This window comes from Hyperolius riggenbachi, chromosome 4, assembly GCF_040937935.1.
Source record: "Hyperolius riggenbachi isolate aHypRig1 chromosome 4, aHypRig1.pri, whole genome shotgun sequence".
Lineage (NCBI taxonomy): Eukaryota > Metazoa > Chordata > Amphibia > Anura > Hyperoliidae > Hyperolius > Hyperolius riggenbachi.
Window position 1 is genome coordinate 111,657,219 of NC_090649.1, and position 144,179 is coordinate 111,801,397.

General features: G+C 44.6%; 1 protein-coding gene across 1 annotated transcript; it reads right to left on the reverse strand.

Moving 5' to 3' along the window:
• Positions 1-26,716: 26,716 nt before the first annotated feature.
• DZIP1L (DAZ interacting zinc finger protein 1 like) lies at positions 26,717-109,047 on the reverse strand. The gene is made up of 16 exons (XM_068280408.1): positions 108,943-109,047; positions 72,626-73,195; positions 68,162-68,246; positions 61,583-61,707; positions 60,786-60,938; positions 57,790-57,912; positions 55,479-55,541; positions 53,339-53,479; positions 48,810-48,846; positions 48,154-48,207; positions 44,538-44,671; positions 39,400-39,592; positions 36,501-36,681; positions 34,805-35,016; positions 31,409-31,545; positions 26,717-29,814 (listed from the first exon to the last, which is right to left on the reverse strand). The coding sequence occupies exons 2-16, from the start codon at positions 73,130-73,132 to the stop codon at positions 29,653-29,655; spliced, it is 2,307 nt and encodes a 768-aa protein (XP_068136509.1). The 5' UTR covers positions 73,133-73,195; positions 108,943-109,047; the 3' UTR covers positions 26,717-29,652.
• Between the last annotated feature and the right edge of the window lie 35,132 nt (positions 109,048-144,179).

Consider the following 144,179-nt stretch of genomic DNA (forward strand, 5'->3'; position numbering starts at 1 on the left):
CAGCGTGGTCGGATTGATGTGTGACATATTCCTGCCACTTCTGGTTGGGCGGCAATCGGTTAACATCACTTCCAGGTATCGACGCTGTACGTTCCAGCGTGGCTCCGTTTGTAGCCGACTGGTTGGGCGTGCGCCGATGCCCTTCCTTGGATGTTCCCTTCCTCTTGTGTTGTTTTGGACACGTGCGTGCTGACGTGCTAGCGCACACATGCGCACTATCAATGTCGGGACGCCAGATACAGCATTTAAAAGAGCTGAGGTGCCATTAGACATTACACTTCCGGTATAGCTGCATGGTTTACCTTACCTGCCAATAGGGAGTAGCTTAGAAGAATACAAAAACAAGGACCGAGAGCCCAATATAGTGTAGTATGTCACGTTAAAGGAAATATGACAAAACGAATACGAGTATTATACTCACAAGTCTGGGTTACCACAAAGGCAACCACTGGATGTGCAGGTGGGGAGAATTGTGACCTGACCCCACTCAGGTGTTAAGAAGTCGCTCTCTGTAGACAGGAGAAATGGGGATGCACCTCTCCACCAGGGGTGGACTAGATCAAATAGATAACTGGTAGTAACAGAGGCGCCAAATTAGAATAAAATTATTTAAAATCCGTTTAAAAGAAGCGGGGTTGGTGGTTACCACACTCAGGTATATAATGACCAGCCAATGAGTCGTTATATATAAACAATACAATTTATTATAAACTCTCCAGGCATGCAACGCGTTTCACGGGTCAAGAGCCCGCTTCATCAGGCAATCAGTGTTGGAGATTCACACGACTGTGTCACTCTAAGGGCCCAGTGCACATACGGGTATGATTCACTAATGCACCAAAATGAAACATAATTATAAAGTAAGAAATCCACCTGCAGAACGAGGTGGTTTAAATCCAGTGAGCTTCTCCATTTACGGATGGTGGAGTCATGAGTGAAAGCACTGTTTATTCACATCTGCACGGGTTTTGAATTGTTGAACCAGTTGAATACAGTATCACGCGATGTGTAGCTTGTTGTTTTAATTTTAGATCGTGGAATGAGAGCGCAGTGTAATTGCTTTGCTTATCTATAAGATATTTTCCTTTTCTGGATGTGGACTGATATGTACTGGTCTTGGATACATCCAGTCTCCTATTTCAACTCTATGTATGGAGTTTCTGGACCTGGATTTCTTTTTGGTCCTCTGTGTTCACTCCATCTATATCTACATTCATGACATATGTGCTTACTCCATCCATATTTATATTTATGATATATGTGTACATATCTTTTGTTGCATTATCTCAGTGTTTTGCTATATTTTTAAGGCTGTATTTTTCTGTGTAAGGCTGAACTTTACACGGGATGGTGGTGTATTGTTCTCCATCTTTTGCGCTATTTGCCTTTTGCTTTATGATCCTGGAATATGAGGGTTTGAGATTTGAAACTCTCTGTGTATATTCCAATGTGATCTCTTTCTCTTTCCCTATGGCACTTTATGGTGGACATGTGAGTCCTACAAAATTCTTATTGTGGACTATGTGACTACATATTCTACTTTCTTTCGTCCTTTTTTTCATTCTTTGGATTATCTTTCTGTGTTTTTTCTACCGTTTATCTTTTTCTGGTGGTTTCTCCATTTTATTGGACGTCTTTTGAGAATATATATGTAGAAACTTGGATTTTAAGATGTGTTTTTTTGTCTGTTTTATTTTTTTAGAATTATCTTTGTATATATATATATATATATATATATATATATATATATATATATATATATATATATATGGTGGCCTGATGAAAGGTTTCAAAGAAAGCCCAAAATGAACGTGTGTCATTGCCTATACCTAAACTGAATGTAATGCCCATTGTTTTAATCATGCTGTGTTCACTGTATCAAGCCAGACTATGTCATCTTTGGTTTCATGGAAGTTTCTTTTTGACGCTCATGAGGACCACCTACATGAATTAAAAAAAGCTTTTAAAATATTTTTGTACTGTGCCAATAAAGCTTTTGATTACCATTTTGTACTGCAAGATTGGGTTGAAGCATTTTCTTTAAAGGACATTAGTTCTCTCTAATTTAATAGTGGCTGTAAAATGTACCAAACAAGCACAGGGCAGCATGGAAGTGATTGAAGGCAGCGTGAGGAGCCTGTCAGAATTAGCAGGATTTAAAAATAGTGAAAAACCTGTTCAGCGTGCATATTGTGCAAATTTCCACACGCTGGTAGATCTCACACACACACACACACACACACACATATACACAACACACACATATACACACACAAGTATATACACACACGTATATACACACATACATACATACATACATACATACACACACACACACACACATACACACACACACACACATACACATACACATACACACACACACACACACACACACACACACACACACACACACACACACACACACACACACACACACACACACACACACACACATACATACACACACACACATACATACATACACACACACACACACACACACATACATTTGTGCGTTTAAAATGTCCCTTTTTTATTATTTAGCTCTTTGAGAGGCGCGGTGTGGTTTGAGATATGTGCTTTATCAGGAGCACAGTACAGTATGTGCCGGTAAGAAAGCCGTGGATAGATCTCAAGTGCAAAACCTCTTTACAGCAAAAGATAAGTGCCTGTTAAAAAGGAAAAAGGCTTCGAAGGACCAGCGAACCACAGTTCATTTTATAGATACAGGTATATAATCGGATGTGATTGCCTTGAGAGGTCAGGAGTGTACCTTCCTCCTCTTATGTCTCATTATACTTCAGTCCTCTCTGTACCACATGCGTCATGACACTCCCCCCCCCCCCCCATCCCTGCAGCACCTCATACCTCACTGTGCTTACAACTGAGTCACCTGTGTAATCATACATCATTATTCCTTAGTCCTTTCTGTACCTCAAACTTCATTCATCCTTATTTCAGTCTCTCGTATACTTCTTTATACTGCAGTCCCCTCCATACCTCATATGTCATTGTAACGTTGTTCCTCAGTGCTCTCTGTACTTCATTATGCCTCATCCCTCTCAGCTCCTCATTATTTACTGCTTGTGATAGCACTGGCCCCTTAACACAGAAAATCGCTATCAGCACTACAAACGCACAGCAATGCAATCACAAATTTCTCTTTTTACACCAAGCACATTTGCTACCACACATTTCAATAAGAGTTAAAAAACAAAGGAAGTCTAAAGAGCAAATAAAGTTGGCATGGCTTTACGCAAATTATATAATGCTTTATGTCATTTGCAAATACTGTATTATAAATGTAATGCCTATGTTGCTTGCGTAAAAGGCAACACAGTTGTTGTGTGTATAATGAGAGTTACACAATCATGTAAACCCTAGCTTTTGTCTGTGGGTGGGGGAAGAAGCAGGAAGTAGTAGTAGCAACTAGCAAGCCCACTGAAAAATATTTTCAGGTCACAGCAGGCAGGCCTAGCCCCAGGTAGCACTTGCAGGCACCACTTGTCTATTATTGGTATTGCTTATAGGTGTATATTGCCCCAGCAGATTCTATGTTCAGAATCAGAATCATATTTATTTCACCTGGTGCGGTGGTTGCCACACCCGGAATTGTTTGTGGTACACATCGGCATTGACCATAGTGCAAGTGCATAGGAGAAAATAAAAAAAGGCATTGATCATAGTAGTGCAAAAGCACATGCAGTAAACAGACATAGAATACATCTATACAGGCTATACAAGCTTTTGAGGCCTAGGTGACAGTCATTCTGGGGGGTTTAGCTGTGTGTGCTGTGCTCGAGTTCAGCTGGAGTTCAGAAGGAGCACTGCTTGGGGGAAAAGGAGTTCCTGTGGCCTGTAGGTTTTGGTGGGAATAGTTCTGTAGCGACGGCCTGAGCGCATGCGGTTGAAGAAGCGACTGGCGGGGTGGTGGGGATCATGCGTGATCCTATTTGCCCTGGTTCCCAGCCTGGATGCATGGAGGATGTCCAGTGGTGCTAGGGGTGTACCAATAATCTTTTCCGCAGCATTTATGACCCTTTGTAGTCTGTACTTGTCGCTTGAGGTAGCTCCTCTATACCAAACAATGATAGAACACATACAGATGGAGAGCTAGGGAGAAGCCCTCTGAATGTAAGTAATGCCTGCACCCCCCACCCCAACAGCTCAGACCAATTACATACCTCCATCAGGGGGGTGTTTATTTTATACATTTTTCAAAAACAGTGCTCAAGTCCCTTTAAAGGACAATTAAAATGAGGAGAATATGGAGGCTGCCATATTTATTTCATTTTAAACAATACCAGTTTCCTGGCAGTCCAGCTGGTCTATTTGGCTGCAGTAGTGTCTGAATCACACCAGAAACAAGCATGCAGCTAATCTTGTCAGTTTTGACAATAATGTCAGAAACACCTGATAAGCTGCATACTTGTTCAAGGTCTATGGCTAAAAGTATTAAGAGGCAGAGGATCAGCAGGACAGCCAGGCCACTGCTTTTGTTTAAAAGAAAATAAATATGTCAGCCTCCGTATCCCTCTCACTTCAGTTGTCCTTTAAAGCGGACCTGAACTCATAACTTCCTCTTTGTTATAAAATGTTGCAACAGCATAACCTAAAAACATTTGTTTGTTAAAGCCGATACAAGTCCTGCAATAGATCTGCATTGTGTCTACTTCATACTTTCAATGAAGCAGACATATTGTTAACATCCTGTGTTTACAAATTAGCTGCTCTGCCATGGCAATCAGCTGACACAGCTGAGTGATCAAATTACACTAGTGATTATTAACAGATAAGGGGGATTTAGACAGGATAAACTCGAAACACATACAGGGTGCATTTCTCTAGTTTTTCCTTCTGTCCTGTGCAAGAGTTCAGATCCACTTTAAATCACTGGTTCAGATGAAGCATGTAGTTCAGGTGGAGTGATTCAAGTCTGATTACATTGGCTGCATGCCTGTTTCAGAGGTGTGATTCAACATGATTAACCTTCTTAGCGGTAACCCCGTGTGTGACACGGGGTAAGCCGCCGGAGGGTGCCGCTCAGGCCCCGCTGGGCCGATATACATAATTTTTTTTTTTGCTGGACGCAGCTAGCACTTTGCTAGCTGCGCCAGCACCCCGATCGCCGCCGCCGCGCGCCCGATCGGGAACGGGATTTCCTGATCGGAGATCGCCGAAGGCGATCGAAGCCGGCGGGGGGATGCCGCTGAGCAGCGGCTATCATGTAGCGAGCCCTCGGCTCGCTACATGATTAAAATTTTTTTTAAAAAAAAAAACTGCTGCGCTTCCCCCTGGCGGTATTTTTCATACCGCCAAGGGGGTTAAAGTAAAAGAGCAACAGGGCAACCAGGTAATCAGGGCCGGTTCTCTCATGAAGCAAGGTGAAACATTTGCATCAGGTGCAGAGATTTCAGGGGCAGCATTTGTGTACTGTGTGTAGCTTCCTGAGGAGGAATGGAGTGGCTGAGGGTGAGCAGTTTGTTTGTCACAGACTCACAGCCAGCCAGTGTAGTATTGTGTTGAGCTGCAGCATGTCATGTGAGAACAATAAATGAAGCAGAGTAAATAATTTGTCGGGTGCTGTGCAATCATTCCAAATCAGGGGGTGGGGGGCGCAACCTCACAAGTTTGCCTCGGGCAGCAAAAAGTCTAGAACCGCCCCTGCAGGTAATTAGCATTGTTTAACCTTCCTGGCGGTAACCCCGAACTTAGTTCGGGGTAAGCCGCGCAGGAGGTTTTCTCCGGCCCTGCTGGGCCGATTTTCTTAATTTTTTTTTTGCTGGACGCAGCTAGCACTTTGCTAGCTGCGCCAGCACACTGATCGCCGCCGGCCTGCGCCCGATCGCCGCTATCCGTTGCGGCTCGCGGGCCCCCCCCCCAGACCCGTGCGCTGCCTGGCCAATCAGTGGCAGGCAGCGCCGAGGGGTGGATCGGGACTCCCAATGACGTCACGACGTCGCTGACGTCATCCCGCCCCGTCGCCATGGCGACGGGGGAAGCCCTCCAGGAAATCCCGTTCTTTGAATGGGATTTCCTGATCGGAGATCGCCGAAGGCGATTGAAGAGGGCGGGGGGATGCCGCTGAGCAGCGGCTATCATGTAGCGAGCCCTGGGCTCGCTACATGATTTAAATAAAAAAAAAAAACTGCCGCGCTGCCTCCTGGCGGAATTTTTCATACCGCCAGGAGGGTTAAATGTATATAAATATGGCAGCCTCCATATACCTTTCACTGAAGGGTAGAACTTGTTGTGGGAATGGCTATTTTGTTCATTATTTATTGTAATTTATACAGTAATGTATGTACACACACACATATATATATATATATATATATATATATATATATATATATACCAGAAGGAAGTAATACAAAATCTTTCTCATCACAAATGTGACAGCCTGAGATGCCTGCAGTAAAACTTTTCACAGAATCAGGGCTCAGCATTTGGGTCAGAAAGCCAGAGGTGACTGTGTATCGGAGACAAACGGGAAACCTTCCTTGCTGCTTTGCCATAATAGTAATAGAATGGAACTTTGTCCAGCAGTCTTCTCTTATCCAAATAGAATCACAAAAATCTCTGACAACCTTAGCTAAATTCAGCTCAGGTCTTAATTTCTCTTATTATAATAAGATATATTCTTCAGCTGTTGGAATACGCTTGAAGTTTTTCATTGACATTTAAAGATGATGGAGAGAGCTGGATATGGACATCAGTAGGTCTTCGGCAATAACCAAAGTTGATGACCACCAGATCATCAAAGCCTTCTATAGACTTCAGTTTTCCCTAGTAAGATGATCCAGGTTTTATATCTCCCAATGAAATAAGTGGCACCGTCGACCCTCTTTTCAGTAGTTAAGAAGATCAAGTGTTCCTGGTTTCAGGTAACATCAAAGAAGAAAAGATTTATCAGCAAATGCTGGAGGAATGCTGGCTAAGAAGCTTTCCGGAGACATCTGATGGGAACTGTCTGCCACCTTGTGGTGAATCTGTATGAAGCCTGCAAGAACGTATACTGATATACTGTATATATACAGTATGTATTAGTGAAAGAGAACTCAAAGGAGATGCATAGTGTTTGATAAGAGTTTTATTAACTTCTTCTTAATACATGTTTGTTTTAAAAATACTTTTCTTTTAAATTATGTAACAATAAAAATACTTATACTTTATATGTATAATTTGTAAGAAGGATGTGTAGCTTCAGTTATTATAAGTTGCATGGCCTCGATTTACTCTTTTGACGACAGACAATACCACTCTGTACACTGACTTAGGGCCCTTTTCCACTTTGAAACGCAATTGCGCTCACACAACCTGTTATTTCCACTCGCCGCAATTGCTCTATGAAGCCACGGAAATGACGCGCGGTCAGGAATGAAGCACAATCACACCAAAAATCATGCAGGACATTGATTACATTTCAGGTAAAAAGGAATCACGCTAATGGAAAAGGAACACTGCTATTTACATGAAAATCAGTGCAGTGCTGCTGCGATCGGCAACACGGCTTTGATCAACTTTTGAAGTGGATCTCAGCAAGTGGAAAAGACCATCTCCCCTTTCAGCCACATAATCTAGACTGACCTTGGATATAGGGACTCATTTACAAAGAAATTCAAGCAAAATTGGAGCTGTTGCCTAGAACAACCAATCCGCTTTACAGGTCAACTTAGAAAAATTAGAATATCGCGCAAACGTTCATTTATTTCAGTAATTCAACTTAAAAGGTGAAACTAATACGTGAAATATACTCATTACATGCAAAGCTGTAAGCCATAATCATCAAAATTACAACAAATAAAGTCTTGAAATATCTTGCTTTGCATGTAATGAGTCTATTTCATATGTTAGTTTCACTTTTTAAGTTGAATTACTAAAATAAATGAACTTCTGCACAATATTCTAATTATTCACATTTCATAACCTGTAAAATGTACCAGAGGTGAATATTGACATAAAAATGAGCCACTTCCCTTTTAGACTTGTTTCCTCCTCATGGACTAGAGCAGTTTTGACATTTTAGCTTTGCCCCTATTTAATTAGCAATAACTTGAAACCTTAGTAATATATACATTGTTTTTTTTCAGCACAAACTAGACATTCTTTGGGTGCACTTTTTCCAGGCGTTATTTTATTTCCTATGCATTTTAAAGGGGAAAAAGAAGAAAGAAAGAAAAAAAAAATCTTCTCAGCCGTGGCCTATAACAATGTAATATTGCAATAGGTCAGCTTATATACATTCCCAAATAACAGGCAGCTTCCCCCCCCCAAAAAAAGATTTAACCAGCCAGCAGAATGTCCCCCAGCTAGAATCTGTACGGAGAATACCAAGGATGCTACAAAGCAGTGCCCCCAGTAAGATTCGCCCATGGCACATGCCATACCTGCACTAGTGTTGGGCGAACATCTAGATGTTCGGGTTCAGGCCGAACATGGCCACGATGTTCGGGTGTTCGAGCTGAACTCCAAACATAATGGAAGTCAATGGGGACCCGAACTTTCGTGCTTTGTAAAGCCTCCTTACATGCTACATACCCCAAATTACAGGGTATGTGCACCTTGGGAGTGGGTACAAGAGGGGAAAAAAAATAGCAAAAAGAGCTTATAGTTTTTGAGAAAATCGATTTTAAAGTTTCAAAGGGAAAACTGTCTTTTAAATGCGGGAAATGTCTGTTTTCTTTGCACAGGTAACATGCTTTTTGTCGGCATGCAGTCATAAATGTAATACAGATAAGAGGTTCCAGGAAAAGGGACCGGTAACGCTAACCCAGCAGCAACACACGTGATGGAACAGGAGGAGGGCGGCGCAGGAGGAGAAGGCCACGCTTTGAGACACAACAACCCAGGCCTTGCATGAGGACAAGAAGCGTGCGGATAGCATGCATTTTGCCGCCATGCAGTCATAAATGTAATACAGATAAGAGGTTCCAGGAAAAGGGACCGGTAACGCTAACCCAGCAGCAGCACACGTGATGGAACAGGAGGAGGGCGGCGCAGGAGGAGAAGGCCACGCCTTGAGACACAACAACCCAGGCCTTGCATGAGGACAAGAAGCGTGCGGATAGCATGCATTTTGCCGCCATGCAGTCATAAATGTAATACAGATGAGAGGTTCCAGGAAAAGGGACCGGTAACGCTAACCCAGCACAGCAGCAGCATACGTGATGGAACAGGAGGAGGGCGGCGCAGGAGGAGAAGGCCACGCTTTGAGACAACAACCCAGGCCTTGCATGCGGACAAGAAGCGTGCGGATAGCAATTTGCTTTTTGTCGGCATGCAGTCATAAATGTAATACAGATGAGAGGTTCCAGGAAAAAAGACCGGTAACGCTAACCCAGCAGCAGCACACGTGATGGAACAGGAGGAGGGCGGCGCAGGAGGAGAAGACCACGCTTTGAGACACAACAACCCAGGCCTTGCATGCGGACAAGAAGCGTGCGGATAGCAATTTGCTTTTTGTCGGCATGCAGTCATAAATGCTATACAGTGGTGGGTGAGCGGTGTACTACTGTTCCTAGCAGCGACACAGAGCACAATGCTATAAAGTGGTGGGTGAGCGGTGTACTACTGTTCCCAGCAGCGACACAGAGCACAATGCTATACAGTGGTGGGTGAGCGGTGTACTACTGTTCCCAGCAGCGACACAGAGCACAATGCTATACAGTGGTTGGTGAGCGGTGTACTACTGTTCCCAGCAGCGACACAGAGCACAATGCTATACAGTGGTGGGTGAGCGGTGTACTACTGTTCCCAGCAGCGACACAGAGCACAATGCTATACAGTGGTGGTTGAGCGGTGTACTACTGTTACCAGCAGCGACACAGAGCACAATGCTATACAGTGGTTGGTGAGCGGTGTACTACTGTTCCCAGCAGAGACACAGAGCACAATGCTATACAGTGGTGGTTGAGCGGTGTACTACTGTTCCCAGCAGAGACACAGAGTGGCAGTAAACACAATGCTATACAGTGGTGGGTGAGCGGTGTACACAGAGTGGCAGTAAACACAATACTATATAGTGTGGGTGAGCGGTGTACTACTGTTCCCAGCAGCGACACAATGACTGGGGGGACCCTGGCTAGCCTGGGTGGAGAGAGAACTACCCTGCCTGCCTACCCAAAGCTAAACCCACAGACAAATGGCAGAGAAATGACGTGGATCGGGTATTTATTTACCTGAACCACGTGACCCGTTCGGCCAATCAGAGCGCGTTCAGGTCTGAACCACGTGACCCATTCGGCCAATCACAGCGCTAGCCGAATGTTCGGGGAACGTTTGGCCATGCGCTCTTAGTTCGGCCATATGGCCGAACAGTTTGGCCGAACACCATCGGGTGTTCGGCCGAACTCGAACATCACCTGAACAGTGGCGAACACTGTTCGCCCAACACTAACCTGCACCCCTGTAGCTGCACCTCGGCCTCTGTAAAGCATTATCTCAGTCAAACTTAAAACTGGCAAAAGATAGCCAATGCTGTGTAAAAGACATATGTATACATCAAGAAGTATGCTGACTGGGGTGTGTCAATAATACCTTTGATGTGGGTAAGGCACTCTCACCTTGTAGATGTTTTCCATGGAGTTTAAATGTTCATGCATGTTTGCATGGGTTTCCTCCAAGCAGTCTAGTTTACTCCCAGAACCCAAAAGCATACTGAGCAGGCCTTGTTCACATTATGAAACACAGATGGCCATGCATTAAGAATGTAATGTAAGTGTTCACGCGTCAACTGCATTTCCGTTCATTGCGTTGCTGATCACATTCACTACATTTTGATCGAAAATGCGCGCATTCCCTGCAGCAGTGCAATATCGCATAGTGAGAACGTCAGACAGTGCAGCTTATGCGCGCCCTTACTAGAAAACCATGTGGGGTGTGCGTGTCTGGAGGAAAGAGTGCGCCCGGAGCAGCGGAGGGACAAGCGCAGGACAGGTAATGTATGACTTGCACGGGGCCCCAGCGGGAGGGGACATTTTTAATTAGGTGGGACAGCGTCGGGGGGTTGGCTGCGTTCGTCGATAGTCGCGAAATCAACCACATTGGCCCTACATTGGCAGCGCTTGGCAGCACTCATTTTCACCCAATTTGATTATAATTATTATAATAATCGAATTGGATGGTCGATCGGCCAGTTTTCCTATAAATGGCCAGCTTATATACTAAGAGACGTTAGTTTACCTGCACTGTTTATTTCTGTTGCATTTGCCTGCATTGCCGATTTCTGCAATGTGAATTCTTAAAGAGAACCTGAACTGAAAATAAAACGTCAAAATAACCTTACAGAGGTCATACTTACCACCTGTGTAGTCTACTACTCAATCTCTTTCTCCTCTCCTGCGTCCCATTTGTCCACTGTGATCAATGAATTTTTCCATCCTCCATTTTAAAAATGGCCGTTACCCCATAACAGCTACCTGGTCAGCACACTGTTAAACTGTAATATCACCCACTTGAGCCATAGGGAAACATGGACCTTACCTTGCACATTCAGCTGTAACTGACAGCTGCTGATATATAACTGACAGCAACTGGTATATTTCAGTTCAGACAAAATATTGTCAGAACTGGAAGGGGTCACAGTAAGAAGAAAATGGTGATCTTCTGAGAGGAACTGTCGGTGAGGTAAGCATGCATTATTCATTTGCAGCTACGTCATGTGTTTATTTTAAATAATTTTCCTCGCTTCAGGTTCCCTTTAACAACATTAATTTGTAAATAAGTGAATTTTTGTAAGTCCCTTTTTGTAAGGGAATTTTGTAAGTGAATTTTTGTAAGTCCCTTTAACGACAGTTTAGCCATGTAAACATCACAATGAATTCCCTACACTGAGTTTTTGCTCCATTTAATTACTACAGAACTGTGCTTAAATCCATCTACTCTTTCTTTGCATAATGAAATTGTCCTGTTTACCTTTGTGGCAAGAAGATTTGTCTAACAAAGACAGGGGCGTGTAGGCAGTATCCTCCAAGTGAAAAATTAATGGAAAACAGCTCTGATGCTGTTAGTAGCAGCTCTCAAATGACTTGTTCCTGCCTCACGTACTGCAAGCCAATCCATCTGTCAGATGTAAACTCCTGTTCTCTGACACTTCCACTTTGCAGAGACACACTTGATGAACACCGGGGCATTGTCACTTGCAATGTTTGTCCTCAGTGGGAATGGAATAGACACAAAATACTTCACCCTTAAAACTGTTAACATGACAGAATGAATTCAGTCACACAGTAGACGAGAGGGGAAGTGTCTTCAATGACCATGGCAGAGCAAGGCTCATGTAACCAGTGCAATTATACAGTGTCTTACACATTGCCAGTTAATGTTTAACAATGAAACGCAGGAAAAACAGTAACCCGTTGCTATGCTTCGGATTCCTCAGTCACACGATGAAGGGAAATTTCAAGCTTGTCACTATATCACAGGCTGACAGAATGGCAAAGGAGTAAAGCTATCAAAGGCAGCTTTGTAGAAAGTGGGTAGCTGTGCTCTGCCCAGGTTTAAAGAGGAGCTGTTAGGTATAGGGTCTCAGAGAAAAAAAAAACACATATATCAGTAGCTAAATATTGGCTGTACTTACATTACATATGCATTTCACTGTCCACGTTTGGATTTCACAGAATTTTTATATAGTATTTGCTGAGATTGATGCTCCTGACCGCTCATGGCAGGTTCCATGTTTGTCTGTCTTGTATGAAGCCGATTGTGATGTAATATCCTCCCTTACCTTGCTTCCTGATGATTCGACTCACAAAAAAGATCAGGATCAAAGATCCTAATGGTTCATGATCCGGACAACACTACTGTGCAGTGAATATTAATTAGCCATGTGGCTAGGAACAATAGCGGACTCATGCAGTATACTCTAACGGAACATGTGCCCTGTGAACAGCACATTGATTTTTCAGTGCTGTGAGTTAGACTGCTGTTACAAGCTGCTGTAACATGAGCCTGTAACTTCCCACTGTTAAAGCAGCCTTAGGGCGGGATAGGGAAATGAAGGGGAGGACCAAGGGAGTGCAGTGGGGAGAAGAAGCAGCCCCAGAATGCTTTGCAGTATCTGTTATGCATCCTGCCGGTCTCCTTAGGAGCTTGGGAATAAAGAGCCTTGCTGTTCAGCAAACATCAAAGTAAGAGAGATTTTTAATTTCAGTATTGCCTTTTTGGCTTCCTTCTAAACTGTTTAACACAGGAGAATAGAGGTTGAAATTAGCTTTTGCAGCCTGACAGTTACTCTTTAAAGCGGACCTGGACTCAGATCTTCCTCTCTGCTATAAAAGGTAAGCAACAGCTAAGCAACAATATAAGCAACAGCATAATAGCCTTTAAAGAAAAACATTTCATTGTTACAACTGCTACAAATCGGGCAATAAATGAGCAGTGTGTCTACTTCCTGCTTTCATTGAAGCAGATTATAGGGTTAACATCCTGTGTTTACAAATTAGCAGCTCTGTCGAGGCAGCCAGCTGACACAGCTGAGAAATCAAATTACAGTTGTGATTAGTCACATGCCAGGGGGAATTAGACAGGCTAAACTCTCTAAATTCATACAGGGTACATTTCTCTCTGTTTTCCTACTTTTCTGTGCTAGAGTTCAGGTCCACTCTAAAACACACTGGAGTAGATTGCTGAACAATATATGCATGCATTATCGTTGGCACAGTACTATTACATACTTCCAGGAAAAGTTCACTGATTCACTTTTAATAAATACATTTACTAAAAAAATTTCACAAAGGATAAAAATTCAAAAATGGTGCGGACACTTATTCATATATTTAATAATATGTGATAATATCAGCGACATTCTACTAGTTAAAAGGATACCAGAGCTGAAACAGTTATTGAAAACTCTGTCCCCCTCCTTTTTTACCTTAATTGCTGCCCCCAGCTCATTCCTGGTCCCCTAGATTGGGCGATAGTACGCAGGTGCCCATGGGGCCAGTAGTGCACTGCGCCAGGGATGCTCGGATGTGCCTCATCCACGAATTCGGAAATCCGCGTGGTTGCAAAAAAAAATCCGCATTCGGCCCCGCCGCATGCGGATTTTCGTCCACGTCCACGCAACCACGCGGATTTTTTCCCGTGAATGGCGTAATCACGCGCGGATTCACGCCCGGAGGCGGATTTTCTTTTAACGTTAATAACAAAGCCCCCATACATGCTACAGTCCCCCAAATAGCATGGATTATCGAGGTGATAAGGGGCAACATAACTTCAACCTAAAAAATTCCCCCCAAAATTTTTTTTCTAGAGAAAATGGATTTTAAAGTGAAATCAACACTTTAAATGGGGCTATTAATTGGTAATAAGTGGTTTTAAAAAGGGATATACGCATTAAGCAGTCAAAGAGGTGAAGGCGAGTTCCAATGGCACTTGGCGGCGAAGGTACCGCTGGAGGAGGATGAGTGGCTGACGGCAAAAAGGCTCCAGAGAGGTTTTTTTTTTTTTTTTTTGCAGCAATTAGCAATGACATCGCAGCAGAGTTGTCAGTGGACACGGGCAGTGTGAACGCAGAGTGCAGTGGTGGTAGCGACTGAGTCAGGAGAGGGACTATGGCGGTCAGTTCAGCAGCATCAGTTCAGCAGCACAGAAGGACCACGGCAACATACTGGTGGTAGTAGTAGCAGCACAGCGTCATAGTGCTGGCCAAAAAATTAAATGCACCCGGTGACCCGGGCAGTGTGAACGCAGAGTGTAGTAGCGACTGAGTCAGGAGGACAAAGCGGGCGGTCAGTTCAGCAGCAGCAGCACAGTAGTAGTAGCACAGCGTCATAGTGCTGTCCAAAAAATTAAATGCACCCGGCGACCCGGGCAGTGTGAACGCAGAGTGTAGTAGCGACTGAGTCAGGAGGACAAAGCGGGCGGTCAGTTCAGCAGCAGCAGCACAGTAGTAGTAGCACAGCGTCATAGTGCTGGCCAAAAAATTAAATGCACCCGGCGACCCGGGCAGTGTGAACGCAGAGTGTAGTAGCGACTGAGTCAGGAGGACAAAGCGGGCGGTCAGTTCAGCAGCAGCAGCACAGTAGTAGTAGCACAGCGTCATAGTGCTGGCCAAAAAATTAAATGCACCCGGCGGCCGGGGCAGTGTGAACGCAGAGTGTAGTAGCGACTGAGTCAGGAGGACAAGGCGGGCGGTCAGTTCAGCAGCAGCAGCACAGTAGTAGTAGCACAGCGTCATAGTGCTGGCCAAAAAATTAAATGCACCCGGCGACCCGGGCAGTGTGAACGCAGAGTGTAGTAGCGACTGAGTCAGGAGGACAAAGCGGGCGGTCAGTTCAGCAGCAGCAGCACAGTAGTAGTAGCACAGCGTCATAGTGCTGGCCAAAAAATTAAATGCACCCGGCGACCCGGGCAGTGTGAACGCAGAGTGTAGTAGCGACTGAGTCAGGAGGACAAAGCGGGCGGTCAGTTCAGCAGCAGCAGCAGCACAGTAGTAGTAGCACAGCGTCATAGTGCTGGCCAAAAAATTAAATGCACCCGGCGACCCGGGCAGTGTGAACGCAGAGTGTAGTAGCGACTGAGTCAGGAGGACAAAGCAGGCGGTCAGTTCAGCAGCTCAGAAGGAGGACCATGGCAACTTACTGGTAGTAGTACCATAACACCAAAAAATTAACCAAGGTAGGCACTAGGCAGGTAGTAAATGTCTTTATAAAGGCAGGCATAGTTAACAACAGCACATGCAGCAGCCACTTCATGTCCCCCTGTGTCCGACAATAGGGGCCAGGAACTCACCTTCCACCCAAGCCTGGTTGATTTTCAGGAAGGTGAGTTTGTCCACAGAGGCGTGGGAGAGCCGAGAGCGCTTCTCTGTGACCACGCCACCGGCCGCACTAAAGCATCTCTCTGAGAGGACACTGGAAGGAGGGCAGGATAGGAGTTCCAGGGCGTACTGGGAAAGCTCGCTCCAGATGTCCAGTCTCTTGACCCAGTACTCCAAGGGGTCCACGGGGCTGTCGGTGTCATTGAGCCCGCTGGATGACCCCATATAGTCAGACACCATGGTGGTCAGTCGTTGCTTGTGCTGGTTGGTGGTGGATGCTGTGGCGGGCACCACTGTTCTGGGCTGCTGCACTGCATACAGGCTCTTGCTTAGGCTCTTCAGGTCTCCGGGGCGCCAGTTGCTGCTGCTGCTGCTGGTGGTTGTTGTTGTGCTGCTAGTGGCAATGGCAGGCACCTCTTGCTGGCTTGGCAGAGCAGTTACAGTGGGGGTGGAAGGCTGGGGGAATGCTTCCAGTAGTCTGCGCACAAGGACCTCCTTCAACTCCCTTGTGCGTTGCTCGGTGGTGGATGGCGTCATTAAGTCTCCCAGCTTCCCCTTCAGACGGGGATCAAGCATCAAGGTAATCCAGATGTCCTCCCTTGAACGCATCTGGATCACCCGGGGGTCCCTGCGAAGGCAGCGCAACATGTGCACAGCCATGGGAAACAAGTGGGCCCAGCCAGCAAGATCTTCCTCGTCCTCGCCATTGTCCCATAACGCATGCCTGTCCTCTTCCTGTGCCATGTCGTTGTCCTCCTCAAACCGCCATCCACGTACAACGCCTGCTGCACTCTGCTCCTCCTCCTCCTCCTCATTCAGGTTAGGGACCTCCAACTCTTCCACTACCTGCTGTGAGCCCTCCTCTGAGCTGGACTGTGCTGCCATCTGCTCCTGTTCTTCCAACTGCCTCAGGGCTTCATCCCCACGCTCAATTAAATTGTCCATTGCCTGCTCCAGTAGACAAACCAAGGGCACCCACTGGCACACAGAGGCCCGCTCCTCACTGACCATCTTGGTTGCCTCCAGGAAGGGACTCAGCACCAGGCATACTTGCTGCATCAGTGTCCACTGAGTGGCAGTAATCATGGGGACTTGCTGGTTGCTGGGGACACTTGGGTCTAGCATGTAGGCCCTAAGAGCCAGCCTGTGCTGACACAGCCGCTCCAACATGGCCAGAGTCGAATTCCAGCGAACTGGCATGTCGATGATCATCCGGTGTTGTGGCCTTCCATACTGCTGCTGTAAGGTGGACAAGAGTGCAGAGGCAGTGGCTGACAGGCGGAAAAAGCGTACCACCGCCCGGGCATCCTGCAGCAGCTCGCTCATCCCCTGGTAGGTGCGCAAGAAGCGCTGCACCACAAGATTGAGCACGTGGGCCAAGCAGGGGATGTGCTGGAGGTTTCCCTGCTGCACTGCTGCCACCAGGTTGGCCCCGTTATCGGCTGCCACATACCCCACTTCCAGGCCTCTGGGGGTCAGCCACCTCCGCTCCTGCTTCCTGAGGGTGGCCAGGACGTTGGTGGCCATAAGCCTCTCCTTCCCCAGGGTCACCAATGTTAAAAGGGCTTGGCAGTGCCGAGGCTTGGCGCTGCTGCTGCCGAGGCGGGCTTGCTTTCTGGGTGCTGAGGGAGTGTCGTGACAGGACCCTTCTGCATCCCCCCTGATCCCGCGTGGTGGCACCACTAGCTGGGCTGATGCGCTCTTGTCCTCCCTCCCTTCCATCAGTGTCACCCAGTGGGCCGTAAAGGACAGGTAGCGACCTGTCCCAAATCTGCTACTCCACGAGTCCATGGTCACGTGGACCCGCTTGCCCACAGAGTAGTCCAGGGAACGGGCCACGTTTTCCACCGCAAACTTGTGGAGTGCTGGGATCGCGCTCCTGCTGAAATAGTGGCGACTGGGGACTTGCCACTCGGGGATGCCAAATTGGAGCAGCGTCCGCATGGCGCTTCCCTCCTGCACCAGGGAGTAGGGAAGCAGCTGTGATGCCATGGCCCGGGCCAGCAAGCCATTTAGTTTGCGGATCCGCCTGTGGCTTGGAGGCAGAGGCTTGGTCAGACCCTGAAAGGTGTCGCTCAGCAGGGTCTGACGACGCTGGGATGCAGGGGAGACAGAGGAGAGAGACGAACACTGGCTGCCAGCCTCAATGTCTGTGTCCTGAGCAGCCGAGGTGGAAGAGCGCTTGCGTGCTACTACTGCTGCTGTGGAGGATTCACGACCCTGAGGAAGGGAGGATGCTGCTGCGCTGGTGGGCCTTCTGCTCTCAGGAACCCCTGCCAGCAGTGCCTGCTTCCTCTTAAAGTCCGCATACTCGCGGCAGTGGCGGCTTCTCAGGTGGCCCTGGAGGGATGAGGTACCCATCTTGCTCAGACTTTTCCCACGGCTCAATCTTTTGCTGCATAACCTGCACACTGCATACCTTTTGTCATCAGTACATTCCTCAAAGCAATCCCACACTGGTGACTTTAATTTACTGCGGCCCCCACTAGCAGAGGGTGCAGCGGAGCAATGTGTGGTAGTAGTTGCCGGGGGTTGCATGGTGGTGGTGCCGACTGAAGCAGTGTCCTGTCTACTTCCTCCACGCCCACTGCTGCCGATGCCCCTGCCCCTGCCTGACATATGGCGATATCCTTGCCTAGGCCGAGGTGACTCGTCATCCTGCTCTGACCATTCTTCCACGGACTCAGCAGGCTGCACATAGTTAGGGTCCACAACGTCATCATCAGCAGCATCATCATAATCCAGCTCTTCCTCTGACTCCCCCGCCTCCTCTTCTGTCCCTACATCCCCAGACACAGACCCCTCTTCTTCATCACCAGAACTCAACAACGCTTGTGATTGTGGCCCGATCTCAATCTCTGCCACATCAGTCCCCAGTAAGTCCTGTGCTTCTTGCATCAGCAGGTTCCCAGATGCCGGACTGAGGGACAGAACGCTGTCATCCTGGGAGGGCTGCTGACCAGTGGGTGCTGGGGTGGATGTTACAACAAGCGTGGGATGTTGGCTGCTGCTGCTACTGCTTGGAGTGGTGCTCACAGTAGAGGTCTGGGAGGAAGTCATGATGTCCATGAGTACGTCAGGTTCCATTTGCTCAACCACCACACGGGGACCAGAAACTTTAAAATATTTGGACAATGGCGTCCGCTGACTCGGCCCAGGCTTTGCTGCCCCCTTTTCTGCTGCATCACGACCACGTACAGCTGGGCGTCCTCTCCCTGGACGTGGAGCAGTCCCAGAAGTGGCTGAGGCAATTGAACTCCCTTTCCTCTCACCCCGCGAAACCCTGCCAGACATGTTGCTAGTAATGAATCACTGGATGCAGTGGGCACAGTACAAGGTCACTAAAGGATGCAGTGGGCACAGCACAAGGTCACTGAAGGATGCAGTGGCCACAGTACAAGGTCACTGAAGGATGCAGTGGGCACAGCAGTGGGCACTGGATATACAACTAGGTCACTGAAGGATGCAGTGGCCACAGTACAAGGTCACTGAAGGATGCAGTGGGCACAGCAGTGGGCACTGGATATACAACTAGGTCACTGAAGGATGCAGTGGGCACAGTACAAGGTCACTGAAGGATGCAGTGGGCACAGTACAAGGTCACTGAAGGATGCAGTGGCCACAGTACAAGGTCACTGAAGGATGCAGTGGGCACAGCAGTGGGCACTGGATATACAACTAGGTCACTGAAGGATGCAGTGGCCACAGTACAAGGTCACTGAAGGATGCAGTGGGCACAGCAGTGGGCACTGGATATACAACTAGGTCACTGAAGGATGCAGTGGGCACAGTACAAGGTCACTGAAGGATGCAGTGGGCACAGTACAAGGTCACTGAAGGATGCAGTGGCCACAGTACAAGGTCACTGAAGGATGCAGTGGCCACAGTACAAGGTCACTGAAGGATGCAGTGGGCACAGCAGTGGGCACTGGATATACAACTAGGTCACTGAAGGATGCAGTGGGCACAGTACAAGGTCACTGAAGGATGCAGTGGGCACAGTACAAGGTCACTGAAGGATGCAGTGGCCACAGTACAAGGTCACTGAAGGATGCAGTGGGCACAGCAGTGGGCACTGGATATACAACTAGGTCACTGAAGGATGCAGTGGCCACAGTACAAGGTCACTGAAGGATGCAGTGGGCACAGCAGTGGGCACTGGATATACAAATAGGTCACTGAAGGATGCAGTGGGCACAGTACAAGGTCACTGAAGGATGCAGTGGGCACAGTACAAGGTCACTGAAGGATGCAGTGGCCACAGTACAAGGTCACTGAAGGATGCAGTGGGCACAGCAGTGGGCACTGGATATACAACTAGGTCACTGAAGGATGCAGTGGGCACACAAGGATGTCACACTGTGTAATGAGATGCTCATATGCCAGCGAGCGAGCGAGCAGTGGGCACTGGGCACGGCACAAGGTCACTGACAGAATGAATGAACAGCGCTGGCAGAGAGTGGCGGCGCCGGCGGTGTGACTGGCTGCCTGCAAATAGTACAAGTGTATAACTGTCACTGGAATATAAAAGTGAACACTGCAGCTGCACTAACCTGCCTGCCTGCACTCTACACACAGATAATCCCCACTCCCACTACACTGCAGCACTGAACCTGCCTGCACAGCACTACACACAGTTAAATAATCACTAGACTCCCACACTCCCACTACACTACACTGACTACAACTAACTACAGCAATCACTCACTGACTAGCTAACTGTGTACAGTATAAGAACAGTGTTAGCAAAAAAAACGCTTTGTTTTTAACACAATAAATGCACTTGCTCAAACAACAATGGCCTGGAGATAATCCTCTCAGCACCACAGTCTAGTAGCAAGGACAGAGCTTTTCCATCATGGCCGCCGCTTTATATTCAGGAGGGGAGGGCATAGCTCCCCTCCTGTGATTGGTTGCTAGGGCCTGGCTGGGGCACTCTGATTGGCCTGCAATGTGTCACTTCCGCATAGTTTGACGCATTTCCGCAAACCACGACTTCAGCGCCGGGTTTCACGAGCGTGAATGCGGATTTCTGTCCGCATTCACGCGAAGCCGAAGTAGATTTTCGTGGTTTAAAATCTATTCACGGATTTTCGTGTCCGAGGCGGAATGCGTCAAAATGGTCGTGAATCCACGCGTAAGCGTGATCACGACCTGGCGGTGAGCACCACTGCACTGCGCATGTGCATGATGTCATCATGGCCGTGGGCACTTGTGCACTACCGTCCGACCTGGACATCCAGGAATGAGCTGCAGTGGCAATTTAGGTGAGAAAGAAGGGGGACAGAGGAAACTATCCCTGTTTTTAATAACTGTTTCAGCTCTGTTATCCTTTAATTCCGATAGTAAAATTATCTTTACAAATATTTTACTATGACCTAACCTTACTCTCACACAGAACCCTCCCTCTACTGTAGGATGATGTAGTGTTCAAACTAGGGATGGGACGAATCCACAATTTCTTCGAATCCGAATCCGGATCCGAATCTAAAAAGGTTCTCGAATATCTCGAACCTTTCGAATCCCGAATCTAACGAATCCTGCACATACGAATTGTGCGATCCGTGGTATAGTTGCCCGCAGTATAGGTAGCGAGGTAAAGGTGCCTTCAGTATAGCTAGCTAGGTATGGGTGCCTTCAATATTGGTAGCTTTCAGTATAGGTAGCAAGGTATATGGGCCTTCAGTATAGGTAGCAGGGTATATGGGCCTTCAGTATAGGTAGCAGGGTATATGGGCCTTCAGTATAGGTAGCAGGGTATAGGGGCCTTCAGTATAGATAGCAGGGTATATGTGCCTTCAGTATAGGTAGCAGGGTATATAGGCCTTCAGTATAGGTAGCAAGGTATATGTGCCTTCAGTATAGGTAGCAGGGTATATGGGCCTTCAGTATAGGTAGCAGGGTATATGGGCCTTCAGTATAGGTAGCAGGGTATATGGGCCTTCAGTATAGGTAGCAGGGTATATGGGCCTTCAGTATAGGTAGCAGGGTATATAGGCCTTCAGTATAGGTAGCAGGGTATAGGGGCCTTCAGTATAGGTAGCAGGGTATATGGGCCTTCAGTATAGGTAGCAGGGTATATAGAGGCCTTAAGTATAGGTAGGTATGTAGGTAGGTATAGGGGCCTTTAGGTAGGTAAAGGGACCTTCAGTATAGGTAGCAGGGTATAGGGCCTTCAGTATAGGTAACAGGGTATATAGAGGCCTTAAGTATAGGTAGGTATGTAGGTAGGTATAGGGGCCTTTAGGTAGGTAAAGGGACCTTCAGTATAGGTAGCAGGGTATAGGGCCTTAAGCATAGGTAGGTATGTAGGTATAGGGGCCTTTAGGTAGGTAGGTATAGGGGCCATTAGGTAGGTAGGTAGGTACGTATAGGGGGCCTTTAGGTAGGTATAGTGGCCTGTAGGTAGGTAGGTAAGTATAGTGGCCGGTAGGTAGGTAGGTATAGTGTCCTGTAGGTAGGTAGGTAGTTAAAGGGACCTTCAGTATATGTAGCAGGGTATAGGGCCTTAAGTATAGGTAGGTATGTAGGTAGGTAGGTATAGGGGCCTTTAGGTAGGTAGGTATAGGGGCCTTTAGGTAGGTAGGCACGTATAGGGGGCCTTTAAGTAGATAGGTAGGTATAGAGGCCTGTAGGTAGGTATAGGGGCCTTTAGGTAGGTAGGTAGGTAGGTAAGTATAGGGGCCTTTAGGTAGGTAGGTAGGTATAGGGGCCTTTAGGTAGGTAGGTACGTATAGGGGGCCTTTAGGTAGGTATAGTGGCCTGTAGGTAGGTAGGTAGGTATAGTGGCCGGTAGGTAGGTAGGTATAGTGTCCTGTAGGTAGGTAGGTAGTTAAAGGGACCTTCAGTATAGGTAGCAGGGTATAAGGCCTTAAGTATAGGTAGGTATGTAGGTAGGTAGGTATAGGGGCCTTTAGGTAGTTAGGTATAGGGGCCTTTAGGTAGGTAGGCACGTATAGGGGGCCTTTAGGTAGGTAGGTATAGAGGCCTTTAGGTAGGTATAGGGGCCTTTAGGTAGGTAGGTACATATAGGGGGCCTTTAGGTAGGTATAGGGGCCTGTAGGTAGGTAGGTATAGTGGTAGGTAGGTAGTATAGGGGGCCTTTAGGTAGGTATAGGGGCCTGTAGGTAGGTAGGTATAGTGCCCGGTACCTAGGTAGGTACGTATAGGGGGCCTTTAGGTAGGTATAGTGGCAGGTAGGTAGGTAAAGTGGTAGGTAGGTAGGTGTCGCTCCCCCCCGTGCCTCCTCCGTTCACCCCCATGGCCTCCTCCGTCCCCCGTGCCTCCTCGCTCACCCCTGCATAAGTATCAACTCACATGTCCAGTGGAGCGCAGACAGAGCGGCAGACCTCGTCCTTACTTCTCGGTTCCCTCTAGTGGCCGGACCGGCTTTTACTGATGACGTCATTGTAAAAGCCGTCACTAGAGGGAACCAGGAAGTCAGCGAGAGGTCTGCCGCTCTGTCTGCGCTCCACTGGACGGGTGAGTTGATACAAAGTATGCGGGCGGCCGGGCGGAGGAGGCGCAGGGCGGTCGGAGGAGGCGCGGGTCGGAGGAGGACGAGTGCGAGCGGCGGATGCGCGGCGATGCAGCGTCGGGATTCGGCGGATTCGTAAAGTGGAAAATGGCGTCGGGATTCGAATCCACGAATTTTTCCCAATATTCGAGGGATTCGTGGATTCGCCGGATTCGTCGTCCCATCTCTAGTTCAAACACAAAACTGCCAACCAATAGAACGCTGGAAAATTCAGTTCGTAAAACGCCACTAGTCCCACCCCATCTTCCAGACCTGATTGGGAACTCTAGGCTTCTGCTCTTGCTCTCAACCAAATCCAGAAGTGTGGTACATCAATTAATAACGTTACCTACCCGCATGTAGACCGGACGGGAGGGAAACAATCTCCTTTCATCTGATGGGACAGATGAACCATCGTAAAAAGATCTAAAAGTAGCTTTCCCGATACTATCAGCTATTCCCACCTAGCATACCTAAGACACCACCTCCAAGTAGTACCAATTGGTTGGTACTCTAAAACAGTGGTGGCTCCAAGATTTTTTTTTGGGGGGGGGGCTATGCAGGTGCTGGACCAACTTCTGGGGTAGCTTCATGTGATGTGGCAAAAATGAGTGTGGCTATAACCTGCGTGTGTGTGTGTGTGTGTGTGTGTGTGTGGGGGGGGGGTAATGGGCGTGGCCATGACAGATGAGGGCGGAGCTAACTGTAATTTAAAGTGAGCCCGAGGTGAGAGTGATATAAAGGCTGCCATATTTATTTCCTTTTAAACAATACTAGTTACCTGGCAGCCCTGCTGATCTATTTGGCTGCAGTAGTGAACTGAATTACACCAGAAAAAAGCACGCAGCTAATCTTGTCAGTTATGACAATATTGTCAGAAACCACTGACCTGCTGCATGCTTGTTCAGGATCTATGGTTGAAAGAATTAGAGGCAGAGAACCAGCACGGCAGCCAGGCAACTGGTTTTGCTTAAGAGGAGATACATATGGCAGCCTCAATATTATTCTCACCTCGGGTTCCCTTTAAAAGTGCAACGCAAAGACAGTGGGCCCAAGTTTTGGTGACCCTTTCCCCAGAAAAATCACATAATTGTGCAGGTTTTCTCAAGAAAATACACGTAATGTGAGCAGATTTGCCCAGAAAATACTTTCAATTCACATAATTGTGCAGGTTTTCTCAAGAAAATACACGTAATGTATATTATATATATATATATATATATATATATATATATATTCAAGGAATGAGCTGCAGTGGCAATTTAGATGAGAAAGTTTGTTAAAACGCCACTAGTCCCACCCCATCTCCCAGACCTGATGGGGAACTCCAGCTGCTTACACGTCATCAATCATGACAACTTTCACAACTGCTGACCAATCAGGAAGCAAAGAGCTTCTGCTTTTGCTCTCAACCACATCCGGAAGTGTGGTACATCAATTAATAATGTTACTTACCTGCATGTAGACCGGACGGGAGGGAAACAATTTCCTTTCGTCTGATGGGACAGATGAACCATCGTAAAAAGATCTAAAAAAACACTTTCCCCATACTATCCGCTATTCCCACCTAGCATAACTAAGACACTACCTCCAAGTAGTATCAATTGGTTGGTACTCTAAAAACCTCTGAGCAAGTGTCCAATGCAAAGAGGAAATCCCCAAACCAATGCTGTTCATAGGGGCACTACAGCGAAAAACTGTAACATTTAAAATATGTGCAAACATATACAAATAAGAAGTACATTTTTTCCAGAGTAAAATGAGCCATAAATTACTTTTCTCCTATTTTGCTGTCACTTACAGTAAGTATTAGAAATCTGACAGAAGTGACAGGTTTTGGACTAGTCCATCTCTTTATAGGGGATTCTCAGCAAGGCTTTTATTCTTTATAAAGATAATCCCTAAAAAAGGATTTAAACAACGATGCTGGCCAGTTTCCCTGCTTCCTACACAGTTTTTTGGCAGTTGGACAGAGCAACTGCCATTCACTAAGTGCTTTTGAAAATAATTACATCCCTGAGAATCCCCTATAAAGAGATGGACTAGTCCAAAACCTGTCAGACTTCTACTACCTACTGTAAGCGACAGCAACATAGGAGAAAAGTAATTTATGGCACATTTTACTCTGGAAAAAATGTACTTTTTATTTGTATATGTTTGCACATATTTTAAATTTTACAGTTTTGCGCTGTAGTGCCCCTTTAAACATATATCTCTGTGGATTTAGCAAGCTTTTGTGGACTCTGTATGATAAACATAACAAGAGAATCAGGGAATCCCAGACCAGAAAGGTTGCTAAATCATTTTTCACCAAAGCAACATTTAAAGTATTATCAATTAGGGCCTTCAACTCCCATATAGGATCATGATCTATCCGATTGTATATGGCAGTATCACTGAGACAAAACCTATCTGCCTGCAACGATTTTCATCAGAAAGTGTGGTGGAGGCGCCTGTTAATATAGTGGCAGTGGCACCCTTTTAAAAGTAATAGCCACCATACACTTTAGTGTTAATTGCCTTTATTAGCTGCTATCCAGGCACTTAATTACGATAATCACCACCATGGATATCAATAATTATTGCCGCAATTAGCAGCTATCAGTGGAAAAAGGGCACCAGATGAAAATTGCATCTATAAGTGGTGAGCTTTTTTTCCACTCATTATTATATTATGGACAGTAACATTGATGTCTATGGTGGCACCCTTTTTACCAGGGCACCGGAGATGCCCTTTTTAAAGGTAACTGAGTAAAATTATTTAAAATAAACACATGAGGTAACTTCAAATGAACATTACATAGTTACCTTGCCATCAGTTCCACTCAGAAGCTCACCATTTTCTCCTGACAATGATCCCTTCCATTTCTGACATTTTGTCGGAACTGAAATATATCCGTTGCTGTCAGTTTTATATCAGTTGTTGTCAGTTATAGCTGAGAGGACAACTGATGTGCCAGATAATGGCCTCAATTCACTAAGACCATGCTGGAGATAATAAGGTAAGAGAAAACGTACCACCACACATCAATCTTGCCTTATTAGGGTGTAGAGATAAGTTTTCACAGTCAAAGCGTTATCTTATCTCTTCAGTCCTTAAAGTGATCCTTAAGTCAACTCTAAAAAATGAGATTTACTCACATGGGGCTTCCCTCAGCCCCCAGCAGCCGATCAGTGCCCTCGCAGCTCCGCTCCGATGTCCCAGGACCCGCCGGCGAGCACTTCCGGGTTGGCCGTCACCGACCGACAGGCATGGGAACGCGAGTGATTCTTCGCGTTCCCAGCCTGTATATCGCCCCCCTATGCTGCTATTGCGGCCTCCTGCAAAGATGGCCAATGAGTAACAAATAATTCTTATGCAGGTTGCATATATTTCTATAAGAATATAACAAAAATGATCAATCAGCAGAGATATCTGTGTCAAATGCACCTTTATTTTTATAAAAATATAAACACACTGACAAAACAACAACAGCAACATGGACATATCACACTGAAGAATGAGATGTAGCCAGAAAGTAAATTGTAACAGTTTTTGATTATCAACAATCCACAATAACCTAAATTCAGAGTTTCCTGAAACATTTGGCCCAAAGAACATTCTAAAAACCAACAAAGCTGCTACCTCAAATATAACCGAATTAACTAGGTATTTTGAATCTGATTGGTATAGTAGAATTCCTTTATAGTAAACTTCACGGGACCCAGAAAACTAGTTTACTATATCAGAATTGGTCATACATTGTATATTCAAACAAGAGCATGATCAGGACCTAGGGACTGGGTTTACTATAGCCAGAAATGTACTATACCAGAGTTTACTATAATGAGGTTCTATTGTAATAGGTTAATAAAAGTAGATCAACACAGTGCCTAAGAGGTTAGCATTCTTGCCTAGCAGCACTTGACTAGCAAGTTTGGGCATTAGCTAGGACACTATCTGCATAGAGTTTGTATGTTCTTCCTGAGTGTGAGAGGTTTATCTGACTGCTCTTATTCCTATTATACTAACCCCCAAACCTGCCTCTGGACTGTGACAAAGAAATCAGTCCGTTAGAGGAGAAGTCTATATTTTCTGGGTACCCAGGAAATAGCAATACACTGCATGTATAAAGGCGGATTTAAAATACATTTAAAGACAAATTCCAGGAGTATTAAAAGTTTGTAAAGTGGAATTTTATTAATGTGCCGAGTCTTGAACTCTGTACATGGCCATTACTGTCAGTTCAAGTGTGAAGGAGACAGCACCGAATAAAAAGTTTGTTGTCGAGAAGGGAGGAGTTAGGAAACCCAACTCGGTTTCATGGCCATCCGTCATATCCCTTCCCCTTATTCCATTAGTTCATTATTCTGTAAGTTCATTTGGTGGGGCTCTCTGCCCCCTTATGTGTTACAACTGCTGAATAAAGCATTGCAACACAATACAAGTAAAGTAAGGCATGACATTCCACCATTATGTATGATACATTGCTGACCTGTTCAACTGCCTATCTGTAACCCATTTCCTTGTAACTGTCTCTATTGTACAGTACCATGGTAAATGCTGGCACTATATAAATCCAAACTGATAATAATACTGTCCCTGGGACTACCAGTTTTGTTATTAAAGCCACCAATCTTCATGAAGGTCCTGGCGACAGGAAATCTCACTAACAGGGACACAGACAACATAAACAATCAAATAGTTCTAACGCCTTACCACACTATTTAAAACTAAAATTAACTTAAAAAATCCTTGAACTTGGCTTTAAACTAACTTTTTGACAATGCTTGTTTTTTGTTAGAGTAGTTTGGTTGATTCAGTACTTTTAAAGAAAATCTGTAGTGAAAAAAAATGTCAGATACTTTCCCATGGAGAGGGAGGACTCTGATCTGAAAGATCCTTCCTGTTCCTCCCTTGTCCAGGTTCCAGGGCCGTCACCCCTATTTGAATTTGCCACCTCTGGCAGCCCTCATAAGGCATGAGGAGCACTCGTGTCCCCGAGCGTTCCAGAAGATGGATGGCTCCATACACACTCGCCCATGTACAATTTTGAGCCACCCGTCTTCTGGAGCGCTCAAAGACACTAGTGCTCCCAAAGCCTTCTAAGGGCTTACAAAAGTGACCAGTTGGCTGAATAGCTCTAACGGGGGTGACAGTTGGAGTAAACTCGAGACTGTGACATGCAGTGTCACCTCTGTACGCAAATAACATTCGAATGCTTAGCAAAGACAGTATTTCAGCTTTGAAGCGGCGTCAAGCAAAGTCTATGTGGCTAACTGATTTGAAAGATGGAATCCCAGTTGTTGTGTATGACCAAGTCCTCGACTAACAAAGGTGCTTTGCATAGATTAAAAACATCAAGAGGGAAAGCCATACATAGATTTCATGTGCTGAAAATCTTTCAGAAATATGGATTAGTCCCAATATCCTGTGCTAACCCATCCTGCTGTCATTTTCTCCCTACTAATTTGTCTGTAGCATAAATTGAGAAGGCATGTACTGATATAAAGCAGACAAGGTTAGGACACTAGACGGAGAAACACGGCCTGTGCAACAAAAAAAAAAGTGGTCACCATTTAGATTTAACAAAACAAATAGATTTGTAAGCGCCTCCCATTGGATAAATTACTGCACAGATGCTTATTTTTCTTAAAGAATGAGGTCAGCTGACTACCCGATTGTACTGACTGACAAGGTTATTCCAAGGTGAATTTCTATTTCTCTGATAGCACAGGCATATTCCAAGATTACAATGCCAGGGTTCATGGGGCTCAAATTGTGAAAGAGTGGTTCAAGGAGGACGAGACATAATTTTCACACGTGAATTGGCCACCACAGAGTCCTGACCTTAACACCGTCAAGAATCTTTGTGATGTGCTGAAGAAGAATTTGCCCAGTAAAACATTAATGCAACACTTGATAAAAGCACGTCACATTTCAGAAGGTCATAAAAATGATGCCACAGCAAATGTGTGCTGTAATCAAAGTGAAAGGTGGGACAATGAGATAATACAGTGTGTGACTTTTTTTTTTTTGGGACAGGTAGTATGTCTCTGCCTGAGAAAAAAATGTAGTAGCCTGATGAGTGATCAAAACCCCTGTTAGATTTCACCTGACAGTAATTAACCTTTACTGTGGGAACTGTAAGTGCAAAATGACAGTTATACAATTAACAAATAAGTAATAGTGCTGCTCATTATAAAAGTGTATTCAACATTTAAGACGTAAGCAAGAAAATGTGCTAGTTTTATAATAAAAGTATTTCTGAAATGTTCATGTGCAAAGGATATTTTGGATTCCCGCCATTGCACTTTGAGGGATATGAAAGAATTAAAGCTCAGTTCATTTCCAAATTGTTATTGCAGATGAGTTTCATAATCTTGGCGTTCACCAGCCCTTTCCACTGGAGGAGCTCCAGATGCTGGTCCCGTGGGAGCCGGTAGACTCTGCACTCTGCCGCACAGCAGGTTGGGGCTTCCTTGGACTGAGGTCGAGGTTATCAGTGATTTCTTCCAAGGAGGAGATCTCAGAGCCACTGTCATCCCAGGACTGGAAAATAAGGCAGTGTTAATTCTCTCCATGGCATTTCATAGTAATATAATGTAGTAAACATGTCTAAACACCAGTCGGCACATGATTGTAGGAAAACTCCCAACAGGCTAATAGCTGTCTCATGCTCTTTTTTAGCAACAGTGGCCAGGAAAAGTTCTACAGATTAGAGATGCTCATTCGGATCCTGCAGAATTGAAATTTCTACATTTCAGACTGGAAATCAGCCTTTCCAAACGGAACTCGGAAAATGGAATTTCATAGAAATCCAATTTACCGCAACTCAGTCGCACTGCGCAGGTGCAGGACACCTTAAGTCTGCCCATTAACATAGAGTTGCTCTGGCTATGGCGCAAGGCAATCTGCACATTGCGGCCATATTTGTTAATGGATAGGAGCGCAGCCACACACACTCTTTAACAAGCCTTTGTAGAACATGTTTGAGGAGTCCCAGCGAGGTGGAGGAGGATGGCGAAGCCTCTGTATTATCCAAAGTTTTTCCTCTACTGATGTGCATACCCATCTGAGGCACTTTTTTCACTTCAAGCACACTTTAAGAATAACCTTGGTGTAAGAAAGCTGGCTAACAGCTACCTATACTTTTTTTTTTTTCCAAGCCAAGACCATAAAGTGTACATAGCATATTAATGTGTACAGCATCATACATTAAAGCAACAAAGCCTTGGCCAATAGTAACATCAGTCAAACACGAACATTAGCACTGATGTCTAACAGCTACTGGGAATGTAATTACAATGCATATCCAGTTTAAAATTAAATGTAGCAAATCACATTTAATGCAAATCAATTGGTATTAAGAAAAAAGAAACAAGAAAGATCCTCCACCAAACAACAAAAGGTAGCTGAAGGGAGCATTCATATTAAGGACTCAGAGTCTGCGGTTTATAATTTAGTTTTGATAGATGAAAGCCAAGTTGTCCATATTCTATCAAATTTAGCGACGGTGCCCCTACATTGATAGACCGCTTTGCGAAGTGGAAGAATACGGTTGACTGATTTAATAAGATCAGAGCATGTCGGGACAGTAGCAGTAATCCAATACTTGGTAAGTAATTTACAGGCCATATGCATCACTTCAAGCATAGAGAATTTTGTAAATATTTCAGTTAGGGTATCAGGGAAAATACTCAAGAGACACAGTTTAATGTCAGATACTACTGGACATCCCACGTGATCATTTAAGAATTTAATCACTTGCTTCCAGTATAAATTGACATTTGGGCATTCCCACATTAAATGGAAAAAGGTACCAGGTGCATTGACACATTTAGGGCAGCAAGAAGGTGTCCCAGGTTTGAACTTCGTCAAGCGTTTAGGTGTCAGGTAAGCACGGTGAATTACATATAGGTATAACAAGCGATCAGGTTTATGGGGGGAAACCTTGACAACTTTTTCAAGTGTTTCCTCCCAATCTTCCTCATCACCAATACTTTTTCTTTTTACTTGAGCTATATTCTACAGCTATTTTTCCAGGCCACACTGCAGATTAAGTCAAACAAGAATAAAACATAAAGCTTAAATCATGCGTTACGATATAGCATAGACATAGTAAAGTTGGTAGAATCTAACATACGTGAGATTTTCCTGCTCCGGTTGTAGTTGGGGACTTTAATAGGTTGGAAGGGACAGTTTCCACTCCTCCGATTGGCTTCTCTCGTTTCTTTGACAGCTGCCCCTCTAAGCTCTGCGCCAAGGACTGAACCCGGGATCCTATACACACAAGCCATTGCAGTTAGCAATACAAACCAAGTAAGCGGAATTCTTATATTCCATGTATTACACACAATAACACAATTTTGTAATAGTAGAGTTATAGTGATGTGAGTTTTGGATCTTTTGAGGGTAAGTGGACTACTGCTTCTTTTAGCTATTGTGTGTAGTACATGGAGGTTTCCTTGGTGCATGTAGTGAAGGGAATGTCTGTGTCAGTTTTTTTCTTGCAATTCATATTTGTGATTTTTGACACTGTGTGGGGGGAGCTTGATTGTCCTCCATTTATATATTTTGTTGGTCTCCCCATCTTGAAGGTGAGCAGGAGGGGAGATATCAGCTCATAGTTTGTGTTTGGCCTGGTTGTCTTGCTCCATTCTTTAATGGTGTGGTGTGTTCCCCCTTAACTTTATTCATCTCTTCTTTATGTGTTTCTCCCTATTGGAGTAAACAAGGATCCTTATCTCAGCTAACAACCTCTAACCCCATTTAGATGTTCTGTTTGAATTAAGGTATCTTAATGACATGTATTTATGCTTGAAAAAAATATCTGTTTTCCCTTTTGATGTTGCATGTATATAGCTCTCTGTACCACCAGCCTGCAAACTAACAGGATGTAAGCCCGATTAAGGCTGCAAGGCCGAAAGCTTGCATTTTTAGTTAGCCAATAAATGGTATCATCCTGATTTAAAACTTCTTGCTTTTACTGATGGCTAACATGGTACAAAACCCTACAGCTCCCTATTGGAGGTGAGCAATATGGGAACTGGCTCTTGTTCAGCAGGGCTTTCAATACCTTATGCGATAATTAATTTTAGTGGTATTAATGTTTCAATTCTACGTCCCAATAGACCTAATTTTATTATGGGAAATACATGGAAGACAAAACAGAAGAGAAAAAAACATCTATATGTATAGCTTAGAAGATCCTCCAAGATGTGCTTCTATCCAGACCCCACTAGAGGGCAATGTGTGCTTATTTACTAAGATTGAATGGATGAAATGCTCATGGATTACCATTTTGTATAATATCCAGCAATCTGTATAATTTAATTCATGATAGATTTGATTGTTTACTCAGATGAATATATTGTATTGTGAAACATGTACTGTGTATATATATATATATATATATATATATATATATATATATATATATATATAGTACACACACACATGTAATTGTCATGTAGTTTTACTTAGAGAGGGAGTGAATTCAAAGGCAGCCTATTGATTTCAATGGACTGCGTTTCCCTATCCAAAACAGCGTGAAAGGTTAGAGGGGTTAAGGTTAGTTGTCCACTGCGGATAAGGTCAGAGGAGTTAAAGACAATTAACCACGGGGGGGGGGGGGGGGGGGGTTTACGTTTAGGTGCCCACTAGAGTTGGGCCGAACGGTTCGCCTGCGAACTTCAGTGGTTCGCGTTCGCGTCCCGCAGGCGAACTTTTGCGGAAGTTCGGTTTGCCCCATAATGCACCATGAGGGTCAACTTTGACCCTCTACATCACAGTCAACAGGCCCAGTGTAGCCAATTAGGCTACACTAGCCCCTGGAGCCACTCCCCCCCTAATAAAAGGCAGGCAGCGGCGGCCATTACGCTCACTCGTGTGCCTGCGTTAGTGAGAGTAGGGCGAGCTGCTGCAGACTGTCTCTCATAGGGAAAGATTAGTTAGGCTTAGCTTGTTCCTGGCTGCATACCTGTTCTGTGAACCCACCACTGCATACCTGTACTGTGAACCCACCACTGCATACCTGTTCAGTGAACCCACCACTGCATACCTGTTCTGTGAACTTACCACTGTATACCTGTTCAGTGAACCCACCACTGCATACCTGTTCTGTGAACCCACCACTGCTTACCTGTACTGTGAACCCACCACTGCATACCTGTTCTGTGATCCCACCACTGCATACCTGTTCAGTGAACCTGCCACTGCATACCTGTTCTGTGAACCCACCACTGCATACCTGTACTGTGAACTCACCACTGCATACCAGTACTGTGAACCCACCACTGCATACCTGTTCAGTGAACCCACCACTGCATACCTGTTCAGTGAACCCACCACTGCATACCTGTTCAGTGAACCTGCCACTGCATACCTGTTCTGTGAACCCACCACTGCATACCTGTTCTGTGAACCCACCACTGCATACCTGTACTGTGAACCCACCACTGCATACCTGTTCAGTGAACCCACCACTGCATACCTGTTCAGTGAACCCACCACTGCATACCTGTTCAGTGAACCCACCACTGCATACCTGTTCAGTGAACCTGCCACTGTATACCTGTTCTGTTCAGTGAACCCGCCACTGTATACCTGTTCAGTGAACCTGCCACTGCATACCTGTTCTGTTCAGTGAACCCGCCACTGCATACCTGTTCTGTTCAGTGAACCCGCCACTGTATTCCTGTTCAGTGAACCCGACACTGCATACCTGTTGTGTTCAGTGAACCCGCCACTGTATACCTGTTCTATCATTCAGCTACATCAGCCAGGCGACCATATGGGCTGTAAAGCCACCAAAACCTGCACTCTCGCCATGATGCGCACCAGTCCAGCACGGCCGTCACTACACAAACAGCTATTTGCGGTGCGTTACACGGTGAGTTTGGTGTGTCAGTGTGAAGCAGTACCTTAATTACACTACCTGATTGATGTATACACATGCAAGATGTTTTAAAGCACTTTAGGCCTGTCATTTAGCATTCAATGTGATTTCTGCCCTTAAAACGCTGCTTTGCGTCAAATCCAGATTTTTCCCGGGGACTTTTGGCATGTATCCCACTCCTCCACCTGGGGGTCCAGGTGTTAGACCCCTTGAAACATCTTTTCCATCACTTTTGTGGCCAGCATAATTTTTTTTTCAAAGTTCGCATCCCCATTGAAGTCTATTGCGGTTCGCAAACTTTTCGGCGAACCGAACTTTCCAAATCGGAGGTTCGGCCCCACTCTAGTGCCCACGGAGGTTAAGGTTAGTTGCCTACCAGGCGGGGTGAAGTTTAAAGTTATGCACCGCCATGAGGGGGTTAAGGTTAGGCACCACCAGGGTGGGCTCTGTGTGAGAGTAGGGAGAGGTTAGATCGTAGTGAAATATTGGCAAATATTACTGATACTTCACTATATCAATTAAGTAGTAGAATAGCAGTAAATTTACCGTTATTTTAATACCACTATCTCCTACCAATTTTTTTTTCCGGTTAATGCCGCTCCAAAATGATCATGTGGTGTTTTAAAATGTTTAGGTTCTCACCTTGGTTAGTATCTTTGGAAAAGCTGACGACCCTGGGACTAGGCTTCCCCCGAGAGATCTCTGAATCAGACCAGGCATCATCACTGTCTTCCTGCATCGGCTTCTTTATAGAAGAGGCCAGCTGAGAGCTCGTATTACCTTTAAGTACTTGAAAACTGTAAGGAGAATGCTCAGCCATAGATGTCTCTTCTTCAGAGGTGAAGGGAGGAGTTCTGCAGAGAATCACAACACTGTGTCAAATAGCTATACTGTGTGCAGGCCAATTTTTTACTGACTGTCCATGTCTACATAAACAAAGCATTGGTTTGTATGAACTTGGTCAAGTATTCTCAATAGAACCAGGGCGTAACTTAAAGTGAACCAGAGGTGAAAATAAACTGATGAGATAAACTGTTATAATTATCCTCCTACTCCTAAAAATGACTTTTTTTTAAGTATCCCAGATTTTTTTTTTATATTTAAACATTTAAAAAGTAGGTTGAATGTTTTACTGTCTCTAATCAGTGCCAGTCTATTAAGTGTCCCAGAGTTAGAGAAAGGTCAACAGTTCATGTATTTTATCTTTCCCTTCCTGCAGATGTTGTATTCTGCCAGGAAAACTTTTATGGCTGTAATCTGCTTAATATTGACATTAATTCTTTTAGGCATCAAAATAAAACCTGTAAAACAGCCTGGTTATTAATATGTTTGGCACAGTTCATACACATGTTTATCTCATCATGTCACATGTCGCCTCGGATACACTTTAACCACTTCGGGACCAGCACCCTTTGCCCCCTTAAGGACCCAAGGGTGCTGGTCCAGTAAACCGCCGCTTCCAGACGAAATGCCGCTAAAATCCGCCGCTCCCGACGGTCACGCTGCTCTGTCACCGCCGCAGGCTGCTCTCTCTGCCGTCGGTATGATGGCAGAGCGCTGTGCGCCGGTCAGGAGCCGCTTTCATTGGCTCCTGACCCTGTCACTCCATGTAAGCCAATGGGAACGGCTTACATGAATGACAGGGCCAGGAGCCAATGAAAACGGCTCCTGCCTGGCTCACAGTGCTCTGCCGTCATAGAGGCGGCAGGACAGCACATTGCGGCGCAGATCAAGCAGGGACAGCGGCGGGGACGGGCGGGGCCGCACGGTCAATGGTACGTAGAGTTTACGTCCGGTCAGAACCGCAACGCCCCCTGCTCGCCGTAGATTTATACTGCGGTGGTCTGCAGTAGGTTAAATATCCTGCACCCCCCCAGCAAAATTCATCAGGCCGCTCGATTACCACCGCTTTGAGGACAAAAGCAATTCATTTTTCTTCAAATGATGATATTACTCAGCCCCTGACTGCACACATGCGCTGTTGTAGGGGGGCTGAGTGGATGTTTGACCTTTATAAAACTATAAAAGACTAATGATTTTGGCAGCTCAAATGGACACAAATATGACGCTACCCAACACTGCTGTAGGGGGGTTGAGTGATGTCATCATCTGAAGAAAAGCTATTGCTATTACCTACAAAACGAAAGCACCACAAATCTTTATTTTCACGGCATAAATGTAGCACTAACCAAACATGATAAAACTGTTATTTGTGCTGATTGTAGGAGGGCAGCTTCACTGGGCTTAAATGACAACTGAAGTTAGAGGGATACAGAGGCTGCCATATTTATTTCCTTTTAACCAATACCAATTGCCTTTTTGACTCTGATGATCTCACCTTGGTGGTCGCTGTGGAGCAACACTAGTAATTCCCGATGGATTCTGACTAGCCGAGCTCCTAGTGCGAGGTGAAGGCACAGGAAGTTTGGTTGATGGATACGACTCAACAATCTGCAAATTCCTCCCCTGTGCTATTGGTTCATAAAGTTGGTTGCTACGTGTGCTCCTCGGGCTTTGCACTATGAAGCAAGAGAAGAAGTAAAAAGATTCTAATGCTTGTTATGTCACAGGTAAAAAAAAGATACAGCGTGTTATGTTTTCAAAAACATGATAAAAAAAATCTTATTATATATATTTTTTTAGGAATAGCCCAAAGAACCTTAAAGGGAACCTGTACTGAGTAAAATTATTTAAAATAAACACATGCTGTAACTTCAAATGAACATTAAATAGCTAGCTTGCCATCAGTTCCTCTCAGAAGCTCACCATTTTCTTCTGACAATGATCCCTTCCAGTTCTGACAACATTTTGTCAGAACTGAAATATATCAGTTGCTGTCAGTTATATATCAGTTGCTGTCAGTTATAGCTGAGAGGACAACTGATGTGGCCGGTAATGTCCATGTTTCCCTATGGCTCAAGTGGGCGATGTTACAGTTTAACAGTGTGCTGACCAGAAAGCTGTTATGGGGTAATGACCATTTTCAAAATGGAGGACGGAGCATTCCCTTGGTCACAGTGGACAAACAGGACGTGGGAGAGGAGAAAGAGATTGAGGAGTAGACTACACAGGAGGTACGTATGGCCTGTGTATGTTTATTTTGACTTTTCATTTTCAGTTCAGGTTCTCTTTAATAATGTGAATTTACCAACCCAAAATATGTACAAATGTAAACTTAGATTAACCAATAGTATGGTTTATCATTTAGTCATATAAATATCACAAATGAATTAGTACAAAACAGCATGCTATTCTTAAAATAAAAAAGACCTCCAGACTTCTCACAACAGAATTATCCACAGACACAACCTAGGTATGTGTCTGGGGCCTAGTGGGTGTAAAAGATCCAACTGCCACCTTATTTGACTCCTCTCTCACCAAAACTTACCAGAAAGACTAACATGTGGAACCAAAGCTACTACCTTCCCTTAAAGCAAACCTGAAACGTAAAAATATACATGAAATAATAAATTGTATGTCTAGTACGGATAAGGAATCAGTAGCAAAGAAAAGTGTCTCATTTTTGTATTTTCAGTTATACAGCTTTTTTTTTATAACATTGCATTATACTGTCACAGTTGCAATTTAGAAACCACGTTCTATTGTTTAAGCTATTAAACAAAGCAGAAATAATAACCTTCCCTGCAAAAATGTATCTCAAGCTGTCTCTCACTGTGCTCTTTTGCATAGATAACAACTGAAGTTTTTTTTTACTCTTCCTGTACTGGAAAACATTATGATACTCTTTTCTTTGCAACTAAAGTTCTATGTCTTAGCTGTTATACACATACAATTCATTATCTCATAAGTTTATTTTTACTGCAGGTTTGCTTTAAAGGAATACTTTAGGGGGGTCGAGGGAAAATGAGTTGAATGTACCCGGGGCTTCTAATGGTCCCCCGCAGACATCCTGTGCCCGCGCAGCTGCTCACCGATGCTCCGACCCCGCCTCCAGTTCACTTCTGGCATTTCAGACTTTAAAGTGTGAAAACCACTGCGCCTGCACTGCTGTGTCCTCGCTTTTGCTGATGTCACCAGGAGCGTACTGCGCAGGCCCAGTATGGTCAGTGCCTGCGCAGTACGCTCCTGGTAAGTTCAACTCATTTTCCCCCGACCCCCCTACAGTATTCCTTTAAGGCTCCCTGCACACTGCATGCGATTCCGATTCCGCTTTTTAATCGTTTTTTACATCCGATTTTTAATCTTTACTGCATGCTGCATTTTTTGATCCGTTTTTCTGTTGAATGTATTCGGGGAAAATCGAAATCGGAAACGGAATCGCAAAACTGATTTGCAGTGTGCAGGGAGTAGGGAGCCTCAGTCCCATTTTATCTTATTCCTACTCTGGTTCTCATATACACTAAAAGCATCAACTCCAAGCAGGAAGAGCCAATTATATGTCACAAAAGAATCTGCGATGGTGTTAATCTCAGAAAATGCACTCAGTTTTTGTTCAGCTGAGTATTCACGCAGTCTATATTTTCTACTGAACCGGTTTGCAGTGTACTGTAATTGTTGTAAGCAGCATCTGCTTCAGGTGAGGAGACTGAGCAGACTAATGGATCAAAACAGGTGTAGAAAGAGATGTACAGAGAGCATAGCAGGAGATGCCAAAAGTATACTGAGGCTCAGGTGCCAGGGCCCTGGAGGAGGGATGACACAATCTGCACTAACTTACACTGACAACTTTATTTTATTAAATTCAGGACAACTCAGATCTATGGAAGAAATGTACTTACTCTGGGTGTATGCACTTAACTGCACTTGGCACAAATGCTAATTCACTACACTTCCAAAGACCTTTGCTCAACAGGACTCAGGCTAAGTTTACCCGGGGAGTAACAATAGCCACCTGTCCCACCGCTGGAAGGATGTAAAGTATGAATCTCCGTTTCAGCTGGGCTTAGCACATGTAAGTTGCAATGCAAATCTGCAGTTTGGAATTAGCCAAATCGGATGAATGTTTTGTCAACGCCCCCAGACTCAATTCCAAGCTGCAGAATTATTAGCCTCTCATTGACCATCTCTGTTGTCCAGTGGTCACCTTCCTGGAGAAATGCATACAAACCACAACCAAAGAGCTAAAATTCGTCCTGATAATAGTTAGTATTAACAATTTAGTTTGCAGTTTTAAAACAACTCAGAGAAGATAATTATTCCCCCACAGTCCACATGGGTTTCAGTATTGGCCCCACAGAGTGTTTGTGGACCAGGTGATAGGAGGACATCATACTCACATGACAGCTGGGAAGCAGTATACTGTAGTGTGTCTTCATTCCTTCTCTGCTGCTTCACTTGCTTGGTGAGGACTTTGCTGAGCTTGGCTTTGAGCGTCTCAAAATCTGGAAATTTCCTCACTTTCAGCTGCTGCTGCTTCACCAGGAGAGTCTTCAGGTCTTTGTAATTAGAAGAAGGAATTCCTTTTGCACCCTTTAAGTATTAAATAAAAACAGCAAATTAAAGCTAGGTACAGGCAAATAAAATACACCAATTTTACACAATAGGTATCAATTCTGTAATCTATTGCAACGCTTATCTGTTGTAATATGCAGCCACATACTTATAATGATCAGTTGCTGATGAAATAATGGTACCTAGGAGGAGGGACTGTTTGTGCAGCCATTGGGCAATCCCAGCATCCGTTTCAAGGTGGGAATGGGCGGGATTTTAAGGCTGCCGCATACTGTCGATTATAACACTGATAATTCACCGGGTTGATTTGTTGAGGTCAGGCGAATAGGAAACTGCCTACGAATACTCAGCTCAGCTCCCATCACGCTTTGTAATGCAACAACTATGAATCATTAAAAATATGTTTCGTTATTTGGGACCTTATAAGCCAAAAAAGGCACCCAAGGATGGTTTAAACAACAGATGAAAATACCATATTTGATGTTTTGTTTCTTAATGGACACTGCCTTGATTTGGAATATCATCTTCTCCATGGGCTTCAACTACCACCTGTATGCTGACGACACCCAGATATACCTCCACACCCCAGATCTCTCCTCCTCTACCATGGACAAGGTCTCCACCTGCCTCACATCCATTTCCTCATGGTTGGCCGCCAGGTTCCTGAATCTTAATCTAGACAAGAATGCGCTCGTCATATTCCCACCCCGCACAGGTGCAAAGCTCCCAGATATGCATATCACATCACTACAATTTGCCCTACCTCCCAAGCCCGCTGCCTAGGCGTCACCCTGGACTTTGCCCTCTCCTTTGCACCCCACATCCAGAGTATGACTCGATCCTGCAACTTCCACCTCTGCAACATCTCCAGGATCCACTCCTACCTGTCCCCTGACACCACCAAACTCCTCACCCATGTCCTTGTCATCTCCCACCTAGACTACTGCAATTCTCTTTTATCAGGCCTTCCCTCTAACAGTATTGCCCCCTTTCAATCGGTTATGAATGCAGCAATCAGACTGATCAACTCCTCTCATCGCAGTGCCTCTACAACTCCCCTCTGTAAAGCCCTCCACTCCTCTTCCCCATTCAGAATCAACTTAAAAATTCTGTGCTTGGCCTACAAATTGGTGCACAGGACCTGCCTGACCAACATCTCCCATCTTGTCCACAGACACATACTGGTGCGCCCCCTCTGATCCTCTAATGACATGTGCTTGTTTGCACCTCAAATTTCTCACTCCCATGCATGATTGCAGGACTTCACTAGGGCTGACCCACTCTCTGGAACTTGCTCCTACCAGCCATAAAACTCGACCCCACCTTTATTACCTTCAAACGAGCCCTCAAGACTCACCTCTTCATGCTCGCCTACCCCCCTGCAGTAGTGCCATAATAGATTCTGCTGGGCACCCTCCCAACAGATGCTCCTATTGTCTCTACCTCACCCTTTGGATTGTAAGCCTCTGGCAGGGACCCCCTGAGCTACTGATATCAAAGACTTTTGCATGATCTTGTTTTGTTGGGAGTTCTTTGAATGTCCTACCTTGTATGTTAACCCTTTATAAATACAATAAATAATAATAATAATAATAATAATAATAAATTGGGCCAGGGCTTTATCATAATGGAAAGCAAACTTTCCTTCTCTTGACCATGCCTCTGACATGTTCTAAATATCTGAATTACATTGCTTTTATTATTGCACATTAACATCTATTCTGGGTGGCCAGCACTGCAAACAGTGCAGTCTAACGGAGGCAAGTATCTTGTATGCAGAGGACAAACAGTGCAAGCCCAGTTTGTCTAATCTTGTCTAATCTTGATCTTGATCTTGATAAGTAAGACCTTCCATCCGCTTGATGTATTTAATTTTATTCAATCTACTAGGTCATTTTTTGATAAACTAAAGAGAAACGGACCCAGAACTAACCCTTGCTGGATGTCACAGATTCCTATCCTGAATGTAATTTGTTTACTACTACTTTTTAAGCTTTACCTTTCTTTCCTTAGGCTCCTTTTAGGCTGTAGTGACACTGTGTGCGTTGCATAATGCATGCGTAATAATGAATGAGAACTGCAATGGAGTTAAAATAGTGGAATCCTTTACAACGCAGAGATGTAAACAGCCCCATAGAATTATAAGGGCAGTGAGTTGACATCCAGAATTTTTCTGCGACGCAACTGATGCAATATGAAAGGATCGTTACACTACATGAGTTGCGTTGCAGAATAATTCTCCATGTCAACGCACTGCCCATACAATTCTATGAGCCTGTTCAGACTTCTGCGTTGTAACGGATCACGTTATTCTAACTCGCTGCAGGAAGGCTTTGCTTTAAAGTCTATGGCCGGTCTTCATTGCAGTTCACATTCATTATAACATCCCTTGCACATGTTTTCAGATGTGAAAGAAGCCTTAGACTTTCATAACTGCACTTCTGTCTTCTACCTCCAGAGGGCATAATGTCTGCTAAAGAAGTAGAAAACAGAGGTGCAGTTTTTGAAATCTAATAAAAGTTTTCACCAAGCAGCTAACAACAGAAGCAAGGTTATGGGTTAATGCTTTTGACTTTGAACCACATCATAAGTTCGAATTCAAATTGCATAACGATATTTAGCTGCTTCTTAATTTATATACTTTATAGGCTTATGTAAGAAGCATGCAGAAACTCTGAAGTGTGTGAGACACGGGAGTACGACAGTGAGTTTGCCTGGCCGGACTGTGACTGCACTTACTGGCCCCAACTGCTGGAATTACCGGGCCAACCGGCAGAGGATCCATTTGGCCTGGAATGACAGCAAGGTACCGATCAGCCTGAGGGGGGCTGAAGGAAGCCCAAGGTATTTTTCTTGTCTCAGGTACACTTTAAGAGGAAGGGAAAACATGCAGGAGAATGCAGTCAGGGGCATAGCAAAAGGGGTTGCAGAGGTTGCAACTGCATCAGGCCCCTTGGGCCAGAGGGGCCCTCCCTCAACTGCAGTATCAGCTCTCTATTGGTCCTGTGCTCCTAATAATCCCTTCTATAGATACTTTGAATAGTAGTAATCATTAACAAGCTTCTCCCCATCCCCTTATTGCACCTCTGACACTGTGGTTGTCCTTGGCAGGTTTTGGTGCACCATATCAATTGTTATGTATAGAATGCTTGGGGGCCCCCAATGTAAAACTTGCATCGGGACCCACAGCTCCTTAGCTACGCCACTGAATGCAGTGATGACTGAAACGAAAGCCAAAGTAAGCACAAAATGGAAGAAGACAATTCGACAGCCAGAAAAGTTTATTAGTGTAAAATTACAATTACCTTTCAAACTAAACTTGTATTGCTGTTTGAAAGTGAGCAATTTACCATGGTTGCTGAGTTTGCAACCTGGGATTGTGAATACCTCCTACTTTATTTTATTTTGTATCTTACCTTTTAAAACATACCACACTACACCAGGTTCCTGGTATTATGTGCTTTTTATCTCCTTTCTATCCCTCCCTATACTAGGCTGTCACCTGGACTGATCTTAAAGTGACACTGAAAAAACCTTATGATATAGTGAATTGTATGTGTAGTACACATAATTAACCATTTCAGCCTGCGGGGATATTTCACCTTATGCATCAGCGCAATTTTCACCTCCCATTCATTCGCTAATAACTTTATTACTACTTATCACAATTTATTGATCTATATCTTGTTTTTTCCGCCACTAATTAGGCTTTCTTTGGGTGGTAGATTTTGCTAAGAGTTATTTTTTATAAATGCATTTTAACAGGATTAATAAGAAAAAAATGGAAAAAAAAATCATTATTTCTCAGTTTTCGGCCATTATAGCTTTAAAATAATCCATGCTACCATAATTAAAACCTATGTATTTTATTTGCCCGTTTGTCCCGGTTATGACACCATTTAAATTTTGTCCCTATCACAATGTATGGCACCAATATTTTAAAGGTGCATTTTTTCAGTTTTGCGTCCATCACTATTTACAAGCTTATAATTTAAAAACTGTTCATAGTATACCCCCTTCAAATACATATTTAAAAATGTCAGACCCTTAGGTAACTATTTATGTTGTTTTTTTTTATTGTAATATTTTTTTCCATTAAACATTTTATTTGGGTAATATTTTGGTGTGGGAAATAAACAGTTAATTTTTAATGTTATTATATGTGTAAATTGTAATGTGAAAAATATGTAGATGTATTTTTACTATTTGGCCACAAGATGGCCACCTTGAGTTTTTTTTCTCCTTGTGCTTCTCGCTAAGCGGAAGCACAAGGGGGACGCGGAAAATTTTACGTGCAGAAAGACAAGCCTCTAGTTAAAGCGCTTTGGTTTTTCTGCTGGGGACACGCATCGGTGATTGGGAACCATGTTCACATTCACTGATCCCAGGGCTACCGGGGGACAGCATGGGGGTGCGCCCGCGATCGGGAGCGCGACGAAGCGCAGCACCGCAGCAGAGCAGCCGCCCGGACGTGAGCTTCACGTCCGGGCAGCAGAAATGGTTAAAAGAACATTAGCAGCAAATAACATTTCATAATTCTGTGATATATGCAATTTACAAACCAGACTGTGTATTTTAAACTATGAAACATAACATTATTAATGAACCGCTTAACTTCCATGCAGTAAATCCTTATCTGAAGATGTTTTTTACTGTTTCTTTGATGAAAACAGCACTGTAGCTGAGTTGAGTTGAAGACCTCAGAGAAGCTCTTTTGCATAGATAGCGTGAAGTTTCTTAACTCTTCCTGTACTGAAAACAATATGAGACTCTTTTCTTTGATACTAATGTTCAATTTCTGAGCTGTATAATCTGTACAATTCACTATCTGTATATTTTCACTTCATATTCCCTTTAAACAACTGCATGAGGTATCAATCATACGTTGTCTGTACAGGTATTAGTGCATTTAATATGCTGCAGAATGGAGCATAAATAAGGTAAAGTTTAGGAAATTGCTCACCTTTTTCACACCCATGCTCTCAAGCTTTTCTATAAGTGTCTCTTCTAAGACGGGACGGAACTGTCTGTAAAAATCGGGGTTTCTTCTTAGAGCATCAAATTTCTTCATAATATGATCTAGACTATCATTCATCTCTGCACATCATAAGCAAGAGGGGGGAAAGCATGAGAAAAATGTAACACCTCAAGAAATAACACTGCAGATTACAAAGTGGACCACTTCTCTACATTAACCACTTCAGATTTCATGATACAAATGTTATGTCCTAAAAAGCTCTCCTGTACATTCATATAAATATGCATGCCCAGAGGAAGCCTTGCTATGTATAGCGGCGAATCGTGACAGCATTAGGAAGAACACCATTCTCCCTGCTCTCTCTGGTAAGCCCACCATTTGACACTTCTCTGCACTGGTTTATTCTTCTTGACGATTGCCTTTATGTTTCACTGCTACATTGCCTTTTAGCCTTTCCATCCTGCATTCATCCTGATTGGGTGGTTTATTTTGCACATTTTTCACTGCATATCATGGTGGTTTTACACCCTGCTTGTATCTGTTCAGTGTTCTTTTTCCATCAGATACACACCTCTTTATGCACTATGCACCTTATTACACTTCGATTTTTACTTGTTACAATTATCCATGATTACACATATTGATAATGGTTTTTGTTTATGTGCTGCCACGAGGGAGCTTATTTATACTCATAATTCCATTTCATGGTCAGTTTGATATATGTATATGTCTGGGACATAAGATTTATTAATTACCTCGTAAACAGACCATGATTTGATTATTCATGTTTATTTTGTGCTACCCTCCTTTTTTATGTGTTTTTTATTGGTTTTATATAACATTTGCAGTTTAAAAAAGATGGGCCTTTTTCTCTTGATCTTATGAGTGGTGCGGTATTTTTTTGGAACAGCTTTGTCTTTGGTACTTATTGTCGAATTTATTCCTTTCTGCACACTCTTATCTACTTGTATTGTGTTGTGATATTGTGGGTGGTTGATGGTGCTTGCCCATGGTAGTGCTCTCAGATTATACATATGCATTATATCCAGAGAGTGGTCCCAAAAGGCAGCCTATTCCAATATAAAAACAACCTCAAACACACCTCCAGGACTACTGTCTTGCAAAGAAATTGAGGTTAAAGGACTGGTTAAGCATGTCTCTGAACTTAAACCCTAATGAAGGTCTGTGGAGCAACCTCAAATGGAAGGTGGAGGAGCATAGTGTCTCTAACATCCCTCAGCGTCGTCATGGAGGAGTCGCTAACATCCCTCAGCGTCGTCATGGAGGAGTCGCTAACATCCCTCAGCTTCGTCATGAAAGAGTGGAACAGGATTCCAGTGGCAACCTGCGAAGCTCTAGTGAACTCCATGCCCAAATGAGTTCAGGCAGTGATAGAAAATAACAGTGGTGACACAAAATATTAACACTTTGGGCACAATTTTGACATTCTTCACTTAGAGGTGCACTCACATTTGTTCCCAGTGGTTTAGACATTAATGGTTGTGTTGAGTTATTTTGATAGGGCAGCAAATATACACTGTTATACAAATTGTGTACTGACTGATTTACTTTTTTTTATTGTATTGAAGTGTCATATCTTTAGTGTTGCCCCATAAAAAAATAAAATAAAATATTTAGAAAAATGGGAGAGGTGTACTCACTTTAGTGGCGCATATGAACACAAGGCAAACTTGTGTGCCGGGAAATAGCCGATCGTAGAATATCAGTACATTTACCGATATTCTAGTTCCAAAAAGTTTTATTGGCAATAAAATTATTGCTAAGAAATATTTGCCAATAAGACAAAAACAATTTACATTTGTTTTCCAACTTTGAATCAGGAAGGCTGACAAATGTACAGCAAAATGTAACTAGGTCGACAGGTGTTTAATTTTTTCAATATTTATAATATCTTATCTCAAGGAAGTGATATATACGCATTGAAAAGGTTGTGGGGTTTATAGCCTCGTAATAGTATAATTTAGGCCTGAAGAAGACATGGTGGCTATCCAGGGGGACCAGATCCTATGGAAGACTTTAAGATTGTCATTGAGAATAGCATTATTATTTTTTTCTGAAACCATAATGCTAGATATCAAAATATAGGCTTCAGCTGTTGGTATAGAGGTAGAAAGCCATCTTTTAGATATTCTACTATTTACAGTGGTAATTTTCTATAGTAAAATATGGGTAAATGTTACCAATATTTTCCTACAACTAAAACCAAGCACAACTCCCAAACAGAACTCTCCCTCTGATGCTTTAACCTTAAAGAGACACTGAAGCGAAAAAAAAAATATGATATAGTGAATTGGTTGTGTACTATGAATAATTACTAGAAGATTAGCAGCAAAGAAAATATTCTCATACTTTTATTTTCAGGTATATGGTGTTTTTTCTAACATTGCATCATTCTATAACATGTGCACATTACACAACACTCAGCATTCAAAATGAGTCTTTCAGAGCAGTCTGTGAAGTAATGACCTCTCCTCTAGCAGAGGAAAAGTAAATAGTCCAGGAACAGTTGAGATAATAAAAGTCAGATAACAGCCCTCTCCATGACTAACTTAGTCGGAGAGCTTAATGGCTTGTTTGCATAGAGATAACAACTGGAGTTTCTCAACCCTTCCTGTACTGGAAACAATTACACTGATGTATCTGATCTTAATGTTTTATTTCTTAACTGTGCTACACATACAAATCATAATATCATCATTTTTTTTCGCTTCAGTGTCTCTTTAATTGTTCCCCCACTGGCACAAACACCCTTCCTGATGCCTAACCTTAACTGTCCTCCCTGCGTAAACCCGCCGCCTGACACCAAATTTTAACCACTACTGGCACATACTCCCTTCCTGACGCCTAATCTTAAACGTCCCCAACCGCAAACAAAGCAGCAAATATCGTCCGCTGCCATAAGCACCCATACAAATATCAGAAGGTAAGTAGAAGGTAAGGTTGGTTTTCATAGTGGACAGATCTGGCACCATTAATTTATTGGGCACCTTCAACACACCCAAGTTTCCTTCTGTCACCAAATTTGTAAGGGCACCTATGGTGATAACCAAACTTCTGCACCTCTCCAGCGCCCACATTTAATTTTTCACTTTAGTGAGATACTGTATTTATAAACAAAATTAAAAGATAATTTATACACTGTTTTCCTGTGCAGCATATCACTACTGTTTTTTTTTTCTTTGCTATATCCACAACATTTCAGAAATACAGATACTGAATAGTGAGGAACAGAAAATTAAAAATATATGTTGAGCAGTTTATGCAGTACAAAGACTTTGCCCAACTTTGTACATACTTGTCAAACAGTCCCTATATTAATAAAGCTGTAAAACAGGTAAACAGTTCTTCTAATAAACACTAAGTAACACATAAGAAGGGTGCAAAGAGTAAAGGGGATAATAAAGTATTGTACACTAGTTTTTCCCATGCTTGAGAATATTTCAGATTTATAGGGTCTGAAGGTGGCGCTATACCTCTGAAACTTAATTCTAGTTTTCTCAACATGAATAAATCTGCAGTTTTCCTATTGCAGGTGTCATGTCTCTTCTGTTAACTTTACTGCACATCATATTTAACCTACCATCTTCACTTGATTCAACCTTTGCACTTCCACTTGGTAAAACCACTTGTGGCACTGTAGGAAAAGGAGACAATAAATTAGTATGGTGCATTTAGGTGGCACACTGATCTATAAATTTGGTTGAAATGAAAATTGAATCTATGAATCTATGTTGGAAGAGTACTAAGCTGTAGTTTATGTTGTATACAGAGGGAAGCAGAGATCTTTCTCTTCTTTATTTGCCCAGTAATTACTTAATTAAAAGTCTATCTGATAATTTGTCCTGCAGACAGGCGATATTATCAAGTACCTTCAGTGTAGTGTAAATATGCAGTCAAATGAGATCAGAGCAGTCCTATAGTTTAAGGTTTAAAAGCAAAACATTAATTTAGAGTTTCATCTTAGTTTAAAGCACCATGATGTGTATAAATATTATAAAAGAATGCACAGCTTGCTAACTTGTTTTATAATGTATAATTGATAATTAGTGTGCTGCAATCATTCATTTGGGAGAACTCCAAACCAGTAGTTTTTGATAAGAACATGAAGACTATCAATGTACTAGTTTACTAAGTTATTCATTTGTATTTAACCATATACTAACTTATTAATTTGTGTGTTTCACAGAAACTGACTTATTTTCCCCCTATTTGTACATCTCCTTAAACATTTCTTACCTTCCATAATTTCTCTCCTTGCAGTCAGTTCCCTTATCTAGAGAAAATAAGTAGAAGAGAAAACAGATAAAGGATACCTTCTGGTGTTCACATAACAATAGTTTATTTTATGAAAATGTTTCCTCCCTGTCAACCATTATTTACCAAATGAAAGCCTGTTAATACAGCTTCAGTAGAGCCTGGCCAAAGATTCAATGTTAGACAGGAGCAAGAAGCTACTATTTAGGGTCTGCTTTAAAGTTTGGGTACCCACGCTTTATTTACACACTAAACCCTGATATCTCTTTATATAATTTCCCTGTGCCCCATGTGCATGGGTCGTCAGTGCTTTTGTGCGATTGCGCATGTCCAGCACTGACAGCCATTGGGACAGGACGCAGGACAGGCCAGGGGGCGGCCTGGCGTGTGTGTGCGTGCGGCGGGGGTAGACAGGCATGCGCAGTGTAATGCTGCGGTGGTGACAGACCTAGTGTGGTGATATATTGGGGTGCTGATGATGTTAGGAATACAGGAACATATTCTTTCATTTTTCTGCCTGTGTTCCGTGTAGGTCTGCTAGAAGGGAGCTGTTGCCTTGAGTTGCTTGGAGCAAGGAAATGGGTGATTGTCTTGACCATATGAAGTACTTTGAGTTTCTGTATGCAGTTCCTCTGAGAGTGGTTCCCTGCTAATGGGATTATCTGCCTGGCTTTTTGAACTCAGGAGACGGCCCATTGTCTCAATACACAAAGCAAGAGTACCAGAGTCTGGAGACTAACACAGGAATGTTTGAAATGTACATGACAGCCTACTGGGAATGGGTGAAGGGGTGAAGTCCTTTTGATACCATTTTTTACCTGTGGAAATTGAATTATTGGTGGAGGTGCAAACTATACCCTGTAAATTACATCTATTGGAAGGGGGTTGGAAATCTCTGCAGACTTTAAAAACTGAGACAGGAAAGCTTTTGATGCTAGGAAATAATGGGAGGAAGCCTTAATCAAGTTTTCACCTGGAGTTGAAAAGCCTCACTTCGCAATCTTTTGATGTATAGACTTTTACCTGGAAATTGAATTATGTCTGAGATTTAATTAAAAACGAGTTCCTCCCCTCCCCAAGGAAGTTGCAGCCTCCAGGCGTATCTCACAGTATACAAAGCAGAGCCAGATGCCTAGAAAGCATCTTCTCTTGGAGGTAGCGAATGGCTAGGAATGATCGCGACTCCTGGTCGAAAAACGGCGTCCTCCCGTCAAACAACGTTCTAACCTAAGCTGGTAACGTTCTTTATTTTCCCCCTTTTATTTTTACGCAGATATCCGTGAGTGTATTTTTGTAACTTTTATTTTTGTAACTTTTTATTTTGTTTTGTAATCTTTTGTATATATTCTGTTCTGCATTGTTCCACTTTTTTCCCTGGAATATTAAATTATTATTTAATAAGTTTGACTTCTGCTGTACTAAACTAACACTCATAGCCTAGAGGAGACTGCAGTGTAACTGTGTATAAGTCCATGCCTAATTGTATGCTTGAGCAACACTACCATATGAAATTGTAATTGCATTGTGTGTGGGGGCGTTTGTCATACGTTGGCCTAAAGCGCACAGCTGACCCAACGTACGAAAACGCCAGTGCGAGTAGCGACAGCAGAGTAGCTAACAGTATCGTTTGTAACGACTGTTAGTGGTTTTGCTTCACTACAGTGTAAGATTGCAACTGTGTGTGTGTGTGGGTGCGTGGCGTTCCCATATTCGGCCTAAGCGCAAAGCTGACCCGAATACGAAAACGTGGATTGCGCGCTGAGGACTCGACAGCAGAGTGGAAGTGTCTAGAGAACCGCTAGTGGTGGCAGTGAAAGGTGTTCTGAGGAGTCCCAGCCTTGTTTTAGCTCGAATAAGGCTGCTCCCCGCTTGATCTGGTCAAACCCGCAGTCGGGAACCGTATACGCAGGCGTGCCGCGGGCCGGTTCCTGACACCTAGAGCCCATTTTTAAACAAGCTTAGGTCAGCTAGTTATAAACTTATAGTCAGTATCAGGTGTTCAGCTATGCAATAGCCCAGAGGATAGGATGGGGGATGTAATACTTGATTTAAAAACTAGGGTTTGAAAGTAAGAACTAGGACTCAAAAAAAAGTATATGTTGGGGTTTGGGATGTTGTTAGGGAGTTACAGTTAAGGTGGCCACACACAATACAATAAAATGATACAATTTTACGGCAATTCAATAAATATGATCGGATCTCCCGAAAAAAAATCAAAAGCTTTTTTTTTTCATTCGACTGAAAAATCTGATCAGATTTCCCTTTTTTAAATTTTTATCAATCTGGAATGCTGGAATTTTTTCTTCAATTTTTCTAAAGATTGTATGTTGTGTGTTAGCCAATTTATTAATATACACACTGTAGCATTGTTTCCAATCATTTGTATCATAAATGGGAAAATAATTAACATATGTGTGTGGTACATTGGTCATATTTTTAAAATGTTACAATCAGTCAGAAAAATGTATTGCAATTCTTAAATTGAACAGATATTTGAAAAAGTGTATGGTGTGTGGCCACCTTTAGGCATTAGGAAAGGGTTTAGGTAAAGAACAGAAGTTAGAGTTAGGTTAGAGTATGAAGACATGGATACTTAACCACTTCCCAACTGAGGGGTTTTACCCCTTGACCACCAGAGCAATTTTCACCTTTCAGCGCTCCTTCCATTCATTCGTCTATAACTTTATCATTACTTATCACAATGAAATGAACTATATCTTGTTTTTTTCGCCACCAGTTAGGCTTTCTTTAGGTGGGACATTATGCCAAGAATTATTTTATTCTAAATGTGTTTTAATGGGAAAATAGGAAAAAATGTGGGGAAAAATGTATTATTTTTCAGTTTTCGGCCTTTATAGTTTTCAAATAATGCATGCTACTGTAATTAAAACCCATGAAATGTATTTGCCCATTTGTCTCGGTTATAAAACCGTTTAAATTATGTCCCTATCACAATGTTTGGCGCCAATATTTTATTTGGAAATAAAGGTGCATTTTTTTCAGTTTTGCGTCCATCCCTAATTACAAGCCCATAGTTTATAAAGTAACAGTGTTATACACTCTTGACATAAATATTTAAAGGGAAGGTTCAGGGAAACCTTTAAAAAAATAAAAATCCATATCCACTTACCTGGGGCTTCCTCCAGCCCGTGGCAGGCAGGAGGTGCCCTCGCCGCCGCTCCAGAGGCTTCCGGTCATCTTCGGTGGCCGACCCGACCTGGCCAGGCCGGCTGCCAGGTCGGGCTCTTCTGCGCTCCAAGGACGGGCTCTTCTGCGTCCCACGCAGGTGCGCTGACGTCATCGGACGTCCTCCGGGCTGTACTGCGCAGGCGCAGAACGGAGTGCAGAAGAGCCCGACCTGGCAGCCGGCCAGGTCGGGTCGGCCACCGAAGACAACCGGAAGCCTCTGGAGCGGCGGCGAGGGCACCTCCTGCCTGCCACGGACTGGAGGAAGCCCCAGGTAAGTGGATATGGATTTTTATTTTTTTAAAGGTTTCCCTGAACCTTCCCTTTAAAAAGTTCAGTCCCTAAGGTAACTATTTATGTATTTTTTTCTTTGTCATTTTTTTTTTATTACAAAAAAAAAAAAATTGGGGAGTGTGGGAGGTAAGGAGTTAATTTTTTGGGTAAAACTAATGTAATTGTATGTGAAAAATCCTTTAGGGTGTAGTTTTACTATTTGGCCACAAGATGGCAACAGTAACTTTTTGTTTATTGCGACCTGCAAGCGTCCTTCCGGACGCTTGCAGGAAGTACTAGGAGGCTGTGAGTGTTTTTTTTTTCACAATGATCGCGCTGCTTATCGGATAAGCAGCGGAACATTGCGGGGCTTAGATCAACGAACGGGAATGGATTTTCCCGTTCATTGATCCGCGGGCGAGCGGGAGTGCGCGCTAGTGCGAGCGGGAGCGCGGGCAGCGGCGGGAGCGCGGAAAGTACGCATTTCTCCGTCCCTGGGGGTGAAAGGATGGAAAAAGGGACGGAGAAATGTGTACGGGAGGGGGTAAAGTGGTTAAAGCATAGCTAAGTAACATGGAATAGTGTTGAAAACCACTCTAATGCAGGCCAATAGCAGAATACTGGTCATCACGTTTTACTGATATACTGATATTCTATGTATCAGCCTCTGGTCAGGCCTAGCTGATCCACTGTTGTAATTACACAACCATTATTTACTACTCCAGATTCTCCCCTCCTCAGGCATACAGGGCAATACTGTTTCTTAACTTCCCTCTCATGTCAGTAGAAGAACAATTAGTGCTGCAGACTTCATCTCCACGCCTCCCCCTTTCTCTGTAGGAATACCACAGGGCTCAGTCCTTGGATCTTTTCTTGTTCTACATCTACAACTATGGTTTTAGCTAGTGGATTAGCTCATCTTTCAATGTAAAATATGTATGCAATCCAGCATGACACGTGTGCATCATTGAAGCTGTCCCTTTGATGTCACCAATGCCATATGTTTTGACCATTAGGCATAGAATGTTGCTTAAAATGGAACATATTCTTGCCTTCTGCTCTTGGGACTTCATGACTTTTTTCTGGTCTTGTATTGTAGATCTCAGCGTCTGCATACTTGATTCAAACTGGTCATCCCTGGCACGCTGGTCATTGGACAGTGATGCTCTTAGTCTGTTGTTTTCGTCTAAAAGCTGTTGGCATAATAAAATAAAAGCATAATGAAAAAATGCATAATATTCTCTCACTGTCAGTATGAAGCTTGAAAGCTTGGAGCACAGTAACATATTTTTTCTTTGCTTTATTGCTACCAATAAAATTTTGTCTAAATTATTTTTCTTAAGATTAAAATTAATATTATTCATAATCTGTTGACAGTTGGAGCTTCACCTGCTAGTCTAATGGGAAGATTTGTAATAAAAAGGAGGTGCTTGTTTAACTTTATTAGTTCATAGCAAAGAAAAAAAGAGGTGTGTGCTCAGATCAGGTATGACCTGACTTATACACTGCCTGCCAATTGTCTATTGACTAATTAAAATGGCAATGCATATTGCTTCCGCTTGCCAGTATGTGCAGGGTCTACACTAACTCACTGCTATGCCCTGACAGCACCCCAAGTACTGGCAGCGACTCCATCCGTGGTGTGTGCATGGAGGGGTGGGGGCAGCAGAGAAACGTAGATAGGCGATCCCCAGGCTTGGCTACTACCCAGGGGGGCCATCTACGTTGCATCTCCAAAGGAAATATCCCTACTTTCAGGGATCAGGTAATCCTTTAATCCTTTAGCCGTCTTTTTTACAAGCTAAATAAACCCAGTTTTACCAATCTATCTTGGTAAGTGAGACCTTCCATCTACTAATTAATTTAGTTTCCTGTCTTTATACCGGTTCTATTATGTTCTTTCTATAGTGTGGTGTATAAAACAGTATCCCATACTTCAGATGTGACCTTACAAGTGTTTTATAAAGAGAGAGTAGTATACTAGCATCTCATGCTTTTTTTTTGGTAGTTTTATGCATCTTAGAATTTAATTTGCTTCTGCTGCTTGGCATTGAATATGGGTGTTTAACTTGCTATCAACCAGTATTCCCAAATCCTTCTCCAAGTCTGATGTACCCAGCTGTAAGCCATTCTTATATGTTGCTCTGCCATTGGCACATGCAAGATGTCCTTGCATTTCAACTACATTACATTTTATCTGCAATCAGTCTGTTCACACAGCCATGCTGTTGAGATCCTGTTGTAAAATGGCACTATCCTGCTTAGTGTTTATATGTCTGCATAATTTTGTAAAGATGGCAACATTACTCTGCATTCCATCTGCTAGATCATTAATAAATAGCTTGAAAAGGATTGGTCCTAATACTGAGCCTGGCGGGACCCAACTGCTAAGTTTCCCATTTTGAATATGACCCGTTTACCACCTCTTTTTTTCCTTCTGTCCCTTAAAGTGAACCTTAACCCTGGGGGAAACAAAAGTTTCACTTTGGTTTTCAGGCAACACGTTTTCAGGCACCCGGCAACACATCCTCTTCTTCGCCTTCCCCGTTGTCAAACGCAGGCGCAAGTGTACTGCGCCTGCCCATGATCCTGTGCATGATGCACTTGATGGCGGGGAAAGTAAAGAAGAGGAAGTGTTGTCGGGGGCCAACTCTTAGTCAGCAGAAAATGAAACTAAGCTGCCGCGGGGGCCCGGAGGACACCCAAGGAGCTGCAAGGGCACAGGGCGGCTGCAAGGGGCTTGGGGAAGTGCCTGGTAAGTGAAACATTTTTGCCCCCAGGGTTAATGCTCACTTAACCAGTTCTCTATTTCCATACACACATTTTCTCCTAGTCCCTGTATCCCCACCTTCTGCACCAGGATATTGTGGATAACAATGTCAAAAGCCTTTGCAATGTCCAAGTACACAAGATCTATAGCTTTCCCAAGATCTAAATGTGTATTCACAACTTAAAAAAAGCTTTGTTGATGAGCTGGAATGAGATTATTCTGTGCTATAAAATCTTGTATAGGGTCTTCAAACCTTCAAAAGTTTACACACAACGGATGTTGAGCATACAGGTCTTCAGTTTCCTGGTTCTGAACTTTTTCGCTTTTTAAATCAGGGAACAACTTCAGCTTTTAAATACATGTATTTTAGATGTTTCATTTTTTCGCAATAGAGGTCCTTTAATGAATTTATTGTTTTTTACCTCTAATTTTTCTGCTTTGTGCTCTCTCTTAGTGTCCTTTGCCTTCTTCTTCCATTCTATATCCTGAAAACAATATAGTGTGATAATGTCAAACATATGCTCTCATTAAGTTATACATATTTTAAAGTGAGGGATTTTTATGTGGTATTGCCAATGAAGAACACAAATTTGTACTTCTACCCTCATTTTACGTTTCCTTCAGAGACATTTGTATTCTATCAGCAGGCTAACACACAACTACCCACCAACTACATAATTAATACAGTGATAACTGGTCATTACATGATTGCTGATTCCACAACAGCAGGTGACCCAATTCATGAAATATTGGAAACATGTAAGGATGCACACCTAATAAACAAGGGATCTCAGCAGACAATAACTCTTGGGTGCTGTGTATGCACATAAACCATAAGAAGAATAAATATAAAGCATGCATACCATGGATTCAATGCAAAAAGGGTCATGTATTAGACAAATAGGTCAGAGAACATAGTGCTATATAAGTACAAAATATATACAACAAAATAGGTACAACGATGTCCAGGACAACGCCGCTTGCTATCTGCTCCAGTTGTAAATTACTGCTTACCTGTCCACTGAGAAAGGACATTCATCCGACACGCAGCGTCTGGGTAAATTGGCGGTGTTTGTGCCTCACTCTCTCTGTCCCGCTGTCTTGGACTTTTTTGCTCCTTGTTTATATATATGGACATTGTTTTAGGGCACATGCCAGCACTGTAAATTGGATATACAGCAGCTCTTATTGCACACATTACGCTGTCTGTATTTTTTTCTGAGCCTCTATATTACATGCTGCCATACACTAGCTGGGCTATGTTGTACCTACTTTATTGTATATATTTTGTACTTATACAGCACTATGTTCTCTGACCTATTTATCTAATACATTTGACCCTTTTTGCATTGAATCCATGGTGTGCGTGTTTTGTATTTATTATTCCATTTCATGAAATATGACACTACTGAAAATGAAATTGGTAAAACGACAGCAATAATATAAAATATTTTCTGTAAACCCTCTGGACTTTCTCATATTTATGTAATACATTTCCTTAGAAATGTACCATTTATACCAAACCATAAGTTAAAGGATACCTGACCTAACAGGAATATGGAGGCTGCCATATTTATTTCCTTTTGAACAATACTAGTTGCCTGGATATTCTTCTGATCCTCTGCCTCTAATATATTTAGCCATAGACCCTGTCAAGCACACAGCAGATCAGGTGTTTCTGACTGAGGTCGGACTGGATTAGCTGCATGCTTGTTTCAGGTGTGTGATTCAGACACTACCTCAGCCAACAATATTATTAGGACTGCCAGGGAACTGGTATTAATTAAAAGAAAATAAATATGGCAGCCTAGACGTCCAGGGTGTCCGGTTACCCTCTGCAGAACACAAGGTAGCGGCATATGCCGACGGCCTTCTATTTTATCTTTCAAGCCCCCTGATTACTCTACCAAATCTTTTGTTTCAGTTAGACAATTATAAAGCCCCTTCTAATTATAAAATCAACTTGGATAAACGTCAAGCTCTAAGTGTTCTTATACCCAGTTTTGATTGCCAGCTTTTAAAAAGTAAAGCTAAGGATATTACTATTCATTAGTATAATTTTCCACTGTTTTGTCACCAAACTAGTATGTGTTAGCAGCGCTACTACATTTTTATCTTTAATTAAAAGTTATGCTTTACTATTTCCTCTTTCAAGGCTAATCTGTGTTTAAATATTCCCTGTTCTCTCTATGAGCTCCTTTATTGTGTGTCTGTTCCTATTACTTGGCAGCTACTGAGTGACATCACATGACTGCTGCATGAAGATGGGAATGGACACATAACAGAGAACGGTAGGAGCCTGCACAGGAACAAGCATTGATATTGTATCCCATGTGCTTCCCTGCGCCAATTTACAATGTGTGTATGGAGAGGGGATGTTATGCTTCTACTTGTTTTCAAGGGAAAGACAAAAGCTCTAAATCGTATGGCTAGGGGGCTGGTATGGTTATACTTGCTACTGGAGGGAAGGAGATGGCTATACTTGTTATGGGTGGAACTTGGTAATATTTTCATAAGGACTGGGACATGGATAAATGGATGCTAAGGGATGAGTCAATATTTATAAGGGGTGGCCACTTGTTTCTTTAGTTGATTCTCTTTTTACCAATTCAAAGTTGCATTCTTTTGCCCATATCACGTGAAGGATGCAGTCAGATCCCAGAATTTTTTCAGAATTATGTGCTGATGAATTCTAGTGAAAATCTCCATTGATATGCTTTGCAGTTGTTTTACCTGCCTCTCCAACTCCTCTTTTAGGTTCCGCATTTCCTTCTGAAGCTTAAAACGCTCCTGTCGTTCCTCTTCATCAAGGAGTTCGCCAAGGTTGGACTTTTTATATTCCATGTCTTGAAACCTCTAATAATCAAATACATAAGCGACGTTACTTTTACATATGGTTTAGTCAACTGTCCCTTACAGTGGTTGAAAAGGGGGCGTTGTCTAGCAACTAAATTTAGACCAAAAAGTTATAAAACAAAAAGAAGCAGAATAATCCAACTATTATCCATATGATTACGATTATTATTATTATCATCATTAGTTTATAAAGCATTAACATATTCTGTGGTGCTGTATAGAGTAAGAAACACACATGGTGTACATAATAGGCCTGAACAATTTCAGGAAAATATTGAATCCACAATTTCTGCTAGAAATTGCAATTTCGATTCGATTCATGATTTTCTTCAAATCAAGCTTTAGCACTAAATTCACAATGCGCAATAAGATTTACAAACATGCATTGGCAGAAAATTACATCATACTATCAAATCGATAGTATGATGTCATTTTCTGTCTTGTTTGTAAATGTTACTGCAGTGCATTGTGAATTTATTAAAAAAAATAGCTGTGTATCTAATGCATAAACACAATGATGAAAACTATAGGCAGCAAGGCCTAGCAGCACTACATATGCGAGAGCTCCTGCACCCACACACAGGTGAGAGCTTCAGCATCCTTCCACCACCATACAGGTGAGAGCTCCTGCACCCCTGCAGCACTACACAGGTAAGACTTCTTGCATCCCTGCAGCACTAAACAGGTGAGACTGCCTGCATCCCTGCAGCACTACACATTTGAGACCTCTTGCATTCCTCCAGCAATACACAGGTGAAAGCTCCCACATCCCTGCAGAACTACACAGGTAAGAGCTCCTGCAGCATTACACAGGTGAGAGCTCCTGCAGCATTACACAGGTGAGAGCTCCTGCAGCATTACCCAGGTAAGAGCTCCTGCAGCATTACACAGGTGACAGCTCCTGCAGCATTATACAGGGGAGAGCTCCTGCAGCATTACACAGGTGAGAGCTCCTGCAGCATTACACAGGTGAGAGCTCCTGCAGCACTACACAGGTGAGACCTAATGCATCCCCCCACTAGATGTGGATATCAGACACAGATTACGTCATAGCCAGCCACCCGCACTCTCCCGGTATCAGAACATGCTGCACCCTCGCAAAAACACAGGGACCCCGGGCTGACTCACCTAATCTGTTACTGCAGTCACTGCAGGAGGCCTCTGCTGGAGACGCAACAGCCTCCCGTTCTGGAAGTGGCTCTCCCTCTGCTTTGTCGCCATGAAGCCTTGCAGGGGCCACGTCATTCTCTCACATCCTCAGTGCCGACCCGCAAGCACTTACTGAAGCTTACGCTTGCGAAACACGTGACCTGATTGCGATGCAGAATACGTAAGACGTAAGCCACTAAGCCGCCGGTCTCTACTGTGCACAGAGCCGCCGTTCGCTAGAGAGCACAGCAGGAGAAGGACTGCGTCGTCCAGGGGGATATCATTAAAAAAACACCACTTTGACAATCTCAAGATCGTAAAAAATTGCGATTTCAATCGCAAAACAATAAATTGTTCAGGCCTAGTATATAATAATACAGACAATGGTGAACACAAAACATAGACATTGGTACATAGCACAGAATAGGTAGAAATCATAGTAACTACAGAGACAACTGTAACATGATGAACAGAATGTATAGCATTTTCCAAGACACAAAAAAGTGTGAGAGAGCTCTTGTGAACTTACTATCTAAAGGAATAGGGAGGAGATAAGGTGGAATAATATATAATATGTATCTTTAGAGGCAATCACCCTTATCCAAGTATCTTTTCTCTTGAGTTTTCTCCCAAGAGAGAATTTTTCTTCATATCAAAAAAATAACTGTTCTGCACTTAGCAATTGCAAAAAGTACTAAATAGTAGGTAAAAAAAAGTAATCAAAGTAATTTTGAGTAATTTCCTGCTTGCTGGAAGCTTGAATGGTATTTTATTGATAAGGTTTGAAAGCATCTCCTTGGAGAAAATGCAAGAGAAAAGTCAATAGGATATGGACCAATGTGTTATTAGGTTGCATTTAATAAGAAGCACAACTTGGCCAGAGGTTGGAGGGTAACGGCCTAAGTTATCAAAGTTTGCCTGTCTGAAAAATTGTGTAGAGCAGAGAATGCGATTGGGATGGTGTCTGGAGACTAGTGAGGAGATGCATGGTGTAGAAAGACTGGAGAAATTTGTAGGGAACCTAAACCTGTAGGGAACCTAAACTTGTAGGGAACCTAAACTGAGAAGGATATGGACTTTTCCTTTTAAAATAATACCAGTTGCCTGACTCTCCTGCTGATCCTGTGTCTCTAATAATTTTAGCCACAGCCCCTCAACAAGCATGCAGATCAGGTGCTCTGACTGAAGTCAGATTGGATTAGCTGCATGCTTGTTTCAAGTCTGTGATTCAGCCACTACTATAGCCAAAGAGATCAGCAGGACTGCCAGGCATGTGGTATTGTTTAAAAGGAAACATCCATATCCCTCTCAGTTTAGGTTCCCTTTAAGAGTTTAGGTGGTTCCTTTGATTAATTGGGAGCAAATGAAAAGCTTGACAAAGAGGAGCAGAAGAGGAGGAGCGAGCAGAAAGATAAATTAGTCTAGCAGCCGAGTTCAGAAGAGATTGGAGGGGTACCAGTCTATTAGTTGGTACCACTCTGAATCACACCTTCGACCAGTAACCTGTCCAGATTACCAGAAGATTAGTTCAAATTATATCCACAGTTATGTTGACGCTTTCTAAAAACCTCCCCTTGGAACAATTTTAGGCCCCTGAAACTGGGATTTATCAGTATACTACATGTTTGAAGTGCATTGAACAAAATCTCAGATTAGCCAGATTTGTATAGAATTACTCTTGCTTGAAGCCATTCTCAGTGGCAACTGTCAAACATTTTACTTACCGATGTATTTTTAAGGGTGATGTCTTCAATTTGAGAGAAGAGTTGTTGTCTCAGTTTATCCATCTCACTCTGAAGCTTGGTTCTCTCTTCCTCCTTCCACCTCTCAAAATCCCTCTTGGTCTTATCCTCCCTCTGACGAATCTCCTCTAGCTCCTGACATGTAAAAAAACTGGTGATTCACTAAAGAGAAATTTTCACTGTTTTCACTTCAACTATCCAATCAGGTGCAGGCTAACTTATAAAAATGACATTCCCATGAACACTAGTGGTGGTCAAAATTATAGACACGGATTGTGCTTGCTTTGCTAATATGAACCCTTAAATGCCATCTCCCGTAATTTTTTTCTAGTTTTAGTCTAAAGTTTAGGGTGTTTCAGAGCTGGATCAACCACACGGACACTTAGGCAAATGCCCAGAGTCTGGAGACTAGGGACGCAAATCTTACCAGAAAAGCCAGGTGGCCATCAAGGGTGGATCCAGAGTTGTTGTTTGCCACATGTTCACGAACACTTAAACTGTTCAAGTGCTGATTGCTCCCAACTATGGGAGCGTGATCGAGAGAGGTGTGTGGACATGGCTAAACATGTGCAGCAGTCAATTACCACAGCTGTGGTTAGGGATCTTTCAGAGGAAACAGCGGCACGCTGGAGGGCAGTGGAACTACAGCAAGGAACCTGATAGACAGCTAGGGGCTGGAAGAAGCCTCATATAAGTAAACCCAATCTTTCTGCACCCACTCTCCACCACCATGGATACCCTTTAACTGTAGTTGACCTTTTAATTCTGCACCTAATTACCTGCATTCTTCGTTGATGTTCCATCTCCCGTTCTGCCTCCAACTGAGACTGAGTCTTCTGTAGTTTGTTCTTGAGTTCCTCAATACCATCTTCCATTTGTTCCACCTGTTTCTTCTTATGCCTCTCTGTAATAATAAAAAAAAAAAAAAAAAAAACTAAAACGTAGAGAAGTTGAAATCACAATGTTGTAAACAATACTTAATATCATTGAGAATCATAAGGAGCCATGACGTAGCTTATTCTCACTTCATCATCAAGCAGGCCACTGTACTACCCCTACTCAAGAAACCTTCCCTCGACCCCTCGCTACCCTCCAACTACCACCCTATCTCTCTCCTCCCCTTTGCCTCAAAACTCCTTGAGCGTCTGGTCCACAAACGCCTGACCCAGTACCTCAATGCCAACTCACTGCTAGACCCACTGCAATCTGGATTTCGGCCTGCCCACTCAACCGAAACTGCTCTCATCAAAGTGGTCAATGACCTTGCCTTAGCTAAAGCTGAAGGTAAATACTCCATTCTCCTCCTCCTTGACCTTTCAGCAGCTTTTGACACAGTAGATCATCCCCTACTCCTCCAGTCCATGGGCATTCACGATCTCGACCTGACCTGGCTTTCATCCTACCTCTCCAACCGCTCTTTCACGACCGCCTTCAATGAGTCCTCGTCCACCCCCAACCACCTCTTGGTGGGAGTCCCCCAAGGCTCGGTCCTTGGCCCCCTACTCTTCACTCTATACACATCCTCCATTGGCAAGGTTATCTCCACCATGGGTTTTAACTATCCTCTGTATGCAGATGACACCCAGATCTACCTCCACACCCCTGACATATCCACCACTACCATGGACAAGGTCTCCTCCTGCCTATCTGCCATCTCCTCCTGGATGTCCGCTAGGTTCCTGAAACTAAATCTAGACAAAACAGAATTTATGATCTTCCCACCCCGGTCAGCCCTGGACCTCCCAGATGTGCAGGTCACTGTTAACCACACTGCCATGTGCCCTACCTCTCAAGCCCGCTGTCTGGGTGTCACCCTGGACTCCGCACTCTCCTTCACTCCCCACATCCAAAACCGCACAAAGTCCTGAAACTTCCACCTTCGTAACATCTGTAAGATTCGCCCTTTCCTGACCTCTGCCACCACCAAACTCCTCATCCATGCCCTCATAATTTCCCGCCTCGACTACTGCTATGCCCTTCTGTCTGGTCTCCCTATGACCCGAATAGCCCCACTGCAGTCCATCATGAATGCGGCAGCCAGAATTATCCACTGTTCCCATCGCTCCACCAGGGCGGCTCCCCTCCGTGAATCCCTCCACTGGCTTCCTATCCAGTCCAGAATCAGATTCAAGGTATTGGGCTCGATTCACAAAGCGGTGCTAACCCAGTTAGAGACTTTAGGCGTGATAACCATTGCACCACGCTGGTGAAAAGCCAGTTTAGGCGTGATAAGTTTAGGCATAAGTTTAGGTGTGATAAGTTTAGGCATGATAAGTTTAGATACGTTTAGATCGCTTGCAAAGTCCCGCACGCAAAGCAGCACCATTAAACTTTATACGAATTGCACCAGACTTTGCTAGCGCAAAACTTTTGATCAGCTGTGCACTGCGGTACTAACCCAGTTGGCGCTTAAACTTATCATGCCTAAACTTATCACACCTAAACTTATCATGCCTAAACTTATCATGCCTAAACTGAGTTTAGGCATGATAAAGGGCTTTTCACCAGCGTGCTAACTGTTAGCACCGCTTTGTGAATCAGGCCCATTGTGTCTGACCTACAAATCTGTCCACAAAACCTGTCCAACCTACATTTCTGATCTTACTCAGAGATACACACCAAGCCGCTTACTCCGCTCCTCCAATGAACTTCGCCCGACCGTCCCCTGCATCACCAAGTCCCATGCACGCCTCCAAGACTTCTCAAGAACCACTCCAACACTATGGAACTCCCTACCTCCACTTATTAGGGCAGCCCCCTCCTTCAACACCTTCAAGAAGGCCCTCAAAACTCACCTTTTCACTCTGGTCTACTACCCCTCACAAGTGCTCTAAACCCACAGCTGAACTCTGGTCTCCTACCTTTCGTGTCCTTACCTCTCCCTCTAGATTGTAAGCCTTTGGGCAGGGTCCTCCTCCTTTTGTGTCTTACCTATCATGCACCTCCATTACTGTGAACCCATGCTATGCATCTGAGTGAACCTAACTTGCCTAATCGCCATGCTCCCCTCCAGTGACTAAGCATTACCTTGTACTCATAATGTGCTGCATGATCTGGTCTTTCTTGTATTCAGGTATTGTCATTTTGCTGTATGTCACCCCTAAATATTGTCTGTAACCTAAACTAATGTCCAGCGCTGCGTAATATGTTGGCGCTTTATAAATACAATAAATAATTAAATAAATAAAGCTGTGCCTCCAGAAACACATGCTGATTCTTAAAGGGAGGGGGGACACCAAGAGCCCAATAGTGTGATATTGTATAGATGATAATTAATAATGAGTAATATAACAATTTAATACTCACAAACCAGGGTTACCATTAGGCAACCACTGTGAAGGCAGGTGGGGAGATTAACCTAACCCCACTCAGGATTAAAAGTCGCTCTCTGTAGATGGGAAAAAGATGGGTACAACCCTCCACCAACAGTGGACTTAGCAATATGTAGAAGCTTTCCAGAGGCGCCAATAGAATAAAAGTCACTTAAACGAGCTTAAAACCGATGGGGCAGTAGTGGGCCTATCCCATCCATGCAGACAAAGCAAACAAAGGAAGGACTGTGGCATCAACAGTCAAACAACAATTTTATTTATACTCCACAGTAAAAATAGGCAACGCGTTTCCCGGGCTCAATCCCGCTTCATCAGGCCAATCAAAAAGGAGCATACAGCTTAACAGCATCAAAACCACACTGAGCGCGACAGAGGTAATATATAAATATGCATGTCAAACGGTTTTTATTTGCTGACAAATTGAGACAGCTGCAAGGCATAGTCCAGGCACAGAAAGTGAATGTACAGGTTATAGCTTGATACTTTATTGTACAGCATGACAAATCCAATCAGTACTGTTATTTTCACACTCAGACAGGCTAATGCAGTTCTTTTAGGACTTTTTTCTTAAAGGGAACCTAAGCCACATCAAAGAAAAAGAGTTTCACTTACCTGGGTCATCTACCAGTTCCCCTGCAGCCATCCTTTGCTGCACCGCTTCTCAACGATCCTCCGTTCCCCTGCTGTGGCTTAGTTTCGGTTCAGTCGGCAGTCCACTGTGCTTGTGTGACCCTGGCTGCGCGCATCCTCGTATGGGTTCATGGCAACGAGAGCATCCTGCACAGGCGCAATAAGAGAAAACCTCATACTGCGCTGCGCAGGACGTTTTCGCCATCATTAACGCGTAAGAGGATGTCGACTGATTATTCATAGTCGACTGATTATTCGGCAGAACTGAAAGTAAGCCACGGCGGGGGAACGGTGGATCGTTGAGGACCGGCGCCGCACAGGAATCCCTGGCGGCCATTTTGTTGACCTCACTATGGGACGAAAAGTTTTGTTTCTGAATCCAATTTTCACTGTTAATGCTGTTTTCTGAAAAATCTTGTTTCTGAAGCCAATTCTCAGAACGGAACGCGGTCCTCGAAACAGTGTAATTTCCAATTTTCGTGATTTTACTCAAAATGGCTGAATTCCAATGCAAAACTTCAGAACTCTGAACTGTTCCGATCCAAAAGCTCCACCCTAATTGCCATAGCAATCTCTCCTGCTATTAACTACAGATCACTCACCAGGACCTGTTAAGGTTTAATGTTAGGCCTACTAGGGTTAATATTTTTTTATATAACCATTTCACACCATTATTGCCTCACATATTTTTAAAATGTAATTTATGCGCCCTACTGGGTTAAAGGATACCCTGAAGTTAGAGGGATATGGAGGATGTCATATTACCAGTTGCCTGGCAATCCTGCTGATCCTTCTGGCTGAAGTAGCATCTGAATCACACACCTGAAACAGACATTTAATCTGGTCAGACTTCAGTCAGAAACATCTATGTTCCGGGTCCATGGCTACAAGTATTAGAGGCAGGGGATTAGCAGGACAACCAGGTAATCTTCATTGTTTAAAAGGATATAAATATGTCTTCCTTCGATATCACTGTTGTTTTAGATTCCCTTAAAGGACTTCCGAGGCCAAATGTTTAAAAAAAACATAAAAAAAGTTATATACCTGTGTAACTGTGTAGGACACGGAGGACGCCGTCTGCGCCCTCCGTGCCGTTACGCCGGGTCCCCGCCGCTCATAGCCCCACGGACGGCTCCCGACCCCACGGCCAGGGTCGGGCTCTCTGCCTGTATCAAGATGGCCGCCGGCCCTGGCCGTGGCTGCGCACTCCGCATTGCCGCTAGTGGGGCTGCGCAGCTCCAGGGCCAACCCACCGATCCACGTCCTGATACACGTCCTACAAAGTTACACAGGTATATAACTTTTTTATGTTTTTTTTAAACATTTGGCCTTGGAAGTCCTTTAAAGGACAACCGAGGTGACGTGACATGATGAGATTGACATGTGTATGTACAGTGCCTAGTAGCACAAAAATAACTAGGCTTTGTACCTTTTTTTCTTTCTCTGCTTGAAAAAGTTAAACATCAGGTATGCAAGTGACAGTTTCTGCCCAGGTTGGTATCGGGTCGGACTGGGTCAGACTATAGCATAACCCTCACTGATAAGTAATTACAGCCATAAAACACTTTCCTGTCAGTAAATGGCGTCTGACAGCAGGAAAGAGATAAAAATGGTCAATAATTCATAGATTTGAGCTCTCGCATACTTCAATTAAGGTGTCATTAAGCAAAGACAATGAAACAGTACCAACTTAAAAATTAGATTTAAATATAAAATAAAACTGTAAGATCTAAACAAAGTCATTTTAGGAGAAGGAGGATAGATACAATTGTTTCTCTCCCCAGTTCATTTTCCCCTCGGATGTCCTTTAAATCTGTACCATGACACACAACAAGTAGTAATATTACTTCATTTGACACCTGCACTAAAATTAAGAAGACGTTTTAGATTATTTCCATCTTGAATGTATAAAGTCATTGACTCAGAACCATTACAAGTATGCAGCCAATGAACCCATTCTTGTTTTGGGTAGTTTACACAGAAATTAAAATATTCTTAAAGAGAGGACAGCAATGGCAGCATACATGTTTTGCTCAGTAAGGGTATACTTTATAATTAAAGCAATGCTCTACAATGGCAACATTTACTAGATGGTGGCATTTAAGAAGAAGAAACCACATGATGGTGGCTTACAAACACTAGCGATATCATCTCCTTAAAGAGTAACTGTCAGGCTACAAAAGCTAATTTAAACCTCTATTCTCCTGTGTTAAACAGTTTAGAAGGAAGCCCAAAAGCCATTAGTGAAGATAAAAATCTCTCTTACATTTGATGTGTGCTTATCAGCAAAGCTTTTATTCCCAAGCAGACACAAGCCGCATACCATACTGCAAAGCATTCTGGGGCTCTCCCCTCGGCTGCTAATGAGAAGTTACAGGGTCAAGTAACAATGGCATGTAACTCAGTCCAGCACACAGCACTGATAAATCTCCCAGCAGAGTACACTGCAGGAGTCCGCTATTGTTCCTAGCCACATGGCTAATTAATATTCACTGCAAACTAGTGTTATTCAGTAAGAGCTTTTCTGTGATCAGGAAGCAGGCAGGACATGACGACACAATTGGCTTCATAGGAGACAGACAAACATGGAACCTGCCATAAGCTGTCAGGAGCATCATTCTCTGCAAATACTATATAAAACTTCTGTGAAATCCAAACGTGGACAGTGAAATGCATATGTAATGTAAGTACAGCCTATATTTAGCTACTGATATATGTGTTTATTTTCTCTGAGACCTTATACCTAACAGCTCCTCTTTAAAGGGAATCTGAGGTGAAAATAAACGTATGAGATAATTAATTGTATGTGTAGTACAGATGAGAAGTAGAACATTAGTAGCAAAGATACGAGTCTCATATTGTTTCCAGTACAGGAAGAGTTAAGAAACGTTACTTGTTATCTATGCAAAAGAGCTTCTCTGAGCTCTGCGTCTAATTTAGTCAGGGAGCAATGATAGTTTCTGAAGCACTCATACATCAAAGTAACAATGAAAGACAACTTCAGATTAGATTTTACTGCAGAGAAGTTCAAAGGTTCATTAGCTCTGCTCTGTTTCATAGTTGAAAATGCAGAGTGTAGTTTGTAAACTGCAAATATTAGAAAATGATACAATGTTTTAAAAAGAAAGCTATATAACTGAAAATAAAAATATCAGACTCTTTTCTTTGCTACTAATGTACTATTAATTATCCGTACTACACATACAATTCATTATATCATAAGTTTTTTTCTCTTCAGTGTCACTTTAATTAAAGGCTGTGGTACAATATCTGAGGTTTGGCTCCTCATGAGATGGAGCAGTGATCCTCCTCGATGTGCAAAAAAAAACAGGAATAACAAAAAAACACAACAAAACAACAGCAAAACCTTTACATAGACGTATGTATCAGATTTACCCAAATCAGTGACTTCTGGATGCCTGCGCTGAAGATGCCCCTGCAGGAAGGAGTAGTTCACAAAGGCCTTGTCGCAAAGCTGACACTGCAAATAGTTAAAGATTAGAGATTTTTCATAAAATATAGATATAAAGTTTGACCACCTGTTGAACTGGATTAAAGCATATCATTGCTCTGAATACTGCTTTGAGCCATTGGACGTGATCACTAATCATTGAAGAAAGCAAGGGAATGTGAAGCAGACTCAATAACTCAATCACATACTTAATACTTCATCAGTGGCATAGCTGCAGAGCTATGGGCCCAGCACACATTTTGTTAAAGTGTACCTGAGACAAATACCAACAAGCGCTATACTTAGATGAGGCTTCCTTAAAGAGAACCCGAGGTGAGTTTGAAGAATATTATCTGCATACAGAGGCTGGATCTGCCTATACAGCCCAGCCTCTGTTGCTATCCCAAACCCCCCTAAGGTCCCCCTGCACTCTGCAATCCCTCATAAATCACAGCCACGCTGCTGACAAACAGCTTGTCAGAGCTGGCTGTGTTTATCTCTATAGTGTCAGTCTGCTGCTCTCCCCGCCTCCTGCAGAACTCCAGTCCCCGCCTGCATCCCTTCCCTCCCTGCTGATTGGAGGGAAGGGACGGGGGCAGGGACCGGAGCTATGCAGGAGGCAGGGGAGCAGCTGAGACTGACACTACAGATGTAAACACAGCCTCACAGCATGGCTGTGATTTATGAGGGATTGCAGAGTGCAGGGGGACCTTAGTGGGGTTTGGGATAGCAACAGAGGCTGGGCTGTATAGGCAGATCCAGCCTCTGTATGCAAATAACATTCTTTAAACACACCTCGGGTTCTCTTTAAGCCCCCTTGAGGCCACTCGGTACCTCGTTGTCTCCCTTGGTGGCTCCTTTCCCCCACTGGATGACCCGACAGCCCGGCCAAGTCATGTTTCGATGCACATGCGCTATGGATTGCAACTCGGCCGGGCTATCGGGCCTTACAGTGGGGGACAGGAGCCACCAGGGGAGACAGCGAGGGACAGAGCGGCCAGAAGGTGCTTGAGGAAGCCCCAGACAAGCATGGAACTTGATTGCCCCTCTTCCCAGCAATCTTTGTATAATAATCACATAATACAGACCACCACTGTGTGAGAGTGGTGTAAGCAAAGGAAATGGAATAGTTTGTTATACTATTTAAAGAGCATATAAAGATGATTATTACAACAGCAGCAGCAATAAAAAGCTAATGCAGCGACTGGAGGAGGGCCTCATATGGGCCCCTTAGGTTTCCAAACGACTGCTATTTATAGACGATTGGCTCCTCTAATTGATCACTTCCTAATAGATAATCCGCTACTAGTATTGCATTGGGCACCCAACTTACCGCCTGGGTGCCTGATTACCAATACAGACATTGGTGTCTGTTAGATGCCTGCCAATCCATGTACCCAAATCACCTAATCTGGGCATGACTACCAGGCAGTTGACGTGCTTTAAAAGGCAATAAATGGCAGCCTCTACATCCTTCTCACTACAGTATGCTATTAGCCACTTAGCAACTTCTGCCACGCTTTTCTACGTCCTTGTTTATAAACACCTGCAAACACATGTAAATGCTTGGTTCTGTGTTCTATTTTTAGAAAACTGAGTTAATATAGCACCATCTTGTGGCCAAAAAGTACAACTATTTCCAAATACACCATTATACACTTACCATAGAAAAATGAAATGCTTTTTCATTATTTTTTTAACTCCTTCACCCCTAACCCAAAATAAATTATTATTGCCATACATTGCAATAGGGACACAATTTAAACATTGTAATAACCGGAACAAATGGGCAAATAAAATGTGTCTGTTTTATCTACAATAGCACATTTTATTTTTAAACTACAATGGCTGAAAGCTGGGAAATAGTATATTTTTTTCGTTTTTTTCTTCTTCTTCCCTGTCAAATGCATATAAAATAATATAATTCTTAGCATAAACTATTACCCAAAGAAAGCATAGTTTGTCCCACAAAAAATAATACAGTGTTCTCCCCAGAGCATATTAGCAGGGCGCGCCGCCCGGGTAAGATCGGCGGCCGCCCGGGTACAACTCCGCTGCTTGAATGGCATAATTAGCCAGGCGTCCGTTCATCAGACACATTTTATTGTAAGCGCGCACACTACTGTTAGATCCCGGTAGCTGAAGACTCTCTTTCGTTCCCTCCCTCCAATCAGCCAGTCCATCTGGTTTACCCATTGGTGCCTCCCTCCAACCAGTCAAAACAAGAGAGACAGCCGAGTGCTCCCCGCCCCCTCACAAATCCATCCAGCCTCAGCCTGTAGCAGCAGCAGACGTCACACCAGGGAGGAGAGAGATCATTCTTTCTTACTTGCTCCACACGCTGAATTCACGGGCTGAGTGCACGGCAGCGTGACATTACACAGTGACAACTCAGTCACTTATACAAGTCACTCCAGCACACCCGTACTGCAGAGGACCAGGTAATTAACTTCCAGCAACAACAAACAAATAGCACAGTATTAATCACTTCTCAGTAATGCAAAGAGAGGTCACTAAAGGAATGTGGAACCTTAATGTTGAGAACTGTGTATCCGTGCATAGAAAGACTCAAGAATGTCAAAAAAGTGCCTACATATTAATTGTTCACTAAAACTGACATACTCATAAACATCTGAGCTTGGGGGGAGGGGAGGGATTAGATTTACTTAGCTGGGGCTTCTTCCAGCCCCTAGCAGTCTTATCTGGTATTTTTCTGTGGTTGCTACCCTCCAGGCTGCTGCTTTCCCCTCCAAAAGATCCCCAACCACAGCCGGTTGCAGGCTAATGTGCATGCAAGGACTCATTTATGCTCCTCTCTTGCTCATGCTCCTGTAGTCTGGAGCATTCTGAACTGCACAAGCACAGAATCATCCTAGCCACTGGAGCATGATTAAGAGGTGCCAACGTGCTTGACGACAAGAGACGGGATCTTACGGAGGGGACAGCGACACACTTATCGCAGTGCTCATTTCCCACTAGCATGCAACCTTTTTTTTTCAGCATCGCAATCGTCACACAATCCTGCTCCGTTCCCGGGAGCTGTACGTTGCAATGTACGTAGAGGAAATTGTAGGTTGCGTAATCGCATCCCGATTGTGGTTGCGATCACGCTTCCTTGTGGAAAAGGGCCCTTACTTCCCCACCCGGCTAGTTTTTCATGCCACCCGGCTGAAAAAAAATTCTGGGGAGAACACTGTAATATATAGATCATTTCAGTGTGATAATTAACGATAAAGTTATTACTAAATGAATGGGAAGAGCTTTTGAAAGGGAAACAACCTGTGGTAGAGAAGTGGTTAAAATGTGATCACATGACCAGGAGCAATAAGTTGAAGATGTTAATAACCTCATTTGATCTTAGGTACACTTTAATACTACAAAGTGATTATTCTCTCTGCAGTCTTGCAGACACTTACGCCCTTATTCAATTCATTTTTTCTCCTAAGTTTTCTCCAGGGAGATAATTTTTCATTTTCTGTTTAAAATACCTTTTCAGCACCTTGCTATTGAAAAAGTACCAAAAAGTAAGAGAAAAAGTATTTTCTTCCTTGGTGTTTTGAAAGGCATTTTATTGCTATGTTGTAAAAACATCACTTGGGGAAAACTCGGGAGAAACGCTGTGCATCTTTACAAAGGTTGGCCTCTTATCTTTAACCATATGGTCAGTTTATAGTTTATATTGTTCAGGTTTATTTGAGGGCTACATTAAAGGATACCAGAGCCGAATCAAATCCGGGAAATGGGGGAGCAGGCATGTATGGAGAGCTCTTCTGATGGCTACCACTCCCCCCATTCTCCTCTGCCCCCTCCTTGCAGATATAAAAGCCCCCTGGCAGCCTCTTCCGGGTTGCCGGAGTCAGGAGAGGCCCAGCTGTACACACCTGGGAGTGCTCTGTGTATGATGTCACGGTCGCGCAATGTCGGACACGTGCAGCTGAGCCAGCGCCTGCGCACTAATGCCCAACTCTGGCGACCTGGAAGAGGCTGCCAGAGGGCATTTAGATATATGAGAAGGAGGACAGAAGAGAACAGGGGGATCATCAGGACAGCTCCCCATACATGCCTGCTCCCCCTGTTTTTCTAACTTTATTTAGCCCTGGTATCCTATAAAGCAAAGCAGTGAGGTGTAGGAAAAGAAAAATGTGATACATACCATACCTTGGGAGGGGGGGGGGGCTCCAGATCCTCCCACAGACCACTGAATAGCGGCCATGGCCTAGGCTATTTCCATGCTACTGCGCATGCATAAGCCCTCACCCTTGCCGACAGTTTTGCAGTGGGAACAACACTGGAGCGGCCCAGTGGAGAAGATTAGGGAAGGTGGGAAGCCTATGGAGAATCCAGAGGCATCCCTCTCCCATGGTGCACTTATTTTTCCTACAGGTACACTTTAATGTTCTTGACCATACCTTATGGTAATTGTTAGCCCCAGCCTGGAGTAACATCTGCTGAGTACCAATCAATTTCTTCCTCCTTTTGTTTTCATCCTTCACCTTCTTCAGTTCCTCATTGAGCTTGGCCATTTCATCCTTAGTCAGCTGATGTTCATGTATTGCTTCCTGTACCCGTTCCTCTAATTGTGACACTGTGCCACTCAGAAATTCCTGGCACTGCAGCAGGTACTCAGTGATGAACTGTGCCAACTTGAGGACTTTCAGTAATACAGCATCTGCTGGCTGCTTGCAGTGTGGGCAGGTTTCATTATCCAGATTACAGAAGGTCACCGAACTGATGCACTCTTGGAGTGTAGATATGTCCAACTCTCTGGCCACCCTGTCCACATCAATGGCACTAATCCGCCTATAGTCGATACCATCTCTGCGTGTCTGGAATCTGAACGTCGAAAATCCTTTTGGGGACAGTGATATAAAGGGATAAGATGGGTACTGATTTGGTGATGTCATGTATCCTGGCATATTTAGGGAATGGAGGCTGGAGGGAAGAGCTGTCACAGGGTAGTATATATTGTTGAGGAAAGGCTGAAAATCAAAAATATAATTACTTATTGTAAAAATAATGACACAGTAAGTATTTGACTTATAAACTTCTCTTATATTGAAAATTGCTAAAAACATATGAATGCTGCACTGACGCTACATTTACTACTTCTACACCAAACACTAACCTCACAACCATTGCCCCTAATGGTAACCTCACTACTGCTACAACTAATGCTAGCCTCACTACCACTGTTCCTAACACCAACCTTACTACCGCTACACCTAACATTAAGCACACGGCCACTACACCTAACACTAACCTTACTGATGATGCTACATCTACTACTGGTGTACCTAACACTAACCTCACTATTGCTACACCTAACATTAACCTCACTACCACTGTGCCTAACTCTAACCTCACTACCGCTGCACCAAGCACAAACCTCACTGTTGCTACACATAACACTAACCTCATTCTGCTACACCTAGCATTAAGCACACGGTCGGCCACTACACCTAACACTAACCTTACTGATGCCACATCTACTACTGGTCGCCTAACACTAACCTCACTATCACTACACCTAACGCTAGCCTCACTACCACTGTGCCTAACTCTAACTTCACTACCGCTGCACCTAGCACAAACCTCACTGTTGCTACACATAACACTAACCTCATTCTGCTACAAGTAACATTGACCACACTGCTGCTACACCCAACACTAACCTTACTAATGTTACATCTACTACTGCTGTGCCTAACACTAACCTCACTACACCTAACACTATCCTCGTTAAAGCTACACCTAACACTAACCTCACTATCGCTTTGTTAACCTCAATACCGCTACACCTAACATTAATCTCACTTACCATATCACTCCCTCGAAATTAAGCAAAACAACACTAGGGACCCTTTTTTGTAGTATTCAGGCTCTCTCGCTCTACAGGGATTGTTACATTTTTCATTTAGTCTTTTTCAGAAGATAATTATGTAAACACACTCACTATTCACCCAATTAAAAATTCAAACAATAAGTTTGCATTTCTAACATCAAAATACACATATATTTAGAGGCATCTAATGACACATCACTAGTGAGGCACTGTACATTCTCACAATAATAGCTTCTCCATCTTATTCATGTGTGAGGGGCCGCAGAACAGTGTGCAACCGCGACCTGTCCTCTTTATATTCCGTTTAGAGAGTAGTCACACATACACTTCCTAATAATGGTAAAATTCAGCATTTAAAGGGAACCTGAACTGAGTAAAATTATTTAAAATAAACACATGGTGTAGCTGCAAATGAATATTACATACTTACCTCACCATCAATTCCTCTCAGAGGCTCACCATTTTCTTCTTACAGTGATCCCTTCCAGATTTTGTCAGAACTGAAATATACCAGTTGCTGTCAGTTATTTATCAGCTGCTGTCAGTTAGAACTGAATGTGCAAGGTAATGTCCATGTTTCCCTATGGCTCAAGTGGGCGATATAACAGTTTAACAGTGTGCTGACCAGGAAGCTGTTATGGGGTAATGGCCATTTTCAAAATGGAGGACAGAGAAATTCCATTGATCACAGTGGACAAACAGGATGCAGGAAAGGAGAAAAAGATTGATGAGCAGACTACATGGGAGGTAAGTATGATCAGTTTATGTTTATTTTGACTTTTTATTTTCAGTTCAGATTCTCTTTAAGCATTGCAGGAAAAATACATCATCAAACCGAACACAGTTGAACAAATAATATAATCTCACATTACTGTAGGTAAAAGAGCCCAGTTGAGAGGCTATAGTGTACATTACATGTATCCTCCTTTCTCTTTAAAGCGGACCTGATCTCAGAAGTTCCTCTCTGCACTAAAAGATACGCAGCAGCATAATAACCTTTAAAGAGAATCTCTACTGTCCAATTTGTACAATAAAAAACATACCAATCGAGTCACTGTGATCTCCTGGATCCCTCTTTGCGGTTTCCGCTGCGATCCTGGCTTTTAATCGCCAGTTTAAGGCAGTATTTAAAAACAAAAAACTCCTGCCAACCAGGAAGTGATGTTTGTATATATATATATATATATATATATATACGCTGTCTGTGAAGAGCTACAGGAGTGAGCCTAGAGGGGCGTGCATAGCTTGTATTCATTACAACAGAGGCAGCCCATTCCTCCCTGGGTCGACAAAGCTTAACAAAGAAAAGAAGATTAGATATATTACAGAGACAGTGCAACTAGAAAAGGCTGCAGTAAGACAGACTACATTAGAACAAGTATAGGAACTTAGAGGATAGAAGAAATAAGGCTGAAAATTTTGTTACAGAGTCTCTTTAAAGAAAAAACATTTCAAGTATACGGCTGATACAAATCCTGCAATAAATCTGCAATGTGTCTACCTCCTGCTTTTATGAAAGCAGACATTTTGTTAACATCTTGTGATTACCAATTAGCTTCTCTGCCGTGGCAGTCAGCTGACACATGTGAGAGATCAAATTACAACTTGTGATTAGTCACAGATGAGGGGAAATTAGACAGGCTAAACTCTCTGAATACAAACAGGGTGCATTTATCTCAGTTTTTCTTCTGTCCTGTGCAAGAGTTCAGGTCTACTTTAAATATCCAACGAGGATAAAGACATTAAAAAAAATAGAAATTATTGTGAACCCATGAGGGTTCAAACAGGCATAGTCAAAAAAATCCTCCCTTAACAACATCAGGTCCAAGAACAGATCTCTATCTAGTATCACCATCTAAAATTATGAGAAAACATGGATAAAATGAGCAAAACAGGTCATTCACAAATGGATTGGATTAAAACAAAGTATAACATCTGCATTTGTGCTTGGACAGCAGTATAGCTATTAGATGTATTTACAATAAGGGGTCTTTTATGTTTATGTGTGTATGTGTCAGACACGCTATGTACATACCATGTCTTCAAGCAGCAGCCAGCGTCTCTTAGTTCTGTTTGATAGCTGGGTAACTAGGTGTGTGCGACAGTAACCTGACTCCAGAGCACAGCCAGCCTACAATATTGTCATATATATGATGTGTGGTACAGGCATGCTAGGCCACAGTACTGTCGGGACCTGTTCACATATACGTAGGTGTTAACAAAATGCCAGCATTGAGAAACATATGAAAGAGTTGTGAAGGTAAAAAAGCAAACATTAAAAAAAAATGGTTCAAAATGAAAAAGAAGAATTGAATAATTTATGGGACATGGTATCTTCTTATTGAATAATCTATGGTAGTGTTTTGCAACATTAATCGTGCATATGCCAAGACCACATTTACCAAGTTCCCCTGCTGTGGGTAACATCGTCTATGCAGGTTATGTTTATTTCAGTTTGTTTTTTTGTATAATTTACTACATGTAGTCCCTGACATATGAACACCCAACTTATGAACAACCTGTCCGATACAAACGGCCCGAAAATAGGAAATGGGATTCTGTGGGAACAAGTCAAAACAATTTTCTTTTTATAAAAAAAGACCTTGTAGTTTTAAGAAAATCAATTTTAAGAAATTAAAAAAAAAAAAAAATATTTTTTAAACTGGTAAAATGCCATTTTGCTGTGGTACACTGAGCGCACAATGGGACAGAGGTGTCACACATACATGAAGCAAAAGAAGTCTGGAAAAAAGGATGCGGGGATTGCTGCTAGTAAAATATCACTAAGGTTAGCGATATTGTACTAGTGAATTTAGATTATAATTAATATTTACCAATATTTTACTATGGCTTAACCCTACTCTCACACAGAACCCTCCCCTGGTGGTGCCTAACCTTAAGAACCTACCCTGGTGGTGCCTAACCCTTAGGACCCCCCTGGCGGTGCCTTGCCCTAACACCCCCAGCCCTGGTGGTGCCTAGACCTAACCCACTCTGGTGGTGCCTAACTCTTAGGATCCCCCTGGCGGTGCCTTACCCTAACACCCCCAGCCCTTGTGGTGCCTAAACCTACCCCCACTGGTGGCGCCTAACCCCAAATCCCCCTCATATAGCTACCCCCCCTTCCGCAAAGCCATGATATGCAGCTATGAAGGTACAATTGGGGTGTCGGGAGGCAATGGGGCCATTTCTTGCAGAGAGGCTTTGGTGATAACTACATTGCAGCATTGCATTACAGGTGCTTCACTTTCTATTCATCTGACCTGTATATTGGTTCTTGTAAGTGTTCTGCAATCTAAAGTACTGTATATACTACATGTGTTTCAACATATTTTAGTTAGACTGGTTAGGAATTTGCCTGCACCATTTTTTGTTCACTTAGATGTCATCGTTGTTATATATGCTTTGTGGCTGCACTTTCATAAAATAATACTTGACTTACTTCTGTGTCCTGCCACAAGGTGATTATCAGTTTACATTCTGTGGGCATTGTAACAACTGGATGGCAGTCAGCAACACTCTTAAAGGATACCCAAGGCGAGAGCAAGAAGTGTTATTTACCCTACCTAGGGGTTCTTCCAGTCCCCCACAATCTCACTGTGGTTCCGATCAACTCCAGTGTGCTGCTGCTACAATTTATTACAGGTGGTTACACATTTAGCCATGGCCCTGACATCACACTATGGGAGGGGTTTCACCACTATATCAAAGACACAGACGTCCCTCATGATCCATTCGAGGGAAGGTTAAGATTTTTTTTTTTGGGGGGGGGGGGGGGGAGGGGGTATCAGCTATTGATTGGGGTGAAATTCAATTCTGGATTGAGGTTCCTCTTTAAACTGCATTTGCATGTGATTTTTTGCATTTCCTTTTTTTTTTGCATGTTTATTTGTAAAAGGTACCATTTAATCCCATCTCAGCTTCAATTTATTGGTCCATTTTTAGGCTGCATAGAATCACATTTAAAAATGTACATGATTTTGTATCAGCTATGAATTATTTGCACATCATTGGCCATCCCTAACTGTGAAACAGGCAGCAACATCTGCTTTTAGAAAGTGAAGCTGCTGAACCCAGTAATGAATGTGTAAGAAAAAAAAATCACATTTAGTTTTGTAAGAGCGTCTGAAACACACTAAACTGAACTTTGCCCTAAAACTCTTTACTAAACCAACCCTAGTGAAGTATGGTCCAGTGTTAGCCATGGAGCAAATATGCAGACACCAAACCAAGAAACGTTGATTCAGGCAATACCATTAATGAGTAACTGTACATGGTTAATTGCCAGCTTTCAAAATTTGAAAAAAAACCTGAGGCGGAATATTGAAATCTTAATAGGACCCAGAGACATTTCATGTGCACAATGACATGCCTCTGTGTCATTCTATCGCTGCTGCTAGTCCCCCCTTCCCTCTGCTGTCCACCCGAAAATATTGCCAGGCTAGCCACAATCTGCTTGTCGCTAGCCTGCTTTGTTTACCTGAGGCTTGTCAATCAGCCTCCTACGCATCGCTGCCTCCATTACAGGCTCCCCCCACTGCTCCCCGCCTCTGCTAGATTCCTCCAATCAGAAGCCAAGCCACGACCCAGGAAGTACTTGTGCACATGGCATGCCTTTGGGTCCTATTAAGATTTCTATATTTAGCCTCGGGTTCTCTTTAAGTTTCTTCTGCAGGCATGTTACAGAACTGGTTTAGAACTGTTTGATTCTTCTGAACCAGTTCTGTATCATGCCTAAAGAAGAAACCTAAAGAGAACCTGAGGCATGATTTATGTACAAAAATAAATACTTAACTAAGGAGAGGGAAGCCTTTGGATCCTCCAGAGGCTTCCCATAGAGATGGCCCGAACGGTTCGACCGCAAACTTATTCGCGTGAACTTCAGTGGATCGCGTTCACGGTGCAACTCGAACGATATGCAAGTTTGACCCGCCCCCTATACTACATCATTAGGGTCAACTTTGACCCTCTACATCACAGTCAGCAGACACAGGGTAGCCAATCAGGCTACACTCCCTCCTGGAGCCCTCCCCCCTTATAAAACGCAGGCAGCGTCAGCCTTTTTACTCACTCGTGTGGCTGCAGTAATTAGAGAAGGGAGAGAACCTGCTGACATGGGGAAAGCTTAGTTAGGCTGTTGTGTTAGGCTTGTTAGGTTGCTCCTTCTTGCTGATACTTATTGCTAAAAAGCACTCCTCATCCTCAACAGCTCTTTTGAGCGCTAATGTTGTTCTTGTGTTCTATTTTTTTTTTGTGTGTGTCCCACAGACACTTGTGTTGCATATACAGCCCTGTCAGTCTATCGCAGCTGCTGGACCTTGGCCCTTTAATTCCTACTGTGCCACTGCCAGGCCCAGCACATTCAGTGACTACCTGTGTGTGTCACAGCTGCACATTTGTACCAATCACTGCACCTGTTCAGTGCACCTACCTACGTGAGCGCACGCAATGTTATATACCATTCAGTCGCCGCACCTGTTCACGTTACCTGTGTGTGTGACAGCTGCACATTTATAATACCAATCACTGCATACCCACCTGTTCAGTGCACCTACCTACCTACGTGAGCGCACACAGTATTATATACCAGTCAGTCGCTGCACCTGTTCACGGTACCTGTGTGTGTGTGTGTGACAGCTGCACATTGTATTGATACCAGTCACTGCATACCTGTTCACTGCACCTGTGTGACTGCACATTGTATTAGTCAAGTCAGTGCATACCTTTCACTTCATCCCCCTCAATGTGGGCAAAACAGGCAGAGGCAGGCCACCTGGCAGGTCTGTTCGAGGTCATGCTGTCGTGATTTCGTGCGGCCCTGGACCAAAGTACAGTGTTCAGAAGGTGCGTGCCATCAACCCCCAAGATTGTCAGGACGTAGTTGACTATTTAACACAGAACACCTCATCTTCCTCAGCTTCCGCACGGAAGCGTGACATATTTCCTCCTCCTGCTCTGATTCTGGCACTTTACTTAACACTCAGTCGGCTGCCACCACCAAAGTGCCATTACCCCAGGGCTCAGCGATGTGGAAATGTTTTTGTGTGTCTGCCTCAGATGACAGCAATGCCATCTGTACTCTCTGCCACCAAAAATTGAGCCATGGAAAGCTCAAGACCCGCGTAGGGACAACTTCCTTACGAAGGCACATGATGACAAAGCACAAACTGCAATGGGATGACCACCTGAGGAAAAGCAGCACACAAAAGCAAAGCCACACACCGCAGTGGAAGATACCAGGGCGCAATTATTTCTCAAAAAAGGTGATACCCAAACTGTACCGTGATGTTGAAAGGCAAGTGAGGTCATCTCTGGCACACAGCGTTGGGTCAAGGGTCCATCTGACCACGTGGTCTGCAAAGCACGCTCAGGCCTGCCCGAAGACTAAGTCAGTCCTCACACACAGCATCTCTGCCTGCACGTCGTGTGACTGCCTGCCCCAAGACTAAGTCGCTCCCCACACAGCATCTCTGCCTGCAGGCCGCTTGACTGCCTTCTCCATCACCACCAACAGGGTCCAGGACTCCAGGCGGATTCCTGCATTTGTAAGGCCGCTATAATAATTTTTCTGGTGCGGGTACATGCCTGCCTAATTTAACAACAAAACAAAAGGCATGTACATGTGCCAATTCCCCTTCGTGATCGTTACCTTGCCGCAGTGAAGGGGCTTCCGTACCACAATGAAGCAATGACCGACGGCTATATGAGTGTCTCTTTGGGGGCACACCCAAGATAATAAGGTCGTTGATTCATTGTGGACCGACCAAATTCGATCAGCTGCACAGTCACTGTTCAGTCATTGAGCTACCTCAGCCCGACGACCATATGGGCTGGAAAGCTGCCATCACCTGCACTCTCGTCATGGTGCGCACCAGTCCAGCACGGCCGTCACTACACAAACAGCTGTTTGCGGTGCGTTCCACAGCGAGTTTGGCCTGTCAGTGTGAACCAGTACACTAATTATAATACCTGATTGATGTATACACGTGCAAGATGTTTTAAAGCACTTTAGGCCTCCAATTTAGCATGCAATGTTATTTCTGCCCTTAAAATGCTGCTGTGCGTCAAATACAGATTTTTCCCTGGGACTTTTGGCATGTATTCCTCTCCGTTATGCAAAAACTCAGATGTTAGACCCCTTGAAACATCTTTTCCATCACTTTTGTTGCCAGCATAAATGTTTCTAGTTTTTGAAGTTCGCCTCCCCATTGAAGTCTATTGCGGTTCGAAAAGTTTGCGCAAACCAAACTTTTTGCAGAGGTTCGTGTTCGAGGTTCGAAAATCGGAGGTTCGAGCCATCTCTAGCTTCCCACTCTGTCCTCTGGTCCCCACCAGCTGATCTGGAGCCCTGCTCCTCTTCTGTTACGAGTACGGCTCATACAGGCACAGTACGAACATGCTCATGCTTGAAGAGGAGCCTTGATAAGATTACCATCAAGCCTTTGTCTTTGGAGGATCCATGAGTGGCAACAAGGGAACCACAGGGCGCAGTGGGAAGCTTCATTAGGATAAAAAGGCTTCTCTCTTCTTAGGGAAATATGTGATTTTGTACCCGAGCTTCGGCTCAAAGTTTGGAAAGCTTGCAATGAATCATGTACAGTTAGTTATTAAAAGATGTCTGATGCAAAATAGCTTATCTATGTTTTACTCACCTGCAGCTTCTTCTAGCACCTTGCAGCCATCTCTGTCCCATGCCACAGCTGCATAGACCATTGACCATCTCTAATTGTGAAACAGGCAGCAACATCTGCTTTTAGAAAGTGAAGCTGCTGAACCCAGTAATGAATGTGTAAGGCAAAAATTACATTTAGTTTTGCAAGAGCGCCTGGAACGCACCAAAGTGACCTATGCCCTAAAACTCTTTACTAAACCAACCCTGCTGGCCGTACCAAGTACCTGCTGGCTGGCTGCAATGGCCACGACCCACCGGCGGGATCGGCTCTTCTGTGCCTGAATGCCCGCATGTCCATGTCATCTGGCGCGTACTGCGCCTGCGCAGTAGTTGTGCAGGCAAGAAGAACCGACCCCGCCGGCGGGTCACCATCTTTACAGGTGGCCAGTGGGGACAACGAGGAGGACCGGGGCTGCGGCAAGGGGCTGAGATGGCTGCGAGGGGGTGGAAGAGGCCCCAGGTGAGTAAAAAATAGAAAAGCTATTTTGCATCGGAGGTCCTTCAATGGTATTACCTGAATCAATAATTGTTGGTTTGATGTCTGCATATCTAAACCAGACCTGAAACTAATCTTAGATCGCGTTCTAGAAAAAAAAGGCCCAAAGAAACAGAAAGACAAATGAACAGCTACTGTGAATTAATCAAGCAATAAAGTACACTATAGCATACCTGAACCTTTTTATATAGAATAAGCTGTTTATATAACAGCACCAGCCAAAGGCCACTTCAGGTGTCAAGCACCTTATCCCCTGCTGTCAGTTATGTGGCAGCACAATAGGAAATAGGCTTTGTAATCAGGGAAGCTAAATCAGTGGAAACTGAATGTGAGCCAGAATCTAGCCTCAGTTATATACCAACCCCAGACCATGCAGCTGCTACTGTATGTTGTGAAACAAGCCTGGGGTATCTATATTGTTTCTATTTAATGGTTACTTCTACAGTATATTGTCTTTACACACACATAAACTTTAATGACCTCCTATTCTTAATCCATTGACTTTAATATGGATTTGGCCCATCCTTTGCAGCTATAACAGCGTCAACTCTTCTGGGAAGGCTTTCCACAAGGTTTAGGTGGGTGTTTACGGGAATTTTTTGTACTTCTTCCATAGGACTGCTTTTATGAGGCCAGACACTGATGTTGCACGAGAAGGACTAGCTCACGGTCTGTTGGCAATGATGTTGCACGAGAAGGACTAGCTCACGGTCTCTGATTCATCCCAAAAGTGCTCTGTTGTGCTGAGGTTCGGGCTCTGTGAAGGACAATCAAGTTACTCCATTACAAACTCTCTCTTCCAGGTCTTATGGACTTTGATTTGTGCACAGTGATGTTGGAACAGGAAGGAGCCATCCCCAGCTGTTGGGAGCCTGAAATATTCCAAATTAAATGTTTTTGTATTATGAAGCATGCATTGACCCTTTCACTGGAACTAAGTGACCAAGCCCAACCTGTGAAAAAAGAAACCCACGCCAGTATCCACAAATCATGGGCCCCTCAGCAATGGCTTTGATGGGGCCCCTAAATGTTCACAATCCTTCCTTTGCCTCTTGTCGGTGACCCTCACAGACTGGGGGGTCCATCTTACAAGGCTCATAAAACAAGTGTGGCCCTCATCAGGATCTTCACACCCATAACAAGTGTAGCCACAAAACCACCTGATCTGGAGTATCAGAAAAATGGAAGGTCAGTAGTTGAGGCCCCCACACACCGCTGCTGCTCATCCCTAGTTAACCCCCTGTCTACATTCTAACCCCCCCTCCACCACCAAACTTTACACTTGGCACAATGCAGTCAGGGAAGTACCATTCTACTGGCATCAGCCAAACTCAAACTCGTTAGGATTGTGGTACTGCTGCGTTTTACTGGCCGGTACTAGCTCTTCGACTAACATGCACACCAACCTGTGCCAGTCTGTGGGAGCTAGGATGGCTAGAACAGAAGCAATGCAGTCCAGGCTCTGTGGTTAGTGACAGTTTCCTCGATGGAGAGGTGGCCCCAACTAAAATGAGGAGTGGGGAGCAGCATGCCATGCAGGACAATCCTGACTTCATATTATTTAATTTAGATTAGGTTTTAACACGTACATTGTTAGCAGGAATAAACCAGTTTTTGTCAATTCTGCAAAATCCAGCCCATCGCAAAACTAATAGAAGAATTCTAGCTTTAGCTTTGATGTCTTCTAAAGTTAAGAATTCTAAAAATACAAAATATAACATTATTTAGACGTGAATATGGAGTGTTGCTCTAGCTTTAGGAATTGCATCCTTTAGCCAGACTGGGAAACGCCAATCAGCTGAGATTTGACAGCAGCTGCTTGTGACTCAAAGGGCAATGTCACATGCACAGAGATTAACAAGAACAACAACATTATCTCATGTAAATCTGTAACACACCTGTCGCTAATGTTAACCAGTGGAGATGCTGCTAATTCTTCACTGAGTTGTATTGCAACAGCGTTAATATTCCACTTATAGCAGCAGACATGCTACTGTAAAAGCAGATGCAATGGGATAATATTAACCACTTTATGCCATTGGCTGAAGAGTTTAAATGTGCACACACACGCCCATGCATACATGCACAAGCGCATCCCACGTGCACTTATGCAGAAAGGACATTTATAAAAATGTTCTATTTGCACTCATGCTGCCCAAATAGAATGTTTATAATTATATACGTTCATTTTGCAGGCAGTGGTTAAACTTGACCCGAAGAAACATCACCTAAATTAAGCACACAGGTATGTTCATCCTGGATCAACATTTTTCTGTCCATTCCTCTCCTTGTTCCCCCTGGAACCCATAATTCATTCACTACTTGAAAAATCAGACTTTTCAAGACAGGAAGAAACAGGCTTGCTGCGATGTTCCTTCCTATCACTGTCCCATTTCCTTCTCTTCTTCTCCCCATTGACTCCCTTAACCTGCTGGGTGGTATGGACGAGCTCAGCTCGGCCATTACCGCCGGAGGCTGCCGCTCAGGCCCTGCTTGGCCAATTTTTATGAAATAAAAAGGTGCACATGCAGCCGGCACTTTGCCAGCCGCGTGTGCTACCTGATCGCCGCCGCAGCGTGGCGATGCGCCGCGTGCAGTGGCGAAAGAGGGTCCCCTCCAGCCGCCCAAGCCCAGCGCAGCCGGACCAAACAGTTCCGGCCAGCGATAAGGGCTGCATCGGAGGCGGCTGACGTCAGGACGTCGGCTGACGTCCATGACGTCACTCCGCTCGTCGCCATGGCGACGAGGAAAGCATAACAAGAAGGGCCGCTCATCGCGGCCTTTTTTGTTACTTCTAATCGCCAGAGGCAATCAGAAGTACGCATTAGGAGCGCCCTCTGGTGGGCTTTCATGCAGCCAACATTCAGTTGGCTGCATGCAATAGTTTTTTTTAATTAAAAAAAAAACGTCCGGTCGTCAGCCTGGCGATCTTAATAGAACGCCAGGCTGGTTAATGGGTGGGGAAGATTGCAGGGTGACGTCTTCATCTGGGAGGACGCAGCCAGGGGTGGCGAGGCAACATCACTAGGTGTGCAGGAGATTTCCTGCTGAGGTCTTTCGAGAATCAGTCTGTTGGTGTATGGGCAGGCAACAGATCTCTTTCCGATCAGATTCAAGATCTGTCTCCTGGTTGATCATCATCTGCCCCATACATCGTCTGATGTATGGACAAGTTTAGGATTACCCTTCTTAAAGGGATACTTAAGTCACCTGTACAATAAGAGTTTCACTTACCTGGAGCTTCTACCAGCCCCCTGCAGCCGTCCTGTGCCCGTGCCGGTCCTCAACGATCCTCTGGTACCCCACCGCCAGCTAGTTTAGTTTTAGACAACTCAGAGTCGGTGGGGCACTGCTCCTACGCAGCCCTGGCAATGCGTATCCTTGCTCACACTCTCATCCGCAGTAGCGTCCTGCACCTGCGCAGGACGGTATTGCAAACGGCAACACGAACAAAGATAGGCGTTGCCAGGGCTGCACAGATCGCAGTGGCCCACCAACTCAGAGTTGGCGAAAACAAAACTAAGCTGCAACGGGAGAACCAAAGATCATAGAGGGCCGACGCGGGCACAGGGCGGCTGCAGGGGGCTGGTAGATGCCCCAGGTAAGTGAAACTCTTTTTTACAAGTGACTTAAGTATCCCTTTAACCACCCTGGCGTTCTATTAAGATTGCCAGGGCGGCTGCGGGAGGTTTTTTTTTTTAATTAAAAAAAAACTATTCCATGCAGCCAACTGCAAGTTGGCTGCATGAAAGCCCACTAGAGGGCGCTCCGGAAGCGTAACTCCGATCGCCTCCAGTGATCAGAATTAACAAGGAAGGCCGCAATGAGCGGCCTTCCTTGTTTTGCTTACCTCGTCGCCATAGCGACGAGCGGAGTGACGTCATGGACGTCAGTCAACGTCCTGACGTCAGCCGCCTCCGATCCAGCCCTTAGCGCTGGCCGGAAACTGTTTGTTCCGGCTGCGCAGGGCTCGGGCGGCTGGGGGGACCCTCTTTCGCCACTGCTCGCGGCGGATCGCCGCAGAGCGGCGGCGATCAGGTAGCACACGCGGCTGGCAAAGTGCCGGCTGCGTGTGCTGCTTTTTTATTTGGTCTAAATCGGCCCAGCAGGGCCTGAGCGGCACCCTCTGGTGGTAATGGACGAGCTGAGCTCATCCATACTGCTAAGGTGGTTAAATAATGGGAAAACATGGGCTGTATGCCAGTCTATTGGAACTATGCCACTTAAAAGAGAGCCACAAAAGATAATTTTATAGTTTATTGAGTTTATTTACAAAAGATAATTTTATAATTTATTGATAACTGAACTTCATTCCCTTAGCACTCAAAGATGTATGCCATCAGAGACAGGTGTTTTATTAGAGTTGACTTTATTTAGTCTTGCCTTCCCTCCTTCCTGCTTTAAATAGAACCCAAGGCGGGTATTTTAAGTTTTAAGAGAACACGTAGACATGTACTGTGCATAATTAGATGTCTCTGTTTTGCTGCCTCTAGTCCCTCCCGGGGTCTGCTGTGCCCTCCGAAAAAAAGCACCAGGCTAACAAAAATCTCCCTGCCACTAGCCTTCTACTTATCTTCTGTATGTCAATAATTGCATGCTCCCCCACCTCTGTCCCTGCCGCTACCCGCCTCCATGTGCTTCCTCCAATCGGAAGCTGAGCCGCAACCCAGGAAGTACCTCCCAGGCGGGGACAGAGGCGGGGGAGCGCGCAATTATTGACATACAGAAGGTAAATAGAAGGCTTGCGACAAGGAGATTGTCGCTAGCCTTGCGCTTTTTTCGGGGGGGCACAGCAGACCCCAGGAAGGGGGGGGAACTAGAGGGGGCAATACAGAGACACAGAGGCATGTAATTATGCACAGAACATGCCTTTGTGTTCTTAGATATAAAATATCCGCCTTGGGTTCTCTTTAAGCATTCAGTATTAAAAGCGGAAGACTGGGACCCTTTTGCATCTGTAATATGCAACAAAGAAACCCAGTGATTTGATTTTCAGTTTCAAGCTTTGACAGTTTTTTACAACTTTTATTGCACTTCTTCTCCCAAGAGATCAATGGGTTCAGTCTATTCTCTAAATGTAGATCTTTACCTCCTCAAGGCTGCCCACATGTAATATTGATGTATGGAGACAGTCGTTGGGACGCTAATAATTCCAGCTTGCATGCAAATTTAATGCAAATTACTACCACATTTCATGTGCGTTAGCCACAGTATAAACACAATGGTCCATATGCAATTAACTTTTTCTCCTGAGTTTTCCAAGTGATATTTTAAGACTTGTCAATAAAATGTCTTTTAAATCACCAGCAAGCAAGAAAATATGTAAAATTATTTTGATAGTACTTTTTCATCTACTTTTCGGTACTTTTTCAATCTTCAGTCACAAAGTGCTAAAAAGTTATTCAAAATAGAAGATGAAAAATGATCTCCTAGGAGAAAACTTAAGCTTCTTATGTAATTCACAAGTTTTTTTCCTAGGTGATATTTTCACATCTTACCAATAAAATGCCTTTTAACGTGAACCTGAACTGTTAAAAATGTATTTCTGACCTTACCTGGGGCTTTCTCCAGCCCCTGTAGTCTGTGAGGTCCCTTGTCACCCACTAGGTCCCCTCCATTCTCCCGCTGGCAGCTTAGTTACCTGCGTGACCCGGGTGGGAGTCATGAAGCATTGCCAGAAGCATTCTGCACATGAACAGTTCTAGAAAGAATTAACCGTGAATGCGCAGAACGCTCTCAGCGATGGGAGTGCAATCGAAATGGGCGGACAGATGGGCTGCGCATCAGTTTCGGTTCACTTTAAAAAAGGAACTTTAAAGGGAACCTGAAGCGAGTAAAAGTATTTAACCATTTCAGCCCGCTGGGATTTTTCACCTTATGCATCAGAGCAATTTTCACTTCCCATTCATTCGCTAATAACTTTATCACTACTTAACACAATTTATTGATCTATATCTTGTTTTTTTCCGCCACTAATTAGGCTTTCATTGGGTGGTACATTTTGCTAAGAATTATTTTTTTATAAATGCATTTTAACAAGATTAATAAGAAAAAAATGGAAAAAATTCATTATTTCTCAGTTTTCGTCCATTATAGCTTTAAAATAATCCACGCTACTATAAATAAAACCTATGTATTTTATTTGCCCGTTTGTCTCGGTTATGACAACATTTAAATTTTGTCCCTATCACAATGTATGGCGCCAATATTTTATTTGTAAATAAAGGTGCATTTTTTTCCGTTTTGCATCCATCACTATTCACAAGCTTATAATTTTAAAAAATGTTCGTTGGATACCCCCTTCAAATGCATATTTAACAAGTTCAGACCCTTAGGTAACTATTTATTTTTTTATTGTAATTTTTTTTTATTTTACTTGGGTAATATTTTGGTGTGGGAAATAAACAGTTAATTTTTAATGTTATTATATGTGTAAATTGTAATGTAAAAAATATGTAGATGTAGTTTTACTATTTGGCCACAGGACGGCAACCTTGAGGTTTTTTTTTCCTTGTGCTTCTCGCTAAGTGGAAGCACAAGGGGGATGCTGAAAATTTTATTTGCAGAAAGACTGAAGCCTCTAGTTAGAGCACTTCGGTTTTTCTGCTGGGGACAAGGATCGGAGACCAGGAAGCTTTTATGGGGTAATAGTTATTTTTAAAATGGAGGACAGAGAATACCATTGATCACAGTGGACAAACGGGACGCAGAAGCGGAGACAGAGATGGAGGAGTAGACTACACAGGAGGTAAGTATGACCTGTGTATGGTTATTTTTACTTTTTATTTTCATTTCAGGTTCTCTTTAACTGAGAGGGATATGGATGTTTCCTTTTAAACAATACCAGTTGCCTGGCAGTCCTGCTGATCTCTTTGTCTACAGTAGAGACTGAATCACCTGTATCACACGCCTGAAACAAGCATGCAGCAAGCTAATCCAGTCTGACTTCAGTCAGAGCACCTGATCTGCATGCTTGTTGAAGGGCTGTGGCTAAGAGACACAGGATCAGCAGGAGAGTGAGGCAACTGGTATTATTATAAAAGGAAAATTCCATATCCTTTCAGTTTAGGTTCCCTTTAAGCCACGAGCAGCAAGAAAATACTCAGAATAATTATGACAGTTTTTTCTTGTACCTACTTTTAATACGTTTTCAATATTTTAAACAGAAGATGAAAAATTAACTCCTAGAAGAAAACTTAGAAGGAAAAATTGGATCCGGCCCAATATGCTTTTACATTGTGGTTGCAATGTGTTTGTACTGTACTTCGTGTAAACTGGTCCTTAGGCTTCCTTCAAAAAAACACTTGCTAACATATCATTCGTGCCTGTAAAATGCCAGCCAAAAGCCTTGACATGGGAAAATAAGACAGTGGCTGTGTCAAGTTATCTTGTTAAAGAGGAACTGTCAGCTATACTATCTAAAAAAACTCAACACATATATATAAGTAGATAAATACTAGCTCTACGTACATAAAGTATGTATTGCACTTTCCATGTTTTGATTTCAGTGAATTTTATGCAGTAATAAAGAGAATTCTGTTTCAGGCATTTGCCATCTTAATTCCCTCTTAGTGAAGCCAATACTGATGTCATTTCCTCCCTTACTCTGGGAGGAGGGCGGCCAATGCAAACACTGACAGTCTTCAGACACTCCCACCCAGCTCTACAATAGAAAGTGCATTGTCATTGTGTGACTCTGTAGCTTGATAAGCATGAGAAATATTGGCCAATCAGAGAGGAACAGAGGTGTGGGAGGGGAAAACAGGAGGGAAAGAGGCTTCAGCCAATCAGGCTGCATTTGTTAAGTCTGAGGGGATACAAAGGAAGCAAAAAAAAAAGACAACCCAGCATGCCCTGCAATTTCCTTTGTGCACCCTATGTACCAAACAAGAGCCTGGGAAACTGGGGAAAGATGTTGTATGGAGAAGAAAAATAAAAGTGATTTTTAACTTTTGGATCGCCTGGTTAGCATCGTTATTACTTGTTTACCAGATAAAAATAAAGAATAGATTTTTTATTTTATGCCTGACAGTTACGCTTTAACATTTCCTCTGACAGCCAGTACAATGCAGTATAACAGAATTACTGCAGGTGAAAATAAGGAAATGGCAGCAGCAGCAGTTTGTGAAATCTGACTCCTGCGTCCCTCTGTGCATCAGTCTGTGTAATTTATACCTAGTTTGCATTCCTAAGTTAATATATTAATGTTGGCAAGTAACTAGACCTGGCCTGCTCCTGTGGTCACCTGCTGCTCACACAGGTCTCTGCTGCCAAAAGCAACTACTCTGGTCTTGGTGACATAGTAAAACAAACAAACAAAAACAAAAAACACTTTGAATGATGGAGTAGCAAACTGGCCATACATAAGATCTTTGCTTTCACTTCCTAACATGCACTAGAATGTAACATTTAATTCATGAAAAACAGTTCTGCATCTTTTTCCTAAATTGGGCTGGGCGCCCAAAAGGCTGAAAGCAAATTTGCAATGTGATTTTGCAGTGATTTCTGGAGACAGGAAAGCCAAGCGGAACTTTAACCCAGAATTGAACTTTATTCCAATTAGCACCTGATACCCCCTTTCCCTTGAGAAATCTTTATATTTTCTCGAATAGATCATCAAGGGCGTCTGTATGGCTGACATAGTAGTGAAACTGGTCATGACAGTTTGCTATCTGTGAACCTCGTTGCATTGTGGGAAATACCGACTGTTTCCAACTGCCAAGCAACCAATATCTCCCTCTGTGCCTAGAACTCTCAGTAATGAACATTCCATACAGATCACCTGGCAGAACTAAAGATGTAACCACCAGTGATAAATGTCAGAACGTAAATCAGGGAGAGGAAAGCTTTTACAATGGGCAAACACTGACTAAATAATCTATACATTAATTTTGTAAACAATAAGACATTTTATTAACCATGTTATTTTCACTACCGTTCCTCTTTAAAGGGCTACTGTAGGGGGGTCGGGGGAAAATGAGCTGAACTTACCCGGGGCTTCTAATGGTCCCCCACAGACATCCTGTGTTGGCGCAGCCACTCACCGATGCTCCGGCCCCGCCTCCAGTTCACTTCTGGAATTTCTGACTTTAAAGTCTGAAAACCACTGCGCCTGCGTTGCCGTGTCCTCGCTCCCGCTGATGTCACCAGGAGTGTACTGCGCAGACACAGACCATACTGGGCCTGCGCTGTGCGCTCTTGATGACATCAGCGGGATCGAGGACACGGCAACGCAGGCGCAGTGGTTTTCAGACTTTAAAGTCTGAAATTCCAGAAGTGAACCGGAGGCGGGGCCGGAGCATCGGTGAGTGGCTGCGCCAACACAAGATGTCTGCGGGGGACCGTTAGAAGCCCCGGGTAAGTTCAACTCATTTTCCCCTGACCCCCCTACAGTATTCCTTTTAAGGACATCGCGTTCGGAGCGATCAGCCTGTAGGGGGCTGGAGGAAGCCCCAGGTATGTGTGTATGTGTATATATATATATATATATATATATATATATATATATATATATATATATCAGTGTTCTCCCCAGGTTCTTTTAGCCTGGTGCTCCACCCGGCTACTTTTAGTGAGCACCCGGATATCATCGGCTCACCTCCTCCTATGCTATAAGCAGAGTTGCGCACAGAAGCACTGGCCCTGCATTCTCTCATATTGCCCCACCCTGCTACTATTTCATGCCACCCGGCTGGAAACATGTTCTGGGGAGAACACTATATATATATATATATATATATATTTTTTTTTTTTTTTTTTTTTTTATTCCCTCATCTTTGGTGCATTTTAAAGAAAATATTTATTTATTTAGGCAAGAGGGTTTTTTTTTTTTTTGTTTTTTTCCCCTTCAGCCAAACTAACTATGCTTTGCAGCCAAGTGAGTTAAAGGGAACCTGAGGTGAGAGGGATATGGAGGCTGCCATATTTATTTCCTTGTAAACAATGCCAGTTCCCTTTAAGCTATTGACGTCAGCATTATCAGTTACAGATAGAACAATCTTTGTTGCTTAGAGGTCAGGTTCTCCCTGACATGACATGTGGCGAGTGTAGAGGTACTTCTGATGTGCTCAGGGTGTATTTTAGCTTGTTGGGGTTTTACATGGACACTCAAATGACTATCTAGGCCTGCTGGTCACTCCACAGTCATTTCACAGACTCAGCCCGGTATGATCATTGCAACTGTCGCTGTCACTTACTCTATTTCTGACAGCTCTGACTAGTCTAACTCCTCTTGGGGGATTCTCAAACATTACTTTCTTTTCAAAAGCACTCCCTGGAGAACACTGGCACAGTCCAACTGCCAGAATAGCATAGAGCTTACACACAAATAGGCAGCCTGGATGGAACTTTCAAGGGAATGTTTTTGAAAGGAACAAAGGAAACTTTGAGAAATCCCCATGAAGAGATGGATTATTGTGAAACCTGTCAGAGCTGTCAATTTGATAACTCCTATTGTAAGTAATAGTCTCACAGGACAAAAAGTAATTTATGGTGTATTTTACTTTGGGATTTTATGTATGTGAACCTATGCGCTTTACATTTTATTTTTATACTTTGTGATAGTGGTCCTAGATGGTGATAAGCAGATTTTTTTTTAAGACAGAAAAATTCATTTTGTTGTCTTTATTGATAAGTATAGTATCTTATTAGCTTAATCATGCAATCAGTTTCCTGACTAAAGGGGGTCATTAACGATAGAATAGTGGCCCTTAGAGTCATTCAATTTGGCCCCCAGCTGATTGATCATGTTTGATCGCAGTGGTAATTGATTGGAAATTATCAGTTCGATGTGATTGAAATGAAAAATGGATCAATTCCATTAATCTGATTGGATTGATTATTGGGAATTTGGCCTTTAATGGGCATGACCGATTATTTCCACTTTTCAGTTATTATGCCCCAGGTTAGTGTATTTAGGTTTAGATGGTGGTAGGTTTGCATTAGGAGTGGGTAAGGGGGTTAGTGTTAGACTTAGATAGCGGTAGGTTAGTGTTCGATGTAATTTCAGGGTGGTTTCACACTAAGCCGGTGCGGCGCGATGCGACGCAAGTGACGTAATCACCGTATCCCCGATGCTCTGAAAAACCTATGTTACAGCGCAGTTGTGCGGTGACCTGCGGTGGACCGGGACTCATGTAAGTCTATGGCGCCTTAGGGTTTGTTAAAAAAGATGGTGGTGGCAGTGTGGCGCGCATGCGTGAAAGCGCTTCCATGCTCTTTAAATACGCTTCCATGCACTTCCATATTTCTGAACCAGGAAGTGAGCGCAAGTGATCATCACTTTCTATTTGGTGTCGGTCAGAAGGGGACTACGATGTATTAACACAGTAATCCCCGAAGGCCTGTATTTGGCGGTGGGGACACTACTAATGCCAATGTGTAGTCTGAAACCAGCCGGTCAGGGATCCACAAATCTAAAATTTTTTCCATTCGTTACTTTAATTTTTTTTACTAACCACTTAAGTACCAGCGGTCTCTGCCCCTTAAAGAGACTCTGTAACATGAAAAACATCCCCTGGGGGGTACTCACCTCGGGCGGGGAAGCCTCCGGATCCTGATGAGGCTTCCCACGCCGTCCTCTGTCCCACGGGGGTCTCGCTGCAGCCCTCCGAACAGCCGGCGACAGACCTGACTGTCAGTTCAATATTTACCTTTGCTGGCTCCAGCGGGGGCGCTGTGGCTGCTTTCGGCTCCGAACTACACGGAAATACCCGATCTCAGTCGGGTCCGCTCTACTGCGCAGGCGCCGGAAACTTGCGCCTGCGCAGTAGAGCAGGCCCGACGGCGATCGTGTTTTTCCACCTACTTCGGAGCCAACAGCCGTCAGAGCGCCTGCGCAGGAGCCGGGAAGGTAAATATTGACGTCATATTTCACGGAGGGCTGCAGTGAGACCCCTGAGGGACGGAGGACGGCGTGGGAAGCCTCATTAGGATCCAGAGGCTTCCCCCACCCGAGATGAGTACCCCCCAGGGGATGTTTTGATGTTACAGATCCTCTTTAAAGAGGAGCTGTTAGGTATAAGGTCTCAGAGAAAATAAACACATATATCAGTAGCTAAAGATTGGCTGTACTTACATTACATATGCATTTCACTGTCCACGTTTGGATTTCACAGAATTTGTATATAGTATATGCAGAGAATGATGCTCCTGACAGCCCATGGCAGGTTCCATGTTTGTGAAGCCAAATGTGTCGTCATGTCCTGCCTGCTTCTGATCACAGAACAGCTCGTACAGAATAACACAGTGTGCAGTGAATATTAATGAGCCATGTGGCTAGGAACAATAGCGGACTCCTGCAGAGTAATCTTCCCGGAGATTTATCTGTGCTGTGAGTTTAGAAGCTGCTGAAACTTGATCCCGTCTTCTCCTTAGCAGCCGAGGGGAGGGCCCCAGAATGCTTTGCAGTATGGAATGCGGCTTGCGTCCTCCTTAGGAGCTTAGCTTTGGTGATAAGCACACATTAAATGTAAGAGAGATTTTTATCTTTAGTAATGTCTTTTGGCTTCTGTCTAAACTGTTTAACACAGGAGAATAGAGGTTTAAATTAGCTTCTGCAGCCTGACAGTTACTCTTTAAGTACCAGAGGCCGCTGGTACAGAAACGGCAGAATTCCAACGAATCAACGCACACACCGTCACAACCATTGTCACTGCTGCACGTCGGGGAACCTGGGCCACCCAATCTGCCGTCTCGATGACGGCAGAGTTGCTGTGAGCCGGTCAGGAGCCGCTTTCATTGGCTCCTGAGTTGCTTACATTGAAAGACAGGGCCAGGAGCCAATGAAATCAGCTCCTGACCCGCTCACAGGACTCTGCCGTCATAGAGACAGGCAGAGCGAGTGAGCTGCGACGGGAAACTGCGGCGAGATCGGCGGGAGTAACAGATGGCGGATGCGCGCACCGGCAGTGAGTTGAAATCCACGCCCTGCCAGCCAGATAGCTATCAAAACAGGGGAGTAGATTTCAACTACAGCGGTCCTTAAAGGAATCACCCGGCTTTCCATGTGGGGGGGGGGGGGGGGGAGGTAATGGAAAGCCTGATGATTCCTTTAAGTAGTTAAAGCCCAGAGACAGCCTTGCAGTCTTATCATTTGTTTTCAGTAGAAATACTCAAATTAAATACATATAAAAATTGTGCTTGAACTGAAGAATAGCAGGGCTTATTTATTGCATGGATACAAGGTGAAAGCAGTAGAATTATCATTGCTGCTTTGTTTTTACACTGTCTCTTGTACAGAAGTTTGGGATATTCAGCAGATAGAGGAGGAATGTTCTTATCTAAAGCCAACAAAATATAAAATGCTAGAAAGTGACAGAAACAGTGAGCTCTTTGTATTCTGCAAAGAGGGCAACTGTCACTGTCACACAGCAACACATGCCTGCTTGCTGGGAAGCAGAGGCACTGCACCTTGCCTGCCAGCACACTATTATAACACAGTACGTGATTTCTTTATTAGAAAACTTTAGGTGATGGCAATTTATATGCCATTGTCATGAAAAGTAGTTTTGTTACACAATGACAATAGAGTGCTTGAACTTGAACTTATTTCTGTGAAGAACATAAAGCATTTTCCCGCCACAAGTTTACAATACGTGAGAACTTCCTAATAATGTTTCTAGCAAGTTGTACCAATTTAATGGAAAACATTATATTACTTTGAGATAGGTATGGCCTACACCATACATGTCAAACTCTCGCCCGTGGGCCAAATGTGGCTAGAGCTGTTCAATTGGGCCCCCAAGTGGTTTCCACACTTTGCATTATGTTTGGCCCACACTAGACTATCAGGGAAACTATACCGGAAGTGAAGCCCTAGAACACCAGGCAAGCGATATGGGGTAAGTAGGGGGAAAGCACTAATCATTAGGGAATTGTATAGGGGAGGTTTGGGGCCACTAGACACCAGGGAAATATACTGTATTTGGGAAGGAGGACCACTAGACACCAGAGAACTAAATAGGGGAGGGAGGAGGACCGCTAGAAACCAGGGAACTGTACAGGGTTTGGAGGAGGACCATTAAACACCAGAGAACTTTATATGGGAGAAAGGTGGTCAGTAGACCCCACTTTGTATTTGAGTTTGACACCCCTGGCCTATACATGTGTAAAAAAAGGTGGTCACTGTGGGAAAACCACGGTCACCTGTACTGTATGACAAGGAGAGACCAGGAGCCAAATCATGCAGTATTGTGGTGTATTAGATGTTAGATTGTAGTATAAGAGTATTTATACTCACAAAGGTGAGTTGCAGTCCCTGCAACCACCATATATCGCCAACAGGGAAAAAAACATCCCCGCTCGTTATTCCAGGTCCTACTGGAACTGGATGGTCGCACTCCTGGTTGGTCCTTCTTGGCTGTAGATAACAGGAAGGTGAACACCTCCAATGGAGATGTAATGTATAGTACTTAGGGTGGAGGCGCCCAAAGATAGGTAATGTGATTAAATAAAAAATAATAAGGTGGAGGGACGTGTCTTTACCACTCCGGATAGAAGAACCCAAACCACAGGGTGTAATGATCGCTGCTGCAGCAGCTATTACTGGAAGTATTAGTGCTGCAGCTCAGGCAGTTCTGATCTATTTCCATGCAAGTTGCATAGCTTTGTCTGTCTTTCCCTGCTGTCAGCTTGTGACTGATTATCATTCACCTGTGTGGGAATCTGCATGTCTGCTCCCATTGGATGACCTCAGTATAAAGATCTGCTTCCTGCAGGGTTTCCTTGGGTTTTCATAGCTTCAGCTTAAGCCTGTCTTGCTGTCGCTTTAGCCCCCGATCGTGTTTCTTGTTAAAGATACTTTGCTGGTCTTTGCATCATATATTGGTTCATTGCCAATATATATGCATACCAGCACGTTTATTATTTTCCTTGTATTTGTGTTACGTTGATATATCAGTGTTGCTGATATATACGTACACGAACTGTTTATATCCTGTGTGCAGTTAGTCAGCTTTCCAGCACGCTTTGGTAGGTTGCGCGTACCGTGACCACCCGTGCTGAGGTAGTTACCCTGCTCCTGGTTCTGTTTGTGGATTGCGTTCATCTCTGCGAAGAGATAACGAATCCTTCTGAATCCTGTTCTGTTACCGTTTGTGGATTGCGTTCATCTCTGCGAAGAGATAACGAATCCTTCTGAATCCTGTTCTGTTACCGTTTGTGGATTGCGTTCATCTCTGCGAAGAGATAGCGAATCCTTCTGAGTCCTGTTCCCTGTGTTACTCCATTCTTAGTCAGCGTTCCTGCTTATGTCATATATCGGTTCATTGCCGATATATACATATGTTAGTCAGAAGTTACAAATAGTTTCATTGATAGCTGTAATTGTAATACGCTAGGAAAACATACTTATTGTATATTTATCTGTGTTACGTTCATCTATCTTAATCCTGCTATTTTCTGACTGTCCTGTCCTGTCTTTGTGAGGCACGCCATCGCCGCATCGCATTGGCTGCCTCATTCCAGTCTGTCTGGTTTTGGACGCTTGCTGTCGCTAAGTAGCCGCTAGCTAGCAAGCAAGCGTTCATTCTGTCTACCTGTCCTGATCTCCTCAGTTCTGGTTTGTGCGCTCAGCGCTACTTTGCGCTGAGACGTTATAACGAAAGCATTGTTTGTGGCTGTCAGATCTGCACCGGCTCTGTGCGCCACAATCTCCTATTGGAGTCAGTCCTCCCCTCCACTATACTAGGGATAGCCTGTTTCCTGGTGCTAGTGTGTGTACCTCCTCCACGCCAGCTCATGCGTTGCATGCTGACTGTGGAGAATACACCACCAAGCGTTACATTATGAAAACCCCATTACCAATCCCCATTGTGCGGGGGATTCCCAGAAAGTATGACACTGTTAATTATGGTTCCTGTTCCTTTAAAAAATTTGAAGAACTTAGCTCTGAAACAGAAAATGAGTTTTTCTCTGAATGTGCCAGGTTCCTGACCAATCCTGATCTCCAAGCGACTCCTGTTTCAACCTGGGCACTCCAACTAAGTTATATTTTGTTTAAAGGGGAATTATTCCAGTGGGCATTTGATGTTCTCAATCATTCCGATTTGAAAGAGAGACCACTGGAATTTCTAGCGTTTGTGATCCATAACTGGTTGCGCATAGATCCATTGCCTTTTCCTCTTAATGAACTCCTGGCAGCAGGCCAATCAGCTGCTCCTTCAATTGCTTGCAAGAATGAGCAGCAAGCAGAAAGTGTTACTGATAATTTTCCTGCAGCTTTGAATAAATCGCCAAAAACCGCAAGGTCAAAGGCAAAACGCAAACGTTCTAAGAAACGTGTCCAATCTGCAGAATCGTTATCCTTAGCGACTGAGACCTATAATGAGATTCTGCCATTAACAGATAATGAAATGCAATTGTCTTTCAGGGGAGTTAAATGGACTTATGAAACTACTAATGAACTTTCCTCCCTGGCTAGGGAAAATAAAGATTTTTGTTTAAAAGAATTATCTGAGTATGATTATGAGGAGATATTACAGAGTATTGAACAAATCAACTTATTTGTAAAGCAAGGAAAGTTTGCATACACTACAGTTCAACACTTGCTACAGGTATTGGAAATTCTTAAGAATAAGGAATCTGCCAATCACCTGCTAATTAACCCTATACATGTGCCTGCCACAATCATATCTGCAAACCATGATCTGCCTGTTAAGTATGCATGGGATCCTCCATTCGAGAGGGGAGAGATGGAAGCCCTGGTCTGTGAATGGAAGAATGATTCAAGTTCATTTTGTCAATTTTACAGTGCAAAAAGTGAAATGGTATTGAACGCATGCATTAAGTCAGCCTATAACCTAATAGAGGCTGGTGTGTGTAGGTATGACTGTGTGGCTCCCTTGATTGATGTGTGGGAACTGATTTTGGATGATTTTTATGTGACTCCGAATTCGCAAATTTGGCGTTCTGACCCGCCTGCTTCAGCACCTTTGGCTGATTCAGCAGGTGATTCGGAGCTCTTTTTGTGTGAAATTGAAGTTCCTGCAATTCCACCCTGTACCATGGATAACTCAGTGTTACTTCCCAGTAAAACAGAAGCCACTGATACATTCTTAACCTTGCCCTGCGCAAATTTCTCAGCAGAGAATCCAGAGGTCCTGCTGACTTCCGAGTCCAGCCTAGCCAGTACTCATGACTCTTTGTTTAGTGAAACAGACACCAGAAAAATCTTGCCTGTCTCTGCAAACACTTCTGCAGAAATTACCTGTGTTAATAAAGTTCAACTCCTGTCTGATCCAGCAGATGCCAGTAGGTGCACTGCATCAGTTTCCGAGTCCCAGCAATCCTGTCTAGTAAACTCAGAACCCCAGCATCTGAATTTTCCAATTTTACAAATGAATGGTGATTTAGATGCGCAAACATTGTGTCTTGATCTTCCTGTTTCTACACCTCGCTCTAGTTTCGTGAATAGCTCAGAGCATCTGCTATGTGAACCTGAAATCGCAGAATTATTACCTTGTTCAGAAAATTTTCCAATAAATTTGCCCTGTACCATGAATTGTGCAGTAGATCTCTCCAATGAAACTCAGGTCACAGAATCATTATGCTGTCCAGCAGGTGCTTCCATGGTTTTGCCCTGCAATATGGACTGTTCAGTGATCCTGTCCAGTGAAGCTGTGGTCGCAGAGTCTTATGCTTCACCCAGTACTTTGGATACTTTAAACCCTCTAGCAGAGGAGGCTGAAGCACTGCTTACCTCAGTTGGTGTTGCAGTAATATTCACTTGTCTAGCAGCTGTTTTGGAATTAAAGTCTGCTCTAATAAAACTTGATGAATTTCTGCCCAGCACAGCAGAAGCCATTGAAATATTGTCCTCGTCAGCAAGTGTGTCAGATACCTTGTCCTGTACACAGTCTGATTTAACCAATGTTGTTGAGTCCCTCTCCAGTGTTGTAACAGCCGAGGAACTCCAGCCCTGTCCTCTGAATGTTTCAGAAGTCTTGCCCTGTAACATGGATAATTCTGATTCTCTGGTCAAAATAATAGAAATCTCAGAATTTCAGTCCGGTCTGATGAGTGTTCCTGAAACCCAGCCCTGTATCCTGAAAGATTCTGGTTCTCTGGTCGCTGTGGCAGAGGTTCCAGAGTTCCCTTCCTGTCCAGGGAATTCCTCAGTTTTGCCTAGTCCAGTGGGGGCTGCTGCAATACTGACTTGTTCTGCAGCGCCTCATGAGCTCCAATCCAGTGTATTAAATGAGTCTCTGTCCAGTCCAGAGGTAGTTGTGGAGTCCCTGTCTGGTTCAGTGCATACATCAGAAGATTTGTCCTGTCTTGTTAGTGCCCCTGAATCTGATTTGTTACTGACTTTGCTGGAACCAGCGACATCTAAGTCTGATCCAGCATTCTCGTGTAAAAGTCCAGTAGTTGCGAAGTTTAGTCATGATGATTTTTTTTTGGCCAGTCCTGGTTTTGGTCCTGTCTTGGCTGACCCTGAGGCTCACAGTTCCTTGACATGCCCAGAGGTTTCTCTTGTGCCGGTGTGCCCAGATGTTCTTTGTGTGCCAGAATGCCCAAGTGTGTCTAAGGTGTTAGCGTGCTCTGATGCTTCCTTAGTGGGAACACGTTCTGATATTGCCAGTCTGCCTGCATGCCCAGAGATGGTTCTGGTCCCTGAAAGCCCTGATATTGATGTTTGTCCTTGTGGCCCTGACTCGGGAATTGCCCTAGGTTCCATAGGGGTTCTTGATGGTTCTCCATGTGAGCCTAAGGGGCATTCTGACCTATGGGGATCTCTTTGGAGCTTCAAGGTGTTCTGGGAGGTCTCTGAGAAAACTTGTCCTGGTGCCTTGGACTGGTTCAACAGTGGGTTTTGTGTTGGTAAAGACAGTACCGGTGGGCATTGCAAAGGCTTTGGCGTTTCTGAACTGTTCCTGGAAGGCGGTGGGTATCGCTCAGGGAGTTTCGGAGGGCTTTCTTCTGGAAATCATGGTTCTGATGGGTGTCACACTGGGGCTTGTAGTACTGATGGGCATGGTTCTGTAGGTTCTGGTTCTGATGGGTCCAGTCTTGTGGGGACTGATTCTGGAATTCGGTCTTGCCGGGCTGTCCCGGTCATCATGAATTATCAGTCAGACTGTTTTGTTGGAAATTTCAGTTTTGAAAAGCGTCTGGAATCCACTTTTAAAGGCGGGGGTACTGTAATGATCGCTGCTGCAGCAGCTATTACTGGAAGTATTAGTGCTGCAGCTCAGGCAGTTCTGATCTATTTCCATGCAAGTTGCATAGCTTTGTCTGTCTTTCCCTGCTGTCAGCTTGTGACTGATTATCATTCACCTGTGTGGGAATCTGCATGTCTGCTCCCATTGGATGACCTCAGTATAAAGATCTGCTTCCTGCAGGGTTTCCTTGGGTTTTCATAGCTTCAGCTTAAGCCTGTCTTGCTGTCGCTTTAGCCCCCGATCGTGTTTCTTGTTAAAGATACTTTGCTGGTCTTTGCATCATATATTGGTTCATTGCCAATATATATGCATACCAGCACGTTTATTATTTTCCTTGTATTTGTGTTACGTTGATATATCAGTGTTGCTGATATATACGTACACGAACTGTTTATATCCTGTGTGCAGTTAGTCAGCTTTCCAGCACGCTTTGGTAGGTTGCGCGTACCGTGACCACCCGTGCTGAGGTAGTTACCCTGCTCCTGGTTCTGTTTGTGGATTGCGTTCATCTCTGCGAAGAGATAACGAATCCTTCTGAATCCTGTTCTGTTACCGTTTGTGGATTGCGTTCATCTCTGCGAAGAGATAGCGAATCCTTCTGAGTCCTGTTCCCTGTGTTACTCCATTCTTAGTCAGCGTTCCTGCTTATGTCATATATCGGTTCATTGCCGATATATACATATGTTAGTCAGAAGTTACAAATAGTTTCATTGATAGCTGTAATTGTAATACGCTAGGAAAACATACTTATTGTATATTTATCTGTGTTACGTTCATCTATCTTAATCCTGCTATTTTCTGACTGTCCTGTCCTGTCTTTGTGAGGCACGCCATCGCCGCATCGCATTGGCTGCCTCATTCCAGTCTGTCTGGTTTTGGACGCTTGCTGTCGCTAAGTAGCCGCTAGCTAGCAAGCAAGCGTTCATTCTGTCTACCTGTCCTGATCTCCTCAGTTCTGGTTTGTGCGCTCAGCGCTACTTTGCGCTGAGACGTTATAACGAAAGCATTGTTTGTGGCTGTCAGATCTGCACCGGCTCTGTGCGCCACAATCTCCTATTGGAGTCAGTCCTCCCCTCCACTATACTAGGGATAGCCTGTTTCCTGGTGCTAGTGTGTGTACCTCCTCCACGCCAGCTCATGCGTTGCATGCTGACTGTGGAGAATACACCACCAAGCGTTACACAGGGCTAATGTAAAAAAAATAAGTTATTTATTCAGCATGATTAAAATGACAACACGTTTCACAGGTCTCAGTCCGCTTCTTCCGGTCAATACACGTGCCTTTAAAATATGGTCACAAGCATGGACACCAGAAATCTTTCTTTCTGGACGATGTCTGGCATCCATGCTTGTGACCTTATTTTAAAGGCACTTGTATTGACCTGATGAAGAGGACTGAGACCTGAGAAACATGTTGTCCTTTTAATAATGTTGAATAAATCACCTCCCTCCACCTTATTATTATTTTTTGTTTCATCACATTACCTATCTTTGGGCACCTCCACCCCCAGGACTATACATTTGTAAGATTCTGATTAGCTCTGATGACTTTCTGGTTTAACACATGATTATGACCAGCAAAGCAGGGCCTTACAAATCTACCAGCTGTTCTAACTGGTCACATGCTTCTACATAAGTTGTCCTAGGCAGGGCCATCAATACTTAGTGTGGAAAGAGGGTAGAACAAAGTCAGCAGCACAAACACCTTGTCAGGGCTCGTTTCCATGCAGCACAGAGCCCCGTGGCTCTGCACATCACTCACGCCGGGGGGTGGGGCTTGCTATCTCATTCATTATACTGAATGGGATCGCGGGCTGAAGCACCCCGAAATGCAGCAAACCATGTGCGGCGATTCAGCAGTGAATCGCCGTGCATGTATGGAAACGGCATGCAGTGCAGTCTATGCACTGTCTGCTGTCCCTGCGATCGCGTTTCCATAAGCGAGCATGAAAACGTGCTATAAGTCAGTGGGGACAGCAGTAAAATCTAATTTCTTTCCATGATGTTCACAAGTAGGTTTTTATCATTAGAGTAAAGTTTTGCTTTGAAGATTTTGCTGTGGCATAACTAAATTTCAAAGCATTTGTTAAACTTCTCTTTTTAGGCCTCTTTCACACAGGAAGCTGAAGGCAGTAAATTCACCCCCTATCAGCCACTTCTGGGCATTGGCCTGACGCTCACTAGAGCTTTGCATGAGCGGCACATAGAGGTGGGGACCGCGCTGAGTAATATCTGAGCAAGACCGTGGCCACACTCTGACATATCATGATGCCAGGTAACCACACTGCGTGTCAAGCACTATCATAAGTAAGGTTGCAAATGCTGTCATTTAACTTCCACCAGTTGGAAAGCACTTGGGGGGCAGCAGGTGGGAGGCTTAACTGCCCAATAAGTGCGCAGTTCATCCTCTCATGTCAAAGACGCCTTACATTTCTACACAATATGCTCTGCATTCAAATGAACGCAGATCCTAAGCCTTTAAAACTACTTCTAAAGCTATGTTAGCACCCAAACAAAATGCTTTTTCTTTTATTTAAAGTGAACCTGAACAGGTCGGGATACAAAAAGTTATATACTTACTTACGACTACGCCGTTGCCGCAATTGGACATATTCAACAAGAAATTGCTGGATATACTCTCACGGTCAAGCTCCCCACCATCTACAAACACGGCCATACTGCACATGCATGGCTGGCCGCGCCTGCTTCCACTATGTTTTGCTATCTGTTGGTGTCTGTTGTGTATTTTTTCAATGGACAGCAAGAGAGACCTAATTTGGTTGGAGGGATCTGGGGCAGATTTGTTTGATTGTGGACAAGTCCATTTGCAGTGCGGAGACCGGAAAAGTCATGCAGGACGGGACTTTGGAAATTTTATGAAGGGTCTCAGTTCCAAAGCGGTAAGGTGTGGTGTTCCCACAGATAAGAGATAAGTCAAATGACTGGGTGCTTCTAGTCTTATGTCTTTTGGGTGTTATTGAGAAGTGAGCACTCAAATAAGAAAATCTTGTCTGATCAGCACCCCTGACCAGTGCCAACAAAAACCAGTCCAAAGTACTCTCTGAGCATGCCTCTCTGTCTAGTCTCCATAACAGAACAATCAAAGGTACTTTGTTTTCTAACATATTTCACGCATGCTTGATCAGACTGAGTTCTAAAGAATTTTGAGGCCAAAGAGAATGTGATTTATCAGACCAGACTGCTGCTTCCTAGTTCAGTTCCACTGCTCATGTGCCAATTGTAAATGCCTTTGGTGGTAGCTGGGGTTGGCAACAAAGGAACTAATCAGTCAGTAGCTATGCAGCTCCAAACACTAAGAGGTCTGATACACTGTGTGTTCTGACATCTTAGGCTAGATTCACATTGTGTAGTTGTGTTGCTAGGAAAAACAGGATCGCAACACACAGGAAGGGGAAAAGTCGAATTACATGATTACATGATATTCCTGCAGTGCACCGCTTACAGTGAAGCATGCAGTACACAGAAAGTATTCTTTACTGTAATGGTGCCCACTAAAGATCTAATCTCTATTGTCAAATCTTACTATTTTTATGTGATATAAAAGACTGCCTAAAATATCCATTCAATATATTCACTGAGTTTTCACTTCTACTACTTAGATTTGGTAAGATTGGACAAAAATGATGGTGTCATTAGTGGCTACCATAACTGTTAATCTCTTTTCCACTTGTACACTTCTGTCCGCTTCTGTCTGCTTTTCAGCAACATGTATCAATCTGTAACATTGATGTACTGATAAAAGCAGACAAAAGTGCACAGAAGCAAAATGAGGCCTAAAGGTAACCTTTCCGTCATGTCCAGTAGTTATTCACCAATTTGACCTACAGTAGCTTTTCTATGGGGCGGAGTAAGGTGGGCTAGTTTTCCCTTTTTTATGCGCATCACTGAGGCTAGGAACACACTAGGCAGTGCGTGAAATCTCGCGTATTGCTGCATATGCGTTTGTGCGTTTTTGGTGCGTTTGCCATGCCTTTTATGTGCATTTGCGTTTTGCGTTTTTTTCCCCCCGCAGATGTGCTTTTTCTTGAGTTTTGCCTGCGTTTGAATGCGTTTGCTGTTCACATACACAAAACGCATATGCATTTTAAAAAGAAGCACATTGCAGAACGCAAAGATAGGTGTTTTTTCATGCAGCCCACTCACTTGCATTAGGTGCAGGGTTTTTTTCCCACAACGCTAGCGTTTCTGCCTAGTGTGTTCCCACCCTGTGTCTTTGGCACCCAGGATTCTTAGGTCCTTTTACCTTTTCTCCTCCTTGGGACGCACAAAATTACCAATATTCTTCTAGTTACAGAGGACAAGCGTGGCGACAAAATACATCTATCTTTACTTACCTGGGGCTTCTTCAAGATCCTAGAAGTCACGTGTGTCCCTCTCAGCTCCAGTCTTCCCGGCTGCCAGCCTCTGAAGTATCGCTGACCCCCAATGGTTTGGCATTTTCAGCACATGCAGGGGTAAGCGCAGTATGCTCCCAGGGACGTGCGCGCACACCTCGTGCATGCACAATAGATGCCGACCCATCCGCGGGTCCGCGATCTTTAGAGGCTGCCAGCGGGACCTGGGAGAAGACCGGAGCTGCAGAGAGGTAAGTAAAGATAGATTTATTTTGTCTCCTTGCTTGTCTTTCCTTTCCTTCTGAAAATTAAGAATATTAAGCCACCGCTCCCACCAATGCCTAACCATACCCACCAATATGTTGTGTGTCGCCAAAGGCTTGCAGTCGTAAGTAACGCCTCTGGCGCAATAAAAGAGCAGGCGCTGGGGCCGTTTGCTATTTTATTGAGTGCCACCATTGTCCATTACCACTGATAGTAGCTAGATGCGACTATTAGGCACAGGCAGCCAATGGCTGTCCTAGCCTACGGCTATGGCGGCCCATTTGGTGTCCTTTTTACACGTTTTGACTTCAAACTGCGTGCCCAGATCACCCTCAAAAGACCAGAGGCGTGAAAATAGCCCCTGCAACCGCTGGGGGGCCCACTCCTGCTTTCTCTCATTACCCACATGCAGAGTAGCTCAGGTAATGGGGTAATGTTTACCTGATCTGATCCAGCACTGTGAGTCTTCCCGATGCATCACAACCATACACTTTCTGCTGCCATTCGCTGGCTCCCGAACACATGACCAATGCGTGTCAGGGGTCGGGGCTGGCAAATGGAAGCTGGCAGCTGAGAGGGTGCGGCTGCAATGCATAGAGCACTACTGGAGCAAGTAAATATTACTCCAGCCCCTGTGCTATTCTGCGTCCGGGCAAGGATGTGTGGGTTGGGAGGGTGGGGTGGAGATGGGGTACTGCGGGGAGAAGTCTGGGTCCCCATGACAGTTTCACAGGGGGCCTCATGGGCTGTTGTTATGCCCCTGCAAAAGACTAGACGTTTTGGAGATGCTGCTGAAAGCCATGCACACATCTGGAAACGCTGGTACACAGTAAGCCTATAAATTGTACAGGTGAGATGACTTGCATATTCGAGAGTGATGCATTATGGGAAGCCACACTAGCCTTTAAAGGTGTCACTGTCACAAGTTAATCAGTATTATTCCCAGGGGTCTAGTCCTGGGAAAAGAGGTAAGTGGACTCACCTGGAAAACCCCTGTGCCGCGCGTAGCGCCCAAAAATGGGCGTGATCAAGCATAATGTGGGTGTGGTCACGGGTGGGGCCAAATATACATGACCTTAGCAGTGATGTAAAAGGTCTACCGGGGAAGTTTGAGCTCTGCCGTAGTGTATCCCCCCAAAATAGATGCAATCTGACAGCATTTCACCAAAAATACACAATCTGGTAGAAGTTCCTCCAAAATACAGATAATATGGCAGTGGTTCCCCCAAAATAGACAATGTGGCGGCAGCAGCAGTCCCCCCAACATACACATAATTTGGAAGCAGTTCCCCAAAATACACAAAACCTGGCAGCGGATCACCCAAAGTACACGTAACACCCAAAATGCATGTAATCTGGCAGCAGTGGTCCCCCAAACATACACAATCTGGCAGCAGTTCCCCAAAATACGCATAATCTGGCAGCAGCCATTCCACTAACATACACATAATCCGGTAGCTGTTCCCCAAAATACATAACAGCGGTTCCACAAAAATGCAGATAATCTGACAGCAGTTCCCCCAAAATAGGTACCCCCAGCATAGGTAGCCAGGTCTATAGGTGTCCCCAGTATAAGTAGCCATGAGTATAGTAGTCCCTAGTATATGTAGCCAGAGGTATATGTGCCTAGTATATGTAGCCAGGGGTATATGTCCCCAGTATATGTAGCCAGGGGTATACGTGCCCAGTATACGTAGCCAGGGGTATATGTGCCCAGTATATGTAGCCAGGGGTATGTGTCCCCAGTATATGTAGCCAGGGGGTATGAGTCCCCAGTATATGTAGCCAGGGGTATATGTGCCCAGTATATGTAGGCAGGGGTATACGTGCCCAGTATATGTAGCCAGGGGTATATGTGCCCAGTATATGTAGGTAGGGGTATATGTCCCAGTATATGTAGGCAGGGGTATATGTGCCCAGTATATGTAGGCAGGGGTATATGTGCCCAGTATATGTAGTCAGGGGTATATGTTCCCAGTATAAGTAGCCAGGGGTATATGTCCCAGTATATGTAGCCAGAGGTATATGTGCCCCAGTATATGTAATCAGGGGGTATATGTGCCCAGTATATGTAGCCAGGGGTATATGTCCCCAGAATAGGTAGTCAGGTGTCCCCCCAGCATGAGGGGAGCAGCACAGTGGAAGGAGAGCTGTGAGCAGCGGTGGAGAAGTCCCGCCCGCTGCCGGCTGCCTGCACATTACTTCTGGAGGGGACAGCGAGGGATGGAGAGCCTTAAGGTGAGGGAAGGGGGGGGGGAGATGGCCCCCCTTCTCCACTGCTGCTCAGAGCTCTCCTTCCACTGCGCTGCTCCCCTCCACACACACATGCCAGCCTTGCCAGGGTGGACGGCGTCCACCCTCGGGAAATAGTAAGTGGACGCCGTCCACCCGCATCCACGCCCCACTCGACCCCTGATTATTCCCTACTAGCAGACCTAAGCTCTAGGCCACCCTCACAACTCCCCTCCTTCCCGTGTCTGACGCCACATGTCAGCGCACATGCACATGCCCCCGCGCACTGCGCCTGTCCCCCTCCTGTCCCAACGGCCGACCATGCTGCACATGCGCAGTAGCGCAAAAGCACGGTCACAGGGACATGAGAGGACACAGAGACAAAGGCAAATTATTGAATACCTTTCAGTAGTTTTATTTTTATGGCTGACAGGTGTCTATCTTGTGAGTACCATACACTTTTACCTAGGTGGGACAGAATACACTTCCGCACAGATCTATTAGCAAGCAGCATAGGCTGGATAACACCTCACAAGCACTGTACAGGCAGACTGATGCACAGGAGAGAACTAAGGACTGCCATGCTTACAACTTGTTACATTAGGCAGCGGCCCTTTGTCCAGTGTTTGCCCTCCACCTAGAATCAGCGCATCCTCTGCACTCTACAGAACACACAGCGCGAGCTGCACATTCCCAGCTTCTCACCTGGGGTCACGCGGATCTCCGCTGCGGCTCTCCCGCACTCACGCCGCCGGGTCACTCGGCTCTCTGGATGCTGAAGTTTCCTATTCATCAATGTATCCAATGTAACCGATCATCTCCCCCGAAGCCAAGCTGTTACCAAAGCAACAGAGCGCTCCCTCCCCCTGCAGTGCTGCGCGGCCTCCAGCAGGGGGTGCATGGTGGCGGGAGGAGGGAGGTGAGCGGAGGGAGAAGCAGCAGCCAGGCGCAGGGAGGGAGGATGCTGTATATACAATGTGCTGCTGGGCTGATGGAATTTGGAACTGCTCCACAGGATACCAAATATTCTGAAGTTATAACAGATGACCCATTACTTTGATCTTGTACCTCACCCTATATAACGTCTTTCAAATCTAGAAAGCTTGTGACTTGTAGTCTTTCTGTTCAGTGGTGTAGCTGAGGAGCTTGGGGCCCCAGTGCGAACTGTACATGGGGTCCCAAGCACAACACTATTGATATAAAGTACTAAAAACCTCCCAGTGCAATTTTTAGTGTCAGTTGAGGTGTAGTTAGAGTAGTAAGGAAATTATTAGTTAAGGATTACTACTATTCAATGCAAATATAGAGGTGTTTATCAGTGGTGTGCAGGCAGGGGGGTAGCAATTAGTGTTGGGCGAACACCTAGATGTTCGGGTTCGCGAACGTTCGCCGAACATCGCCGCGATGTTCGGGTGTTCGCGCCGAACTCCGAACATAATGGAAGTCAATGGGGACCCGAACTTTCGTGCTTTGTAAAGCTTCCTTACATGCTACATACCCCACATTTGCAGGGTATGTGCACCTTGGGAGTGGGTACAAGAGGAAAAAAAATATTTGAAAAAGAGCTTATAGTTTTTGAGAAAATTGATTGTAAAGTTTCAAAGGAAAAACTGTCTTTTAAATGTGGAAAATGTCATGTTTCTTTGCACAGGTAACATGCTTTTTGTCGCCATGCAGTCATAAATGTAATACAGAGAAGAGGTTCCAGGAAAAGGGACCGGTAACGCTAACCCAGCACCAGCAGCAGAACACGTGATGGAACAGGAGGAGGCGCAGGAGGAGAAGGCCACGCTTTTTGAGACACAACATCCCAGGCCTTGCATGAGGACAAATAGCGTGCTGATACAGCAATGCTTTTTGCCGCCATGCAGTCATAAATGTAATAAAGATGAGAGGTTCAATAAACAGGAACCGGCAACGCTAACCCAGCAGCAGCAGCAGCACACGTGATGGAACAGGAGGAGGCGCAGGGGGAGAAGGCCACGCTTTTTGAAACACAACATCCCAGGCCTTGCATGAGGACAAATAGCGTGCGGATATAGCAATGCTTTTTGTCGCCATGCAGTCATAAATGTAATAAAGATGAGAGGTTCAATAAACAGGGACCGGCAACGCTAACCCAGCAGCAGCAGCACACGTGACGGAACAGGAGGAGGCGCAGGAGGAGAAGGCCACGCTTTTTGAGACGCAACCCAGGCCTTGCATGAGGACAAAAAGCGTGCAGATATAGCAATGCTTTTTGCCACCATGCAGTCATAAATGTAATACAGATGAGAGGTTCAATAAACAGGGACCGGAAACGCTAACCCAGGCCAGCAGCAGCAGCAGCACATGTGATGGAACAGGAGGAGGCGCAGGAGGAGAAGGCCACGCTTTTTGAGACACAACATCCCAGGCCTTGCATGAGGACAAATAGCGTGCGGATATAGCAATGCTTTTTGCCGCCATGCAGTCATAAATGTAATACAGATGAGAGGTACAATAAACAGGGACCGGAAACGCTAACCCAGGCCAGCAGCAGCAGCAGCACACGTGATGGAACAGGAGGAGGCGCAGGAGGAGAAGGCCATGCTTTTTGAGACACAACATCCCAGGCCTTGCATGAGGACAAATAGCGTGCGGATATAGCAATGCTTTTTGCCGCCATGCAGTCATAAATGTAATACAGATGAGAGGTTCAATAAACAGGGACCGGAAACGCTAACCCAGGCCAGCAGCAGCAGCAGCACACGTGATGGAACAGGAGGAGGCACAGAAGGAGAAGGCCACGCTTTTTGAGACACAACATCCCAGGCCTTGCATGAGGACAAATAGCGTGCGGATATAGCAATGCTTTTTGCCGCCATGCAGTCATAAATGTAATAAAGATGAGAGGTTCAATAAACAGGGACCGGCAACGCTAACCCAGCAGCAGCAGCAGCACACGTGATGGAACAGGAGGAGGCGCAGGAGGAGAAGGCCACGCTTTTTGAGACACAACATCCCAGGCCTTGCATGAGGACAAATAGCGTGCGGATATAGCAATGCTTTTTGCCGCCATGCAGTCATAAATGTAATAAAGATGAGAGGTTCAATAAACAGGGACCGGCAACGCTAACCCAGCAGCAGCAGCAGCACACGTGATGGAACAGGAGGAGGCGCAGGAGGAGAAGGCCACGCTTTTTGAGACACAACATCCCAGGCCTTGCATGAGGACAAATAGCGTGCGGATATAGCAATGCTTTTTGTCGCCATGCAGTCATAAATGTAATAAAGATGAGAGGTTCAATAAACAGGGACCGGCAACGCTAACCCAGCAGCAGCAGCACACGTGATGGAACAGGAGGAGGCGCAGGAGGAGAAAGCCACGCTTTTTGAGACGCAACCCAGGCCTTGCATGAGGACAAAAAGCGTGCGAATATAGCAATGCTTTTTGCCGCCATGCAGTCATAAATGTAATACAGATGAGAGGTTCAATAAACAGGGACCGGAAACGCTAACCCAGGCCAGCAGCAGCAGCAGCAGCACACGTGATGGAACAGGAGGAGGCGCAGGAGGAGAAGGCCACGCTTTTTGAGACACAACATCCCAGGCCTTGCATGAGGACAAATAGCGTGCGGATATAGCAATACTTTTTGCCGCCATGCAGTCACAAATGTAATACAGATGAGAGGTTCAATAAACAGGGACCGGAAACGCTAACCCAGGCCAGCAGCAGCAGCAGCACACGTGATGGAACAGGAGGAGGCGCAGGAGGAGAAGGCCACGCTTTTTGAGACACAACATCCCAGGCCTTGCATGAGGACAAATAGCGTGCGGATATAGCAATGCTTTTTGCCGCCATGCAGTCATAAATGTAATACAGATGAGAGGTTCAATAAACAGGGACCGGAAACGCTAACCCAGGCCAGCAGCAGCAGCAGCACACGTGATGGAACAGGAGGAGGCGCAGGAGGAGAAGGCCACGCTTTTTGAGACACAACATCCCAGGCCTTGCATGAGGACAAATAGCGTGCGGATATAGCAATGCTTTTTGCCGCCATGCAGTCATAAATGTAATAAAGATGAGAGGTTCAATAAACAGGGACCGGCAACGCTAACCCAGCAGCAGCAGCACACGTGATGGAACAGGAGGAGGCGCAGGAGGAGAAGGCCACGCTTTTTGAGACACAACATCCCAGGCCTTGCATGAGGACAAATAGCGTGCGGATATAGCAATGCTTTTTGCCGCCATGCAGTCATAAATGTAATAAAGATGAGAGGTTCAATAAACAGGGACCGGCAATGCTAACCCAGCAGCAGCAGCACACGTGATGGAACAGGAGGAGGCGCAGGAGGAGAAGGCCACGCTTTTTGAGACACAACATCCCAGGCCTTGCATGAGGACAAATAGCGTGCGAAAATAGCAATGCTTTTTGCCACCATGCAGTCATAAATGTAATAAAGATGAGAGGTTCAATAAACAGGGACCGGCAACGCTAACCCAGCAGCAGCAGCAGCACACGTGATGGAACAGGAGGAGGCGCAGGAGGAGAAGGCCACGCTTTTTGAAACGCAACCCAGGCCTTGCATGAGGACAAAAAGCGTGCGGATATAGCAATGCTTTTTGCCGCCATGCAGTCATAAATGTAATAAAGATGAGAGGTTCAATAAACAGGGACCGGCAACGCTAACCCATCACAGATGGTCATTGTTCATGTTACTTGGTTGGGGTCCAGGAGTGTTGCATAGTCGTTTCCAATCCAGGATTGATTCATTTTAATTTGAGTCAGACGGTCTGCATTTTCTGTGGAGAGGCGGATACTCTAATCTGTGACGATGCCTCCGGCAGCACTGAAACAGCGTTCCGACATAACGCTGGCTGCCGGGCAAGCCAGCACCTCTATTGCGTACATTGCCAGTTCATGCCAGGTGTCTAGCTTCGATACCCAATAGTTGAAGGGTGCAGATGGATTGTTCAACACAGCTACGCCATCTGACATGTAGTCCTTGACCATCTTCTCCAGGCGATCGGTGTTGGAGGTGGATCTGCACGCTTGCTGTTCTGTGGGCTGCTGCTGCATGGGTGTCAGAAAATTTTCCCACTCCAAGGACACTGCCGATACCATTCCCTTTTGGGCACTATCTGCGGCTTGTGTTGTTTGCTGCCCTCCTGGTCGTCCTGGGTTTGCGGAAGTCAGTCTGTCGGCGTACAACTGGCTAGAGGAGGGGGAGGATGTCAATCTCCTCTCTAAAGTCTCCACAAGGGCCTTCTGGTATTCTTCCATTTTGACCTGTCTGACTCTTTCTTCAAGCAGTTTTGGAACATTGTGTTTGTACCGTGGATCCAGAAGGGTATAAACCCAGTAATTGGTGTTGTCCAGAATGCGCACAATGCGTGGGTCGCGTTCAATGCAGTCTAGCATGAATTGAGCCATGTGTGCCAGAGTCCTGCCAGAATCCTCATCATCCTCTTGTGAGCGTTGTGATAGTTGTTGTGATGCATCATAGTCGTCACCTTCTTCCTGGTCTGCTTCTGCTGACCATTCGCGCTGAATTGTGGAAGTCCAACGTGCACCGCTCTGGCCCTCGTCAGTGGTGGCAGGAAATTCCTGCTCCAACTCCAGCTGTTCCTCCTCCTCTTCTTCGTCATAGCTGCTGGGGCCAGCGTTTCCTGAGGCGGATGGCCTGATGTTGGTACCATCACGCTGATCGTTTTCTCCTTCAGATTCCCCCAGTTGCATCATGACAGCTGTTTCCTTGATTTTCAACATTGACCTCTTCAGTAAACACAGCAGTGGTATGGTAATGCTGACTGAAGAGTTGTCACTGCTCACAAGCAACGTGGATTGCTCAAAATTTTGGAGGACTTGGCAGAGGTCCAACATGTTGGCCCAATCGGATCCACAGAAGCTTGGCAGCTGTCCGGATGCGCCTCGGTACTGCGCCGTCATGTACTGGACCACTGCACTCTTCTGCTCGCAAAAGCGGGCTAGCATGTGCAGCGTAGAATTCCAGCAAGTAGGGACATCACACAGCAAGCGATTGGGGGAGATTGAAGCGCTCCTGCATCTTGGCGAGTGCCCCCGAAGCAGTACTGGAATTTCTACAATATTTGGCCACTCGTCGCACCTTCAACAGAAGATCGGCCACGCCTGGGTATGTCCTCAGGAACCGCTGAACTACTAGGTTCATCACGTGCGCCAGGCAAGGGATGTGTGTCAGCTTAGCCAACCTTAAAGCACGAATGAGATTACTCCCATTATCACACACAACCATGCCCGGTTTCAGGTCCAGCGGTGCCAGCCACAAATCCGTCTGTTCCTTTATTCCCCTCCAAATTTCCTCCCCTGTGTGCTGCTTATCCCCAAGGCAGATCAGCTTCAGCAACGCTTGCTGACGCATGCCAACAGCTGTGCTGCACTGCTTCCACGATCCTACTGCTGCTGGGTTAGCGTTTCCGGATGAGGTACAGCTTTGAGATGCGTTGGAGGAGAAGGAGTCAGAGAGGTAGGTGCTGCTGTTGTTATCCAGTGGGAGGGACGGCGGTGCAGCTGTTTACGGCGTGGGCAACACCCGCGCCGTAGCAGGTGAGGAATCGCTGCCAGGCTTCACAAGGTTCACCCAGTGCGCGGTAAGGGAGATGTATCGACCCTGGCCGAACGCACTCGTCCAGGTGTCAGTGGTGAGGTGAACCTTGCAGGCAACGGCATTCTTCAAGCTTCGGGTTATTTTGCTGACCACGTGCTCATGCAACTCAGGCACTGCAGAGCGCACAAAGTGGTAGCGGCTGGGAACCACGTAACGTGGGATGGCCACTGACATCATGCCCTTGAAGCTGTTTGTCTCCACCACTCGATATGGCAGCATTTCCCAGGCCAGAAGCTTGGCTATGCTGGCTGTTACTGCCACGGCCCGGGGGTCATTTGCTGGCAATTTCCTCTTGCGCTCAAACATCTCCGAGACAGACAACTGAACCGTAGGACTGCACACTGAACGGCTGTTGGTTGTTGTGTTTGATGAACACTGGGAGACCTCAAGAGCACTACTCCTGAAAGTGACAGTGTCAGCGTCATCTGATGTTTGTGAATGTTGTGAACCACGCAATGGCTGGGCTACTGCTGCTGCTGAGGCGGGTCTGGTGGTGAGTCTGGTGACCCCAAGGGAGGCAGTGTTGCTGGTACCCTGTCCTGCCGCGTTTGCCCACAGAGTGGGATGTTTGGATAGCATGTGGCGGCTCATGCTGGTGGTGGAGAGGTTGTTAATACTTTTCCCCCTGCTCAGGCGAGTCTTGCACACCTTGCAAATCGCCATAGTACCTTCCTCAGTGCAGTCTTCAAAGAAAGCCCAGACTTTGGAGCACCTGCCTTGCTGGCGATTTCTGTTTGCCCCTCTTTTGCCTCTCACTTGAACTTCCACGCTTGTGGTGCCTGAAATTGCGCGCCGCCTACCTTGTGGCACAAGGCGAACTCGTGCAGCAGTGGGTTCTTCAACAGACTCATCTGTGCTGCTGCTATGACGGTGATGTTCTCGTTCACAAACAAAATCTGGGTCTATGTCCACATTGTCCATATCCTCCTCTTCCATCTCCTGAAACTCGGCATATGTCATTGTGGGGGGCCGCCGCCGTGGAGTAGAGCTCCCCAGAACAACCTCTGCGCAGCTCACTCCAACGTCGTCTTCCAGATCTTGTCGGCCGACCTCCTGCAATTGCAACCCCTCCTGCCCAACTTGCTCTGGGATTTGGGTTTCCGAGTCCTCCTCGGACTCGCCTTGTATTTCAGTGCGCGGTGCATTTCCCACAGTTAATGGTTGTGAATCCGGGCACAACATTTCTGGCTGTTCCTCCATTGACCTTTGAAAGGTGGAAGTTTGTTGGGCTGGGAATAGCTCTTGCGAATACCCCATTGTGTCCTGAGGTAATTCATCGGACTGGTTATCTGGCAGTTGTGTGCGTGGTGTCGCTGCCGGTTGTGTCAGCTTTGTGCCCACTGGCTCCTTGTAACTGGCTGAGGACTCGGACCTCGTGCGTGATGTGCTGGTGCTGCTTAACCCACTGCTGGACGCTTGAGAGGTCATCCAAGTAATTATCTGGTCCTGTTCTTTTGGATTTGTGAGGGTTGTTGTCCTGGACAACATGGGCGGTATTGAGTGGGTTTTCTTGGGTGCTCCCCTGTGGCCTGTACGTGAACCGTCAGGGGAAACACCTCTTCCCTTGCCCCTCCCTCTTTCACCGGATTTCTTCCTCATTTCACTTATCCTTAAAGTACACGCTGACTGGTAGCAGTACAGTGGCAGTACAGAAATGCTATACAGTGGTGGGTGAGCGGTGTACCACTATTCCCAGCAGCGACACAGAGCACAATGCTATACAGTGGTGGGTAAGCGGTGCACCACTATTCCCAGCAGCGACACAGAGCACAATGCTATACAGTGGCGGGTGAGCGGTGCACTACTGTTCCCAGCAGACACAGAGTGGCAGTAAACACAATAATGCTATATAGTGCTGGGTGAGCGGTGTACACAGAGTGGCAGTAAACACAATGCTATATAGTGTGGCTGAGCGAGCGGTGTACTACTGTTCCCAGCAGACACAGAGTGGCAGTAAACACAATGCTATATAGTGTGGCTGAGCGAGGTACACAGAGTGGCAGTAAACACAATGCTATATAGTGTGGCTGAACGAGCGGTGTACTACTGTTCCCAGCAGACACAGAGTGGCAGTAAACACAATGCTATATAGTATGGCTGAGCGAGGTACACAGAGTGGCAGTAAACACAATGCTATATAGTGTGGCTGAGCGAGCGGTGTACTACTGTTCCCAGCAGACACAGAGTGGCAGTAAACACAATGTTATATAGTGTGGCTGAGCGAGGTACACAGAGTGGCAGTAAACACAATGCTATATAGTGTGGCTGAGCGAGCGGTGTACTACTGTTCCCAGCAGACACAGAGTGGCAGTAAACACAATGTTATATAGTGTGGCTGAGCGAGGTACACAGAGTGGCAGTAAACACAATGCTATATAGTGTGGCTGAGCGAGCGGTGTACTACTGTTCCCAGCAGACACAGAGTGGCAGTAAACACAATGCTATATAGTGTGGCTGAGCGAGCGGTGTACTACTGTTCCCAGCAGACACAGAGTGGCAGTAAACACAATGTTATATAGTGTGGCTGAGCGAGGTACACAGAGTGGCAATAAACACAATGCTATATAGTGTGGCTGAGCGAGCGGTGTACTACTGTTCCCAGCAGACACAGAGAGGCAGTAAACCCAATGCTATATAGTGTGGCTGAGCGAGCGGTGTACTACTGTTCCCAGCAGACACAAAGTGGCAGTAAACACAATGCTATATAGTGTGGCTGAGCGAGGTACATAGAGTGGCAGTAAACACAATGCTATATAGTGTGGCTGAGCGAGCGGTGTACTACTGTTCCCAGCAGACACAGAGTGGCAGTAAACACAATGCTATATAGTGTGGCTGAGCGAGGTACACAGAGTGGCAGTAAACACAATGCTATATAGTGTGGCTGAGCGAGCGGTGTACTACTGTTCCCAGCAGACACAGAGTGGCAGTAAACACAATGCTATATAGTATGGCTGAGCGAGGTACACAGAGTGGCAGTAAACACAATGCTATATAGTGTGGCTGAGCGAGCGGTGTACTACTGTTCCCAGCAGACACAGAGTGGCAGTAAACACAATGTTATATAGTGTGGCTGAGCGAGGTACACAGAGTGGCAGTAAACACAATGCTATATAGTGTGGCTGAGCGAGCGGTGTACTACTGTTCCCAGCAGACACAGAGTGGCAGTAAACACAATGTTATATAGTGTGGCTGAGCGAGGTACACAGAGTGGCAGTAAACACAATGCTATATAGTGTGGCTGAACGAGCGGTGTACTACTGTTCCCAGCAGACACAGAGTGGCAGTAAACACAATGCTATATAGTGTGGCTGAGCGAGCGGTGTACTACTGTTCCCAGCAGACACAGAGTGGCAGTAAACACAATGTTATATAGTGTGGCTGAGCGAGGTACACAGAGTGGCAATAAACACAATGCTATATAGTGTGGCTGAGCGAGCGGTGTACTACTGTTCCCAGCAGACACAGAGAGGCAGTAAACCCAATGCTATATAGTGTGGCTGAGCGAGCGGTGTACTACTGTTCCCAGCAGACACAAAGTGGCAGTAAACACAATGCTATATAGTGTGGCTGAGCGAGGTACATAGAGTGGCAGTAAACACAATGCTATATAGTGTGGCTGAGCGAGCGGTGTACTACTGTTCCCAGCAGACACAGAGTGGCAGTAAACACAATGCTATATAGTGTGGCTGTGCGAGCGGTGTACTACTGTTCCCAGCAGACACAGAGTGGCAGTAAACACAATGCTATATAGTGTGGCTGAGCGAGGTACACAGAGTGGCAGTAAACACAATGCTATATAGTGTGGCTGAGCGAGCAGTGTACTACTGTTCCCAGCAGACACAGAGTGGCAGTAAACACAATGCTATATAGTGTGGCTGAGCGAGGTACACAGAGTGGCAGTAAACACAATGCTATATAGTGTGGCTGAGCGAGCGGTGTACTACTGTTCCCAGCAGACACAGAGTGGCAGTAAACACAATGTTATATAGTGTGGCTGAGCGAGGTACACAGAGTGGCAGTAAACACAATGCTATATAGTGTGGCTGAGCGAGCAGTGTACTACTGTTCCCAGCAGACACAGAGTGGCAGTAAACACAATGCTATATAGTGTGGCTGAGCGAGGTACACAGAGTGGCAGTAAACACAATGCTATATAGTGTGGCTGAGCGAGGTACACAGAGTGGCAGTAAACACAATGCTATATAGTGTGGCTGAGCTAGCAGTGCACTACTGTTCCCAGCACACGGAGTGGCAGTAAACATAATGCTATATAGTGTGGCTGAGCGAGGTACACAGAGTGGCAGTAAACACAATGCTATATAGTGTGGCTGAGCGAGCGGTGTACTACTGTTCCCAGCAGCGACACACAATGACTGGGAGGACCCTGGCTAGCGTGGCTGGAGCGCGAACTACCCTGCCTGCCTACCCAAAGCTAAACCCACAGACAAATGGAGGTGATATGACGTGGTTCGGGTATTTATTTACCCGAACCATGTGACAGTTCGGCCAATCAGAGCGCGTTCGGGTCCGAACCACGTGACCCGTTCGGCCAATCACAGCGCTAGCCATGCGCTCTTAGTTCGGCCATGTGGCCGAACGGTTTGGCCGAACAACATCAGGTGTTCGGCCGAACTCGAACATCACCCGAACAGGGTGTTGTTCTGCAGAACCCGAACAGTGGCGAACACTGTTCGCCCAACACTAGTAGCAATAGGGGGTGCAAAGGGTAGCAATAGGGGGTGCAGAGGTAGCGACCGCATCAGGGCGGCCAGAGGGGCCCCGGAGGGACATCCCTCAACTACAGTATTATCTCTCTATTGGTCCTGAGCTCATAATAATCACTTCTATAGATACTTTGAATCGTGGTAATCATTAACAAGCTGTTCTCCATCCCCTTCTTACACCTGATGCTGTAGTTGCCATTGGCAGGTTTTGGTGCGCCTTATCAATTGTTATGTATAGAGTGCTGGGGGGGGGGCCCAATGTAAAACTTGCATCGGGGCCCACAGCCCCTTAGCTACGCCAGGGCTGGTTCTAGTAACAGTGGGGCAATATCGTGGGGCCCCCCAGGCAGACGCTCCAAAACTAGAAAGCAGCATGAGGAGCCCTTTGTTGCAGCCAAATTTTCTCCCAGGGTACCTGAGCTAGCTGCTGCCCCCCCCCCCCCCCATCCTCAACAAAACAACAACAACAACAAAAACCTAAGCTCCGTGCGGCCCCTGTATAGTCTTCAGTAGACTAGCATCTCACCTGTTATGGCTGGCGGGCACCCCTGTCAGGCCATGGCTCCCTGCACTTCCCAACTTCATTCTCACAGGGGTGCCTCTCCTCCTAGCACATGTTATCGCTATATATAATTTGCAAGTGTCCCTGCGTCTGTCCCTGTGTCAGTGCTTTTTTGCACTGCGCATGTGCAGGGACAAGACGCAGAGACACTGCCGAGAGCCGCTGGAGGATGGGGCCAGAAGGGGTGGGCGTGTGTGCACACATGCGGCGGTGCGTGTGACGTGTGTGCGCACGACGGGTGCATGCTTGCGGTGGATAAGTGACAGACCTAGACCGTTTTTAAATAAAGGTCACTAGTCCTCTATAATAAAACCTCTGTGTCCTGTCCCAGTGTCCCTGCTTCCAGACTTGACAGTTTGCTGTCTGTGAACCTCATTGCATTGTGGAAAATAAAAGCTTTTTCCAACTGCCAAGCCAGCAACATCTCCCTGTGCGCATATACTTTGGACAGCGATGGGGGATGGGCAATCGGGGCGTGTCTCTGCACGCATTGCGGGTGGGGGGGAAGGCTAGTGGCCTAGCGGCCGTTTTTAACCTCCTTGCCGGTTATACCGAGCTCAGCTTGGGGTAACCTGCGTAGGAGGATTTCTCAGGCCCCGCTGGGCCGATTTTGAAAAAAATGTTTTCCTGCACGCAGCTAGCACTTTGCTAGCTGCGTGCAGTTTCCGATCGCCGCCGCTCCCCGCCGATTCTCCGCTACCCGCCGAGCCGCACCGCCCCTCCAGACCCCTTGCGCAGCCTGGCCAATCAGTGCCAGGCAGCGCTGAGGGGTGGATCGGGATTCCCTCTGACGTCCATGACGTCGGTGACGTCATCCCGCCCGGTCGTAATGGCGACCGGGGAAGCCCAGCAGGAAATCCCGTTCTGAACGGGATTTCCTGCTTACTCTGATCGCCAAAGGCGATCAGAGTGGATAGGGGGATGCCGCTTGTCAGCGGCTATCATGTAGCGAGTCCTGGGCTCGCTACATGATTTAAAAAAAAAATAAATTAAAAAAAAGTGTTGCGCTGCCCCCTTGCCGCCAGAGTTGTAACGGCAAGGGGGTTAAAGGGCGGGCCTGTTTACTAGTTATGTAATAACATGCCTTGGGTCACAGAGAAGATGCAGCCAGTGATGAATGAAGACTGGAGTGCACCGAGCCGAGATGGGGCAGGAGAAAAAAATTTACATACCTGGGGATTTTTCCAGCTTCCTCCAGGCTGATCGCTCCCTCATCGTCCTCCTGCGTCACCTGGATCCTCCGCAATTGGCCCCAGAAAGTCCTCCATGGCTGTCTGGCCGCGTGTGCTCGCCCGTCATGCTCCCATGGCTGGGAGTGTTCTATGCCTGTGCAGTGCAGAACGCTTCCGATGACAGAAGCACGATGGGGGCGTGCAGTCAGGGTGCATGCACAGTACGCCCTAGACTGGAGGACTTTCTGGGACCAATTGCAGAAGATCCTCCTGGAGTCGGAGGAGGACGGCGAGGGAGCGATCAGTCTGGAGGTGGCTGGAGGAAGTCCCAGGTATGTATCATTTTTTTTTCTCCTGCCCCATCTCAGGTTTCCTTTAAACCACTTAACCACTTCCCGACCGCCCACTACACAGGGGCGGCGGGGAAGTGGAGCCCTGCAGGACGGCCTCACCCACAGAGGCGGCGGTCCATTTAAGGGCATGGGCGGAGCGATCGCGTCATCCGTGACGCGATCCTCCGCCGGCGCCTGTCACCGCTCGCTCGCCGCAACATCCCGCCGGCTATACGGAAGCGCCGGCGGGATGTTAACCCCGCGATCGCCGCATACAAAGTGTATAATACACTTTGTAATGTTTACAAAGTGTATTATACAGGCTGCCTCCTGCCCTGGTGGTCCCAGTGTCCGAGGGACCACCAGGGCAGGCTGCAGCCACCCTAGTCTGCACCCAAGCACACTGATTTCTCCCTCCCCTGCCCCAGATCGCCCACAGCACCCATCAGACCCCCCCCCCCTGCCCACCCCCCAGACCCCTGTTTGCACCCAATCACCCCCCTAATCACCCATCAATCACTCCGTCACTATCTGTCAACGCTATTTTTTTTTTTATCCCCCCCCCTGCTCCCTGCCCCCTCCTGATCACCCCCCACCCCTCAGATTCTCCCCAGACCCCCCCCCCCAGACCACCCCCCCCTGTTTACTGTATGCATCTATCCCCCTGATCACCTGTCAATCACCTGTCAATCACCCGTCAATCACCCGTCAATCACCCGTCAATCACCCCCTGTCACTGCCACCCATCAATCAGCCCCTAACCTGCCCCTTGCGGGCAATCTGATCAACCCCCCACACCAATAGATCGCCCACAGATCCGACATCAGATCACCTCCCAAATCCATTGTTTACATCTATTCTCTCCTCTAAACACCCACTAATTACCCATCAATCACCCATCAATCACCCCCTATCACCACCTGTCACTGTTACCTATCAGATCAGACCCTAATCTGCCCCTTGCGGGCACCCAATCACCTGCCTACACGCTCAGATTGCCCTCAGACCCCCCCTTATCAATTCGCCAGTGCATTAATTACATCTGTTCTTCCCTGTAATAACCCACTGATCACCTGTCAATCACCTGCCAATCACCTATCACCCATCAATCACCCCCTGTCACTGCCACCCATCAATCAGCCCCTAACCTGCCCCTTGCGGGCAATCTGATCACTCACCCACACCATTAGATCGCCCGCAAACCCGCCGTCAGATTACCTCCCAAATGTATCGTTTACATCTGTTATCTTCTCTAAACACCCACTAATTACCCATCAATCACCCATCAATCACCCCCTATCACCACCTGTCACTTTTACCTATCAGATCAGACCCTAATCTGCCCCTTGCGGGCACCCAATCACCCGCCCACACGCTCAGATTGCCCTCTGACCCCCCCCCCCCTTATCAATTCGCCAGTGCATTAATTACATCTGTCCTTCCCTGTAATAACCCACTAATCACCTGTCAATCACCTGCCAATCACCTATCACCCATCAATCACCCCCTGTCACTGCCACCCAACAATCAGCCCCTAACCTGCCCCTTGCGGGCAAACTGATCACCCACCCACACCAATAGATCGCCCGCAGATCCGACATCAGATCACCACCCAAGCGCAGTGTTTCCATCTATTCTCTCCTCTAAACACCCACTAATTACCCATCAATCACCCATCAATCACCCCCTATCACCACCTGTCACTGTTACCCATCAGATCAGACCCTAATCTGCCCCTTGCGGGCACCCAATCGCCCGCCTACAATCTCAGATTGCCCTCAGACCCCCCCTTATCAATTCGCCAGTGCAATATTTACATCTGTTCTCCCCTGTAATAACCCACTGATTACCTGTCAATCACCTATCAATCACCCATCAATCACCCCCTGTCACTGACACCCATCAATCACCCGCTGTCACTGACACCCATCAATCAGCCCCTAACCTGCCCCTTGTGGGCAAACTGATCACCCACCCACACCAATAGATCGCCCGCAGATCCGACAACAGATCACCACCCAAGCGCAGTGTTTCCATCTATTCTCTACCCTAAACACCCACTAATTACCCATCAATCACCCCCTGTCACTGCTACCTATCAGATTAGACCCCTATCTGCCCCTAGGGCACTCAATCACCCGCCCACACCCTCAGAATGCCCTCAGACCCCAGCCCTGATCACCTCGCCAGTGCATTGCTTGCATCTATTCTCCCCTCTAATCACACCTTGAGACACCCATCAATCACCTCCTGTCACCCCCTAGCACACCTACCCATCAGATCAGGCCCCAATTTGCCCCGTGTGGGCTCCTGATCACTCGGCCAAACCCTCAGACCCCCTTCCGATCACCTCCCCAGTGCATTGATTGCATCTATTTTCCCCTCTAACCACCCCCTGAGACACCCATCAATCACCTCCTGTCACCCCCCTAGCACTCCTATCCATCAGATCAGGCCCAATACAACCTGTCATCTAAAAGGCCACCCTGCTTATGACCGGTTCCACAAAATTCACCCCCTCATAGACCACCTGTCATCAAAATTTGCAGATGCTTATACCCCTGAACAGTCATTTTGAGACATTTGGTTTCCAGACTACTCACGGTTTTGGGCCTGTAAAATGCCAGGGCGGTATAGGAACCCCACAAGTGACCCCATTTTAGAAAAAAAAGACACCCCAAGGTATTATGTTAGGTGTATGACGAGTTCATAGAAGATTTTATTTTTTGTCAAAAGTTAGCGGAAAATAATTTTTATTGGTTTTTTTTTCACAAAGTGTCATTTTTCACTAACTTGTGACAAAAAATAAAATCTTCTATGAACTTGCCATACACCTAACGGAATACCTTGGGGTGTCTTCTTTCTAAAATGGGGTCACTTGTGGGGTTCCTATACTGCCCTGGCATTTTAGGGGCCCTAAACCGCGAGGAGTAGTCTAGAAAACAAATGCTTCAAAATGACCTGTGAATAGGACGTTGGGCCCCTTAGCGCACCTAGGCTGCAAAAAAGTGTCACACATGTGGTACCGCCGTACTCAGGAAAAGTAGTATAATGTGTTTTGGGGTGTATTTTTACACATACCCATGCTGGGTGGGAGAAATTTCTATGTAAATGGACAATTGTGTGTAAAAAAATCAAACAATTGTCATTTACAGAGATATTTCTCCCACTTAGCATGGGTATGTGTAAAAATACACCCCAAAACGCATTATACTACTTCTCCTGAGTACAGCGGTACCACATGTGTGGCACTTTTTTACACCCTAAGTACGCTAAGGGGCCCAAAGTCCAATGAGTACCTTTAGGATTTCACAGGTCATTTTGCGACATTTGGTTTCAAGACTACTCCTCACGGTTTAGGGCCCCTAAAATGCCAGGGCAGTATAGGAACCCCACAAATGACCCCATTCTAGAAAGAAGACACCCAAAGGTATTCCGTACGGAGTATGGTGAGTTCATAGAAGATTTTATTTTTTGTCACAAGTTAGCGGAAAATGACACTTTGTGAAAAAAAACTATTACCATACTCCTAACGGAATACCTTGGGGTGTCTTCTTTCTAAAATGGGGTCATTAGTGGGGTTCCTATACTGCCCTGGCATTTTAGGGGCCCTTGAAACAAAAATGACCTGTGAAATCCTAAAGGTACTCATTGGACTTTATGCCCCTTAGTGCAGTTAGGGTGCAAAAAAGTGCCACACATGTGGTATCGCCGTACTCGGGAGAAGTAGTACAATGTGTTTTGAGGTGTATTTTTACACATACCCATGCTGGGTGGGAGAAATACCTCTGTAAATGACAATCTTTTGATTTTTTTACACACAATTGTCCATTTACAGAGGTATTTCTCCCACCCAGCATGGGTATGTGTAAAAATACACCTCAAAACACATTGTACTGCTTCTCCCGAGTATGGCGATACCACATGTGTGGCACTTTTTTGCACCCTAACTGCGCTAAAGGGCCCAAAGTCCAATGAGTACCTTTAGGATTTCACAGGTCATTTTGAGAAATTTCGTTTCAAGACTACTCCTCACGGTTTAGGGCCCCTAAAATGCCAGGGCAGTATAGGAACCCCACAAATGACCCCATTTTAGAAAGAAGACACCCCAAGGTATTCCGTTAGGAGTATGGTGAGTTCATAGAAGTTTTTATTTTTTGTCAAAAGTTAGCGGAAATTGATTTTAATTGTGTTTTTTCACAAAGTGTCATTTTCCGCTAACTTGTGACAAAAAATAAAATCTTCTATGAACTCGCCATACTACTAACGGAATACCTTGGGGTGTCTTCTTTCTAAAATGGGGTCATTTGTGGGGTTCCTATACTGCCCTGGCATTTTAGGGGCCCTAAACCGTGAGGAGTAGTCTTGAAACGAAATTTCTCAAAATGACCTGTGAAATCTTAAAGGTACTCATTGGACTTTGGGCCCTTTAGCGCAGTTAGGGTGCAAAAAAGTGCCACACATGTGGTATCGCCGTACTCAGGAGAAGTAGTATAATGTGTTTTGTGGTGTATTTTTACACATACCCATGCTGAGTGGGAGAAATATCTCTGTAAATGGACAATTGTGTGTAAAAAAAATTAACAAATTGTCATTTACAGAGATATTTCTCCCACCCAGCATGGGTATGTGTAAAAATACACCCCAAAACACATTATACTACTTCTCCTGAGTATGGCAATACCACATGTGTGGCACTTTTTTGCAGCCTAACTGCGCTAAGGGGTCCAAAGTCCAATGAGCACCTTTAGGCTTTACAGGGGTGCTTACAATTTAGCACCCCCCAAAATGTCAGGACAGTAAACACACCCCACAAATGATCCCATTTTGGAAAGTAGACCCTTCAAGGTATTCAGAGAGGGGCATGGTGAGTCCGTGGCAGATTTCATTTTTTTTTGTCGCAAGTTAGAAGAAATGGAAACTTTTTTTTTTTTTTTTTTTTCTCACAAAGTGTCATTTTCCGCTTACTTGTGACAAAAAATAATATCTTCTATGAACTCACTATGCCTCTCAGTGAATACTTTGGGATGTCTTCTTTCCAAAATGGGGTCATTTGGGGGGTATTTATACTATCCTGGAATTCTAGCCCCTCATGAAACATGACAGGGGGTCAGAAAAGTCAGAGATGCTTGAAAATGGGAAAATTCACTTTTTGCACCATAGTTTGTAAACGCTATAACTTTTACCCAAACCAATAAATATACACTGAATGGGTTTTTTTTTATCAAAAACATGTTTGTCCACATTTTTCGCGCTGCATGTATACAGAAATTTTACTTTATTTGAAAAATGTCAGCACAGAAAGTTAAAAAAATCATTTTTTTGCCAAAATTCATGTCTTTTTTGATGAATATAATAAAAAGTAAAAATCGCAGGAGCAATCAAATAGCCCCAAAAGAAAGCTGTATTAGTGACAAGAAAAGGAGCCAAAATTCATTTAGGTGGTAGGTTGTATGAGCGAGCAATAAACCGTGAAAGCTGCAGTGGTCTGAATGGAAAAAAAGTGGCCGGTCCTTAAGGGGTAGAAAGCCCTAGGTCCTCAAGTGGTTAAGGACCACAGGCTTAAACCCCCCTAGTGACCAGGCCATTTTTTACAAAATAGGCCACTGCAGCTTTAAGGCCTCGCTGCAGGCCCAGACAACTCAGCACACAAGTTATTTCCCCCACCCCCCTTTTCTGCCCACCAACAGAGATTTCTGTTGGTGGGCTGTGATTGCTCCCCCAATGTTTATTTATTTATTTTTTTACAAATATTTATTGTTTTAAAACAACAATACATTTCTTATTTTTTTTTATTATTTTATTAGCTCCCCCTCCCTCCCCTAGCCAGCCTATGACAGCAATCGGCTGTCATAGGCTTCAGCCGTGTCACATGCCGTAGATCGCAGCGCTGTACAGACTAAATAGATGCCCCCCAGTGCAGTTGCAATCTCTGCATCCACTATTGCTACACCACTTGTATTTATCCTTTATGTGTTTTTAATTACTCAAAGCAAACCAGAGGCTGTTAAAAAGAAAACAGTTCGATATTTCATCCTTTTTTTCTTGAAATTTCTTATTCATTTCATAGCCTGAAGAGAGCAGCCAACCATGGGTTTCACACTGACATGTGACGCATGCACTGCCCACTGTTTACTATATCCAGAGTCAGTATTACGTAGGGGCCAAAAAACATGTTTACTACAACAGAAGTTTTATTATATCCAGGTTTACTATACCAAGCGTTGCTGCCATAGACTTATAATAGGCATTGGCTGGGACCTGGAGTGGTAGTTTACAATACCCAAATGTTTACCATACCCAAGTTTATTATAACAAGGTTATACTGTATTTAGCAATTTGATTGAGTGTAAACTGTATGGTTTGGAAGTCAGAACGGGTTCAGAAGCCATCAGAGATGTGCAAAAACATCTCCTTGTAATGGTTGTGTAGTGTTTGTTGTGCTGTGCTCTCTGCTTTTACCACACAATAGTAATTACAGCAAGGAGAGTCCTCAGAGTGTACCAAAGCTTCTAATGACCCCCCTGACAATCACGAATAGTCTCCATGCACCAGGTTGTTCTATATGGCTCATGTGCTGCTTCCATTAATTAGTCATTTTATTTATTTATTTTACTACTTCCTATTTGTATGCTGTGCAGATGATAAAACAGTAGTGATCTACGTGTATTCCTCCTTCACATCTTAGCATCTTCAGTAATATGTTGCCTCGGTGAAATATAACATCACACATTTTAAATATTCTAGCAAATGATTAAACTGGAGCTGAACTCTTGCACTGGACAGAAGGAAAACAGAGAGAAATGCACCCTGTATGTATTCAGAGAGTTTAGCCTGTCTAATTCTCCCTCATCTGTGTCTAATCACAACTGTAATGTGATCACTCCGTTGTGTCAGCTGACTGCTACAACAGATAAGCTCATTTAAAAGCACAGGATGTTAACAATATGTCTGCTTCCATAAATCAGGAAGTAGAAACAGTGCAGATTTATTGTAGGATTTGTATCAGCTGTTACAAAGAAATGTTTTTTGTTTAAAGGTTATTATGCTGTTGCATATCTTTCGGAGCAGAGAGGAAGTTGTGAGTTGAGGTCCACTTAAATGATATTCCAGGCTTAGTGTTCCTCATTAGGAATAAACTAATGATTTTAAATTTTTTTTATTTTAAAACAAAACATTATTTCTTTCTGCTACCAACTGGCTTGAAATGTAACCTTCTGTGGGCAGTACCCCCTCTAGCTGCTGCCCTCTGGTCAAAGCCAACCACCACCTTGAAATTCATTAAACAAAAACAAAAAAACAAAAAAAATTGGCCTGCAAAGGTCTGTCAAATGTAAGTACATCAGTATGCAATTACCGGTACTTGTAAAACTTTTTTAGGTTAGATTTGATATCCCTAGCGATTTGATTTTCAGCTTCGATCTTTGCCAGCCTAATTTCTTTTTTACAATTTTTATTGCACTCCTTGTAATTGCTTAGTGCAACTTCGGTCCTCTCCTGTTTTAGAATCTTATAGGCATTCTTTTTACTCTTCATTTTATCTCTAACCTTTCTATTCATCCATAGAGGCCTTTTTTATTCCTAGACATTTTGTTTCCATATGGGATATACATACTACAATATTGATTGAGAATACGTTTAAAAGCTTGCCATTTCCCTTCAGTGTCCTCCCCTTGTAGTACATTATCCCAGTTCACCAAACTTAGTGCCTGCCTAAGTTGATTGAACTTTGCTTTTCTAAAATTCATAGTTTTAGTGGTCCCGCTGTCCCGTGGCCTATCAGTCACCAGATCAAACGTTATCATGTTGTGATCACTATTTCCCAAATGTTCTTGAACCTGCACATTTGATACATTATCTGGTCTATTAGAAATGATCAGATCCAGTCAGTGGCGTAGCTAAGGAGCTGTGGGCCCCGATGCAAGTTTTACAATGGGGCCCCCCAAGCACTATATACATAACAATTGATACGGCGCACCAAAACCTGCCAATGGCAACTACAGTGTCAGAGGTGCAAGAAGGGGATGGGGAACAGTTTGTTAATGATTACCACTATTCAAAGTATCTATAGAAGTGATTATTATGAGCAAAGGACCAATAGAGAGCTAATACTGCAGTTGTTGGAGGACCCTTTGGGGCCCCTCTGGCCCAAGGGCCCTGATGCGGTCGCTACCTCTGCACCCCCTATTGCTACGCCCCTGGATCCAGTAACGCATTCCCCCTGGTTGGTTCCGTTACCATTTAAGTCAAGTAATTGTCCTGTAGTGCTGTACAGAAATCTGCTGCTTTTACCAGAATGGGTAGCCTCAACACCCCAGTCAATGTCTGGAAAGTTGAAGTCGCCCATAATTATGACCTCATTTTTACTGGCAGCTTTTTCAATCTGCTGTAGTAATCGCTGTTCTGCAGCTTCATTAATATGAGGTGGCCTGTAGCATACCCCAATAAGCAATTGGCAACTTTTACTTCCACCATTAATATATTTACCCAAACGGACTCCACATCTTCGCAATCTTCCTCCATCTCATCGTTGAGGACAGCTGTAAAAGAATTCTTAACAAAGAGACAAACCCCTCCACCTTTTTTCCCTGTTCTATCCTTCCTAAACACATTGGGCCTGATTCACAAAGCGGGGCTAACAGTTAGCACGCTAGACAGACAGAGTTTAGGCATGATAAGTTTAGGTGTGATAAGTTTAGGTGTGATACGTTTAGGCATGATAAGTTTAGGTGTGATAAGTTTAGGCATGATAAGTTTAGGTGTGATAAGTTTTTAGGCGTGATAAGTTTAAGCACCAACTGGGTTAGCACCGCAGTGCACAGCTGATCAAAAGTTTTGCGCTAGCAAAGTCTGGTGCACTTTGCATCGAGTTTAATGGCGCTGCTTTGCGTGCTGGACTTTGCATGCGATCTAAACTTATCTAAACTTAGCATGCCTAAACTTATCATGCCTAAACTTATCATGCCTAAACTTATCATGCCTAAACTGAGTTTAGGCATGATAAAAATGGTTATCACGCCTAAAGTCTCTAACTGGGTTAGCACCGCTTTGTGAATTGAGCCCATTGTATCCCTCTAAATTGGCTATCCATTAATGGCTTTCATCCATCCATGTCTCGGTTATTCCCACAATGTCATAGCCTTTGTCATTCAGAATGAACTCTAGTTGGTCTATTTTATTTGCAAGGCTCCGAGCATTGGTTACCATGCACTTTATATTTTTACCACCACATTTACCAGTTTTGTTTACATGAAATGGGCTACTTGAAGTTTTACCAACCTCGTTAATCTTTACACTGTCCCCACTCCCCTCTCCACCCCCCATAATGTTAGGCTCCCACTGTCTTTTTACCTTATCTTGTCTACGTATTGAGACTTTATCCTCCCGCCTCCCCCAGATCCTAGTTTAAAATCTAGGATCTGGGGGGAAGTAAATTTTTAAAAGTGGAATAAAACTCTGACATAAAATTCAACAAAAATGTGTTTTCTTACTTTTGTATTACCCATACAGTTATCACATTTGCTTTTGTGCACAAGTAATATTGTCTGTTTACAAGTTCCCAAACTACAGTTTATCTGCTCAGAAACCTGCCATTGCATTATATTCGTAGATTTTACCTATCTAGTGATAATTTCTCATCTATCTCTGCTTGTGAGCTCAGTACAGTTCTATTTCAGCATGTGGCTGAGTGTACCTAATTGTAGCAACTGAGGAATGTAAACAAAAGATAATGTGACCACTTCTTTTTGATAATGCAGATCATAAGCTGAAGGAGCTTTCCACTGCAGAACAAAGTGCTGTGTTTAACTGTTTGAATGCTGTTCTGCTACAATTTTTTTTGCTGGTAGTAGGTTTAGGCTGTAAATAATCTTTCAGAGCAAAAAATAACTGCTGAGACCACTTTAAACCACCAGCAATCAATAAAATACTCAAAATAACTTTAATAGTCATTGTCACCTTCTTTTTGGCACTTTTTCAATTGCAAAGTGCTGAAAAGTTATTTCTATAATAATACTAATCCGAACATTTGTATAGTGCTTTTCTCATGTTGGACTCATACGCTTCAAGAGCTGCAGCCATTAAAGGTGTGATCAAGAGGCCACCCTGCAGTGTTAGGAAGACTTGCCCAAGGACTTCTTACTGAATAGGTACTGACCCTAGCCAGGTTTCAAGCCCTGGTCTCCCATGTCAAATGCAGAGCCCTTAACCAGTATACCATCCAGGCACTGCTAAGGTTACATGTTTACCTCAGTAGTGGCAAACCTCTGGATGGCCCTCAGGCCCCTCCCCTCAACTCCCACCGATCCAATTGGGGCTCTATTTTTCTATTCAAATTGGCGAAAGCCAAATACAGTTATTTTCTCCACATTCTAAGTCTTGGACATGGACATCCATACAGGGCCTGCATGCAGTAAGGTCTGTGCATGCTCAATAGAATAAGGCAATTGTGTACAGAGGTAAAAAGTGTGCGGCAGTGGTTTCAATCTAAAGGTGCCCCTACAACTAGCGCTCAGAGAGAGAGATCTGTTGGGTGCCCATACACCGCAGACCGATTCCTGCTAGATTTCAGCATGCAATCTAGCTGGAATCGGCCTTGCAAACCCCCCCCCCCCCCAATCCCCCAATGCAGTGTCCTCCTGGTGCCCGTGCATTGTAAATGTCACCTTTCCAACTGCCGCAGTACCCACTCTCCTCCACTGTCGTCCCCCCCCCCCCGAGTGCCACCTTCACACGAAAACACCACGTGGTGGCATGTATATACAGGGGAGACAGCGGCAGAGACTGGGGCCCATATGCAATTCTCTTTTTCTCCCTAGTTTTCTCCAAGTTGACATTTAACACCATGTCATAAAATCCCTTTTAAGCCAACAGCAAGCAAAAAATTACTCAATATAATTTTGATAATACCTTTTCTTTACTTTTTAGATTACAAAATGCTTAACAGTTACATTTAAAAAGAAGATGAAAAAGTATCTCCTAGGGGAAATCTCAGGTGGAAAGGTTAATTGCATATGGGCCCGGGAGTCACAGCAGCTGGACAGGTGAGATTTTACACCACATGAGTATTGGGGTGACATTTTCACTTGGGGTGGCCAGGCAGGCGGCGTGGTACCTTTTCAATATCGAATGCCGTTACCACTGCACATGTGTTCGACCGCGTCGGATTGTGATCTTTGCAGCATGTCTAATCAATGCATTCGACTGATATGGGCCCAAAATCATTCCAATCATCGATCGAGCATGCTCGTTGTTATTCCTATTTTCATCCAATTTGATAAAATTATTGGGCCGCAAAATCAGTAGACGTATTGTTGATGCCACTCATCCGTGGCTACTACTGAGAAACTTATTTTACTTGTATTAAGTCAAATAAGCAAAGTTATTCTCTATGCTTTGTCGGTGAGCTGCAGGATGGTTCAGGTGAGTATTTAAAGGGACTCCGAGCAGTGCAGAAACTATGGAAAGATGCATATCATTTTAAAGCTCTCTTTCTCCTCTTTCCAATGATATATAAACTGCCGCCCTACGCCTTTTAGTTTTCGCTATTTTCGCGATTGAAATTGCCGCGGCCGCAATTTCGATCACATATATAGAGAAAACTAAAAGGTGTAGAACGACGATTTAGGTGTCGTCAGAAAGAGGAGAAAGAGAGCTTTAAAATGATATCCATCTTTCCATAGTTACATTGTATTACACAGGGCGACTTTTTCTCAAAGTCAGCAGCTCCATTCAGCAGAAAAAGTCGCCCTGTGTAATACACTGTAACTACGGAAAGATGGATATCATTTTAAAGCTCTCTTTCTCCTCTTTCTGACGACACCTAAATCGTCGTTCTACGCCTTTTAGTTTTTTCTATATACGCGATTGAAATCGCGGCCGCGGCAATTTCAATTGCGAAATTAGCGAAAACTAAAAGGCGTAGGGTGGTGGTTTATATATCATTGGAAAGAGGAGAAAGAGAGCTTTAAAATGATATGCATCTTTCCATAGTTTCTGCACTGCTCGGAGTCCCTTTAACATTTGAACAACTTTGTGTTGATAAAAGAACCTGGCCAAATTCTGAAACAAAAAGAAGGTTATATAAACAAAAACTATATGCCCTTGTTGATAGAGGAGAAAAAGAAGGTTATGTTAATTCCCGAGAGGCTAAATATTTAAAACCATCATTTGTGAGGACTCCAGTAATATACTACCTTCCTAAAGTTCATAAAAATGAAACTCAACCCCCTGGTCGCCCCATCGTGAGTGGGATTGATTCAGTCACATACAGATTGGGCGAATACATAGACAAATTTTTACAACCGTTAGTAATTAAAACTAGATCCTACCTCAAAGATACTAAACATGTAATTAATGTCTTGCAACAATTAATTTTTACAGATCCCCCATATATGGGGATGGCAGATGTCACTTCATTGTATACTATAATTGGACATCGAGAGGGTTTAGAAGCCATCTCTTTTTACCTTGAAAAATTTGAGCTCTACTCTGAGGGACAGATTAATTTTTTGTTAGAATGCGTCCAGTTTGCTTTGACGCATAATTATTTTTGGTTTGGGGGAAATTATTACCTCCAAAAGGTAGGAGTAGCCATGGGGGCAAAGTTTGCACCCAGTATGGCCAATCTATTCATGGCCCAGTGGGAGAAGCGCGTCGTCTATGGGGCCGCGCCGGAGGGCCTCCTATATTGGGGCCGCTACATAGACGACGTGCTTTTTATGTGGTGTGGGGGGGAGACGAGCTTGCTTGAATTTATTGAGAATCTTAATAGAAATGAGTTAAACATTAGATTAAGCTGTGAGTACAGTAGAGAATCGATCCACTTTTTAGATCTTCAGATTAGAATGAGTCAAGAGGGTATAAGTACCCAGACTTTTTTTAAGCCCACAGACCGTAACGGATTTATTCCCATGGGAAGCTGCCACCATCAGAATTGGATGAGGGCCGTTCCCAAGGGACAATATATGAGATTGTATAGAAATTGTAGTAATCGAAGTGTTTTTCTTGAAGAAGCAAAGGGACTTAGGGAACGTTTTATTAATAAGGGGTATAATAAATCAGATTTGGAAAAAGTAGAAAGGGAAGTTTTAGCTCTTGACAGAACTACAATGTTGGGAGAAGGAGGACAAGGAATAAAAAAGGAGTTATTTTGTCCGTTTGTGACGGAATATAATGTACAACACAAAAAGTTGGAGAAAATTTTAACTAAACATTGGCCCATATTGGGAGAAGATCCTGTTTTAGGCTCATTATCACCCAACCGACCAGAAATCATTTACAGAAAGGCACCCACATTAAAAAGTCTAATAACAGGAAGTGCCGTTGACCAACCCCATTATAGAGGGTTAAGCTTCTTTGGGGAAAAAGGTTTTTTTAAATGTAGAAAATGTGTGGCATGTACTACTTGCACTCAGACTCCTAGAAAACAGAATATTTTTTCAGATTTTTATGAGATAAAAGAATTCATTACATGTGAGTCGAAATTCGTAGTATATTTACTCATATGTCCATGTGGTCTTAAGTATGTGGGGAGGACAAAAAGGAAATTGGAAGAACGTTTGGGGGAACATGTTAACAATATAAAGAACGGTTTTGAGGGACATTCAGTGTCTGACCATTTTAGAATAAAACATAACAAAGACCCCTTGGGACTGTTTTTTTGCGGTATTCAGAAATATCTGGGTAATTGGAGAGGTTCCAATAAAATAAGAGAAGTGTCGAAACTAGAAACAAAATGGATATATGAGCTAAATTGTATGATTCCACATGGATTAAATGTTGAATTAGATCTGAATTGTTTCATCTCAAATGTATGAGGTCTTTGAGAAATATGTTAATGTGAACTTCAACCACTAGATGGGAGTGTTTGATCACTTATTGAATTGTGACGGATTTTATAACTTGTAAAGAAATTTCCAACATGTAATGAAATTTTATGACCAGGAGATGGCAGTGTAGGATAAGAAATGGACTGATTTATACATGAGATGGTTTTTCAGCATGTAATGAATTTTTATCACCAGTAGATGGTAGTGTTTGATAGAAAATGATGTGATCTCTGTAAATGGGACGCCGTTCATCCCCACGTTATGCCTGCAGGTAATTCTCTTCTTGCACAATAATCTGATAACCTTTTAATTTAACTATATTGGGTCTCAATAAATAATTATAAATGTAAGGGAGACGCTTTGCCACATACTGATACGGAATAATATCCGGAAACATGCCTGGATTGATTCCCCATGAGGGCGGAAGGGGAAGTGATGTTGCGTGGAGCGCACCACCATCTTCCCGGAAGCACTGACGGCGTTCTCCCGTGCGGCTATCTCTGCACAACTCTGCCTAATTAAGGTAAAAAAACTATATATAGGTATATCCAGCCACCATGTCCTTTAGCTCCTGAGGAAACTTTAATAGTGAAACCGGTCGAGTGAGGCGGACGTGTGGCTGGACGGCGTCCTATGATTTATGTGCTGTCTTCTCTGTGGGTCCCTGTAACAAGGACCCTGATGTGAGTGACCCCTTTTTAAAACTTTTTATGCTGTTTTTTACTGCGCTACATTAAAATTGCTACAGATACGCTTAGATGTGCATTGTTTTTTTGCATGCCTCTAATTTTGGTGAAACACTGCATATGAGGATTTGAGTTATTCTGTCCAAACTGGAGAGGAGGCCGGCTGTGAAGACACCTGCTGCTGACCTCATAAAGCTTTATTACAGACCCTGTAGTTAAGGTCTGTAAGGATCTTTTAAGCGCATCTGTTTTTATGGTGTTCTCGGTGGTGGACATAAGTGAGCCTGCGATGAAGTGTTTTATTCTATAAATTCTGAAACAATTGCTTCTCTGTTTCTTGTCTTGAAAAATAATATAGCATTATAGGAAGTGCCACCCTTTGCTTTATTGTTTTATGGTTGCAGGTGTCCCCCTCCTGGTCTCATTGATCACTCTTACTTATTATTTTTTTTTTTTATTCTTTATTTATCAAAAAGTTGTTTTCCATACAATTAGGTTATTTGTGTCACATGTTGATTCACAATTTTAATCACCTCCAAAAACTTCTACTTCTTTATCTTAAGCACCCCCCTCCCTCATCCAGTCCGACCCATCTCCGCTGTTTCCGAGGATTTACTCCTACATTTCACATCCATCTTTTTCCCTCTCCTTCTGAATCCTCTATGTCAGTTAATTTCTATCTTGTGTTGCTTCAACATCTTTTCTGGGTGGTTTAGAGGGGGAGCACAAGCAAAATGGACTCATTCCGCTCACCAGTCAACATGCCTATAGATAGGAGAAAAAAACAAAGTAGGAAGAAAGAAGGAAAAATAAAGAAAAGACAAAGGGCCATATGCAATTCTCTTTTTCACCTGAGTTTTCTCCTTGGTGATATTTCCACAACTTGTAAATGAAATGAATTTTAAATCGCCAGCAAGCAAGAAAATACTCAAAATAATTTTTACAGTGGTTTTTCAACTTTTTTTTGGTAGTTTTTCAATTGCAAAATTCTGAATTGTTATTTTAAATGCAAGATGAAAATTATCTCCAAGGAGAAAACGCAGGAGAAAAGGTAAATTGCATATGGGACAAAGACCCCATCAGAAGAAGAAGAATCACCAATGTGATTAAAGACAAGATAAAGATATCTGGTCTCTCTTCATGATACAAATCCTACTTTTTCTTTGTCTCCTTGGGTTGTCTAATAATTTAACTTATACTTCCCTGTCCATGGTGTCACTTCCTCCCCCTGTCTCTAGTTCTCCTCTCCTGTATTCCTGTATTCCTCAGTTTCTCTAAATTCCAACCACTTATCCCATCCTCTTTTTCTTTTCCATAGATTACGCTCGACAATTCTTCCATGGAATGTATATGATCTATTTCCATAAACCACTGCTTTAAAGAGGGTATTTTTGGGGGTCTCCCAGTTTCTTGCAATTAAAATCCTTGCTGCGTTAATCAAGTGCATCCCCAAGGAGCCTCTATATTTATTATTCTTCAGCACAGCGAGATGTAACAGATACACCCCAGGGTCATCAGTCATTGGTATTTCTGCCAGTTTCCATGTCTATTGTTTTATTCTCTTCCAATAAGGGGTCAAAGCCCTGCATGCCCACCAAACGTGTATTAGATCCCCTCTTTCCTCTCCACACCTCCAACACATTGGATTGGTCCCACATATCTTATTTAATCTGGCCGGTGTAGCATACCACCTCATTACAATTGTGTAACCTGACTCTTGTATCCTTGTCGACACTGATGCACCATTTGTCATCCTAATTACCCCCCCCCCCCCCATTGTTCAGTTGACAATTCCCTTCCAATATCTCTTTCCCATTTTATTTCATGTTTTATTGTATGGTCTTCTTCCACCTCCATAAGTTTGTATATTTTCGCCAGGATACTCTTTGTTGGCAGAGCCTCTGAAATTGGGTTAATTCCCTTGAGAGGGTCTCTTTTGACCGTAGTGATAGGAGAAAATGTTTAAACTGAATCAAGCTCCAGGCATCTATCCTCTCTAAATGCATTTGTTCTATTATTTCCCTTTCATCTATCCATTACCTATTTCTAATCAAGGGGCGGATCTGCAACTTTCCTCCTTGTCTCCAGACCCCATAGCTTCCCTTCTGGCACCCAGGCGGGAATCCACAGTTATCTAGTATTGGCATCAAGGGGGAGGGGCTTATAGCCATATCTTTTCTTTTCCTTACGCTATTGAAGACTTTCAGTGTATGCTCCACTAAGGTTCCTGGCATTGATTATGCAGTTGGAACATAGGATAACCATGGGGCATCTCTTATTTTTCCCTCGATAAAAGCACTTTCTATTGAGACCCATTGCTTAGTCATTTCATTTCTGTTCCAATCAATTACCCTAGTGCAGACCGCTGCCTGATAATATCTCGTAGGATCTGGGACTGCTAACCCCCCTCTATCTTTTTATTGTGTAAGGAGTGCAAATTTGAGCCTTACGGTTTTTCATTGCCAAATAAATCTTGGGAAAACTCTCCTAACTTCATCAAGCTATCTTCCTGGTAGGGGGACGGGGAGGGCCTGCCCTGGAAGACATACAGCAGCCTCGGCATAATGTTCATTTTTAGCACATTAATCCTGCCAAACCAGGAGAGTCTTAACTTACCCCACTTTTCCAAATCTTTTTTTAGTATAGTAAGCAGTGGATGATAATTTACTCTTGTTATCTCCTGGATATCTCTAGCCAATTTTATTCCCAAGTACTTTAGGGTATCTTTCACCTATCTAAACGGGAAATTTGCCTTCAACTGGTCTACTTCCTCGTCTTTTAATCCTATATTTAATGCCTCACACTTTTCCCAAATTCAGCAAATGCTTTCCACAGATTGGGTAGAGATATCTTAGGACTTGTCAAGAAAAATAGCAAGTCATCGGCTCCGTGATCTTATGTTCTGTTGGGCCTATCTTTACTCTGGAAATATCAACATTAGTTTGAATTGTTCTCAAGAAGGGCTCCAGAGTTAGGGCAAATACCAAGGAGGACAGAGGGCAACCCTGTCGGGTCCCGTTCTTTATCTCCAGTGGATCTGAGAGAGTCCCGTTTACCTTGACTCTTGCTGTCAGGTCTCTATACATGGACAATATTCAGGCTCTCATATTTTCACCTAAAATACAGGACGCAAGCACGTGAGCAAGCGCCAGTTGGGCGCGAAACGGCTGTAGTGCCGTCCACTATTCCCTGGTCACCAGCATCCCGCACTCCCCGGACACTCATCTATGCAGGTTTGATCCATCCAATGTGAATTGATGTGAATGTACCACTGCAATGTCTTTTGGCAAGATGCTATATTAAAGAACGTAAAAGGGATTGGTGCCCGGTCTGTCTTCATGTATGTATATTACCAGACTGTTGTTCACAGAATTAGATACCGGTGCACGCCCTGAGTTCCAGCTACATGCCATCCACTTGAGTGTCTTGGGAAAGGGGAAGTGTTTACAGTACATCAAGCAAGTGCAGAGCCTGCCCCTCAAGTGCACGGACTGGGCCTGAGTGCCGAGTGTTATTTCACCGCTCTACATAGTACCAATCTCATATTTTCACCTAAGCCAATATGTTCTAATACCACATATCCCTGTTGAATGCTTTCTCCGCATACGGATCACTCCTACTTATAACTGTGGCTTGTGGCCTTCCAATTAGTGAGTGCAAGGCACCTTCTTCCAAGACTGACAGGAGTGTCGGTAGATATTTACAAGCAAACTAGCAGAAAGACCGCTAAGGGGCAGAACGCAATAGAAGCACAACACAGGTGTAGTGCAACAAAACAGCACTGGGCACTGGTGTGATTCCAGCCTTTGTGCCGGTGTTGATGCTCCCTCCCATGCCACATGCATAAGAGGTTCACAAAGTGTGCCCCTGTGGGGAGGTGAATGATGGCATCCATGCCATCGCAGAAGACTTCCAGAGGTGATGTCTGAAAAGCCTCTCACTGGAACACTTGGAGGGTTAGTGTGACAGCTACCCAATAACAGATGCTATCCAACCCAAGACAGCTGAATCTTCAGCCTTGGAAAACCATAATAAATGTATTAAAAAACAAAAAACAAACAAAAAAAAAACAAGATCGGACAGAGATTTAGGGATTCTTTTGCAAAATAGAAGCTATTTATTATCATTTCTAGAACATGGGTGATCAGCCATGGAAATTATTCCTTAGGCATGACGCACAAGTGATTTGCCTTGTGTTTTCTGTTTTTTCGGCACTGTGCAATTACATTTTTGACAGCATTTTCCACGCTCTATTTTCTGCTGTCCTGTTATCAGAGAAAAAATATGCATAAAATGAATATAGACAGATACAAAAAAAAAAGGAACTCTCGAGTGGGCCATTAACTTCAGTCACCAGTGTGGTGTAGTGCGTTTTGCCACATGTGGCATCTAATAACTGTGCTTCCTGCCTTAATTCTCCTAATATACAAAAGTACCCAGAACTTGGATACACAAAAGCTGAGGAAATGTTACAAGTGTGATATATTCACTAAACTGCAGTAATATGAATAATATGCATAAAGTCTTACACCCAATTAGTAAAGCCTAAACCGGTTGATGCCCAACCTACAGCCCGCGGGCCATTTGCGGCCTGCAAAGCTAACTCGTTAGGCCCGTGACTTGGGTCATAAACGCAGCGCTGTGTGTCCCCTCTTTGCAAAGTGTCCCCGTGTGTCGAGGGATCACTTAGCTTCAGTTGTGTAAGTAACTCAGACTCTGCCTTCAGTTCCCCGGCAGCCTGATAAGCGGGGCACACTGCTAATCACGGAGCTCCTGCTCTGTTACAGGTGCTGCCGGTCAGCCAGCGTGACCTCGGTACAAGTATCTGAAGGCAGCCTCTGACGTTACTTACACGTGCTGAAGCTCCGGACCGAGGGTGAGCGAGTGCAACACAGAAGGGCACTTTGTAAAGAGGGGGAGCCTTAAAGTGTGTAAGACGGCAAGTAAACAGGGGGACCCTTTTTGTGTTTTTTAAATTAGCATAACAACTTACCTGGGGCTTCCTCCAGGCTCTGGCTGATTATGTGTCCTACATCCCAGCTCCGCTTGCAGCTGGTCTCCCGAGGTCTACCGAGGTCTCCTCCATAGCAGCCGCTGGCCTGGCCTAGCTGGTGGCCTATGCACCTGCACGAGTGCAACGTTTACGATTGCACAGGCGCAGAGGTGCTATGGAGAAGACCCCAAGAGACTGGCCCGCAAAATGTATCTTAATATGAAGTGCAGCTCTTGGGTAAAAAAAAGGTTGGCCCCCACTGGCCTAAACCAATACATCACATGCAATGTATTTTGCTCTGCTCATTGCATGTGAGACTTAACACATGTTATTCATTTAGAGAATATACCATGTAGTGCTCTTTTACATGAACGGCTGACAGCATTGCACTTCACTGCTTCTCAGCCTCTCATGGATAGTTACATGTAATGTGTTAATGCCAAGGGTGCAACTACAAATAAAAGGGCCTTCCAGAGAAACCTTGATCCTCCCCCACCCCCAAGTTCTCACACACTTCTTCCTCCCCTGTGGTGACCTTCATAGCCTGCCACCCTGCCCCTTTTCCCTGTGTGCCAGGGGTCATAGAACTAGTGTGGCCCCTATGACCCACCCCCCTAAAAGTGCTGCCACCATGAACAATCCACCATCACAAATGTGGCCTTAGGACCACAGCCACAAGATCACAGCCACAACAATACTGTACCTGTTCTAAAGGAGCAGCCACTGTATCAGGAGTAAAGGTAAGAATTTACCCCCCCCCCCCCCAGCACCTGGCCTCCTTGTGCCTACAAGAGCTGGTACCCCAGTAGTTAGTGTTGTAGAAATATGTAGTAAGAATAATAATGGGAAAGTTCTAAATGAGGATGATACAATTCAATCAGAGCAGGATCATTCACAAGGCAACTGCCTGGGGCCTAGAGGAGGGCATCAAGGGGCCCAGCTACCACCTTCTATTGCCACACTCCCACCTCAGCTCACCAAAGAGACTATGGGCAATATGAAGGCTAGTACCTCACCTTGGGCCCCTTTTAATTTTGATCCTTTTCTGCATTCAATCACTGACTGAAAAAAAATATTGTTTGAGTCAGTTAATAAATTATATTCATATTTAAAAGGTTCTGCTCAGTGGTGTAAGATTTACATTGGGGCCCCCTAAGCACTCTATACATAACAATTGATTCAGAGCCCTAGGGATGCTCACCGCGTACCGCGGAATTCATTTTTCCGCGATTCCGGCCGGAATTTGGTGATTCCGTTCTGTCGCATCGGAACGGAATTGCGTTAGAGCTATTGCAGAAATTCTGTGGAACGATGCGTAATTCCGGCGGAATGCGGAATTTTGTAAGCCAATCACAAGAAATCCCCTAGAATTAGTGAAGACAACAGGATTTCTTCATGAAAATAGGAATTTCTGCACCAATCAGAGGCTTACAAAAACCACCCAAATGGATTTCTGCATGAAAATCGGAATTATTTCAGCACCAATTACAGTGTTAACAAAAACCAATCAATTCTACGTTAGCAACCAGCTCCCTAGCTATCTCACCTATCCCAACCATTCTGTATAGGTCCCAAAGCTTACGCGACACCTCCTCCGGCTCCAAAACCACCTCCATGGAATCACCGCCAGGTCACAAAGCTTACGCGACACCTCCTACGGCGCCAAAATGACCACCATGGGACCACCGCAAGGTCCCATGGCGTAAGCGACACCTCCTGCGGCGCCAAAACCACCGCCATGGGAACACCGCTAGGTCCCATGGCTTAAGCGACACCTCCTGCGGTGCCAAAACGACTGCCATGGGACCACCGGCAGGTCCCATAGCTTACACGACACCTCCTGCAGCACCAAAATGACCGCCATGGGACCACCGCAAGGTCCCATGGCGTAAGCGACACCTCCTGCGGCGCCAAAATTTCCTTCATGGAACCACCACCAGGTTCCATAGCTTACGCGACACCTCCTGCGGCGCCAAAACCACCGCCATGGGACCACTGCTAGGTCCCATGTAGTGTTGGGCGAACAGTGTTCGCCACTGTTCGGGTTCTGCAGAACATCACCCTGTTCGGGTGATGTTCGAGTTCGGCCGAACACCATCAGGTGTTCGGCCAAACCGTTCGGCCACATGGCCGAACTAAGAGCGCATGGCCGAACGTTCCACGAACGTTCGGCTAGCGCTGTGATTGGCCGAACGGGTCACGTGGTTCGGACCCGAACGCGCTCTGATTGGCCGAACAGTCACGTGGTTCGGGTAAATAAATACCCGAACCACGTCATATCTCCGCCATTTGTCTGTGGGTTTAGCTTTGGGTAGGCAGGCAGGGTAGTTCGCTCTCCAGCCACGCTAGCCAGGGTCCCCCCAGTCATTGTGTGTCGCTGCTGGGAACAGTAGTACACCGCTCGCTCAGCCACACTATATATAGCATTGGTTACTGCCACTGTGTACCTCGCTCAGCCACACTATATATAGCATTGTGTTTACTGCCACTCTGTGTACACCGCTCAGCCAGACTATATAGCATTGTGTGTACTGCCACTGTGTACCTCGCTCAGCCATGCTATATATAGCATTGTGTTTACTGCCACTCTGTGTACACCGCTCAGCCAGACTATATAGCATTGTGTGTACTGCCACTGTGTACCTCGCTCAGCCACGCTATATATAGCATTGTGTTTACTGCCACTCTGTGTACACCGCTCAGCCAGACTATATAGCATTGTGTGTACTGCCACTCTGTGTACACCGCTCAGCCAGACTATATAGCATTGTTTACTGCCACTCTGTGTACACCGCTCAGCCAGACTATATAGCATTGTGTGTACTGCCACTCTGTGTACACCGCTCAGCCAGACTATATAGCATTGTTTACTGCCACTCTGTGTACAACGCTCAGCCACACTATATAGCATTGTTTACTGCCACTCTGTGTACACCGCTCAGCCAGACTATATAGCATTGTGTCTACTGCCACTCTGTGTACACCGCTCAGCCAGACTATATAGCATTGTTTACTGCCACTCTGTGTACAACGCT

Coding starts and splice junctions, on each gene's coding strand:
- DZIP1L (XM_068280408.1), bottom strand. CDS start 73,132: ATGCCAGGATACATGACATCACCAAATCAGTACCCATCTTATCCCTTT. Junction 68,247..72,625: donor GGGCTAACAATTACCATAAG/GTATGGTCAAGA, acceptor AACTATTTGCAG/TGTCAGCTTTGCGACAAGGC. Junction 29,815..31,408: donor CCGGAGCAGGAAAATCTCAC/GTATGTTAGATT, acceptor CTTATTTTCCAG/TCCTGGGATGACAGTGGCTC.